Source organism: Peromyscus californicus, unplaced genomic scaffold (genome assembly GCF_007827085.1).
Source record: "Peromyscus californicus insignis strain IS unplaced genomic scaffold, ASM782708v3 Scaffold_9__1_contigs__length_137607984, whole genome shotgun sequence".
NCBI lineage: Eukaryota > Metazoa > Chordata > Mammalia > Rodentia > Cricetidae > Peromyscus > Peromyscus californicus.
The window spans coordinates 86,192,485-86,315,318 of NW_026294617.1; the positions used below are offsets into that span (position 1 = coordinate 86,192,485).

The window sequence follows — 122,834 nt, forward strand, 5'->3', positions numbered from 1 at the left end:
CAAATAACAAGGTCAGGTGATGCTCAAGTCGGTCTTTGGGGTACTGATGCGAGGGTTTGATCCCGCCCAGCACTCACGCAATTTCTTGGCTCTGATCTGTCTTGCCTGGAGGTCTGACAAGTGTCAGACTGTGTGAAATCTCTTCGTGGGAGGCAAGTTCCTTCTCTGGCTGGCACGAGAACTTCAGCCTTTCCCTTCCTTCAGTGTGGGGTTCCTGGGAAATCTTTTAATGTTTTGAAGCCTTTGTTTCAATAGTGTGGTAGTACACGCAAATGCCTCTCTTCTCAACAGCTTCTGCCAGGACCCTTACAACACCACCCAGGCTGCCCAGCTACAGAAAACAAACACAGAAAGCTAACTTGTCTCTGAGAGTTGAGACTAAGCTTCCTGCTGTGGCCTTGGACACCAGCACTACAGGCGCTCTGGCCTTTGGATTCTGTACCTGTGCCAGCAATTCCCAAATTCTCCGGCTTTTTTAGCGAGTGGCCCTTCGCCCTACCTGTCAGCACTAGTTTTTACCATTTGCCACATCGCTGCAAGTTTGCCTCATTCCAAGTCCAGGAAGTGTAGACTATGCAAAGACCTCCGTCATTCTAATTCCCTGCAGGCTTCTCCTCTTCTGCAAAGTTTATTCTTTGGAAGTTCGGTATCATCACCCTGACTCACTGGTTTTGTGTGTGAGCACTGCCCGTGCGTGTAAAAATGGTGAAACGTCCTTGGTAAGTGAAGACATGCTTTTTGCTCATCTGCGTTTGTGGAAGACAAAGTTTTTAAGGGTTCCACCTCTTTGACCGAGTGCGTATGCTGTGGTGACTTGCTGAGATTTCGTTTTGTTCTGGATTTGCAGTATTGGGGATGAACGCAGAGCCTCACACATGCAAAGAGTACCGCTCAGCTATACTCCCCGACCCCATGTTACGAACAAAAAGGATTGAGATTTTGGACCACAGACCCTCTAGCTGCCTCCTCTCTATCTCACAAATGAGGCCTTGCCTCCTCTGCCGCTCTGCTCTCTACCTCCTGTGGGTGTAAAGGGAACTCTGAGGCAAATACTCTGTATCTGATGTCCCAACCCCCAAAACTGGCTTTGACTTGTGGCCAGACTCCCCACCCCTGGGGAAAATTTCTAAAAGTAAGGCATTTCCCTCTTAGCTTTCTAGTCTCTTGCTTTCATGTCCGATCTCCCTCCGTCTCTCCTTCTTTCTCCTAAGTCTGTGTTGTACATGGCTCCTTGTTCTCCTACTCTTCTTTTTCTTAATGAAGCCCCTCTCCAGGTTTCAAGGGGACCCTTTTGTATTAGTTACTTTTTGTTGCTGTGGTAAAATACCATGACCAATAAGCATCTTGTGGGTGAGTTGATTTGGGTATTTGGTTCCAGAGGGAAAGTCTGGAATGGCCGAGGAGCCAAGCTGCAGGAAGCAGAGAGAGTACACCTTCAACAGCAGAGGAAAGCAAACGCAATGTGGAACGCAGCTTTAAACACAAACCCACCCCTAGTGACCACTGACTTCTTCCGAAGGGTTCCACCTCCTGCAGGAAGCATAACCTTCCCAAACAGTGCCACCAAGTGGAGGAAACCTAGTGTCCAAATACGTGAGTCTATGAGGAACATTTGCTCAACCACCACACCTCCTCATTTATGTGTATATATATGTGTATCTGTGTATGTATGTGCACATACATGCTGGTGCCTGCAGAGGTCAGAGGGATGTTGTTAGATCCCCTGAAGCTGGAGTTACAGTTATGAGCCATAATGTGGGTGTTGGGAACCGAACTCAGGTCATCTGGAAGAATAGCAAACACTCTTTAACTGCTGGACCATCTCTCCAACTCTCTCACTCTGGTTTTTCCACACCACCTAAGCCTGATGACCTGAATTTGAGCCCAGAACCCACATAAAAATAGAAAGGGAAAGCTGACTTCATAAAGTTGTCTTCTGGCTTCCACATATGTGCTGAGGCATGTGCGTGCACACATATACACAATATAATCGATGGATTAAAAAAAAAGACTTTATGGGCTGGAGAGATGGCTCAGCAGTTAAGACCACTGGCTGCTCTTCCAGAGGTCCCGGGTTCAATTCCCAGCACCAACATGGCAGCTCAAAACTGTCTATAACTCCAAGATCTGACACCCTCACACAGACATACATGCAGGGAAAACACCAATGCACATAAAATAAAAAAAATGTTTTAGAGATGTCATTAAAAATCATCAAAAATTTTAGATGATGACAGTTATAAAGCTGGATGCACTCAATTCCCAACCATAGTGATATATATTTATACATTTTTGCTTCTCAGTTTTATTTTGTGAAAATAGTTGATCTGCTCACAACAGTTACACCCACCAGATTGATGTTAGTAAATCTCAGTGTTTACAGTTATGAAGACATTTATGTTATTACTATTGACTTTGCTGTGATGTGACTTTTAAAGTGCTCTGTTTTGACTTTATTGTGTTCCTCAGTCAGTTTCTAAGGCAGAAGAACAGTGAGTTTGAGGCCAACCTACAATACACAGTGAGTTCCAGGTAGCTTGGGCTATATATGGAACCATTTTCTCAAGAAAGAAAGAAAAAAAAAAAAAAAAGAATGGGGCTGGAGAGATGGCTCAGAGGTCAAGAGGTACTGCTTGCTGCTTATGGAGAGCAAACGATGTCCTGAGTGCATGTCTGCTATTAACAAGGGCCCCAGTACCTCAGACCTATGGGAGTCAGCAAGCCTTCCTGTCCTTGTGTGAATGTTGATGCTTTGTACAGAGAGCAGGGTCTGCAACTTCCTCCTAAATGATTACAGCCTGAGACTCCCTACAGAGGCCTGCCACAGGGACTAGCTAACCCCAGACCTGCCGGGTCAACACGTTAAACAGGGAAACCCTGACATCCCAGGATTAACCTCCTGATTATCAGTAGACCCGGCTGCAAATTGAAGTACTAGTTTGCTGTAGAGACTTAGAGCCCCACAAGGTTTCTGGCATCAACAACTCCTACAGTGCCCCCTGGTGTTCAAATGTGCAACTACAAAGCCATGGCCCTAAGGTTCCTTTAGCCCATTCATTGTATGGAAGAAACTGCACAGCCACACAGCTACCTAAAGGGAAAGATATTTTCCTTTAACCAAAGATGCCATCAGTTCTGCAAGCTATCAGGCCTATATCCCACCTTTTCCTGATTCCCACAAAAATGGCACAGAATGAAGAACAGCCATAGGTTTGCACATAACACAAGGGCCCAGCAAGGTGCCTGGGGACAGACTGTGGCGAAGGAGAGAGAAACACCAGGGCTCCCTGCAGTGGGGTCCCTGGGGATCCTTGGTGTGAATATGCAAAGCATGGCAAAATCACTAACACCTCCAATTCCACAAATACTGAGCTTCTGTTTGGTGACAGGACTAGGTGGTGTGAGAGCAGGGATGGCTGGACCATCAGCTGATATAGAAGATTCTCTGCAGCTTCCATATCCAATCAGGTGGCATCCTCAGGCACAAGAGCCAGTAGTGGGGGTGGGGGTGGGGGGTTGATATGGTCAAGATATATTGCATTCATATATATATGAAACTGTCAAAGAATAAATTTTTAAAAAATTTTAAGAACCAGAGGTATCAATGATAACTCAGCTGCACCTGGCAGAGCCTCAGGGACCCCAGGTCCAGGCCACCACAAGAATAAAACAGGTTATCATCTCACAAAAATCCCTCAGCCATCAGCACGGAAAGGCTGTGTCAGCCCATGGAAGGAGGCCCTTCCGGATGCACAAAGGCACTGGACCACAGGGTAGCATGTCTCTGACCAGGGCCACATTGATACAGAAGTGATGCAGACAACTCGTGCTTTTCAAAACTGTGGCTTCAACTCCCTGCTCCCTAAACCAGTCCCGGTTGACATTTTCACAAATGCTATGCTTGGTATTCTGAGTCCTTATTGCAGGCGGCTCAGTGGTTGACTTAGCAACTCCAGGATTGGTCATCTCTGGACGCCCAGCTGAAGATCTGGTCTGTGAGGCCTCGTCCCCCAGGACCGCCTGAACACCTGAATTTGATCTCCTCACCCACTGTGGCCTCTGCTAATGTATCCATGCAACCTGGGCCCTCCACAAGGACTGCCAATGCCCTTCTCTACTATGCCCTCCTCCACACGTCCGTCCCCACCAGAGCTTCTGACTCCAAGATCTGAGAGGACGGCTATGGAGCAGTTAACTGCAGAAAAGCCATCTCCTGGACCTTCTCGGGCGACAGGATTGTCTGGTGACAAGATGGGCAGCATAAAGGCAAAGGGACCAGAAAGCAGCTCAAAGACCCACACCAAGAGGACGAAGACATCAGTGGTAAAACTTCAAAGAAGAGACCAGAGAAGCAGGCTGCGAGAAGGGACAGCTGAGGAGCGGAAGCTCAGCGGTCGGGGGACCAGGGAGACAGTTGGATGAAGCAGAGAAGTAAAGGAAGTAGGAAAGTGTGTGTGTGTGTGTGTGTGTGTGTGTGTGTGTGTGTGTGTGTGTGCTCGCTTGCGCGCGCGCGCGCGCGCACACACCACACAGAAGACCACTTCTGGTGTTGTTACTTGGCACCAACCCTCTGCTTTTACTTTAAAAGACAGATTCTCTCCCTGGACTGGAATTTACCAAGAAGCCTAGGCTGGCTGACCAGTAAGCCTCAGGGCTCTTTCTGTCTCCACCTCCCCAGTACTGGGATTAGAAGAGCATATCACCGGACAGGCAGTGGTGGCGCACGCCTTTAATGCCAGCACTCAGGAGGCAGAGGCAGCCAGATCTCTGGGAGTTCAAGAGTGAGTTCTACTGGTCTACAGAGTTCCAGGACAGCCAGGGCTGTTATACAGAGAAACCCTGCCTTGATGGAGGAGGGGAAAAGTGCATGTCACCATGTACAGTATATTTCCTTTTTTTAATGTGAATTCCAGGTACTGAACACTGGTCCTTGTCTTTAAAAGCAAGCACTTTAGCTCCTAAGCCATCCCCTCCGCCACTGGAGACCTACCTATTAAAATAATTATTCTAGTGGTATCAACGAAAGAAGGAAGTGTAAAATTGATGAATAAAAGAAAGAGAATGGAAAGTTAACCTGGGTGACCCCGGGCAGAGTGAATAATACAGAAGAAAATGCAGCCAGGCAGGACAGGCTAGTCAGAATCTGGTGACAGACCAGGGAATTGTGGGTTCTCCTGCTTTGTCACAACCTGTGAACATCTCCCCGAAAGCACCTGTGTGTCACTGTGTCTCAATGTGAAATTCAGATGCTCCAAGATAACTTCATCTGCGAGATTCTAGAGGTTCCTAGAACACCAGCGGTGGTACACCACAGGGGCTGCTCGCCTTGGAATCTGGAGTCAAACAGACGTGAGTTTGAAGCCTGGTTCTTCTATAGACATCACAATGCCGAACAACCAGGAAATCCCTTAATCGTAGATTAGAGTATCCCTCTGTGAGATGCAGATAATGAAGGAGATAAAGTCCAGTGGGCTGTGCGAATCTGAAAAGGAAAGTAATTCAGAGACAGGAAGATGATAAATAGAATGTTGGGTGGGGGCTGGGAGCTCAGGAGCCTGGGAGGAGGGCTGTGGGTCTGGGTCTCCACCGTCACCCCCAAAGCATTCTGAGATCCACGCTCACGGGGGCTCCCCCAAGGGGTGCTCAGGGACAAGGCCGGGGTGTGCAGTAGGAACAGAGGAGGAGGTCCTGGGAGTTAAAAGAGACACTGGCATTTTTGCCTTCAAAAGTGTGCTTAGACCCATCCTCACTCCTGTCCACCCTCACCCTGGATCCCAACTTCTCCGTTCCCCATCCAGGCCTGTTTACAGGGCCTGACCAAAATCTGCAGGATGTCCCAAAGGGAGCTCAAAGGGTAAACCCTGGGCCAGGAGTCTCAGGTTGCTCCTCACCCAGCTCACTTCCCAGCCTGAGACCAGCGACGTATGCGGCCCCTCAGCTGTCTATGCCCTTATCCCCTCTGAACAATTCTGACCCCACCTTGCTCCCAAAGATTCTGAGGCTGTTGGTAGGAATAATCACACTCCTGTTTAACCCACAACACAACAGACCCCCACAATAGAGCCTGTGCTGTGGCTTGGCTGTGGAATATCACTCAGGGACCCAAGTGTTGAAGGCATGCCTAGCCTGTGGCACCAGTGGAGAGGAAACAGTAAAAAGAAATTTTTTTTTTTTTTTTTTTTTTTTTTTTTTTTTTTTTGGTTTTTCGAGACAGGGTTTCTCTGTGTAGCTTTGGAGCCTGTCCTGGATCTCACTCTGTAGACCAGGCTGGCCTCGAATTCACAGAGATCCGCCTGCCTCTGCCTCCCAGTGCTGGGATTAAAGGCGTGTGCCAATGCCACCCAGCCTAAACTGAAATTTTGAAGAGGTAGGGCCCCCCTGGAAGAAGTTAGGTAATTGGTGGCATACTCTTGAGGATATTGGGACCCTCACCCCGTGTGATGCTTCCTGGCCTCCGTGAAGTAAAGGGATCCCCTCAGTGATGTGCTCCCTCTGAGGAGCAGGTGGCCAGGGCTGCAGGCTTCTGAATGGGAGCCAAAACACACTTCTGCTTTTATGTTACCCGGGTACTCTGCCCCTGTGACAGAGTTGACACACCCTGATAGGTCATTTCGTAGTCAGGAGGACAAAAGCTCAGAGTCCATATAATGTCCCCAAGAGCTCACGTTAATAAGTGTCAGTGTACCTTGAAACTGAGTTTTAATCCAAAACTCATACCTCCATGGGGCCCAGTGTATGGCAGCAGGAAAGAGTGGGGCTTGTCACCTTCTCTCAGGATGCAGAGTCTCAGTCTTTTGTCAGACTATGCCGGGCAGTCACGACACCGTGGGTAGATCTGCCACCCTGTCTTAATTAACGTTTGGTCTTTCTAAACACACACACCCACATGTGCATGTGTTAAAGGCCAGGAGACAACCTAGGATCCTCAGAAATATTGTCCACCTCATTTTTGACAATTAGGCTAGACTAGCTGGCCAGTGAGCCCCCCAAGGAGCCTCCTGCCTCCACCTCTCCAGCGCTGGGATTCCAAGCATTTGTCCCCAAGCCCAGCATTTTTTGTTGTTGGTTGGTTTTGGTTTTTCGAGACAGGGTTTCTCTGTGGAGCCCTGGCTGTCTTGGAGCTCACTCTGTAGACCAGGCCGGCCTCAGACTGGGAGATCTGCCTGCCTCTGTCTCCCGAGTGCTGGGGACTAAAGTGCTCCACCACTGGCCAGCAAGCCCAGCAATTTTTATGTGGATTCTGGGAACTGAACTCAGGTCCTTGTACTTGAAAGGCAAATGTTTTACCAACTAAGTTATCCCCCTAACCCCTTAACCACTGATCTTTTTTAAAAAATTGTACTTGTTATTTTTATTTTATGTGTACAGGTGTTCCACCTGCATGGTTATCTGTGTATCACATGCCCACAGAGGTCAGAAGTTGGATCTCCTAGCACTGGAGTTACAGGTGATTGTGAGCTGCCATGTTGGTGCTGGTCATTGTCTAGAAGAGCTGCCAGTGGTCTTAACCACTTAGCCATCTCTCCAGCCATTAACTACAGATCTTAAACTGCCTCTCCTCTGACGCTCTTCTCCACTCATCGACCAGCTGCATCCAGATCACTCATGCCAGGATGGGGCAGGACACTGTCCCTTCTCAGAGACGTCTGCCCCCAACCAGACACATACCTTAAGGGCCACCATAGAGTGGCTGAGAGTCCGCTCTGCACTAGCCAGTTGACTCATCCCAGACAGTTACTCAACCTCACTGAACCTCAGGTTTCTCTCTTTACGAGAGGAGAATGCCAGACCTGGTGGTGAACACCTGGAATCCCAGTACTTAGGAGGCCGCGTGAGGCAGGATGACCGCCGCTAAGTCAAAGCCAGCCAGGGCACCGGGGTGAACTCTGGCCTGGCATATAGAGCGAACCTCTGTCTCAAAAAGGGAAGAGTGGGAATATGATGCTGGTTGACATGCAAAGCAGCCCTTAGTACATTACACACACAGAAAGGGCGTACATAGACCTCTGTGTGCAGAGGTGTTCTGTCCTGCTAGAAACACACACTAGTCCCTTCGTGTCCTTTCTTAGGGCCCCAGGCTGGGGTAGGCTGGTCTTCACTCCTCCACCTACTCTACGTCTCGGGGCTCACTCTCCCAGCTACTAGGCTCACAACCCAACCCGTTCCTCACGAGCAAAGTGGAGATAGACACTCTAACCGTTCTTGTAGCAGTTTTGCAGACAGGAGCAGAGACTGCTGGTCTGTCCAGCCTCTTCAGCCAGCCAGAAGCACTGACCTGAAGACTGGACCTGAGGCTGAACCAATCTTCTCTGGAAGAGGGCTGGGGGCGGGGCTCTCCTGAGCCCTGTGCAGACCCCTGCATCTGAGTCTGAGGACCCTCCCCTCCAAGAGTAACAAACATTCAAATGCACCCATGTCCCTCATTCAATGTAACTCTTCTTTAGTTTAAACTAAAGGGGCCTCTGTTGACTTGCTTTTGAAGTTGCTCTTGAAGTTACCCGACTATGAGTAACTCATTTAGTTTAGAACTGTCTATGACTACAATCATGCTGTGGATTCTGGAGCGTTTGCCAAAAATCCAATTTACAAATTGTTTTCAAATATAATGACATTTGTATGGATATGAAAATTAATAAATATTGAAGTTGACATGCTATTTTCTTCAAACATTTGTTAGTTTCAATTTCTCTCTTTTTCTTATTTTACAGCCTCCAAAACTCTAGCTCCACAGCTTTCCTGAGCCTTTGAAAGTCCACTCCACAGGTTTGCATCCACAGTCAGGGCTCCTCCCTAGGCCACCCCAACTCCAGACACTGCAGGAGGCTCTGTGGCTTCTATCCGCAGAGACCACCTACCCCAGGTCATCAGCCAGGCAATGTCAAGTTGAGTGACTTTACTCCCATTTAGAAAACAAAGTGAATCATTGAACATTAGACTAAATGTGAGTTAATGTTTAAAGTTCGATCGGAGTTTCCTTGAATAAATTCACCCATGAGGCAATAGTGTGACAGCTTGGATGAGCACAAGAAATGTCGCCACCTGCTCCTCTTCAGTTCTCCAGGAGGGGGCGCCAGAGAGCAGCCCAGGTTGCTCTCCGCTTGACTGGATTTTATGATTGCAGTACCTAGGTGTAGACCTCACTCTGGGGCAGCCCTGGGGCTACAAGGAGGGAGATTCTTCTGCCATTTGCACGCGCTGTTTGGAGCATTTTAAAGCACTGATTTTAAAAATCAGCCACCAACCATTCCCCTACCCTGCAAACAAGAGGCAGTTCCTGCCCCAGCCAGGACTATGTAATGAGTTCAAGGACAGCCTTTGGAGAGTAGTAAGGCGTGACCTCTCTCAGGAGGGGTCCACAGTCATCTGCCAAGCAGATCAAAGGGAGGGGCTGCCACGGGGACTGTATGAGAGGTCTGGCAAAGCAGAGAGCAAGCAAGCAAGGGAAGGGCTTTGCTTCATTCTATCAAGTGAAACAGACATCTTTTTTTTTTTGGTTTTTCGAGACAGGGTTTCTCTGTGTAGCTTTGCGCCTTTCCTGGAACTCACTTGGTAGCCCAGGCTGGCCTCGAACTCACAGAGATCCGCCTGGCTCTGCCTCCCGAGTGCTGGGATTAAAGGCGTGCGCCACCACCGCCCGGCGAAACAGACATCTTAAACTCGGCAGGTCTCTCTTACGGGCATGTAGGTTAGGGTGAGCATCTCAGGTCTTGCACAAACAAAGCTAAAGCTTACCAAACTCTTACCTAAAGTTTTAAATCCAATGACGGGAAGAATCCAGCCTGAGGAAAGCGCTATGGATAAGAATCCGTAGGCACAGAGAAGGAAGTATCTTGCCCATGCTCACACAGACCAGGAGCACAGCCAAAGCCCAGGTGTTATGGCTCCACAGTGCATAGCCAGTCACGCACCCCAGGCCGACTTATTACTGTCTTTTTACACTTTGAGTACATGTGTGCACACGCACTTGCCACGGTGTGCACACATGCCATGGTGCAGGTTACTGGGGGACAATTTTCAAGAATCAGCTTTCCCTTTCCACGATGTAAGACCCAAGGATCCACCCAGGGTGCCAGGCTTGGCAGCAAGTGCCTTTACCCGTGGAGCCATCCTACAAGCCCAGGCCTAGTTATTCTTAGCAGAGAAGAGTTAAAATGGCAAATCACGGGGCAGGGCACAGCAACAAAATTTACATTGGTAGATTATCTTCACGAAATGTTAAAGACGAGTTCGTGATTTTAAAAGCAAGTTTATATACACTAGAACCTCAATTCAAAAAAAAAAATCACTTGAATTTAGCATGTGGTGGCACACACCTGTAACCTCAGCACTGGGCAGGCTGTGTAGAAAGATCATGAAGGCCAGCCTGAGCTGCCTAGGAGACTGTCTAAAAAACCAACAAAATGCTACTTTCAGAAAGGAATCGGGAATGGCAAGATAACTCAATGATTGCTGCCACACCTGGCCACCTCAGCTCCAATCTCCAGGACCCCAGTGGAGGAAGGGGAGAACCCAACTGACTGCTATATACACTCCACGACAAGAACACGTGCACATACACACACACACACACACACACACACACACACACACACACAAAATATATATGCAGTAAAAATTCTTTTTGAAAAAAAACTAGAAGGAAAACATAAATATGTAAAATATATATTCATACATACATATAGCTCAAATATGCATGTTATAAGCAAACATTTGGCAAAATGGCAAGAATAGGATTTTTACTTCCTATTTTCCTATATCTTCAAAGGTTTTGTTTTGTTTTTCTACTCAGGCATTTTATTTATACGTATGTTTTTGTTTTAGTCCCCCTAGAAGAAGAACCCCAGGATCTTCCTTCCTGTGTACTTCCATCTTAATTCTTCATGGTTCACACCGCCATCTGAGGCTGTCAGCACAATGAAACCAAGCTGATGGGTGGATTACTCTTGTTCATTTTTCCTAGATCTCCGAGCTACACATCAAATTCGGGGCTGACCATGCCACACTTGTTTAGCCTGGCATGAGGTTCATTTTCCCAGCTCTGTGGTCACCAGTGATCGCCAGCAGAGCCATGCTTCATCTCTTCTCTTCTCTCTCTTCTCTCCTCCCCTCTTTTCTTTTTTCTTCTCTTTTCCGAGACAGGGTTTCTCTGTGTAACAGCCCTGGCTGTCCTGGAACTTGCTTTGTAAATCAAGTTGGCCTCGAACTCACAGAGATCCGCCTGCCTCTGCCTCCCAAGTGCTGGGATTAAAGGCATAAGCCACCACGTCCGGCGAGTTTTCTTTTCTTTTCAGCTAGCAAAAGCTTCCTTACCTTTTAAAGATCAGCTGCTCCTGGGCTGAGTGTGCAGCCCACTAACCTAGTATAGGAAAGGTCCGGTGTTCAAACCCGAGCACCACAAAATCAAATTTGAAAAAGGGAAGATTAACTCACGATAAATATTTGAAAGAGAAATTTCTGCAAAACTGAAAACCAAAGTCCAATTGATGTGAAACTGGAGAGGTTGCTAAGGAACATTTTGTTGGTTAGTGATGTGCTGCGGGCTGGGCCTCAGCGCAGACTGAGAAAAGTCGGGCAGGAAAAGGAAAGGATTTGACCTAATGACAAATTCCGAAGATGAATATGGAGTCCTCAGTGCTGGTATGGGACAGGCAGTGCTGGCCTTCAAGGGACGCTGTCAATCTACTAATCCTGCTTACTTGGTTCCAAAAGTTAGCTCCCCATACCCTTGAAAAGTATTGTTTTTGGGGGAGTGCAGGCAAGGTCCAGTGAGGCATGGAGAACCTTAGACATGGCGCTTGTCTCCATTCTGTTGCTGGCCATTTCTATCTCCACAGGTCATTTCCCTAGGCAGAAATCAATTGTGTGTGTGTGTGTGTGTGTGTGTGTGTGTGTGTAGCCTTTTTGTACAGCCTTCTGCTCATGCCCTAACTCCAGCATTCAGTTCAGATACGTAAATGACTAAAATGAATTGGCTAGGAGCCAGTGGGAGTGGGGGGGGGGGGGGTTTAAGTAGAGCTGCTTTGGGTCTCTGGGGCACCTGCTACAGTCTGAAGCCAGATGCAGATGGGCCCTCCTACCTGCTCAGAGTAGGGGTTAGGGAGTGGGGGCTGCTGCCGGCCTCTGGCCTCCGTGGGCTCCCAGCCAGGCCTTCCATCACACAGGCTTGCAATTGTGAGGCAGGAAGCCCCTAGTCTCTCTATACCCAGCAGCAGCTGTGGCAAGCGTCTGTTGGCTATGCAGGAAGCACCCTGTGCTGTCCAGGGCCCGATCTACTTCCCTTCTTTACATGCACAGCAGACTGGAGCCACCTTAGTGGCAAAGAGATGCTCTGCAATTGCACCATCGACCTGGGGTGGAAACTGAATTGCTAGAGACGGAGGATTCAAATACAAGCAGCTCCAGCTCCTTGCAACACAATCTGACAGTTATGTCTGTCACCGCATCTGCCACCTTGGTGTCAGAATCCCCAAGGGAGAGATCTGGAGGGAGTACTTTAAACAGGCTACCTAGAAGGTCCCACAATTTTGGAACCAGAGGCCTCAGGCAGACATCCAGGGGCACATGTTCCCACCTACCATGCTGTCCTAAGAGGCTGCACTGGAGGCACGAGGTGGGAGGGTGCCATCCAAGCTGGTGTGACAAGAATACACCATGGACCTGGAGCCCCACGTCCCCTTCAGAAGGGGCAAACTGGCTGAGGGCTCAGTGGGCATCTCCTCTCTCCTACAGGTCCCCCAGTCAGTGTGCAAATGCACTAATCCACTTCATCCATGCCGTGTGCCTCAGCATGTGTCGCACGTCACAGCTGTGACAGTATACACCCGTGGTGCAAGCACTCAGCAGTGTTGGCAGGACTGCTGCCGCCGGCCTTTGTTATACAGCGGGCCCCTACTCCACCCACAGTGCCTTGCCATTTACCCCCTTCCTCTCCCAACAGAGACCTTCACATGCCTCATTACTTAAATAATCTTTATTTCTCATGCACTAGGAAAATGGGTCATATGAAACACTGTTCTTCATAGCAAAGGCCTTGGTCTAGAACATAACACAAGACGCCAACTGGGATTGGGATCTAGTCAAAGACCTGGAACCCCTCGAAGGTGGTACCAGCCCCAGGGCTAATGGCAGACCCAGCACCCTACAACTGTAGTAGCCTCCAACTGTAGACACAGGATCAGGGCAGCTGCCCCCTCCCACAGGGGTAACAAAGGAGCTGGTTACAAAGGAACATGTGGACCAGGGAGGAACAGAGGAGGTTGATGGGCAGTGACTTGGCAGGGGCAGTGGTCCAGCCCCTTAGGCCAGGCCTCCAGGGCCATGAGCAAGCCCAAGTCCTGCTCTGCCCAGCACAGATGGGCCACAACTTCACAGAGACTGAGCAGCCAGTACCACAACAGAGGGATACTGAGCCCCTCCTGACTGCCCCATGGCCACATAAAGGAGAGGGGAACTCAACTTTGAACTCTAGCCAAAGCCTGGATTTGCCGAGGTAGGGCTCCAGAGGCTAATGGGGCCAGCCCCACACAACTATCCCAAGCCCCTGTGGACACTGAAGACACCAGAGGACAGCCGGACTTCTGACAATCCTGGGACAGGTCACTAGCAGGGCCAGCCCTTAAATCTCAGCCATCAGGTCCCACCTGAGGCAAGACAACAGAGAAGCAGATTCCTGGACTTGCTCTCATTGAGGTGGCCCAGAGGCAAGACATGGTCAAAGACATGCAGGACAGAGACAAAGAACGGAGACATGCAGGACCACACCGGGTGGGAGGGGTCCAATCACAGACACATCAAGTTGCTGAGATGGGCAAGCACTGCGTGGACCAGGTTCACTGAGGCCCCGGGCTCATGATGAGGCCCACTTCCTCTGGGATGGTCTCCAGCATCTCACTCTGGACGGCCTGTGTGATAAGCGCCAGCTCCTGGCACAGGGTCTCATGGCGGTAGCCCACTCGGATGTCTGGCACATTGGTGCGGCGGATGTCGTTGCCCTCAGGGCCCTCCTTGGTATAGTTGGGTCCCAGCCAGTGGCTTTTTACCTGCAGAGGGTGTAGGTAACGGGCTGAGCTGCAAGAAGATCCAAACATCGCAGGGACAAGGCCTGGACCCCCAATGCAAAGGAAGGAAAAGAGGTGAGGCCCGGCCCCGGGCAGGTGGACAACTGTACCTTGTGGGAGAAGCCACTCATGAGCACACTGTTACGGGCCAGTTCACACATGTCACAGGAGCTGAGCTTCCACACCTGAGTGGCGATGCTGTACTCCTCCATCAGGGGTTCCTGCACAGGCAGGTTCCTTGAGAGAGGCATCAGGCCCCTGCAGCCCCTCCCTTCTTTAAGGACAGTCACTATGCTCCCCCAGCAAGGGGCAGCCCAGACCCAGAGACAGACACCCCAGGGTCCCCTAGACCCCCGCCCTTGGCTACCTGCTGGGCTGGGTCTGACCTTGGTAAAGTGGAACTGCAGGGGGTCATCTGTGGACAGCGAGACCATGAGGCCACGGGACAAGTACTCAGGTAGAGGGTTCCGGTGGTAGCTGAGGAAGAGGCTGTTGTTGCTGAGCGGGGACATGGCAATACCGATCTGAGCCAGGTAATACAGGTACTGCAGGACGGGGGCCTGGTCAGGGAGGAGGAACAGAGGACTTGTCAGGGGGCCTCAACGCTGGGAGGGCATACTGGTTCGGGGCCAGAGGGGAAGGGGGCTCCAGGCTAGGTCTCACGTCAGAACAGTGAACCCAAGCTGGGCTCCTCCACTAGAGGATGGGTGGGAAGAGCTAATTCTATCAGGAGGGAGGGATCTGATCTCATGGCTGGGTGAGGAGGAGGAGGATCAGGAAGGCAAACAGCTGCACGTGGAGGCTGGGGGTGTAGACCCTGACCTTGCGCAGAAGCAGACCGTGGGAGATGTTCTCGGCCAGCATGAAGGCTGACACCAGGTGATGGATGGGCCCAGCCTCCCCGCAGTGCGGCCTCAGCACAAACGTGTGGAAACCCCTCTGCCTGAGGGGCATGAAGACAGAGTCAGCTCCAGAGCCTGGGCACACCTAAGCTCACCTGACTCCAGATCCCACACCACCCGCACACATATGCCCTCCAGCTAGTGACTATGGGGGCCTAGGAAGGAGGGCTGGGGCAGATTCTTGACTGGAAAGGATGAGAAATGAAGCCTAATGGCAGAGGAAGGGCCTCGTCAGTCTGGACACCGGGGCAATGTGTGAGTCGGGGCACTAGTGGCCTCAGCTCAGGGCGCTCGAAGCAAGAGAAGCAGAGGTTTGGCCCGCTTGGGATCAGCACCTGCGCAGATGGTTCAACACGGCCATGTTAGCAAAGGTGTAATACAGGTAGTAGGCGTAGGGGGGGTTGTCCTCCTCCACCCAAGCTTCTGGGAGGGGACTCTCCAGGTTGAAGACGTGGTTCTCTGGCTTGGACTCATCATCCACACTGTCAAAACCATCCACCTGGCGAAGAGCTGCTGGTCAGTCCTGGAGCCGCAGCCGGGCCTGAGCCCAGCTATCCTGCCCTCGCCCAGCCCATGCCACTGCTCACGTGCTCCAGAAAGAGGTGCAGCTCTGGGTGGCTGGCAGGGTGCACAGTGGCCTCAAACAGCGGCAGAAAGATGTTCTCCAGCATCTCTTGGAAGTTGGCCAGCTGGCCCTTGGTGCGGTAGACGTCACTGCAGGGAAGACAGGACACACGCATACGCAGGTCAAGGCCAGCAGCAGGCCAGTAAAGAGTCAGGGCTGTCGTGGGAAGCACCAAAGCCTGTTTGAACCACAGTGGGAAAGTGGGACATTCAGAGGGACCAGGCTGCACAGACAACTGTGGGCTGGCCTGGGAGGCCCTTCCTGGCACTCAGAGTGCCTAGCTTGGCTACTGAAGGCTTGGCCATCCCAGTAGACCAGGAGGCAGGCCCTGGCCCCTTGTACACAGCCACGGAGCTTCCTCCCACTCTAAGGGACACTCACAAGAGGCGGGGCACCTGCACCAGCCAGCGCACGTTGGGAGAGTGCACTCTGTGCATCACCGCCCAGCGCGCCAGCTTGTCCCACTCGTCCCTCGAACGCCCGTAGATGGACAGCCGGAGCTCTGCGTTCTGGTATTTGCTCTCCTCCAGGTCTGACATCACCTCCTAGACACCAGAAGCAATCACATCTGTGTTCTCCCTGCCCCGCATACCCACATGTGCTCATCAGGCCTCTCACCTCCCTCCTCCTGTCTCTTGAGCCCTCCCACACACGCGCTCTGGCTTGGCTGGGGAGAGTTGCCTCCATACCTTGATGATGTGAGCAAAGTACTTCCCAGAGATCTTGTTGTCGGTTTTGATGAAGATCTCTCGGAGGACAGACTCCCCAATGGGGTTGTATTTGGCATTGAATTTGTCAAATCGATGAAAAGTATTCCTGTCCTGGAGGAGATGGGAAGGCCTAGGTCACCCCTGATCCCTGGCCCTAGTGCTGATCCAACACCCCAGCCCATCCCATCCCACGGGACGGACCGCGTGCACATCAAGTGTGTCCACACTCAAGTCATAGGCAGTGAGGTTCATGCTCTCGAAGACCTCTCGCAGGGTCTGCTCACGGCCCTGCTCCACATGCACAATCTCCTCCAGATGTCGCTTCATTGCCCGCTTGATGAAGCGCAGTAGATGCTTCTGGTTCATGCAGGACGAGGCGTGGATGTGAGTGTCCACCTGCAGTGGAGAAGGACTGCTGGGCCCACCAAAGCCTGGGGCCTTGGGATTTTAACCAGTGTTTGTATGTTGTACAAACAGGAGGACCACAGCTGGGATCCCTACAGCCACACAAATGCCAGGTATATGCAGCAGCCGACCCATAATCTTAACATGAGGAAGGCAGAGGCGAGGGATACACGAGATAAGCTGGCTAGCTAGACTAACTGAGGCCACAAATTCTGGGTTCGAGGGAAAAATTCTGTCAATATATAAGGCAGAAGATACCCAATGTCAACTCTGGCCTCCCCGCCACACACAGACACACAGACACACACACATACACACACACACACATACACACACACACACACACACACACACACGACTACATACTTGCAAACACGCATATACACATGCACACACACCACAGACACATACAAATGCAAAGTTGGGGAGAGAGGGCTCAGCAGATGAAGGCACCTGCCACCGAACCCGACAACATGAGTCAATCCCCAGGACCCACGCTGTGGAAGAGGAGAAATGATTCCTGGGAAGCTTCCCTCTGCCTCCCTTGCCCACACCGGTACACATCCACTAATTACATAATTAAAATGCAGTCTTTTTTTTTAAAGGAAAGGTCCATGGTCAAAACAGTGGGTCAAAGAGGGCCCTCCACACTGGGCGCTGGGAGGACCCCAGCCTTTGGAGGGGCAGCCACACACTGAGGGCCCACCTTACGGATATTGTAGAAGTCTCGGTGCGGCACTTTCTTCTGAGCGGCCAGCTCCTTCATCTCGTTGAGCAGAACGTGCATCTGGAATTTGGAGCTCAGGTACTGTAGCCGGCGGTAGCAGAAGGACTTTCTGGGCAAGAAGGGAGGACAGAGAGCGACTCAGATCCTGACCGAGGCTCCTGGGCAGGGTGAAGGCAGGGGGCAGGGACACACAGAATGAGGGCAGCAGACTACGAGTAGGTGACTCGGGAGTGGCAGGAGACAAAGTGACATTGTCTGGGGCAGGGCAGGGCAGGGCAGGGCAGGGCAGGGCTGGGGCTGTGAAGTGAGCTGAATGGGACAGGCAGAAACTTACATGGGGCCATTGATAATCAGGGCCATCAGCACATTGACGTCAGCGACAAATTCCTGCAGGTCAGGGTACGGAAGCTCCACCTCTGGACAGCTGGCATGCAGGAAGCTCAGGTGAGGAGAGCAAGTCAAGCCTGCTGGCCCCTCCCAAGCCAATGCATTATTCCACACAGTGTACCCCAACACACACCACACCCCTCTTACTGCTCATCAGGGTCCCTGCGGGTGTAGACATGCACCACACCACGCACCATGCGCAGACCCAAGCCCAGGTCCCCAGGCATGGTGCTTGGCTCACAGTGCTCATATGGGTGCTGCTCCAGCGCAGGGGGGTGCACTGGGGCATCTGCAAAAGACAGAGGGAAGCGTCAGGGCCGGGGAGCTTCAAGGCCTGCAGCTGCCCAGTCTACGGGCTCCACGGAGGATCAAAGGCTCCAAAAGAGCAGCTATGGTCCCCAACCTCCACCTTCCTGGACATCAAGAAGTTGGAAAGAGCCTGGGTGCGGGGAGATGCAGGCAGGGCAGAGGTGCCTAGGCTCCAAGCCTAGATACCCAGGGCAGTTGGGGTTTGGGGAGGGAGGGGAGCTCCCACCAGCAGACACAGGGGTATCAGGGCTCTGCTCGTAGGTTCGAGTCTCCAGGGGCTTCTCAGCCAGCTGCTGCAGGTAACGGCGGGTGGTGGAGCAGAAGCTCTGCAGGGCCAGGGCCATGTACTTCTCCCGGATGAAAAGGGCCCGCACCACACTTTTGGCTGCATCCAACAGGTCTGTGAACGGCACCTGAGGACAAGGACAAGCAGTCACTTCCTTTAATCTCTGTCTACACTCAGGCTCACACTCAGTTCTTCCCTGTGGCCATCCCCAGACCTCATACTGCCCAGCCCCAGCTCCAAAGGCCTCAAACCCAGGACTACCTAGACCTCTCTAGTCCCAGCCTATCAGGGAGCCTAGTCCCTCTGTCACTCCAGACACCAGAAAAGAAATATCCTCTCTAGCTCCCGCCAGTTGCCCAGGCCAGAACTCTCCAGAATCCAAGGCTTCACTCCACACTCACCCCACACTTCTCCTCCCCAGAGATGGTGACCCGCTGAAATTCCCGTTCCAGCACCGCATCACGCTCCCAGAGGCCCCTGTCACCCTGCCCTTCTCCTTGCTCCTTGTAGAGCCTATAGGACAGGGAGACAAAAAGGATTGGGGACGGCCGCAGCACAGACCCCAGCTCCGCATGCCCTCCGCAGCCCCCTTTCCTCACTGTAAGTCCGAGTCACTGTCCGTCTTCAGGAAATCTTGTTTGGCCCGAAGCAGAATATCCGGCTCCAGCCTAGAGGGGAGAGCAGTAAGGTCTGGTAGGGCAAGAAAGAGCAGTGGCCGCGGCAACCAGGTCCCAGCACTGTACCAGCCGCCGCACAGACTGTCACGTGGGGTCCTCACGGGTAGGGCTGAGGACCCTGGGCTGTTCTCACCCCTCTTCAGAGATAAGAAAGCAGTCCCCCAAGTTTATACAGCAGGCTCTAAGCCTCCCAGGAGACAGAAGCAGCAGTGGCCTGGCTCCAAAGAATGTGCTCTCTGCTGCCTCCCCGGTGGACTTCCAAGAGACAAAGGGACAGGGAAGGGGCAGCGGCCAGCTCACTTGACATCCTGGCTGATCTGCCGCTCCAGCCGCTGCCTCCGCTCCTCTAGCTGCTCGATGGGGCTTGCCTCTGGGAACTCGTAAGGTGCGCTGCGGAGCTCACTCTCGGCCAGCGAGCGGCTGAACAACTCCTGGTACCAAGGAGGGAAAGAGGAAAGGTCAGGTGGCCATGCTTTCAAGCCCTCTGCCCACCTCCCCTGCAGAGCCTGGGCGAGGGGTGTGCACGGGAGCCAGGGTTCCTGGGAAAGGCTTAGGATCAGGGACAGCCAAGCCTGAGATGAGGTGGCTGAGGTAGAGGGGTAATGACAACAGAAGTCGTTGGAGGTGAGGGGGTTTGGGGGTGCCCGGTGATACCTCGGCAATCTCCTTGCATTTGCCATCCATAGAGGTGCGAAGGTCGAGCGGGAAGTGCTTGAGGCAGGGGGCAGTGCCCGGCAGGGATCGGGCAGACTGCAGCGGAGAGGCCCCCAGACCACCTCGAGCCTCTGCGGAGACAGCGATGCCAGGGTCAAGGGGAAGAGGGGCAGGGCCTGGATGCCTCTGGAAGTCAAGAGGAGCCCCTTCCCACCCTGGGGCCAGAACCTATTAAAAGTCAGGGCCTCAACACTGGGCAATACTTCCACTGAGACAGAAGAGCCAGCCATGTGGGGCTCCCCAGGGAACTCATCCACATCTACACAGAGGCCCCTCACTACCCCAGGCTCAGGGATGAGGTCCTGTGCCTGCCTGTGGAGCAAGTGAATCAACTCTGCAATAAGAACTTGAGGTGGGGGTAGCCCACTCCCTTAGATCAGGAGACTATCTGCAAGTGACTATTTTCCAGAAAGGGGTGCACATGTATGTACGTACGTATACACACACACACACACACACACACACACACACACACACACACACACACACACACACACCAGGCACTCGTTTAGGACCAGTGTCCACACTAAGGATCGTCAGCTTCTAGGGCACTAACCCAGGGTCAGATCCACCCCTGGCCTAACAGATCTTCACTGAGAAGAAAAGAACAGCCGTCTACTCTCCTAGACCTGCAAGGCACAGGCAAAGTACAGCAGCACTCAGCTCTGACCTGAGAAGCGACTATCAAGGAAGAGGACCTGGTTGGCACGGAACCCTCTCTCCCCCTGGAGTACTGTTCTCTTCTCCAGGACCCCAGAGCTGCCAACATGAGGGCTGATCCTAGGCTACCCCTCCCATGGCTGGCTGCCCCTCCAAAGGGAGCTACCACAGTCCACGCCACTTGGAGGCCTTAGGATCTGGGCTGGAGGCCCCATGGAAGGCCCTGGGAAAGGCAGAATTGAAAGTCAGATGTCTTTCTACTCCAACAAGGGCAGAGTAACTCTTCCTGGGCCCCGCCACAAGGCTAGCACTGATGGTCTGAAGCTGCTAGTCTCCTGGACTGCCTAAGTCCCCAGCCCACCAGGATGGACCCTTCTAGGTGCTTCAACAGTCTCAGCCCTCCTCCTGCAGGAAGCTGTCCACAGACCACTTGGTTCTCCCAGCCAGCTGAGGAAGACGCATCCCTCCAGAACCCTCTCCCCCACCTCCACTCTGTCTTAGAAAAGGACTCAGAGGCTCTGTCTAGGCATAATACCTTAAGGTCTCCGTACCCACATCCTAGTATTCCAGGTACAGTCCCAAAGCTGGACAAAGAGAAAGCAGCTTAACCTAGATCAGGACCCAGCTACCGACTTGCCTTGGTCCCTACTGGAACCCTACCTGCAGAGTTCAAGAGTGCTCTGGTCAGCAGCCCTGTGCCCCTTGCCTGCCTGTTTGCCTTGTGAAGCTGCAGCCAGTCCCCCAGGACAGCTCAGGGGCTGGCATGGGCTGTACCAAGTGCAGCTATAAGCAGGGGAGACCCTGGGATGGCCCCAAGGAGGGGGCTGGGAGAGTTCAGGGGAGTTCAGAAATCCAGAGAAGGAGCAGGAGGAGTTGGGAGATGAGAAGAACTCTCATTCTAACAGGACCTTAACCTCTTCAGTGCCAGTGAGGCCCACCCACATCCAGGGATCTCAAGGGGAAGAAGAGAGACAGGTCAAGGCAGCCTGGAAGGGAGGGGCCAACTCTCCTTAAAACCACAGCCCTAGGGGACAGAAAGTACACAGCCTGGCTGGCCAAAGGGTAGGAGGAGAGACAAGGAGGGAGATCGCCGTCCTCCCCTGAGCCCTGTGCCTCTGGTCAGCTTCCTCTGCCTATCACTGTCTTTTGGGCTCTGACTACAGGCTCTTCAGGAGAGACAAGCTTTGCTACACGCAGAAGCTCACTGGTAGTTGGACCACTGGCCTAATCTGGATAGGAGCTAGTTACAGAGGCTTCTTAGCCTACACGCCAGTCCCAATCCCACTGTCAGGGTAGAGACATCCTATTCAGGAAGAGTACCTCGGAATATGGGAGCAGATTTGGAAGGCACAGAGGACCCTACTTTTGTTTATTTGCTTGTCTTAAGCTCTGGGCACAGGCTATAAATGGGTGAGAAGTGGCCTTGTCCTATCTGGCCACAGCTCCAGGACTCACAGGGGAATGTCCCACAAGCATTCTGTAAAGCTTAGGGCTCTGATCCCACGGGACTGCAATCAGAAATTCCTGGGACGCTGCAAACACTTCCCACATGGAGCCCCTTCAGTGGGGAGAGTGAGAGGTTCTCTGAGCCCAGGGCAGGGACAAGGCTGTAAGTAGGGAAAAAACAATGAAGAAAAACAAAGTTTGGATGGGTGATGAGGTGATTCCACTTCTCCCCTGCAAGAGCAGACTAGGAGGAAAAGGCAAAGATCAATACCTACCCACCCAACCCAGGGTTTTAAGTCTTTGATTATCAAGAACCCAGATCCTAGGCCAGGCAATGGTGGTGCAAGCCTTTAATCCCAGCACTCGGGAAGCAGAGCCAGGCAGATCTCTGCATTCGAGGACAGCCTGGTCTACACAGAGAGATCCAGGACAGCAAGGCTACACAGAGAAACCCTGTCTCAAAAAACAAACAAGCAAGCAAACAAAAAAACCCAAACGAACAAACAAACAAACAAAAATGAACCTAGGTCCTATCCATTCTCTCAAATACAGCTCCAGACCATTTGGGGGTTTTGTTTCCTGTCTTTTGCATTACTGGGACCACACTTGAGGCCTTGGGTGTGCTAAGGAAGTCCTCTACTACTGAGCTATATCCTCACACTTTTCTATTTTTACTTTTAGGTAGGGTCTTATAAGTTCCAAGCATACCTGGAAACTCATGATCCTCCTGCCTCAGCTTCCCAAGTAGCTAATTACAGGTATGCATCACTACACCCAGCCATTAACCACTTCTAAGTCCCTGAAGGCAGACCACGGAGCTGCAGAATAAAGTCAAAAGCCCTCCTTTTAAACCCTTTCCTGTCAGGTAACCCTGGGCCTACACAGCAGTGCTGGGAGAGCAGGAAGGCTTCCAGCAGCCAGAGTCATCTTCCCAGTCTGCCTCACAACTGCAAAAGACCACTAGATTCAGCAGAGGCAACACACTAGCAACCACCTCCACACCCCCTCGGGCCAGCTCCTGTCTCCCTGGCCCTGTGCCAGAAGTTGGCATCACAACATCACACATACAGCGCAAAGCCAAGGGAGGACCACTCCATCAGCTCCAGGATTCTGGTGCCTAGTCCCTCCTTTTGACTAGGAGCCCCCTCACTCATTATCAAGACTGCCTCACTAGGCCTTGACCCCAGGGACAAGACGCTCTCAGGGTCTAACCACCTAAGGGTCTCTGGTTCAGCAGCAGAGCACCCAGCACAGAGCTAGGCCCAGGGCAACACACCTGGAAGACACAGATCCACACACAGCCTGAAACAAAGACCGGAGCACACAGCTCAGCACACTACAAAGCCCTAGCCGGGCGTCTTGGACAGCATAAGAACAAGCCAGAGGAGGACAGTCAGGGTGTAAACACAGCCACAAAGGGTTAACAACTCCCAATCACCAAAAGGTCTTTCTTTAGCCAGAACACTTGAGAGCTGCAGACACCCACACCCCTGGTAACACCAACTCCAGTGGCTGAATCCTCACCAGGATGGACAGTCGCCACCACACAGCCAGGTGCAAATGGTGCAGAGATGCCCACAAAGTAGGGGCCAAACCCAAGGGCGCAACGTCCAACAGCCCACTGGCCATCCCAAGGACTCCCCACTCCCCTGAAGAGGTGCACAACACAGAGCAGGAACAAGCAAACAGCAAGGACAGTAGCAACTGGGCCCTAACTCTGGTGCGTGTGCCAGCAATGCATGACCCCAGATGGCAAACCCCGCCACTCGCACTCACAGAGTTCTAGATCCTCAGCCTGCCTGGTACAGGCACCAAACACGGTAGCCAGTCCACAAAGCAATCAGTCCCACACCACCCTCCCCACTCCATTCACATACACTTCACACGCAGCCTTAGCATCTGCACAGGCAGACACGTGTGCATATACGCCTCTTCTGCACCCACATGCACACCCACTCCTTGTTACGGAGGGCAGCATCCCTGACACGGAAACCTCAGGCATCCCCTCCTACCTCCCTCCCTGCGCCACCCAAACCAGCCAGTCAGCCCTGGAACAGAGGTAGAGAGGCATCGCTGCAGAGGGGGTGCTGCAGGAGGGGGCCCCTCTCTGAGGCACTAGGTGGCCTGGGCAGGCGGTGGAGGAACCCTTGCCTGAAACCAAGAACACTTACCTGGGGCAGCAGCGGAAGCTTGCAGGCTGGCTCGCTTCTTAAAGGGATATTTGGCCTTGGACTTGCCTGGGCCAGGATAGGATGCCATGGCTGGGGCCAAGGCGACAGCGGAGGAACCTCACCGGCTGGGGCCAAGCTCTCTTACATCCAACCCCTTCCTCCGCCCCGCCCCCGGCGGGAGTGACTGATGCAGGAAGCAGCGCCCCGCAGGCGGAAGAGGCCCTGGCCACGATTTCTGATGTTGTCTAGGCAACCTCGGGGAGTGGGGCCTCCATCCTGCCCCTTATCCCTCCCTTCCCACTCCAGTCCCTAGAGTGACGTGACTGATGGTGGCTGGGACTGGGGTGGGGGTGGGGGTGCAAAGAAAACAGATGGAGCACCGCCAGCTCTCAGCTCTGCAGCACCCTCACCCCACCTCGGGAACCCTCATCCGTTGCCAAAGCTTCAAGGCAAAGAAGCCAAAGTCCAGGCTAGGCTGGTCCAGCCGGCCAGAGAGAAACATAATAAGCAAGAATACAGCCTGAGCTTCTCCAACCTCAAAACCCATTTCCTCCAGGGACAGGGCAAGCGTACTCATGAAAACCCAGCGCCTCTGGGGCACAGCCCACTCTTTTCTTCCCCATCTGACCCCTGCTCTAGGGACAGTCCAGCTCTGGGAGAAGGAGGCAGTACTGAGAATTCGAGCCCAGGAGGGAGGGGCCTGTCTTGGGAAAATTCCATTGACCGGCAGAAGCTGCCTCCTAGGAAGACAGGAAGAGCAGGAGGCAGGGTCCTGTCTGAGGTCTGTGGGAAAAGACCCCAGCCTCCTCTGACTTGTCCATCTGCCTGCACACTCACGGTCTGCTTCCCGAGACCCTTCAAGGATCTGCTCACATCCCCTAGGTCTCGCAGGCTGTGCCAAGACCCCCCCCCCCACCCTCTTGTCACCGGACCAAGTCACCTCTGTCCCAGGATCCCTCTATAGCCAACACACGCTTACCTGAGGCCATACTGCCCGAGTCCCAAGTGGTACCAGGGAGGCTGCCTACGAAAGTCTGCACAGCGGGAAAGCACGGCCGAGGAGGGGAGAGGGCCCCCCACGGGGCGAAGTCGCGCCACTGGCCCCTGCTCCCGCACTGAGAAGCGGGAAGAAGGCAGTTTTTCAAAATGGCCAGCTGGCCCCAGGCGGACTCCCACCGACTTCAGCGGCCAGACTGACCTCCGGAGACCCTGGCGCCGCGACCCCCAGCCCGCACTCAAGAGGAAGCCGGCCACGTGCTCCACAGAAACCCGGACCCGGAATTCGCCTAGGGTTCTTTCACTACTTTCTGGGTATCAATTAGAGATCCGAACCTCGTGGCCGGGCTTGCGGGGGAGTCCCGCAACAGGTGCGACCCCGCCTAAACCTTCCCGGCTGCGCGCCAACCTCGCCGGCCCCAGGCCCCGCCAAGTCTGCGGTCACGCCCCGTTCGGCCACGCCTCCGATCGCCTGGCCACGCCCCCACCATTTTCCCTGTTTCCCTAACGCCACGTGGGCAGCCACGCGGCCCCGGTTGGCCTGGCGTGGCCCTTTGGTCTTGGGCGATTTCTGTGCGTCAGCTTCCTCATCAGTAAGATGAGATGAGGTAATGACAGCGTCTCATCCAAAGGAGTTACAGAGGAATGAATGTAAAGCCCCTTTGCCCAATGCTTGGCACCAAGTCAGGTTGCTATTATTAGGGTCCCAGAATCCATTTTCAGCAGAAGCCCTGCCCTTGCATTCTCCGCATTCCCACCTGAATCTGTTTCCTTCTATTGGGCATTGGTAAGCAGGGTGTGCCCTTCAAGGCTGGCTCCCCATCCCACATTAGTTTCTATGTTGAGGTCAGACTAGCCAGAATGTCTAGGTTCAAATTCAGGCATCGCCACCTACTTCCTGACTGACGCTGAACTTCTCTGTGCTATTTCTGTAAAATGAGTGTCTGCCCTAAAGGATGCTGGTGAAGATAAACGAGTTAATTATAAGTGCTGAGACCTGTGCCTGGCCTGTAAGTTACTACCTAATCGGTGTTCATGTAACATTGCTTTGGCCTGGAATCCTTATTGCCAACTCGTTGACTCCCCTTGTGGATTAAGTGAAATTGGGCTGTTTGAATAGGGCTGCAGACACCTCTCAAACCAGCATTCCCATCTCCAAGGGCCAGTCCTACCTAAAGGAAAACGGTAAAGTCCCCTCACTAAAAGCAATTACCCTACGAGCAGCAATTGGTCCCTTCCCTGTCTTTACCCTTGCGGGAGTCCTTTGCCCTCACACCCAGATGTTCTAAAGGTCTCACCACTCCCACCACATCCCTTCCCTCCTGACTCCACCCTGAACTCTGGGTCCTGAGCCCCATTCTCTATCCATCTACATCTGAGGCAGCCTCCAGGGTGTCTCCTGTCCACTCTTCTTAAACTTTAAAAACTATTGCCTTGGGCTGGGGGTGAGGGCTCAGTGGTAGTACCCCTCTGCCTTATATGTGAGAGGCAATGCCCAGCACTGCAAAAAGACAAAAACACAAACAAGAAACCCCCTAGGTGGCCTCCATCAACTTGGGAGAGCTGTGGGGGAAATCCAGCTCACCAAGAATCAAAGACTAAAACAGAACAAGAGATACATTGTTCTTCATTTGTTGTGTTGAAATATTTGAACAGGAGCCACTGAAAGTACAGGTGAGGATGCATTCAACTAAGGACACACATTATGTGGCCATAAACACTGATATAATCTAAGAACCGTCTAGCAAAATATAATCAAGGGTCTCAAGTTTCACTGTTTAACCCAGTAATCCTTTTCAACAAGTCTATTTTTTTTATTTAAGATCAAAAAAAAAATAATTTTATTAGTGTTTAAAAGAAAAGCCCCAGGTCATGCAACTTGTGACTCTCAGCAGCTGCCTGGAAGAGGAGAGGAGAAAGGAAGCCATGTTTAAAAGAAAGAGAAAGAAAAAAGAAAAGCTGCACCTTTCTCATTAGGACTCAGGAAGATGGGCAGACCCAGCAAATCTCATGGCGGCTTCCAGGGATTTCTTTAGGGGATGGGAATCACAAAACTGTTCTTTTTAAAAAAGGGTTATCTGGAGGGGATGGGAAGTGAGGGGTGAGGGGTGTGGGGGGGTGGGGTGGCTCACGCCTTTAATCCCAGCACTCTGGATGCAGAGGCAGGCAGATCTCTGTGAGTTTGAGGCCAGCCTGGTCTACAGATCGAGTTCCAGGACAGGCTCCAAAGCTACACAGAGAAACCAAAAAAAAAAAATTATCTGAGCCGGGGCAGTGCAAGCCTTTAATCCCAGCAATCAGGAGGCAGATGTTTGAGGACAGAGGCTAGCCTGGTCTACAGAGTGAGTTCTAGGACAGCCAGGACTACCCAGAGAAACCCTGTCTCAAAAATCCAAAACAAACATAATAATAATAATAATAATAATAATAATAATAATAATAATAATAATATAAAATAAAGGGTTGTCTGAAAAATATCCACAAAGTTGTTCAATATTGCAATGTTTACCGCAGAAAGTTTGGAAACATAAAGGCCCAACAACAAGGGAATGGTTTTTGTTTGGTTGGTTTTCAGTTTTTCAAGACAGGATTTCCCTGGGTAGCCCTGGCTGTTCTGGAACTCTGTACAAGCTGGCCTCAAACTCAGAGATCAGCCTGCCTCTGCCTCCCCATCACCTCCCGGCTAAAAGGGAATGTTTAAAATGAACGCAATGAAATACAACCATTAATACTGGTCTTGGAGGATTTTTTTTTAATCATGTGAAAATGCTTACAACATAAAGTTAGGTGAAAGAATGGATGCAAAGAACTACACAAATAGAATGGTCCTAACGGTGTGATATACATGACACACACAGAAAAGAAATCAAGAGGATAGAAATCAACAAAAACCCTGCAGCATGCTAATCACCAGTCTCCCCCAGGCTTGGAAAGTGGGCCGTTCTGAATATGGCCCTTAGACATTGTGAGCGTTGTGAGAATGATAGCTTCCGAGATTGAACAAAATAAACCCCCAGATTAACAAGCAAGGACCATGTGACCATACAGATGCTCATTTATATTCTGGTATGATGCAGATTTTGGCATAATTTTAAGGGTCACAGTCGTACACTGGGCCAGGCCTGTGTGGATCCCCTAATCCAGATCTACCTACCTACCCAGTCAATAGGTGGCAATCCTGTTCTCCACCCAACCCAGGCAAACCAGTTCACCAGCGCCTTCATCTTGAAGTCCTACCATCAACAGCACACCCTTGACTTCCCCCTACAACCCTCCCCACCCCCTCACTTCCAGGTCACGTGGTCTGTAGTGGCTGTTAGGGGAGTCTGCCCTGCTTCCAGCTCAGCATCAGCGTCCCACCTACTCAACACAGGCTGAATTTCAGTGGGGTTTTCTTGTCTGCAGAGCAGAGCTTAGAGAATGAAGGAGTGGGTCACCCTGTGGCCCGGGACTTTCTGGTATTGAAGTCTTAATGCTGCCTCAGTCTCTGGGACTTCCCTGCCTCCAAACACAGCTTCCTCCTCCTCACCGATTTCCACCATGGCTTCTCAGCTGGACCTTCCGGAACCCCTCCCAACGTCAGCACACTCCCACTTTTCTGAACAGCTTCCCTGCTTTTCTGACCTTCAGCTCCCTGGTAATGCCAGCCTGGCTAGGAACAGACCTCTACTAGCAGATGCTGGACTCGGGAGAAAATAGCTGAAGCTTCCAAGGATACTTGCCCAGGGCAATTTCCTATGCCCCATCCTATTCCCAGACCTTTCTAGAATCAGGCTTGACCCAGCATCATGCGGTTGTCTCTCTGCTTGTCCACAGGTCAGGTCCCCACCTGACTGACATTCAAGGCCCTGCACTAGCTGGTCTGTTTCCCTTTCCCGTCCTCACTCCCAGCTCTCCCATCCTTTCATGTCCTGTCACATCAAGCTTTCCAGTCTAAGCTCATATTTACCTCATACCTTTTCTCTTTCATCCTTTCCTCTCCCCGGACTCACATCCTCCCTTTCTGCTGACCGGCTCCCCGTGCAAAGTCTGTCCATTTCACAATCACCTCTTGCTTTCAATATTACTGTTATTTAAAATGTGGTCCTTCTGTAGCTCAGGCTAGTTGAGAACTGAGGATTCTTCTACCTCAACTTACTGCATGCTCTGTTAAGGGCATGAGCTGCTGGCTTAGGCACACACACACACACACACACACACACACACACACACACACACATTGTTTTTTAAATCACAATACATGTGTGTATAATTGCCTCTCCTACCAGGGGGTGGAAGCAAGGTTTTCAACAGCCCTGAATCCCCCAACATTAGCGTCAGCCCTTTAATTGTTACTCTGCTTTCTCCAGCCTCCTCACATAGACTGCAAGTTCCCAAAGGCAAATCTTCCTGTGTCAGTGTCCCACACTCCATCTGGGGCACAGCTTCTTACAAAATGTGAGGCAGATCCTGAGAGCTCCTTCACTTAGGAAACATGCCCAAATTCCTCGGGTGATCATGTAAGTGGTTGCTTTCACTCAAAATGAGATGGCCGTCTAGGGCTGTGACCCAAACACCTCAGTTCTGTCCACACACCCTCATGCAGAGGGGGATGACTCCTCTAAGCTTCACTCACCTCTGAGACAGGCACTGTACCCTCCTGTGCCCTGCCTTCTTCACCAGGACGTTGTCCCTCAATGTAATGATCAAATGGGACAACCATAGGGAAGGCAGGAGGGCTGAGAGTCTCTCAGCTCAAGCATGAGAATGGGGAGCTTCCTCCTCCTCCGGCTACAGCCCAAGCAGAAGCAACACTGGAGTCTGTCAGCGACAGCAGCTGGGACGAGAAAGGGTGCAGGTGTTCCCCATGTGTGAATCAAGCTGGGGGTTCTCTCCAGCACAGGCCCCCGTCCACGGTTTCCCCATTTGTCCAGCGGTTCTTTTTCTCACTCAGTGGGATGGCGGTTAGGGAAAAGAAAACCACTGACTCCTCTATTTACTAAACTATGTGACCTGAAATAAGCTGCAGAACCATCTGCAGCAAAGGCACAGAAACACGGTCCAGCACAGTCCTCTGCTGTCCCTTCTTTTGAACAGTTGGGCCTTCAGCACAGGGCTGGTCTCGGTGTGAGTTACCAATGCTGTGGGCAGGGCAGCACTGGTGGCATAATTACTGGAACCTCCTAGCCAGGATTCCAAAACAGCCACAATTTCTAAGGGACTCTTGTCTGCCCTTAAGTCACTAAGGCACTTGCCAATTTCTGATTGGGAAAGCAGGACTGCCACGCCAGGCAGGCACCTCCGCAGTTAGTTCTCTCTCCTCGGTCTCAAAAGTCGGACCTTTTTAATACTAACAGGGAGGAGGGCAAAGGAAGACATTAAGCCATGGTTCCCAGTATCCGGTTAGTGGGGAGCTAGGCCCCCCTCTTTCCTCACCCCACTGCCACACAATTTTGGCTCTAAAAGTGCAGATTCAGTCTGTTTATCTTTTTTTTTTTTTTTTTTTTTTTTTTTCCGAGACAGGGTTTCTCTGTGTAGCTTTGCGCCTTTCCTGGAACTCACTTGGTAGCCCAGGCTGGCCTTGAACTCACAGAGATCCGCCTGGCTCTGCCTCCTGAGTGCTGGGATTAAAGGCGTGCGCCACCACCGCCCGGCCAGTCTGTTTATCTTAAGGGTTCTTTTCCACCGTGGCTCTTCCTGGGAGTCACCTGGGGGAAAATGTAACTCTCATGCCTGGACTGTACTCCAAACCAGTTTAGTCAATCTTTAAAACCACTTGGGACTGGGGCTGGGGCTCAGTTGGTAGAGAACCTACCTGGTGTGCACATAGGCCTGGGTTTGATCTCCAGCACATCCAATGCCAATGAACACATCCCGAATTGTACTTTTGTAAGGCGGCATTTTCAGACTTATTAGCTTCATTTCAGGCTCCAAAATTAATAGTAACTGAAATTCACAGGTTCTAAAACACACCCTTTACAAATATTCTAAACTGTTTTTGAAAAGCCAGGTGACCTTATAACCATATTTCAGGAAACATAAGTAGACAAGGTTGGAGAGAACCAGTTCCTTAGGGCAGTTCTTCCCAACCTTTAATGCCCTGTGGGTCACTTAAGGTACTGTTAAAATGCAGATTATTTGTTGGACTTTCTGAGCTGAGGTCTGAGACTGCCTTTCTAACAAACTTCTAGGGCTTCTGATGTGCCTGCTCCTTGCACTACATATCTAAAGCAGCAGTTCTCAACCAGTGGGTTTCGACCCCTCCAAGGGGTTGAATGGCCTTTTCACAGGGGTTGCATATCAGATATCCTACATATCAGATACTTACATTACAATTCATAACAGTAGCAAAATTAGTTATGAAGTAGCACCAAAAATAATTTATGGTTGGGGTCACCACATGAGGGTCACAGCCTTAGGAAGGTTGAGAACCACTGTTCTAACTTTAGGTGAGGGGGTTGCACTGGGAAGACTCATTTAAATGAAACTCCTGGCCCTGAGAACTCTGGCTAATGAGGTGTGTTCAGTGTCTGTGTGGCAACTGCTAGGTTGCACCCTTACTCCCACAGAAAGACCGACAAGAGGAGAGCGAGGGGGCAGAGCTATCCCGGGTCTCCATAGGCAGCGTCCAACCGCCCTAGGAAGAAGTTTGCTGTGTAAGGTGACAGTGACATACCACCCACCCAGAATACCAGCAAAGTCCACTCAATAAGAGAAGCTGGTGTGGGGCTAGGGGAAGCAAACAAAATTTCTCTGCTACATACTCCCTTTCCTTCATGTCTTCGTTTACCAAACAGTTGATGAGGACCTACTGGTGAACCACAAATTCTAAGGTCAATCAGATTTAGTCTGCGAATGGAAGAAACGTGCAGTGGTAAATAAATTAGGAAAACAAAACAATATGAAATGTCAGTGTTGGAGTGATGGCGCACGCCTTTAGTATCAGCATTCACTCAGGAGGCAGAGGCAGGTGGATCTCTGAGTTCGAGGTTAGCCTGGTCTGAGCAAGCTAGGGATACACAGTAAGAGCCTGTCCCCACAAAAGAAGAAGAGTCAGGTGGTGGTGGCCCATGCCTTTAATCTCAGCACTCGGGAGGCAGAGGCAGGTGGATCTCTGCAAGTTCCAGATCAGCCTGGTCTACAGAGTGAGTTCCAGAACAGCCAGGGATACAGAAAGAAACCCTGTCTCAAAAAACACCACCACCACCCAGAACAAAAAGAAACACACACACACACACACACATACACACATACACACACACACACACACACACACACACACACACACACACACTCTCTCTCTCTCTCTCTCTCTCTCTCTCTCTCTCTCTCTCTCTCTCTCTCTCTCTCTTATTCACTCACAAGTGCTAGGAATCCTGAGAAATGAGCCAGCACAAAGGATCAATAACAGCCCCTAGAGCAGACAAGTCTTTGCCAGGACTATCCCCTTGATTCCCTAAAACCAAGACCTTGTAATCTGAAGACTCAATTTGGGGAATACCCTTAACCTTCAGCTCTTCAATGCAAGTGAATCCACAGGAACAGAGAGGCTCTTAGGTATGAGCTCTTCAGAAGGGAGGAGGTAGCCGAAATTTCCTCCCAGAGCTCCAGTACCTGCACTCTACCCTACTATGTCAGAACCCAGATCATCTCATTAAAGAACATTAGAGTCTGCCCTTTGACTGACTGGCAAAGCTTTTAATTGGCTTGCCCTGTCATACTGCTAGACATAAAGGGGACATCCCCAGCTTAAAGAAGTAGTTCTCCGGCTGGAGTACAGAGTCTCAAGAGGTAGGCAGGGTGCAAGAACCAGCAGTCCACACTCACCCAACTTTTATGGGAGCGAGAGAATGTGCCTCTATCCCAAGCTAGTTTTTCTTTTTCTCTATCTCACAGACAGGAACCTTACTGGAACCTTTTAAGAGCTGGAGAAAGCGGTTCTTCTCTGAGGAGACGGCAGAGATGGGGAGTGGAATCAGTGCTGAGGACAAAGAACTTGCCAAGAGGTCCAAGGAGCTGGAAAGGAAGCTGCAGGAGGATGCTGATAAGGAAGCCAAGACGGTCAAGCTGCTGTTGCTTGGTGAGTGGCCTGGGCACACAACTAGCGGAGGGGAAGACAGTCTGCCACTCTCTTTGCTTTTCGGCTGGGTTGATGGGGTCTGGCAACCCCAGGGAGAGGGGAAGGCCAGGCGTGTTCTTCTCATCCTGGTCCAGTCTCAAGCTAGGAAACCAAGCAGAGCTTGGAGCTAAGTTAATATGGAGCCTGCACAGTCACCCCAAGGGGACCCAGCATGTCAGGGTCACTGGCATTTTTATTTTTACTTTTCCTTGAACTATGAATAGTGCAAGGACAAAGCTGGGCAACCCAACTGCAACAACCCCTTTTGTTGCTGTTGTTGTTCAACAGCTACCCGGAACCCTGGCCATGCAGGCAGGCACACACCAAATCTCCAGGCAGAGAACTGTGGCATACAATAAGTAAACAGGACTCTCTCTCAGCAATGGATTCATAAAGCGCCACCACACAGGAGCAATACATAGTCTCAAGGACAAGCCTACTGGCTTCTGCTAAGTAGACTGGGTCCTTCTCCTTGCTCTCAAAATAAATGTTGGAGAACCTGGTAGGGAGGGGAGACCCACAGGGAAGATGGAGTCTTTAACAGAAGTGCCCTCCTGGCTTTCTACTAAGCAATTGCTCTAAAGCCCCTGGCATCTGGAAGGCTCATCAGCTTGATGCATTCTAAGCAGATCACTGGTTGGTGCCGGGATGAAAAAGCACCTCCGTGGGTCAGTCGTGGAAACCGATCACGGCTTCAACAGAAAACAAGAAACTGACACCTGGCCTGCTCACAAAATCACAAGAAACAAAAACACCTGTGGTACTACTGGAGTGGGATTGTTGGATCTATGGAGCAGAAAGCTGGCTACCTGGGACAGGTTTCCATAAAGAACCCGGAGACTGGGGCAGTAAAGACCAAAGACACACTAAAGGGGCCTATTTGTAAGCTGGACCCAGGCTCCGAGGAATTCAGGAGTTACACAGAACAGAGGCTCAAAGACCAAGGCTCCGAGGAATTCAGGAGTTACACCGGAACAGAGGCTGTAGGGGCAGATCTGTTAAGCCTAAACAGATTGTCTAGGTTCAGGGTAAGCAGCTTAGAGGAAACGGCACAGGCAAGGTGGGAGGAGATTTGGGGGTCAGGTCAGCAGAGGCCTGGAAGAACTGTGAGTTCTTGGTGGGCAAGAGGTCAGCCTAAATAAGGACATTAGAATGTTTTAGCTACAGCAGACACCATCATGGTAGGGGAAAACAGTGTCTCGATGAAGAGCCCCAGCTCTTTCTACTTGACTGTGAATATTTTAAAGGAATTTCTATGAGTCTATCAGTGGTTCCCAATGGGGAGACTTTAGAGAGTCCCAGGGGCACACGATATGTCTGGAGATATTTGGTTGTCACAACTAAGAGTGGGAAGCTAGTGGCCTCTAGTGGGTAGAGACCAGGAAAGGTTCTAAACAGCTTATAGTGCATAGGGCAGCCATAAACAAAAAAGAAAAGAAAAGACAATCCAGCCCTCAATGTAAATAGTGCTAATGGGGACAAACCGCTCTAAGTTCAGGTCAAATGGCCTGAGCTCAGGGTGTCTCTCAATAAGTCTCCCGGAAACACTGTTCACACACCATCTTCTGGACCACTGCGGGAAACTGGTAGAAACTGACGGCATGGCCATTTCCCTTCCAGGTGCTGGAGAGTCAGGAAAGAGCACTATCGTCAAGCAGATGAAGTGAGTGGCAACAGAAGCCCGGGAGGACTGGGGTGGGGGGGCAGGAGCCAGAGTCGATGTGTGCAGAAGGATCCTTAGCTCCGAGGAACCCTGGACTAAAGGACCCGATTTTCAATGTCCTTCTCCTCACCCTGCACTTAGAGACAGCAGTAGAAATACAGGTGGATTCCTGTGACCCTGATGTCCCCTAGAGTCCCAATCCCTTAGGTCTGGTTCCTCAGGTCCTGCTAAAAGTTTAGTGTCTGTTCCTTGAAGGATCATTCACCAGGATGGATACTCACCCGAAGAATGCCTAGAGTTCAAATCTGTCATCTATGGGAACGTGCTGCAGTCCATCCTGGCCATCATCAGAGCCATGTCCACACTAGGCATTGACTATGCTGAACCAAGTTGTGCGGTACGTGATTAATGTTATCTGGTTCAGGGTGGAAGCAGGAGAAGAAATAGACAAGAAACCAACAAACCACAAGGAAAGTCGGGTAAGAAAAAGTTCCGTGTAACTCAAATCGCATCTGCTAAGCTTCAAATCATCTTAGTCCTAGGAGAGTAAACAACCTCTACCTTTATAACAAATGCTTACAAAATTGACTCCTAGCATCTTTTTGCCTTCTAATCTTATCACTTATCACTTTGAGCTTCTTGCCCTAGCCGCGGGACTTTTATAAGCTAATCTACTAGCCTTTTATACACTGAAATACACTAGGTTGTGTATTTCAGGGCCAGTGTAGCCTTTATATTTCCAGTCCCTGCAGCAAAGGACCTGTATTTTCTAGCCGTCCACTTTCAGCCTAATCTGAAATCTAAAACCTGAAGGATCACCTGGGACTATCCTCTAGATATCCCAGAGCTGGCTACTTCTGGAGAGCATGCTCAATAAATTAGCATGTGTCCTTAAACTGCACCTTCCCCGAGACTGTCCTGCCTTAGGCTTTGGTAGCAACACAAAGTGTTTCCCATTCTGTAAATTCCCAGAAATCTCCTCCTGGCAAGTCACTAACTTCTTCTAGCTCATTCTCAGCCACCTTTCTGGATTACACAGGATGCCGGTCGACAGCTCAACAACCTGGCCGACTCCACTGAGGAGGGGACCATGCCTCCTGAGCTGGTGGAGGTCATCAGGAAGTTGTGGAAGGACAGTGGAGTTCAAGCCTGCTTTGACAGAGCTGCAGAGTTTCAGCTCAATGACTCGGCATCTTAGTAAGACTCTAGGGAGATGGGGCGGGGGGATGCCATTCAGGAGAAACCTCACCCAGCCTTAAATTCCAGGTAGTGGGAGCCGCAGACCCACACAAACTGAACTTAAGGCTGTGAGGACATCTGCCAGTTCCCACTGTTTTATAGTCCTCTCTACTGCCTCCCTGAAGCCTATGAAGTTGAAGACACAAAATTCAAAACAGAGGCCCCGCTTAGCAGCCCTTGGTCCTATCTCAGGAGGCAAACCAAAGGAAGATGGTCGGACACTGGGAAACCGTTCATCAACTTTGCAGAGCTGGCTCCAATAAGATAAGGGGCACAGTTATCAGCCCCCAACAGTACAGTATCAGAAGTGGGCATGAGCTGTAAGACTACACAGACCCGTGTTATGTTATCATTTAGTTTCTGGAATCCTCCCTTACTAAGGTTCTGTCCCTGCTAGGTGCACAACATACTCTATATAGCCCTTGTCTATACACTAGCCTGCAAGGTCCACGAGCCCCATTTTCTAGTAGAAAACCTGCAGTCCAGCGAAGTTAGTGAACTGGGCAAAGCTATGCATAAACAGCAGAGGCTGCACTTGGGTCCAGGTCTGCACGAGGACAAAGCTGAGTTTTATAGAAGCCACAGTGCTTTCTTGTTCGGGGTTGAGACAAGGTCTCACTCTGTAGCCAAAGCTGGCCTGAAACTCAGTCCTCCTGCCTCAGTCTCCCAAGTAATCCCTCTGAAGTTTTCCTTTATCTGTAAAGTGGGGGCATGAAATCTCAAAGTCTTCTAAGATTTAGTGAGAATCTGAATGTGAAAATACAAGGTGTACATTAGACATTCACATCAATTTTCCTTCCTTCTCCATATTAAGTCATTGTATTTCACATCTGCCCTCTCTCTACCCTTCATGAACTTCCTCATGTTCTTATGAAAACTTCTGCACACACGAAAGTGGAACACAGTGAACCATCTGGTTTACAGTTGACTCATGGCCACTCTTAGCTGACTTTACACCCCCCCTCACTGGATTAAAGTACCCTGCAGCTATCACTTCGTCCTAACAATTACATTATGTAATTAAAATGCAAAGAAGAAATCGTATCGTCATACCTAAATATTCAATAACTCCTTAATATCTCCAAATACCAGTGTTCATATTCCCCAGTTTGACTGAGGAGAGCAGGTCCACACATTGCCTTATCTTGTGTCTTCAAAGTCTCTTTCAATCTACTCCTGTCTCTTGATGGAACTTGGGACACATATTTAAACAGTCTTATTCAAAGGTCTTGAAAGGCTTAGGACAGAACACTTGCCTCACGGGTATGGCCCTCTGCCCTCCTGCTTCTCAAGCACTTGCACGATCCTGGATTCCGTGCCATGGACTCCAGTCCTGCTTCCATCACTGTATTAGCTGTGTGACTCAGGGGGAGACCCTTTGCCTCTTCTAGTCTTGACTTTGAAGACTGTAACATCATCAACACCACTCTTCTCGTTAGCTACCTGAACCAGCTAGACCGGATTACAGACCCTGACTACCTCCCTAATGAGCAAGACGTGCTTCGATCCAGAGTTAAAACCACAGGCATCATTGAAACCAAGTTTTCGGTTAAAGATTTGAATTTCAGGTCAGCATTCAATTCCCTGGGGCATCTCAGGTCTCATAGCATGTTTCTTGGCCTCTGCTGAAGCCCAATCTGATTACTGTCCTCCTCCTCCTGCCTCTCCTATTTCTGATTTTGCTACTAACTGGCCCCAAGCAGCCACCTCTCAGGATGAATATCAAAGGCAAATGAGTCACATGCTGGTCACACCCATGAGAACAGCTGTTTCTTCCCTTAGGATGTTTGACGTGGGAGGGCAGAGATCAGAGAGAAAGAAGTGGATCCACTGCTTTGAGGGAGTCACCTGTATCATTTTCTGTGCGGCTCTCAGTGCCTATGACATGGTGCTGGTGGAAGATGACGAAGTGGTGAGTGGCATTTACACCAGTTTCAGTGCGACTGGTTTTCATGACCCCTTCTCTAAACCTTGTCATTCCACTGCCCAACTGGACCGGCAGCCCAGACATCTCCTAGCAGAGCAATCTCTGTCTCATGTTTATTAATAACTCCACAAAACCCCTTTTCTGCTGCAGGTTCTAAGTTAGTACTTCAAAGCTCCAAATTTCCTGAGCACGAGTTTGGTCTGAGATTAGGAGTGCAAGCATTGCATGGTCATCACAAAGTTCAAGAGGAAGTGAGGCTAAGTGGAAGGAGATAGAGAAATAGGCATTGCAAGGACTTAAGATGAATATCTATATGCCAGTTCCCTTTTCTTGAGTCTGAGATAAAGACGTCAAAGATGTGAAAACACTAATTTTCTTGCTAGCCAGATGCCCAACAGAAAATACAGCTTTTATCCTAAGTCACTCAAGCTTTGGTCTATCCTACTTCACTTCAGATTTAGTAGCATTCACAATAGAACACTCTGTACCTTTTAGCCAAGATGTCTTGTAGCCAAGATGTCATTATTCACGTTCCAAGATCGATTCCATTTTACCCTCAGTTTACCAGGTATTCAAGTATCAACAGCAGGAGCATTAACAGTGAGGAAAGGCTACAAGTCAGTGCTCCCTGATTAGATGACAAAAACGAATTCAAATCAGCTGATGGCACACTTCAGGTCCCTAAAGGGCTTGTTCCCTAAACACTCACCTGACGTGGACACCAGCTAACTCGGGATTTTGCAGACACGTCTCTCCTTCTCTCTCAAAGTAGCTATGAGAAAAGAAGAGGTTCTGGTGGTATAGCACTGGGAAATCCTGCAGCCCGTAGCTGTGGATCCCCTGACAGAAGCCTAGCAAAATCATCTTGGAGACGCAAATAAAAAAGTGCTAACTGGGCCTGGTTTTGGCCTAACAGCAGCACTATGAATGTTACCTAGACTCTGGCAGCTAAAGATCTCCACACCTAGGTATTCCTATAGCCAGCTATGATGGATACCACTGATACATCCTCTTTAGCCTTCCTAACTCTATAAGGAAACTGAGACTCTGGGCTGCTAATACTCTCTCTCAGATCAGAGCTATTAAAATGACAGAAAGGAGATTTGAATGTTTGGTTGTACCTCACCACAGTAAAAACAGATGATCTGATCCCCTGCTTTCCTTTTATATTGGGAACACTGGGCTGTTCAGTTAGAACAGGAATAAACAGACATCTATCCCACAAGCTGATCTGCTATTTCCCACAATGTTGCCTCCCCAGAATCGCATGCATGAGTCTCTGCATCTGTTCAACAGCATCTGTAACCACAAGTTCTTTGCGGCCACTTCCATCGTTCTCTTCCTCAACAAGAAGGACCTCTTTGAGGAGAAAATTAAGAAAGTCCACCTCAGTATTTGTTTTCCGGAGTATGATGGTAGGTGCAGACAAGAGTGATGTAGTGATGGGACCACCTCATTCCACAGGCCAAAAGCATATAAAGGATCTTGCCTTAAAGGATACCTACCCAGAAGCAAAAGTGGAGACATGGGGACTTTTCCTCCATTCCCTTGTTTAACTCAAGTAAGAAGCACCTGCAAGCACCACAGAGCCCTCACTCCCCACAGTCAGCTGCATGCACAACAGAGCCCTCACTCCCCAGTCACCTGCATGCACCACAGAGCCCTCACTTCCTAGTCAGCTGCATGCACAACAGAGCCCTCACTCCCCAGTTACCTGCAAGCACCACAGAGCCCTCACTCCCCAGTCAGCTGCATGCACAACAGAGCCCTCACTCCCCACAGTCAGCTGCATGCACAACAGAGCCCTCACTCCCCACAGTCAGCTGCATGCACAACAGAACCCTCACTCCCCACAGTCAGCTGCATGCACAACAGAGCCCTCACTCCCCAGTTACCTGCATGCACCACAGAGCCCTCACTCCCCAGTCACCTGCATGCACCACAGAGCCCTCACTCCCCAGTCAGCTGCATGCACAACAGAGCCCTCACTCCCCACAGTCAGCTGCATGCACAACAGAGCCCTCACTCCCCAGTTACCTGCATGCACCACAGAGCCCTCACTCCCCACAGTCAGCTGCATGCACAACAGAGCCCTCACTCCCCACAGTCAGCTGCATGCACAACAGAGCCCTCACTCCCCACAGTCAGCTGCATGCACCACAGAGCCCTCACTCCCCACAGTCAGCTGCATGCACCACAGAGCCCTCACTTCCCAGTCAGCTGCATGCACCACAGAGCCCTCACTTCCCACAGACAGCTGCATGCACCACAGAACCCTCACTTCCCAGTCAGCTGCATGCACAACAGAGCCCTCACTTCCCACAGTCAGCTGCATGCACCACAGAGCCCTCACTTCCCAGTCAGCTGCATGCACCACAGAGCCCTCACTCCCCACAGTCAGCTGCATGCACAACAGAGCCCTCACTCCCCAGTCAGCTGCATGCACAACAGAGCCCTCACTCCCCACAGTCAGCTGCATGCACCACAGAGCCCTCACTCCCCACAGTCAGCTGCATGCACCACAGAGCCCTCACTTCCCACAGTCAGCTGCATGCACCAGAGCCCTCACTTCCCAGTCAGCTGCATGCACAACAGAGCCCTCACTCCCCAGTCAGCTGCATGCACAACAGAGCCCTCACTCCCCACAGTCACCTGCATGCACAACAGAGCCCTCACTCCTCATGACAGTCGCTGACCATATTTGTCTAACACAATACTCCAAGAAGCAAATCAGTCACCTAAAAATTGAGCACTTACAGGCTAATTTATTCCACCTCACTAATTTTTTTAAACCAGGGAACAACTCCTATGAGGACGCTGGGAATTATATCAAGAGCCAGTTCCTTGACCTCAACATGAGAAAAGATGTCAAAGAAATCTACAGTCACATGACTTGTGCTACAGACACACAGAATGTCAAATTTGTGTTCGATGCAGTCACAGACATTATCATCAAAGAAAACCTCAAGGACTGCGGGCTCTTCTAATGCTCAGTCAGTTCCTCAGGTATACATTCTACAAGCAGGCTTAGAAGCGGAGAGACCTCGTGCAGAAAACTAGTCAACAAGTACGGGGACATGGCAACTAAGCCCATTCTGTTGGAGATACAGAAGGCATGCTTGCAAGCGTTTTTCAACTAGTGCAGCTAGTCGGTTTAAAGAATGCATGGGCAAGGATCCTAAGACCCAGGTTCCAGTACTGGTTCTGCTCAGCACAACTGAAACACTTCATTTTCTGAAGCAAAATTCCCCCATCTGTATAATGAAGGTAACTTCCTTACCTACTTCACAGGGCTATTCTGAAAAGCACAACCCTAACTGAAGGAAAAACACATGGAAGGAAGCTGCTGTGGTTGGCCACAGAAAGCCCATAAAGGCTGCAACTGATGGATTTCCACACTTGCTCATTAGAATAAACTATCTCAAAGTGTAAGAGCAAACCTTCCTTACAATGAGCGATGAACTATTAAAAATTAAACCTGGCCCTGGGCTTTTATTAGCAGATCAATATGCCTCAGCTCAGGGACCTGGATCACCAGAGAGGAGATGTGAGCCTACTCATTTCGAAGGCACTCATTCAGAAATGATCATCTTTATTAAAAAACAAATGATCTCTCTCCCCTACCCTGGTTCCCAAACAGCTTCCTTTCTCTCTATAAAGAACTGCTTAGCTATAGAGGAGTGTCTGGCTGAATTTGAGGACATCAACATACTCCCACTTAGGACTCCAGCGCCGCCACTTCTGTATCACAGAATCTGAACAAGAGAGCAATCTGAATTCTCATGCCAACTGCTACATGCTTCACAAGAACAAAAGCGATTGCTGAGCTTGCTTTAGGCACTGGAAATTTTTGCAGCTGGGTCCACGTGAGGCTGGCTGCAAACATCTTCCCAAACAAACCAGGGATAAATTATTCCTTTGAACTCCTCTGAGGGGAAACGAAGCTTGCATTTATCTTGACAGGAGGTGGTGAAACCATGTATAGATTTAGCATTTACAACTACTAGTGAGGAAAGACACTTGGCATCCATGGTTTAGTATATAAAAGAAAGTGTCAATTAAAACGAAAATCTGCTCCTTGCCAGAAACACCCATTCACACTTAGCTGCTTCCAGCAATATTAATACTAGAGAGTCAGCCAGCCTCAGGAGCTTGAAATGCACCAAAGAACCAATCTGAGACCACTGAAATGAGGATTCACTTAATGGTCTGAATGAGCAAACGAACACACATACACACTCCAATCTGCCAGAATTACCATAGGAACTACTCTAGGTGTGGCTATTAGCAACAACAAAAAACCCTTAAAACAAAAATAAATAAAAAACAAACCCCATCTGGGCAAAGCACTTACAGAAAAGGTAATATAAGGACTACTTTGAATGGCACGTCCCAGCCATCACCCATCTGTCCATTCTAACTCAGTGTACAATGACTTTTGAGAGTGTTTTAGATCATGAATCCCTACAGCAGGATGAGGAAGGCTATGGATCTCTCTTCAGAGCAATATTTTGCTTTTCCCATTTTTATGAGATGGGGTCTCATTGTACTGCCAAAATCACTCTTGAGTTTGTGAGTTCAAGGGATGCATCTGCTTCAGTCTGGTGAAGAGCAGGACTACAGGCATGCACCAACACCCCCATCTCAGAATGCTTTTTTAAAAAAGATTCATTCTTATGTGTATGAGTGTTTTGCCTGCATGTATGTCTGTGAAGAACTTGTAAGCCAGGGTTCCACTGACGTCAGAAAAGGGTGTCAGACCCCTGGAACTAGTTCCAGATGGTTGTGAGCTACCATGCAGGCAGGTACTGGGAACAGAACCCAGGTCCCTGGAAGAGCAACCAGTGTTCTTAAACCACTGAGCCATCACTCTGTCCCTTAGAATGCTTTAAAATGCCTTAGATAAAATTCAGACTTACAAAGGAAACAAGCAAATTAAACAATTTGATCTGTAGACTCTGGAGTTTTTGTTTTGTTTTGTTTTTTGTTTTTTTTTTTAAACCAGAGCGAATCCAGGGCCTTGCACTTGCTAGGCAAGCGCTCTACCACTGAACTAAATCCCCAACCCCTTCTTTTTTTTGACTCTGGAGCTTTTGAACCCCCTAACTGAGTTAGGACCAGTAGTACTGTCACACAGCTTTAAGTCCAGCATGTACTCAGGAGGCAGAGGCAAGAGGGTCTGTGAGTTCCAGGCCAGCCAGGTATACAGAATGAGACCCTGCCTCAAACACCAGAACCCAGAGTATGGTCGTTCATTCAGGCCCCAAACAACTTTCCGCCATTTGCTCCTTGGAGAAGAGCCTCCCCTCCGGACTGTACTGACCCCTTCGCTTCTCTTTATCTCTGGCTACTAATATTCACACAAAACTTGCCCTCTAGTGTAAGAGCCAGTGGAATAGGACTTCTGGCAGAACAATAAAATTCTCAAGCCAAAAACAGAGTTGCATTTTAACCCTCTCCTGTTTTCTGACAGATATTTTAATGTTTAACTGGCTCACAAACTCACATCCTTGCATGCACATCTCACCAAATTGTTTTCTTGGCAGACGGAGGGGAAACAGTGACTCCCGAAAGGGCGGTATTCCAGTTTTTCAGTTGATGTTAGGACATGGTCACATACACCACCTAACACCGCGGGCCCCCGGCCACCCACTCATCTGTACCTTAGAACAAAGTCAAAGGGACTTTCAGAACTTGGCCAGGACTCCCCTCCGAGGAGGGGGAGGGACACAGCTGGTGTTGCCATGGATCCTTATCCAGCGTGGCAGGCTGACACTGCCCCTCCATTTCACTCTTCAGACTACAGAGAAAGGCAATCTTTACTTTTACGTAAGTGGCCTGTTTTGTTTGTTTGTTTTTGTTTTTAACAGTGTCTCGCTGTGCAGACCATGCTGGCCTCAAACTCAGACATCCACCCGTCTCTGTCTCCCAGTTGTTGGGATTAAAGGTGTGAACAACCATGCTAATGAGCCTATTTTGATTATGTACGTGAAAAGCCTTTTGTGTAAAAACACAAAAAGGGCCTAAAACCAAATCTACACCATGTAGTCTGCTGTTTTTTCTTTTGCCTCATTAAAAATTGACATTAGTCACCACTGTTAGATGTCATATCCCTTGTAAGCTAGCAGAGTCTTCTCACTAACCCAGCCCTATTGGCATCTACTGTGACCTTAGTTCTTAGAATGCTGTATTCAAAAGGAACTCTCTAAGATAAACAGGTTCCCAAACTGAACTTAGCAGCACAAAATATAAACAAATGTGTTTGCTTGATGGCCTGAGGTCCTGTTTACAGCCTTAGATAGCAGACTGTGAGGCACTTCCCTACCACAGCATGATTAAAGCGACAACCCGGACAGAGACTGCTAACATGTCACATCAACCTGATGAGCTGAGGTTAACACTATGATGACATGATAAGACAAATAGTGTATAAATCTACTTATCTGAAGTACTTAAAAGCATGAAAAACAGGAGAATGACGGTTACCAGGGCCTGGAGGGAAGAAGGAACTGGGAATTACTATTTAGTATGCAGCACTTACAACTAGGAGAAGAAATAAATTTCACGACAGTGGGAATATATTAATGTTACCCAACGGTATACTTGATTATAAAACTTGGAGTTCTTGTTATGTATTCTTTCCTGCAGTAAAAATAATGGGAAAATAATCAGCAATGTGCTAGTAGACTTTCTGTGGGAAAATGAACGATACACAGAAGCAGCACCAGTCATTCAGAGAAAGACACACATCCCTGAAGAGGTCTTCCTCTGACCGCAACACTTACACTGTCCGAATCACTGCTCCCTGCTGTCCTCAAGGTGCCACAACAGCATTTCAACCCCACTCTCTACTTGGAGATATGCCGGAGACCAATCTGTGCTGGTAATGCTGGGGGGAGGGGAAGGGTGAAGAGCGCTTACTTCCCACTGCCCTCTCTACCCAGCACAGCCCCCGGAGGGAGGACTTCACTGCTGGCCAGGGCCTGCCAGTGCTAAAGCCTCTGGGGTGCTGCCTGTTAACAACGTGAAGTCTCTGGGAGGGCAGACAGGCATGCTGAGATAGCGGAAGGGAACACACCAGTGTGAATAGAAAATAAAGATGGCTGAAATATAAAGCAAAGACCTTTACCCTGTTTCATAAAAAAAAAAAAAAAAAAAAGAAATTCAGGATCAACAAACATTCATGTCCTCAAAATGGAAGCAATGCTGTGCACCAGCTACTGTAAACACGTGTTATAGGACATTACTTTTTTTGCAGTGTAGTATAATCCTGATTATCAGAAAGAACATTACATCTTCAAATGTTATTTCTATCTGGTCAAATGATAGATTATCACACCTGGAGAGAGTAATTTAGTGCAGCCCATATTTGGACAACATAAGAGGAATGTAAGACTGAAAATGACCTGTTCAGAACAGAACCCAGTACTCAAGTTACTCCCAGTCTCCTAAGATTTCTCAGAGGTCTCAGGACTTTTGTTCCACATGAGCAAAGATAAAAAGTAATTTCTTGTATTCTATCTTTGGGAAATCTCAAAGATAAACAAACTTTTCAGTCAAAATGTCTGAGTAGCCCAACGAATATTAAGGTGGGCCTGGAGATAAGTAGATGATATGATAGGCCAGATCACACAAAATCAATTTGGCCAATGTTAATACACTGCAATAATGTGTCACTAATTATTGATTACTTCTGCCACCTTGTGATCCCTGTAAGTGCTGCATATTCATCTGTTACTACATAGTCACTTGTCATGGGATTTTTAAACCTTTCACTGCGTAAATAAATACTATACACAAATGAAGTAGAAATAAATGTTTGGATGTCCCAACTCCTTCGAAAATTTGTATAAAAATTAAATAATCTGCACCTAAGATGTAGGAATGTTTTTTGAACCAACATTCCTCACACCAATTGTCTGTATGAAAGGTACTTTAAAGGCATGTTTGAAAATAAGTTTACAAAAAAATTTTAAGACATTTTTGTTTCCCGTGTATGAGTGTTTTGCCTGTGTGTGTGTGTGTGTGTGTGTGTGTGTGTGTGTGTGTGTGTGTGCCTGGTGCCTACAAAAGAGGGTGTGACAAGCCCAGGAACTGGGTTACAGACAGCTGTGAGCTGCCTGTGGGTGCTGGGACCTGGAAGAGCGGCCAGTGCTCTGAACTCCTGAGTCACTCCCTAACACCCAGGAGTAGCTCTAAGTTACTGACAAAATAAAGACCTGTCATTCACTAGTGACTGTCAGATTATGCATGGTCTGTAATGAACACACGTGTTCTTGCTACTAGTAGTCTGGCCTGTTCTTTTGGCACAAGTTGCTCAAGGAATTTAGTATTTAAAAACAAAAACAAAAACCCCCGAGCCGGGCGGTGGTGGCGCACGCCTTTAATCCCAGCACTCGGGAGGCAGAGCCAGGCGGATCTCTGTGAGTTCGAGGCCAGCCTGGGCTACCAAGTGAGTTCCAGGAAAGGCACAAAGCTACACAGAGAAACCCTGTCTCGAAAAACCAAAAAAAAAAAAAAATAAAAAAAAAACAAAAACCCCCACATTTTCCCAGGATGTCTTTGTGAGTTTTAATTTAGTTCAGTTTAGTCAGGGAATCTGCAAAAATTAATCATGTACCCCAGGTGTACCTCTTATTTCTGAGAAGATCTGAGCTATGTCAGGCATGGTATTAGGTGGGGGAAAAAAACAACCACAACCCTATAACTGTACTACCCTGACTCATTCTTTTTTTGTTTGTTTGTTTTTTCGAGACAGGGTTTCTCTGCATAGCTTTGGAGCCTGTCCTGGAACTCAAAGACCAGGCTGGCCTCAAACTCAGAGATCTACCTGCCTCTGTCTCCTGAGTGCCGGGATTAAAGGCGTGCACCACCACACCCAGCCCCTGACTCATTCTAAAGTATGTTGTCCTCCACAAAAGTAGGTCAAAAACAGTAACCGTGCATGCGTTCATGTGTGTGTGTTGTGTGTTGTGTGTGTTGTGTGTTGTGTGTGTGTGTGTGTGTGTGTGTGTGTGTGTGTGTGTGTGTGTATAAAATATAATGAAGGAACACAGAGCTTGACCATTCTGGAAATCAGTTTCCTAGCTTCTAATAATTCATATCGAAACCAAGTTTCCATGGCAAGCCTCTAGGTGTCCTGTATTTTCTCTAGTGCTTATTAGAAACAATATAATAATGTACAGTGGTCACAGAGTGACATGGAGAGCTGTGTCTGATCCAGGTCAGGTCTCTGGTTTGTACTGTGGAGCCTGAGGAAGAACACAATAATTACCTGGCAGTAGAGGCAAAGAAATTAAGATAACATTTTCCTTACAGTTTAGTAGCAACCATACAAGAAACACACGATACCCAAACACTAACATCCACTAACCTGAGTGCTATTTAGCTTCAACCAGAGGACTGTGATCAACATCCTCAACACCTGGAAGAGGGAAAAGTCCAAGGAAGGTCTTTCACCAGAATGAGACTGACTTTACTTTCTATGTGACTTCAATCCACCAAGGAGTTGGCAGCAGTGCTAACCGGAGGGACAGGGACGTGACTGGGACCAGTCAGGGCAAAGCGGCACCGTCTAAAGCCACGACGACAGCCAGCAACAGCAGCCAGGAAAGGGCACGTGATGAATGAGAAAGGCCAGCAGTGCCAGGCGGTGGGGACATGTGTCTATCCCAGCCCTCGGGAGGCAGAGGCTGGTGGAGATCTGTGAGTTTAAGGCCAGCCTGGGCTACAGACAGCCAGGACTGCTACAAAGAGAAACCCTATCTTGAAAAACCAAAGAGAAGCCAGCAGTTATTTCTGGCTAAAAGGTCTCTGTGTATGTATAATAATATATTTGAGAATTTTAAAAAGAAACTTTTTTTAACTGGTCCTCTTATTCTATGATTTCAGCACCGTGTAAACAGTAACAACCCATCAGTTAAATGATACTGTGAGTCACAGCTGTACAATTTAGAATTCAAACTATCCAAGATGAAAATATTATGTCAAGATCCACTGATAAACATCTGTAATAGTGAAATAGGGAATTTCACGGCAGAAGGTGTAGTATTACAAGCCAGAATTGATTAGGTAAGGAAAGACAGTCCATCAGGGGAATGCCTCCTATCTGCCCAAGCTTCCACTCCGGAGAAAATACGGCTGTCAACAACAAAGGCTATGGTTGCCATCCTCCCAACTAAGGTTCACTTCCTGCTTTTTATTAATTAGACATTAATCTTCTAGATGACTTCTTAGACAGTCCAAAGGTCTGGCCACCTCAAAACGAACATTATCCATCACAAAACTCCAGCATTTTCCAGATGAAACCTTTGGCTTCTTTCATTTTAAGTATCAATCTTTTTCCTCCAGGCTCAAAGGATATTTAACTTCTACATTCTGACTCTGCCTAAGAAATGTTCTTCAAAATACAAATTAGTGATTTGGAAGTGTGGCTGAACAGCAACACTTTAGAATTTATAGATTAACAGCCCACCGCCAAGAAGTCAGTCTCTTCAGATGGTTTTAGGTGATTTCCGCATCCCTCCCTCCCCTGACCAGGTCATCTCTAAAAACTCAAACTGCCTCCCTTCTGTTCTAAAGGAAGGTACCCGGATAATAAGAATGATTTCATGTAAACAGAAAGCAAATAAAAGTGGTATATAGAGGCAAAGAAGTAGAGAATTTCTATTTTTAATTAACAGAAAGGTTTAAAAAATAGACAGATTCAAATGAAAATACAAAATGCATTCTACAGTAAAATTAAATTTGGATTATCTATTATTTTAATTATCAAGACCATTTCATTAAACCCAAAGTATAGAAAAGTTATGAAAACATCATTTCACTAGTTCTCATTCCTGGATATTTTTATATTACAGAATACAATAAAGGAAAGACAAGTTCAGAGTAAGACTTATGAACCCCTTACACTGTGGAATTAAGTCAATTGCTGATTGAAATCAAGACTTTTCTTTCTTACAGATGATATTTTCCTAGCCCTAAAGAAATGCTTGTCAGATAATAGTTATACTGTCTGCATAATAATGATTTCCCACGATAATTAAAACTTTTTAAAGCTGCCAGCAAGGGCACTGGTCATTGTGGCTTGCTTTCTGAAGCAGTTCTGACCACTAACCTTTTAAATGAGTAGGAGGTAACATCAAAAGATGAAATGGATCCAACCTAAAAAGACTGGACCTCAAAAGGCACTGCTCAAACTACTGATCTGAAATGCTCAAACGCATTTTCTGTTTGTCATCCCTCAGTGGTCCGCTCAGTGTTTCATGACATTTGCTATAGACTGTACAGAAGGACTGTAGCTCTCACACAAGCACAATGTAAATCGGGAAGCTGGGTTATGACTCATATCCCTTGTACACAGACTGGACATAAAGCCCTCAGTCCTAGATTTGATAATACTATTACATCGAGGAACTAGACTTTCAGAGACCTCTTTCTATTTAAACCACTCTCAGACAAAGGCCAAAGCACACTCAGCAGAGGAAAAGGAAACAGAAGACAGGATTTCCGGAAAGGACTAGTTACAAGCAGGAGCAATCCTGGACTCTTTACTCACCATTTTAATACTGCTGCCAACTGTAACAGATTAAAATCTGTACACATGACAAAGTGGAAAAAGTCCCAAAATGCAAGTTTTAGAAAAAGAACATACTGACTGAGGATTACTACTACAACATGGCTACAGTAGAAACGATGGCGAACAGGGATTTGGCACCACGTTTACAAAGGAAAAGCATGCGCTGTTAATACATTTTAGATGTCTCCCAACAAAAAAGGCCACAAAGATGGAAAACAAGGGGCACCTTATACAAAATTCCCCAAAACTGAGACAAACAGGCAAGAATCAAAGTGGTCAGTTTAGTAGATCTGTAGCAGCAAGTCATTGGTTCTCAATTTAGCAGTTTGCATCTCTAATTGACAGTCATCCTGGGTGTGTCTGTCAAGAAGTGGAGTTTGCCTTATTACGTCAGTACTCATCTAGTAATTTGGTAATCAGCATAACAAGATTAACCTTCCACCATAAGCTTAAAGAAATAAGAGCTAGAAGCAGACTGTCGAGCTCTCCAAAGTAACTGCTGTTTAGAAGCCACCATGGCACTGTAAACATGACAGGAACATAGATTTCATTCAGAAAAGCTGTATTAATGTAGTCCCAATAACCAGGAAGAATTTTAATTATGGAAATATTACACCTGACTGTACCAAGAGTTAAAAACAAACAGTTCCTACTAAGAGGAATATTTTCAAGATGTCTGGTCACATCATGTGCATAGTTAAGACTGAGTTCTCAGAAGATTCTTTTGCAAACAAGTAAGGTTTTTTTTAGTTTTTCTTCTCTTAATGAGAAAAACCTTAGAAATTAACTACTCGTGATTTGTTAAAAAGAAGAAAAAAGTAAGCTACATATTTAAGTTCTGGAATGCAGCACCTCAACTTCAATATGCCCTAAACATTTGAGATTATAAAATCCAAGTGATGCCTTGATGAGTCACGCACACTTTACAGTTGTTCCAATTCCAATGTCTGACTTGAACATCTCATGCCAACTAAACATTCCCTAATACAGAAGATTGTGTTAAAGAGTGCTAAGAGTCTGCATGCTGCTGCCATTCCCTGGTCCCGTCATGCTTGTAGCTGACTCAAGACACAGCAGATGATGATGTCTGGTCTCAACACTCCTCACTGTAGTAGCTAAAAAAGAAGAACATTGTTAATTAGAAAAACATTTACAAAGGCAAAACACACCACTACACCACTGTAACTAGACTGTCTAACATTTTACCTTTTACTAACGCCATCTTCTCAATAAAGTCCACATTCCTTTAAGTTGTTTTTAATGATGACATCTGTAACAGCATCAAAAACAAACTGCACATTTTTGGTGTCTGTGGCACAGGTGAAGTGAGTGTAGATCTCCTTGGTATCTTTTCTTCGGTTCAGATCTTCAAACTGGCACTGAATGTAAGCTGCTGCCTCTTCGTATGTATTGGAACCTGACACAGACAACCAACATTGTCAGCTCAAGTTCTAAAGCTGCCTGCACCCAGCTGAGTGAGGCCATCGGTGTCTACTTAAGAAAGGCAGCACAACACAATCGGGTACCAACAGAATTCTTCCTCTGTCTACTGTCATTAGGATTTTCTAATGGATGAGGAAATTTTCAAGGGATGAGGAAAATAACAAGTTTCACTTCCTCTTCATTTACATTTCAGCTGAAAAAGAAATATAGACAGTATACAAAGGAAGTAGAAGAGTAAGTGGGTCCATTTCTAGAAAGCAACTGTTGAAAACAGCACATTTTGCCCCTTGGAGTGATCCTGAAATAAGGACTCCAAAAAAGTAAAGCATTCACTTCAAAATCATTTCCAAGAGGCAAATGCACAGACTAACTAGCAGATGGGAAAGAAGTGGGACCCTAGTTACACACTTTGACACAGGGTCTCTCTTACCCCTGACTGGCTTCAAACTCCTGACTTTCCTACCTCCTGCATCCTCTCCTGTGCTAAGACTCAGGCATGACCATCACGCACAGCCAGCAGCACCTTTTAAAGGGTGAGTTCTATCTCAATGGAGCGGCAGCTGTTTAAGGAGGAGGGCAAGAGAAGATCAACAGTAAGCCTTATTTTCGGTATGTATAACTAGCACTAGTCATGTACCTTCTATACCATCTCTTGGCCTTGGGGAGCCTTTAGTAGACAGAAACTGCCTGTTACTGCCAGGTAAACTATAAAGACGACGTGCAGCTGCTTCCATAGAGCAGAGGCTATTTTCAGTGAGCTCCAGCATGACAAGAAGTACAACTGAGGACTGGGAAAGACAGAGGAGCTCATCAAAGAATACCACATACAATAAAGAACTAAAGGAAGAATCCTTTGTAGGTGCCTAAAGCATGCTTCTTGAAATCAGAAAGAAAGCCTCTAAATTAGAAAGGACAGGTAAGAGAAAAGGGAATTTTATCCAGTAAGAACATAGACTGATGCCTGGTAAACCAGAACTATAGGAATCCTCAAGTCTCAGAACAACGTCAGTGGGAAACAGTCTTGAAGTTCACAAGAAAATGGTGTGATATCGAAGGATCTTCCCTGTGTGCAGTGAGCCATTCAACATCAATGTCAACCTTTCTAATCCATCCTCAACTTGTTTGCTTTCTATAAACACATCTAATTCTCACCTCTCGTTCCTTACTCTGAAGAGATGACATTCTTAACATTCCTAAAGCCAAAGGGTTTAAACTACCCTCAACAGTTCAGAACTCGAGCACCTCTCCTCTGGTCTAAGAGGGATCTTCTATGCGGTTAAGGAAACCAAAGGCTCTGTGGTGAGGCCAGTGCTGCACCCTCAGAAATGGGGTTGGGGTGGGGGAAATCAAAGCCCTATATAATAAAGTTTTTTAGAATGCTAAAGTTTTGTTTGTTTGTAATTTTATGTGTAGGTATATGCACGTGTATAGGCGCCTATGGAATCCAGAAGAGGGCACTGGATCCCCTGGAACTGGAGTTACAGGTGGTTATAACCCACCATATGGGTTCCGGGAACCAAATCTGAATCCTCTGTAAAAGCTGCACGTAATCTTTACCATTGAGCAACCCTTCTATGTCCCCCATAATTATAAAGAAATTTCACCAAATAGATATTTAACCATTTTTAAGTATGTTACTCTAGAAACACTTAGTATATTCATGACACTGCACAACCACTACCACCCTAGTTCCAGTTATCATTCGAGCAAAGTACTCTTATTATCATTAAGTAACATGCCCACACCCCAAAAACATGCTTCCTTTTTCTAGGGATTTGCCTATTTTAGATACATTATATAAAAGGAGCCACACACTATGTGACTTTTGTGTTTGGATTCTTTTACTTAGCATAGTGTTTTTGAGGTTTATCCAAGATATAGCATCTACTAGTATTTAGTTCTCTTTATGACTAAGTTAATACTCTACACATATGCCACAATTTGCTTATTCCTTTATGCTAACTTGAATCTTAATTCTTTCTTTCCCCACCTACTTGTAAACACTGTTTCAATGACCTCTGCTTCTTCTCTTTTGTTATCGGATTACCATTTAGCCTATGAACATTTTCTCTCTTTCCCCTTTAGCTCCCTCTGGTCACAGGCAGCCGAGGCTTGTCTTTAGTTCTTAGTTACCTGCGTACCTAGTACTTCTCTCTCCATTCTACTTGTATACTCTTTAAGAACAGCCACCTCACCGGGCAGTGGTGGCACACACCTTTAATCCCAGCACTCGGGAGGCAGAGGCAGGCGATCTCTGTGAGTTCAAGGCCAGCCTGGTCTACAAAGCAAGTTCCAGGACAGTTATCTGCACATGATACTGCTGACTACTCACTACTCTTCACTTTGAAAACATGTCCCTTGCTTTCTTTAAAAAAAAAAAAAAAATATTATACTAATTTATTTATGAGCAGTTATGGGTGTATGTATACGGGCTCATGCATGCCACAGAGTGCATGTGGTGGTCAGAGGGCATCTTTCAGGAGTGAGTTCTTTTCTTCTGTAATATAAGTCCCAGGGACTGAACTCAGGTCGTCAAGCTTTGCAGCAAGCACCTTTACCTGCTGAGCCGTCTCACTGGCCCACTGCCCTTACTTTTTAAGATACTCTGATTCTTCTCTTTAATATCCTTTACAAACCTTTATTTCTCTCCTGTTGATAGCTAGCATTTTTCTCACTTATCTTTTTCTCTCTCCTCATTTTATATTCCTCTCTCCAGTCACTTCCTCCATTCTCCACTATGTTAATTACTGATGTTCTCAAGTGTGTGTGTGTGTGTGTGTGTGTGTAAAAAAATCTAACCTCTCCCTATGTTCCTAACATATCACACTACCTAAAAGCCATCTCCATGTGGTTACTCCACAGATCCTGCTAAACCAACACTCCTAAGTATGAATTCGGACCACAGCAAAAGCATTCAACGGAGACAGAAGTGCAGACACATTTGACTTCCTCACGTGTCTCAGATAATGAGAGCCTTCCATGGAAATAGCTAACTCGGCCCTTTCATAGCTTTCATAGTGGTAGAGTCCTGCATCCTTGTTTGTGATCCCTAATCTCAAATAACTGACAGGCCTACAGCTTTTTCCCTTCTTTATCCATAACCAGAGTCCTTTCCTAGGACCTTGAATTGAGGTTATGCAACCCAGTGCAGCCTCACTGTTTGAACGGAGGAGACACAGAAATGGTGGCAACGCCATCTTTCATCTTAGAACTGAACAGCCAAGGTTGGTGAGTGGACAGGAAAGAGAGAATACACGTGGAGTTGAGGACAGAGGTGAAGACGAAGGTCACTCCACGAGAGGTGCCCAGCAATGACTTCAGTCTGAATTTCGTTCTTAGACCCACCTGTATCCTGCCCTTGGCTTCTAGGATGCACCTCCTGGTTCCTGCCAACAGGTTTTATTGTATCCTGAGACGGCCCTTACTAAGCACCTTCCTGCCCTCACCACACTGCTGCTAGAGCACTGTCCTACAGTGTGTACCCACTGAAACTCCTCACGGGTTCTTCACGGGTTCCTCCCGGCCACAGTCGGAGGGAGACAGAAGGCGGGCCTCATCCCTCTACCACTTAAATTCCACTACTGCCATATTCCATTTGTTAGCCTCCACACTGCCCTACATGCAATTCCCCTCCTCGGAATGCTTTATTCTACCTAATGACTTCCTATAATAACTCACATAACTGTTATTGCCCCTAGAGAAAGAATACACTGGCTCCATCTACTACCTCTACTTCTGATAATATATATTTTACATTATAAAGCTATTTGTGAATTTCTTTCTGGAACTAATGTTAGTTTCTTAAGAGATTTTGTTTTTATATCTCTTTGAACATATGCTAAAATTTAATCTTTATACTTTACTTTCCTCAAAAAAATCGGGATACTGGCCTTTGAAGTACTGCTCTGAAGTGAAGGGATCTTACTCAGACGCTTACCACGGCGCCCACTGTCAGTGAATGTGTGAGTCATCAGTGCTGACCTAAAACACAGCGCCAAGACCTCTAGACCTTTACCTGTGTATTCCGGATAACAGATCGTTAATGGGCTCCTCTTTATTTTTTCCTCAAAAAGGTCTTTCTTATTAAGAAAGAGGATGATTGACGTGTCTGTAAACCATTTGTTGTTACAAATGCTGTCAAACAATTTCATGCTTTCATGCATCCGGTTCTGAAAAACAAACAGGGTTATGACGACAGGTTAGCAGCAAAATGAAAAGCAGATTCATTTACATGCCAAGAGGTTTAAGACAGCAAAATGAATTCATGGAGTAAGTTAGGCATTAACATAACTTGAAGCTGAGGCAATCCTGATTTATGTAATTCTTGGGGTTAGGGGATGAAAAGGGGTGGCTGACAAGATGCACTCTGTCCACATAATGTGGTTACCAAGAGCAAACAGGGAATGGTTTTGGAAATCTAACCTCACTGACAAGGAAATAAAAGGCATTAAGTTTTGATTTCAGTGAGTAAATAGTGGCAACCTATCTTCCTAGGAGTTATGTTCATTTCCTAGATGTATCAGATGGATTTTTATCCAAAGCTTCAACATACCATTTCTTCATCCTCAGCCAGAACAAGATCATAGTCACTGAGGGCCACACAAAAGATAATTGCTGTCACTCCCTCAAAACAGTGAATCCATTTTTTCCGTTCTGATCTTTGGCCACCTACATCAAACATTCTGAGTAAAGAAAGAAAGCACAGATTCAGCAAAGTCACACTTATATTTCTCTCTATCCTGTCACGGCTAAGAACTTCCCCATTACCACACATTCAAACCCCATTTATAACAGAAAAGACAAGGGTCAAATCAACTGTGTCTAAATAATTGTCAGTGGCTAAAAGTAGAGCCCACAGCTGAGCCTCCTCCCTTTCAAAACATGCACTGGATGTGCCAAATGTCAGCAGAGTTAAGAACTAAAAATGGACTAAAGGAAGGAAGGAAAGGAAAGGATAAAGAAGAGCTGACCAGTACAGCTTAAGACAACTGCAGCCATAACAACCAGTATTTGTTGGGTGTGTGCCATGGTGCCAGGCACTACCCTAGACCACCTGGCACACCAACTCCAGTTTCTATAGCCTCGCCTCAGCCCGAGATGCTGCCTCTCAAACTGGCTTGTCTGTGCACACCCAACTTGCATTCTGAGTCCCAAGTTTATTTGCCTTGTGTTAATAAAAAGCATATAAGGAAAATTATGGAAAAAAATAAATTTTATATTAGGATTCTAAGAATTTGATCAATAATTTTCTTAAAATCCTTGTGCCAATTTTGGGGGCAATGACTATAGTCTCAGCATTTTGGAGACTGAGGAAGAATGGCAAGTTCAAGGCCAGCCTGTGGTACACAGCAAGACTGTCTCAAAAATAAATACACTTAACCAGTATTTCTCAACACCATATCTTGTTTGAACCTAATGAGCAGCAGTAAAGCCTCAACTGCTCACACACTATGTTCTAGTCCAGATTTGTTTTAGACTTCCAAGAGCTAAGTCTGTCAACAGTGTCCGTTTTTACTTCCTACAATGGTGGGAACAGCTGCCCTACTTGTCTTCAGTCAACACCTGAGTCTGAATGGGTCAGCATCCAAATGCTCACACACTCTCAAGATCTGTATCTGAAAGCACTGCAAGTTTTTAAAGGCTAGTGTCTGCTACACTGGTATAGTGAGTGAAAAGTTCAGTAACTCAGAGCCTAAATTTCCAGGGGTTTTTCACCCCTACGGATTAAGAGAAATAAGATACATGTCATTTCTCTAATTATGATTGATGTGAATGTTCATCCTATCACTTCCTGACCCAACTCTTCCTTTTGGAGGACCTTGCAGTTCTTTGCAACCTTTGGTCTTGCATGACAGCTAAATGATTAATCACAAATTGGCCTTAATCCAGAGTCTTTTTGAAGGTTTTAGAAAGGCTAACATTTCACCATACAAATCTTTCTAAGAGAGGCATATTAGTACACCAATAATTCCAGTTTACATTTCATTTTCTATAAACTCCATAAAACTAGCAGAATGCTATAAATTCCCAAGTCTGCCTTTTAGTACACAGTAACACAGTATTATTCACTAACAGATCAACATTTTATAAACATTACCTCATAACTGAGAGGCAAGTAAGCAATTACACAATGCCTTGCATATGGTAGATGCTCAATAAATGTTTGAATAAATGGATAGTGGTTTTGCCTAGAGAGAAGAGGAAAAGGAAGAGGTGATAGTACTTCATAATCAGAGATCTGCATGCCAATAATAAAGTGGATGTGGCACTTTAATCTGATTTGGCTACTGATCCCAAATAGAAAGAGAGTAATTTGACTTGGTACTGGTCCTTGCATAAGAAAGACAAGGTTACCTAGCTAAAGATCAATCTATGACATCAACCAAAAATGTTTCCCACACTAAATATTGGTCTTGGTATTTAATTAGAACTGAATTACTCATTTTATAGTACACAAACATCTCATTCCTATGACTTCACAGGGCCATTCACATAGTTTCTTCTGATTTGTTAATTAAGTTCATCAGTCCTTAAGTAGCCAGTTTACCCTAAAACCATTCACCAGGTTTCAAATCCAGTTTAGTGTGTTAAGATTCCAATACCTTACCAGGAGCTGGTGACGCACGCCTTTAATGCCAGCACTCAGGAGGCAGAGGCAGGCGGATCTCTGAGTTTGAGGCCAGCCTGGTCTACAGAGTGAGTGAGTTACAGGACAGCCTGGGCTACACAGAGAAACCCTGTCTCAAAAAAGCAACCAAACAAAAAGATTCCAATACCTTGCTGGACGGTAGTGGTGCACACCTTTAATCTTTAATCCCAGCACTTAGGAGGCAAAGGCCATTGAGTCTCTGAGTTCCAGGCCAGCCTGGACTACAAAGTGAGTTACAGGACAGCTAAGGATACGCAGAGAAACCCTGTCTTAACACCGCCCCGCAAAAAAAAAAAAAAAAAAAAAAAAAAAAAAAGATTCCAATACCTCCATTGGTCCTAGTGTTAAAGTCCTGTGTGGACTTCATAAATCCTGACTCTTCGTTTAAGGATCTGAGGTAGTGGTTCCCTATGTATGTAATAATGCTGACTTTCACATATCACACATAATCATAACCAAGTAGCTTCTTAAAAACTTATCATGCATTGAAGGAAAAAAGGTTACTTACAACTTCAAAGGTCACAAACACAGAAAAAAAGGAACCAAAAACAGTTTTAGTATATTTAAAAGGCCATTAACAAAAAGAGAAGTGGAGGCTTTTTCTTAGAATGATTGGTGCTATGAGAAAATTCTTTTTTTTTTTTTTTTTTTTTTGGTTTTTTTCGAGACAGGGTTTCTCTGTGTAGCTTTGCGCCTGTCCTGGAACTCGCTTTGGAGACCAGGCTGGCCTCGAACTCACAGAGATCCGCCTGGCTCTGCCTCCCGAGTGCTGGGATTAAAGGCGTGCGCCACCACCGCCCGGCGAGAAAATTCTTTTAACACACTAGAACGTCCTCTAAACAATGACTGCTTACGTCATCACACCACTGTAAAACACCTATTCCCAGGCCTATTTCTGCATCGCGCTACAACTGAATTGAGCACAGTGCTATGCGTATATCAATACAAAAGCCAAGCCAGGTTTAGCTCCACCCCACTAAACTTCACAGGAAGGGACCAGTGAGAGGAGTGATGCTGCTAAGAAAGTATTTCTGTTCTAATATCGCAGTGTCAGGACAAAGCCATTTGTGAAAGGTAGTTGCTACCCATTTAGTACTTCTGACAACAGCCAATACCTATTTGGCAACTAAGAAAAACGTCTTGAAAATAAATGTGAACCAACACAAATTGGCAATTACATGAATGACTCTAACGGTAGGTAAATTGTTAATTTTACATTCAATTTCCTCCAAATGGATATAAATACTGATGCTACCTGGAGGGAAAAAAAAAATGTGTGGGCTTCAATCGGATGCAACATGAAGCTAATGGTCGATAAATATATTAAGTTTCTAAATCAAGGAACACTGCTTACAAAAACCTTACACCCCTATAGAGAAGCTAACTAAGGGAGATTAATAAGCCAGGTGTGGTGATGTATGCCTGTAATCCCAGCACTCAGCAGGCAGAAGCAGAGGATGCAAGTTTGAGGCCAACCTGGTCTACACAGCAAGTACCAGGTCATCCAGGTCTCTATCATGAGACCTTGTCTCAAAAACAAAAACACGGGAGGCAGAGGCAGGCGGATCTTTGTGCGTTCGAGGACAGCCTGGTCTACAGAGCAAAATCCAGGAAAGGTGCAAAGCTACACAGAGAAACCCTGTCTCGAAAAACCAAAAACCAAAAACAAAACCAAAAACAAATAAATGTTGGCTCTTTGTGCCAGGTACAGGCAGGAAAAGGCTTGTTACTTACTTGAAGTATAGCTCCTTGAAGGTGAAGTGTGTCTCCACAATGCCTGTAGTCTTCACTCTCGTCCGAAGAACGTCTTGTTGAGTTGGAATGTAGTTGGTCTGGGATATTCTATCCAAATCATTTAGGTAACTAGATAAAATATACATTGGTTTTTATTTGGTAAAGCCAACCATGGACACAACAGGTCAACAGATCTGCTGGGCAAAAAGCAGACTCTGGGACTAGCTAGGTACTAGTATATGTAAGGCCCAAGGTTCAATCCCAAGCACCAACAAACTACAAAAAAAGTAGAACCTGAAACCCACTGAAGGGGCAGAGTAACATCAGTATCATAGAATGAGGGGGGAAAAGTAAATCTAGCATAGGGAAATGAATAGGTTCTACACAGAGTAACAAAAATGGCTTTAAATATACTGTGAAGGCAAATTTAAAAACATGACAATTTTATTCCTGCTAAAGAAAAATTCCTGATATCTAATATGAAATGAGTTATGTACTTATACAGAAAAAACCAAACCTACAGGTGTCACAGACCTGTAACCCTGGACTCTAGAGTTCCAGGAAAGCCTGCACTACATAGTAAGACCCTATGAAAATAAAAAGACAAAAGTCCTCAGCTACTTAAACTTATGTCGGCTGCATACATAACTATTTGACAGCTCACTAGAGAATGGCATTGGAGTTATGAAAATCAGAAGAACTCAACTCAGTGAGGCTACAGGTGGACCTGCTAGTGTATGCCTGTAAACCCAGCACTTGACAGAGGCAGGAAGGAGGCCACAAGTCTGAGATCGATCGGGAAGATAAACACAGAGGAGTGTCAGGCCAGCCTGGGCTATATAACAAGATTCTGTTTCAAAAGGGGGGAACAGAATAGCGAAAGAGACAAAAAGCTAAATCTTCACTGATTCTAGACAAAACCCCTGACGAGCAGGTGGTACTACTTCAGGTACAAACCAAATACGAGAGCTCAGAGGAACACTTAGGGAGGGTTACCACTCCATAAACAACACATAATTGGGAGGCAGAGCTTCCCCAACACACGACAGAAGAAGAATAAAAATCTACCTTTGATGACCACTGGATTACCTAAACTATCAGTGTGCACATAAAACAATCTTATTTTTAAAAAGTGGACAAGAATCCTTTTACTGTTTGCCAAATCATTTCCACCAAAAGAGTAAGTAAGCGTTATAAATACCATTTAATTTCTTATAACAATCTGTGACAGAATGAGGATGGGAGAATAGAATACTAGAGAAAATACCTTAACACTCAAAAGTGCTTTACCTAGTTCGGAGAGGGTACAGATGACAAATACTCATGCACTCAGGTACAGATGACAAGGTCCCCCCAAAAGTACATTTTTAAAACACACCGTGAATACAGGCCTTAAAAATAAAGGTATAGGGGCCCAAACAGGTTCACATGTAATAATAAAAGTACTAGTTACCGGCCGGGTGGTGGTGGCGCACGCCTTTAATCCCAGCACTCGGGAGGCAGAGCCAGGCGGATCTCTGTGAGTTCGAGGCCAGCCTGGGCTACCAAGTGAGTTCCAGGACAGGCGCAAAGCTACACAGAGAAACCCTGTCTCGAAAAACCAAAAAAAAAAAAAAAAAAAAAAAAAAAAAAAAAGTACTAGTTACCAATTCTCTAAAACTAATACTCAAGAGACCTTCCTTGACAAGGAACTGATTCAACCCCATTCTATGGCACACGTTCTTGTTCCATAGAAGTCTACTACCATAGTCTGGCACAAGATGTAAATGGTGCCGGGTTTGTGGTGCAGGCTTGTAATCTCAGCTAGTTAGAAGGCTGAAGCACAGTGATTACAAGTTCAGGCCTGCCTGGGCTATAGAATGAGTTCAATGCCAACAAGAGTGAGATTGTGTCTCAAAATAAAACTAAAAGGAGGGCTGAGGATGTGTAGCTCAGTGGTAGAGCATGTGCTTAACATGCACAAGACTTTGGTTCAATCCTTAGTACCTCCCCCCCCCCGACACACACACAAAATTAAGTGGTAATGACTACTACCAGAAAAACTCATAGTACAGTCAATGGACAGAGTATAAAATGGGCTGTCACGCCAGATGTGGTGCTGCACACCTTTAATCCTAGCATGGTAGGCAGAGGCAGGTGGATCTCTGGGTGTTCAAAGTCAGCCAGGACTACACAGTGAGATCCTGTCTCAAATACAACAGTAACAAACAGGGGGGTGGGATGTGTGTGCTATCGTGAGAGGAGAGATGTCCAATTTTAACGTTCCCCTCCAGCTGGCTATCAGTGCCTTGTCCTATACAGGGACCTACCTCTACTAGATGTCTCACCTCATCTGCTTACTATAAATGTTCCACAGAGACTGCCTTAAAGTGGGACAGATGTAATAGAGGATCCTATAGACTCCTGGACATTTCTAATACTTAAACATTTCCTTAAGGATTGGCACTGAACATCTCTAGAGTCACCAAATCATTTTCTATTACAGTTTCAAGGAAGAAAAATGACTTACTATGAAGCAGAATCGTTGAGCTGATACTCCCTGGACCTGCTGAAGCATGCCTGCACCCCACCATCTCGCCACAGCCGTCTAATCACGCCTGCAAGTTCTGGAGTCATGACTCCTTCTTCAGCACTGCCAGCTAGGACAAATAACTGTCGGGCGTCATCCTGAGGAAGACAGTTGAGAGAGGGACAGATGAGTTCCCACTTCTTTAAGACTACATGAGTCTCATTTTACACACACTCATGCACTCAGGCACATATACACATACTTCAGATATCATACCACCATCCTTCTGATGGACTCACAATCCTCTATCCTGATGACTTATGATTAATGACGGGATGGAGGTGGGGGATACTGGTCTCTGAGACAAGTATATGTAACAGATTTCCATTCTGTTACAGTAAGCCCTGACTGAGGACTGGGAGTATGGCTCAGTGATAAAGTACATGCTGTGCAAGCAGAAGGACCTGAGTTCAGATCCATGTAAAAGCTGGATACAACAGCAAGAGCCTGTAAACTCACTGCTGGGGGAGCAGAGAAAGAAAGATCCCTGGAGGTCACTGACCCAAATGGCATGCACCACATTTGGAGAGACACTGTCTCTCCAAACCTAAGGTGGAAAATGGTAGAGAAAAACAACTGCAGTCAACCTCTAGCCTCCACACACTCTATGCCCACACACATACATGCATGTGTGTATGTTCCCTGGACCTGCTGGGGGTGTAGTTCATTCAGTGGTAGAGCACTTGTCTACTACTACATAGGAATGAAAAGATTTGCACATAAGAAGTAAAGTCTAAGCATGCACAGGGACTAAGACATTAGTCAAGTTTAAGGCAAAGGTTGCTTGCGCCTTCCCTTTCACTGCAGACAGCAGACAGGAAGGATACGAAGCATGTAAGATGCTTAAAGCCCAGTAATGGGAATCAAGTTCTCAGGGAAAATGTTTAGTCTCTATATTTCCCTAAGGAACACCATCAATTTTGATGGTTTTAATTTATCTTATCCATTCCTATTCGAAAACATAAAACTGAACACAGCAGGGCAGTGGTGGTGTATGCCTTTAATCCCAGCACTCAAGGAGGCAGAGGTAGACAGATCTCTAAATTTATTGTCTATAGGTTAAGATAGGACAGCCAGGGATACACAGAGAATCCCTGTCTCAAAACAACAAAACTGAACCCAGATCTCAAAAGATTTCTCTATATAAATCTAATATTTAACAACCTTAAAAATTCCAAGTAACTATAAAAATAAGGTTTTTTCCTAAATCACATAATACATAAATAAAAAGGGAGAAGAGAAGCAATCATTTGTGTCTTTTGTTTGTTTTGCTTTGTTTTTTGAGACAGTTTCTCTGTGTAACAGCTCTGTCTGTTATGGAACTCACTTTATAGACTCGGCTGGCCTAGAACTCAGAGATCTGCCTGCCTCCTGAGTGTTGGGATTAAAGGTGTGCGCCAACACTGTCCAGCCATTTATATTGTAAGTAGTCATTAAGACAACAAAAACTAGCAAGCAAAAAGCCCCATGGAACACAGATGTTCAATTTGTACAACTACCTAATCATCCACAAAATCACCACATTGCACTTAAAATAACCTTGCCAAACTATGCCATCAAGATCCATCAAGATCCTGTCCGATATTCATTCTGGTAATACTGTGTGTACATCCTCTCTGTAACAATTTCATGCACAATCTGCATTTCCTCTCTCTCTCTCTCTCTCTCTCTCTCTCTCTCTCTCTCATTTCTTTTTTCTTTTTTTAAAAATATATTTCACAGAAATTATCTTGAATTTTATTTTTATTTATCTTTTTTTTTCCAGTGCTGGAATTGAAACAGGGCCTTGTGGATGCCAGGCAAGCATCGTACCTCTGAGCTCCAGCCCTTCATTTCTTTTTTCATGTGGTGTGGGAGTTGTATATATGTGTACGCATGTCCATGTATGTACATGCAGGAGAGCCAGAGAAAGATGTCAGATGTCTCTATCACTCTTGGTCTTTCCCTTGAGACTCGGTCTCTCACCAAACCTCAAGCTTGCCATTTAGTTAGACTGGCTAGCCAACAAGCTTCCAGGATCTGTCTGTCTCTGCCCCCTAGTACAAGGGCTACAGATACGTAGGACCATGCACGATTCCCTTTCAGTGATGGTACTTAGGACTTGATTTCAGGTCCTCATTCTTACACAACAAGCACTCTTAGCCACTGAATTGAATCATCTCCCAAGCCCTCTTCTCTCTTTTAAAATAATAATAATAACAACAACAACAATAAATAAAAGAGCAAATGAGCCGGGTGGTGGCACACACCTTTAATCCCAGCACTCGGGAGGCAGAGGCAGGCAGATCTCTGTGAGTTGAGGCCAGCCTGGGCTACAGAGTGACTTCCAGGAAAGGTGCAAAGCTACACAGAGAAACCCTGTCTCAAAAAACAAAAAACAACAACAAAAAAAGAGCAAATGATTAATGTTTAAGCATTATACAAATTGTCAAACACACTAAATAATAAGTCAGACTTTTTCCATATACGGTTCACTGCTTTATATAACATTTGAAAACTAGACAAGTCCTGAAAATTGACCTATACTCAAGCAGGTATACAAATAATTAAGTCCCTGTATTTTTTTTTTAATACCATGTTGTTCAAATTTTAGAAACTTAAAAATACTATATACTGGTGCTGTTCTGATTCTGAGCATGTTCTTAAGGAAACATTTTCCTCTTTCCACTTGATTGCTCACCAGTCTGCTCTAGCTTCCTCTATAAATAAGCCTCTCGGTCGGCTTACCGAGTCCCCCTCTTTATAACAAACTTAAACAGAGAGGAGAGAAAACCATCCCATACTTGGCTCTAGTCTTCTCTCTTCACTCTCTTAGCAACCATTAAAAACTAGAGGAGTAAAAGGGACGAATACAAATCTAAACCCTTAGCTCTGAGAAAAGGAGGAACTGTAAAAGTTTATTTGAAAAGGACTTTCAATCAGGCTAAGCGGACGCTGTAAACAGAGATGGCTCGTGAGTCCTGAGAGGAGTAAGAACGTCAGGTCTATCTAGTACACACGAGTATTACTGACCCCAGCTGCGTCTGCGTGAGCACGAGCATGTGTGTGGAGCAAAGGACAATCTCAGGTTCTGCTGCTAAGGAGCATCTGCCTTGTGTGTGTTTGTTTGAGGCAGGGTCTCTTTTGGCCTGAGGCTCACTGATTCAGTAGGCTGGCTGGCCAGAGTCCCCAGGGTCCTCCTATCTGTACCCCCAGCATAGGGTTATAAGTGCATACTATTAACACCTGGCTTTTTGTGAGTTCTGGGGATCAAACCCAGGTTGTCACAGAGAGCAAGGACTTTACTGACTGAGCTCTCTCCCCAGGCCCTGATGACATCTGATGAAGGAAGTAAACGCAAGAGAGAGAGATAGAGGTGGACAGATGATGGGACAGAAGGAAGGAGAGCAAAAGGAAGACATCTGAGAAATAAACTAAGAGGAATACAGAAGAGGAGAACAGGTCAACACAGAGAAGAAACGTCAAGAAACACAGTGTTACTGACCAACTATCAACGACAACAAATATTAGAGAGAAGTCATTAGATAACATGAAGGAGAGAGAAGACCAACACAGGAGAATTCTAGTTCAGAGGAAAAGTCAATGAGAGACAAAGAATAGAAAGGGGCTGAGATAGAGGAAAAACCTGACTGTACTGAACTCTCAAGTTTCCCTGAGGAGAAGAGAAAACTAGCCTGTGCAGGAAAACTACTGTGAGTTCAAATCCAGCCCAGACTATAGTATAAGACACTGTCTCTAAAACCAAACATGGGGGTCTGAAGAAAAGGCTTAGTAGTCAAGAGCATGTACTGCTCTTGCAGAGAACCAGCACCCACATAAAGTAGCTTCCAAGTGCCTATAATTCCAGCTCCAGAAAATCAAACCCCTCTGGCTTCCAAGGGGATCCACACAGACATGTGCATATCCACATCCAGACATACATACACATAATTTAAATAAAACTCAAAGAGAAAAAGAAGAAAAGGCCAGAAAACAGCCTCTGGGTTAAATGTTGTTCACTTACTCATTCACTTAGCGTTGCTGAGCCCTTAGTACAATGCCCGGGGAAAGAAGAGGCCTGAACTATATGTCATATGACAATGAAAGTCACTCACATTTTCCTCCCCCATCCCTCCCCTTTTTTTGCCATTCTTTTCTTCCATATCCCTTAATCTACATCCTGTTCCCTTATTTCACCTCAAAGATATATCTACTCAAGAACAAATCGAAGTCACAATGGCCCTTTTAATATTTTCCCTTCAACTTCCCACTTATCAAATATTAACTTGCACTTGATAAACTGAGTAGCTGATAAGAGTCCCTAAGCTACTCACAAGCATACAGTTTTGTCTTTCCAGGCAAAGCCCCCAAGTCCCTTTCACTTCTTTTCCCATGGCACTTAAGTATTGTGTCACTGACCACAGCTGGCATCCTTTGCTGGGCTCTGTACTTCTCTAGCACTTTCCTGAAATTGAGTTGGTGATAATATAAAGGTCTCCTGTCTTCATTCTGGTCCTTTCTCCATTGGCATCAAATATTCTACTTCAAAGTACCCTCAAAGTCTACTAAATATTATTATTAACTGACTTTTAAATCCTGATGTGTGTAAAGCATTAAAGAGTTATATTTAAGTAAGTAATAACCCAATTCTGTAACCCAGAGTTCAATGTAAGATAGTGATAAGATATTTTTGAATACTTAAAATCATTTCTAAATTGGGGAGTTTGTGTTATGTCCTTACAGAATTTATTTTGGGAAACTTTTTTCCCTTGACCCCTAGAGCTCTGAAAGCAGGGCTAAATGTGCAATGTGTCTTTTAGAGTATATATTTACTCTCATCAACTATTATAAAATAGAAGTCAATGGTACTGTGAAGGAAGCCCCTGAATAGAGCCATCACCAAAACCTACAGTCTATCTACAGAACCCCATTTCCAGGGCTCTGCTTGCAGCGGTAACTCGCTATCTAGTGAGTCAGATAGCCAGCCCTTCAAAAATAAGCACACAGTATTTTGCAGCATCTTATCCATCTTATCTTCTTGTTCCCTAAAACATGACACAAATTTGGCTTAACTGAATCTACAGAGGAGCAGCAAGGGAAGAGGAAATGAGAAATACTTACTGCTCTGGCAGCTTCCCCAAAATCAATCTTTAACCGTCCCATGGCTCTTATGATTGCAATGATGGACTGAATAGTATTGCTGTAGACAACTACTTTATACTGTTTACATTCGTCCTCTGAATAGCCATCCTCATGAATGATTCTTCAAAAGGAAAAAAGCCACAAGTCAATACCATAAACGGAAAATAAAAACATTATGAACTTTTTATGAAGAGGGGGAAATTCAGCCTTGTAGGCCTTGTGTGAACTTACTTCATCTGTTTCACAATGGTACTTTTACCAGATTCTCCAGCACCTGAAAAAAAAACAGATTTTGAATTTCTTTGTAGTCAAACAAAAGTATGGAGTAATGTGACTGGTAAGTCTAGGTTAATGGAAAACAAGGTCCTATGAAATTTTGGTGAGTTTTCATGTTTATCAGGACAACTGTGAGTTTCTCAATTAGAGCATTATGCTTTCTTTATATTAGTATTATTTGTGCAAAATAGACATTACTCAAAGATAGCAACACAAATATTTTTAGTAACAACATAAAACATGATATATATACTCAATGAACACAGGCAAAAGAACAATTGTGAATTTGTGGCCTATGGCCTATTCATAGTTATTAATTCTGTGACCTGAAAATGGAACTGAGGAATGTTCCAGAAGCAATACCTCCAGTCACAGGGCTAGAAAGGTTCCAAACAGCAGAACCCACATTACCTCTACCTTTCATGATACAGTTCTTCTTCTGGGAGGATTGTACAGATTGCACAGCCCTACTTGGCCAACTGGAATCACTTAGTCTAAAGATCAAGGTCAAGTAAACTGAGTCGGCCTGCTAGATCTTCCCTAGTCAATAATTCTCCCATCTTCCAAAATGCCTCTTAAAACACTACCACCTCTCTCCAACATCAAATGCTACATCTGACCCATAGATGACAACCCTGCCCCCTCCTTTTTAGAAAAAGGCAATCAGAGAACATTACCTGATTTTCCCATAACCAACTCTACTAATCTACCTGTTTCTCCACTAATATTCTCTAGCTTCATCAACGGATGAGCTGTCTCTCCAATGTCCTTACTGCTCTGCTTATATACTTATCTCCTTCATTTCACCTCAACTTGTGGCTTCTGAAATGTCCACTATCACTGAATATCATCGTTTTTCACTTCTCACTACATTAGACCATTGTACTGCCAGCTTCGATACACACCCCACCCCCACTTTTCTTTGACACGCCCCACACACACTCATTTTCCTTAGCTACTACTCCATTTTCCCTGTGCCTCTTTTTAAAAGATCTATTACATTTACTCATTTGTGGGGGTGGGGGAGGGAGCGACAGCCACACGACAGAATGTATGTGGAGGTCAGAGGGCAACCTACAGGAGTTAATTCTCTCCTTCCACATGGGGTCCCAGGGATCAGTTCAGGTTTTCAGACTTAAAGGAAAGCAAGCAACTCTACCTACTGAGCGGCTATCGTGGCTGCCCCTCTTTGTGTCTCTTTAGAGCAAGTTTCCCTACTGTGGCATCTACACAAAATCTCCAATTAAGTTCCTCCCATTCATCCCACCCCTCCACTGAAACCATTTCTCAAGGAAAGTCTCCAAGCCACCTGCACCTTTGACAAGCTGAGTGGTCATGTCTAGGCCTTCCTCTGCCTTTCAAATCTGCTTTTTCCAAGTTGACCCTTGTCTTTTTCTCTATTTATATTAATTTTCTAATGCACCTAATTTGATTGTTTAAAGCACTATTCATGAATAAAAGTTAACTCCAAAGAGTAACCTGTATCAGGATGTTCTATGCACTTTGCTAATATTAACGCATCCAACCTTCACGTCTCTGTAAGGCAGATACTATTACCCTCATTTTATAATGAGATAAATGAAGGAGAAAGGTCAGGGAAATTGTCCACAGTTATATAGCAGGTGGCAAAACAGACATTTCCCCTCAGTTTCGCTGCAAAGCTGGAATGTGCTAGATTCCCAAAGACCTCCAGTCTTCCTCTCCAAACCTGGCTTTAAATCCATCTCCTACCTTACAGATCGCAGCAGATGCCCTGTCTCAAACTTAATGCCCAATACTGACCGAGTTACTCATCTCCGACACCCATCTCAAACAAAGCTGCTCTTCCTTTAGCCTTTTCACCCAGTAAATGGTGCTGACATTTAACTGACCTGCTCAAAACTGGCAGGTGGCAAAGAGGGAACACAGAGATGGAGGGGGGTTCCAGTGTTAATACATTAGTAAATGTTAAATTCCAGTGTTAAATATTAGTAAAATTTGCTGTGTTGTTTTTGGTTTTGGTTTTTGTGTGTGTGTGGTTTTTCAAGATAGGGATTCTCTGTGTAACAGTCCTGTCTGGAACTCTCTCTGTAGACCAGGCTGGCCTTAAACTCACAGAGATCCACCTGCCTCTGCCTCCTGAGTACTGTGATTAAAGGTGTGTGCCACCAACAATGTAAAAAAATAGTTTTAAAAGTGTGATGGTGTATGTCTTTAATCCCAGCACTCAGGAGGCAGAGGCAAGTGGATCTCTGTGAGTTTGAGGTCAGCCTGGTCTACACAGTGAGTTCCACAACAGCCAGGGCTGTTCCATGTCTCGAAAAACAAAACAACAATTAAAAAAAAAACCCAAAACCAGATATAATTTTAAAAGTTTGGTCCTTGTACACTCGAAACCACAGCCTACCTAATTCATAGCAAAGCTTCCATAATTCTTTTTTTTTTTTTTTTTTGGTTTTTCAAGACAGGGTTTCTCTGTGTAGCTTTGCGCCTTTCCTGGAACTCACTTGGTAGCCCAGGCTGGCCTCGAACTTACAGAGATCCGCCTGGCTCTGCCTCCCGAGTGCTGGGATTAAAGGCGTGCACTACCACCGCCCGGCTTTTTTTTTCAATTTTTAAGCTAGGGTCTAGTATCTGGGCGGTGGTGGTGCATGCCTTTAATCTCAGCATTTGGGAGACAGAGGTAGGTCGATCTGTGAGGCCAGCCTGGTCTCCAGAGTGAGTTCCAGGACAGCCAGGACTGCTACACAGAGAAACCCTGTCTCAAAAAAAATGAAAACAAACAAATAACAACAAAAAAAGATAGGGTCTAGCTATGTAGCCCTGGAGTCTGAGAATTCTATGTATACCAGCCTGGCCTGGTACTTCTAAGGATCCTCTTTCTGCTACCCAGCAGCCCAGTGGCTGGGATCCCAAGTGCATGGCACACCTGTCTGGATCATGTCACAACACTGGCTAGAGTTGCCTCATGGCCTCTATTTACACCCAAATTATAGTGTGTAGGCAATAAGGTCCAATAGACTCTGACCGCTGCCTACCTCCTCACCCTCATTTCTTGTCCATGCCCACTCTATCCTCATTGCTCTTGTCAGGCCAGCTTCTGTGTGTTGCCTCTAACACGCAAAACTGGTTCTTACCAGGCTAGATTCTGACTCACGGTTTTCACATTTGCTCTTCCATCTGACTGAAATCATTTTTGCAAGATTTTCTTCTTCACTCACATTTCTGCTCCCCTCAGAACATTTCCTGATGAAATTACCTTTGGCCCCTACAATGTGTCATTTCTTCACAGCATGTATCTTCACAACAGACTTATTTTTCTTATCTCTCCACTAAAACAAAAGCTCTGTATTCCCAGAGGCCTCAACTGAGCCTGATAGCAATTAATCAAATAAATATTGAACAAATGTGCTTTTGTTGTTGTTTTTCGAGACAGGGTTTCTCTCTGTAACAACTCTGGATGTCCAGGAACTCACTTTGTAGACTAGGCTGGACTTGAACTCACAGAGATCCACCTGGCTCTGCCTCCCGAGTGCTGGGATTAAAGGCGTGCGCCACCATGCCCAGCACAAATGTGCACTTAATATGCATGATAATGCACTAAGTATTTCTTCACTTTACCAACAAAAAATTTAAGTTAAAATAGCATCTGAATACAGAAACCCAAAATAACTACAGTCTTGAAGAATCAAGAAATTTTTGTACGGGGCGGAGAGATGGTTCAGAGCACTGGCCCCTCTCCCAAATGACACAGGTTCAATCCCCAGCACCCACATGGCAGCTCACAACTATCTGTAACTATAGTTCCAAGGGATCTGGCATCCCCATACAGACATGCAGGCAAAACCCCAATGTACATAAAAATATGAATAAATCTTCAAAAAAAAAAGGGGGGGTTGTTTTTGCTTTTTGGGTTTTTTTTTGTTGGTCGAGACAGGGTTTCTGTGTGTAGTTTTGATGCCTGTCCTGGAACTCACTCTGTAGACCAGGCTGGCCTCGAACTCACAGAGATTCGTCTAGCTCTGCCTCCTGAGTGTTGGGATTGAATGTGTGCGTGCGCTACCACTGCCTGGCCAGGGGAAGTGTTTGTATATATGACTTTATCTGCTCTTACTACAATATTCAAGTAGCACAGTGTCTTTCTTATGATAATGTCAAAAATATGAATTTCACTATTCATACATAGAAGAACTTTTCAGTTCTGGGGAAAAAAACAGAAATGCATGCTAAATGTTTTTTAAATGGTTGTATTCAGCATTCCAGACCATCCCATTACAGAGCATTAGTATAATGAGACACTGAATGCTCTCCTTTCAACACTGAAAATGGTATTCCTATTGCTCATGTCAGATTATTTTGAGAGGCATTATAAATAAATCTTAATATTACCACTAATTTCTACCCACCTCACTAAATTCTGCTCTATTAAAGTGTTATATTACACACACACACACACACACACACACACACACACACACACACACGTCATTTTGGGAGCTGGAAACACAACTCAGTGTCAGAACACTTGCCTGACATGTACAAAGCTCTGGGCTCCCACCCCTGGATTGCAAAAAGAAAAAAAAGAAAATGTCTGCTTGCCCTTCTTTTTATTATTACTCTGTGTATTTCTCCCTCAGCTTTTATTAGGCATTCAGTCCATCTCATAAATGAAGACAACTCTTATGCCTACAAGGTTTGTTTTCAGTGTGTGTTACTAGGCATTTGCTATACACAAAGAGTGAATCACATTCTAAATCAAAAGGTCCTAGCCCATTCAACTTGTAGACTCTCATGAAAAGTGCTGTCATTCTGTCCATCTTCCAAGTACATTCTGAAATCTGAGTCATTTGGAATCCACTCATTATTCTATATGTCTTAGTTAGGAGTTTCTATGCTGTGATAAAACATCAAGACCCAAAGCAAATTGGGAAGGAAAGGGTCTATTTCATCTTACAAATCTCAGGTCACACTCCATCACTGAGCAAATTCAGAGCAGGAACTCAAACAGGGCAGGAACCTGGAGGCAGGAGCTGAAGCAGACAGAGATATGGAGGGGTACTACTTACTGGCCTGCTCCTCATGGCTTGCTCAGTCTGCTTTTTTATAGAACCCAGGACCACCAGCCCAGGGGTGGTACCATCCACAATGGACTGGGCCCTTCCCCATGATCGTTAATTAAGAAAATGTCCTGCTGGGCAATGGTGGCGCATGCCTTTAATCCCAGCACTCAGGTGGCAGAGGCAGGTGGATCTCTAAGTTGGAGGTCAGCTTGGTCTACAGATCGATTTCCAAGACAGCCAAGGCTACACAGAGAAACCTTGTCTTGAAACCCTCACTTACCCCCCCCCACCCCAAAAATGGCCTACAGGCATACCTACAGCAGGATCTTATAGAGGCATATTCTTTTCTTTTCTTCCTTTCTTCCTTCCTTCCTTTCTTTCTTTCTTTCTTCCTTCCTTTCTTTCTTTTTTTGTTTTTGTTTTTGTTTTTATTTTTAGAGAGGGTTTCTCTGTATAATAGCCCTGGCTGTCCTGGAACTAGCTCTGTAGACCAAGCTGGTCTTGAATTCACAGAGATCCACCTGCCTCTGCCTCCTGAGTGCTGAGAATAAAAGCGTGCGCCAGCACTGCCCCGCTGGAGGCATTTTCTTCATTGAGACTCCTCTTCCCAATGATTCCAGCTTGTGTCAAGCAAGCATAAAACCAGCCGGCACAGTAGCTTACCAAGGTGTAACATAATTTTCTCTCTCCTTAAGTAACTCTCAAATTACTTATCTCTTTGACTCTTCACATCTGCGCCTAACACTGTGCTAATTATATTACTGCTATAATTTTCTGAAACTTCCAGTTCAAAGCTCCTGCTTCTTTACCATTCCAACCAGTGCAACTATACAAATAATCAGCCTCATGACTCTGCAGATTCTTCAAACACCTCCTGTGACTCTCTCCTCTGAGGTCCGGCCTCCAGTTTCACCTCTGAGATACATTACTCGAGCAGCAAGCTCTCTTCCATAGCTTTCTCTCTTCGGTCTTGCCCACCACGTTCACACACTGCACTTCCCTCGCCAACTACAAATGTAGATTTTTCCTACGTTACTTCAAAGAGTAGTTCGATTAAAGGAACACTTACTTGCCTATCTTCAATCCAGAAGGGAAATAATAGGATACAAACACTGGAATAGCCATAGACTACCGCAGGAGTAGGAGGAACCTATACACAGGAAGAACGGGAGCCAGAGGGGAGCCTAGAAGAGAGAAAGTTGGGAAGGTCGCCCCATGCATTCTCTCTTTCCTCTAACTAAAGTCCAAAGAAGGTCCTAAGTGTGTTATGCTCTGCTCTACTCATCTGCCATGAAGCAGGATGGATTTCTTTCCACAGGTGTAAAACACGGTCAACAGAAAATGCTGTGGACAGTGCCTGGTCCACGGTAATGCTCAGTGACTGTTAGCCAGCTCCTGTTTGTAACATTACCAAGTGATGGTAGGGCCTGAGGATTTTACTTTCTAAAAACTACTTTGATACTGATGTTGGTACAAATTCCTAACAAAAATGGCAGTTGTATTCAGCAATTATTTCAAAGTAATAAAACTGTAAATGGATCTGGATTCACACATATTTAAAAAAAAAAAACTTGTAAGTTAAAAACTCCAGTAACTACGTCAATGTATTAGTCACTCTCTCCACCCCACCCTAAGGAACAAAAACGCTCTTCTCTTCCTTGGGTATATATATCTGTGGCCCTGTCTGCTACCTCCTCTATCACACTTCACCCACTTTGGCCTCAGAACTTTTCCTCCAAGCACCCCCACAGGTCTACGCCATGTCAGAAGCATTCCAGTGGTACCAGAGACACCTCTTTCTTTTAAATACTTGTTTCTATCCTGAGACTTCTATTGACAATATGTGAGCAACAAATACATCTTACTTTTTTCTATCTTAAAATTCTAGCTGGTGATACCATATAGTAATAAACTCAATGGGACTGTAAATTTTAGTGCTATGTGACTTTGGATAAGTTACCTGACTGCAATGTCTGCCTCCTTATCTATAAAGAATGAAGAACTTTGCCTAGATGTGCAGTTACACTCAAAGCTAACTGAAAGCTAGATCAGTTGTGATCTCTTATTCTAATACAGGACTCAAATCAAAACCACAGATCCACACCATTGTAACAACAATTCAAAACAACTATCGCAATAAAGGTATCAGTCTACTGTCAGGACAGTGGGAAGCATCGATGTAAGGATGTAAGAGTTATCTGACAACAGGCAATGGTGGTGTACACCTTTAATCCCAGCACTTGGGAGGCAGAGGCAGGCGGATCTCTGTGAGTTCGAGGTCAGCCTGGGCTACAGAGTGAGTTCCAGGACAGCCAGAACTGTTATAGAGAAAAACCCTGTCTTGGGGAAAAAAAAAAAAGAGTTGTCTGACATGCCAATTCCTATAGCCATGCTTGAAGGTGCCCCATCTAGCAGAACATTCAAGTATACACTACTGTTAGGACAGAATGGGCGGGGGCGGGGGGTAGGGGCAGCACAGAGAAGGGAGGGAAGGAGGGGGGTGAATTAGGAATCCCCACTACTGCAGATCAAAAGAGCACAAACCATGTCCCAACAAGGACAGCTAACTATTGCTTCCACTGATTCTCTCCTTCTACCATGTGGGTCCTGGGAATCAAACTCAAGTGTCATCAGGCTGGCAACAAGCACCATCTTGCTGGCTCCATGACTCATTTGTTTAAGATGTATGCGTGTGAGTCTCTGTCTGTGTGGGGGATGTTCTATGTACATGCACGCAGGTGCCTGAGAACAGAATAGGACTCGAGGCCCCTTAGAGCTATGGTTCCAGGTGGATGAACCCCCGACATGGGCGCTAAGAACCAAACTGTGGTCCTCTATAAGAAGCAGTAAATGCTCTGACAGGCTGAGTAATCTCTCAGGCCACCTTCCATTTCCCCGCCCCCACCTCATGATTTCTTTGTTAATAACATAGTACAAATTGAGATCAATGTTAAGAATATTTCAAATAAAATGCTTTTCAATACATTATACTTATTACAAAATCCAGTTGCTTTTTTTGGTTTTGTTTTGTTTTTTGTTTTTTTGTTTTTGAGAAAGGATCTTACCATGTAGCTCAGTCTTCAATTCATGATCCTCCTACCTCAGGGGCTCAAGTACTGGAACTGTTTAACTCATCTAAAGGTTAGAAGACAGAGCTGGAGAGACTGCTCAGTTGTTATGAGTGAGCACTAGGTGCCCTTGTAAAGGTTTGGTTCCTAACACCTATATTGGGTGGATCATAATCATCTGTAACTCCAGCGCCAAGGGATCCAATGTTCTCTTCTGATATCCACAGGTACCTACATACATGTGGTACACAAACATATACCCAAAGACATACAGATACACAAAAATTAAAATAATCTTTTTCAGTAGAGGGTCAGAAAGGTGGATCAGTGAGCAGAGGCACTGACCTCCAAGCTGAACACAGTTCAATCTCCAGGACCTATCCTATATGATGGAAAGAGAGGACCTCAGCTTGTCCTCTAACTTCCACATGAACACTGTCACACACACACACACACACACGCACGCACGCACGCACACACACACACACACACACACACACACGCTCGCACACGAAGACACACTTAAACAAAGAAGCAAACAAATAAATTAAGGACACAAGTGAATGAATGAATGAATGAATAGGGTACAATAAAAACTGGCTGGACAAATGACTCAATGGTTAAGAGCACAGGCTGTTCTTCCAGAGAACCCCGGTTCAATTAGCAGCACTCACATGATGGCTCACAATTGTCCATATCTCCAGTCCCAAAGGACCTGACACCCTCTTTTGGCCTTCAGGCACTGTGTGAATATGGTACACCTATATACATCCAGGCAAAACATCCATACATATAAAATAAAGATAAAACTTTTTTTAATGTCACAAAAGTGAAAAATAAACAAAAGGTCAGAAGAATTACAAAGGAAAAATGTCTCTGCACACACAAAAAAAATTGTTCTTCCTTTCAATTTAACAAATGCCTCCTGCATGCCTGGAACTGCTGGACACTGAAGTTTCTCATGCAATTCAGTTCAGGAATCTGGTCTGGTGGGAGACATTAGAGGTACGAGTTTCCTTGTGGAACTAGAAAGCTTCCTGGTCTAAAGTACGAACATAATTTTTCACCCAGTCTACTAGCCCTCTAAGCATGCCAAGCCTCTGCATCACCTATCGAAGGCAATCTTCAGTCCTCACTGAGGCCTTCCTTGACTTCTGCCAGGCACAGCAATGACTTCCGTGGTGGCTGGCAAAGGTTCCTCCCTGCCAGCATCAATCCAGGGGCTAATGTCTGAAATTAACTCGGGCCTGTTCCTCTCACCGCTCACATCGTTTACTGGCCTGCTGCGATGCTCTGAAGTACATATATGACATCTTCCTTGCTCCTAATCTGGCTCATCATAATCTGTTCATTGGTTTTCTTGGTTTTGATTAATATAGTTATGAAACCCTTTTCAGCATAACCTGAAAACTCTTCCACGCTTGTGTACCTAACCAGGCTTAACCTGGCCCTACAGGACACTGTAACACAAGTACTTGGTCAAATTTTTTTAAGTATTTGAGTCTGTACCTGTTTAGAACTCTACCAGCCCTAAACTCAAAAGTAAAATCCTTGAAAGTACAAGCAGTGCCTTCTTTCTGTGGCCCACTCCTCCAAACCCAAAGCACAATCTAGGACAGAGGAAGCACTAAGCAATTAGCTGTGGGGTCAATGACTTAAGCTTCTATGATATCCAGTGGTTGCCCAATCACATTTTGTAAATGCTACTTGCAATGGCCGGAATTTTCAATGTGGGCAGTTAACAGAGAGATTTCCACTCCCCTGCTCTCTTTACTTGGCCCCACACCCACTCCTGACTATGCTTTCAACTCTCATCCTATGACCAAAATGACAATAAATTTGGGCTCAGTCCTTGCCTCATGTCCCTCTAACCTTCTCTCCTGGTTCCTTTTGCACCCACTGTTGTGTTCCAATGGAATAAATTGCTGTGAATCTGTCCATCTACTGCAATCCTAACACTTGAGGATGTGAAACAGTCAACACTCACAAGTACCTGTCCAGTGGATGAATGAGTGAGTGTGCTAAGGATAAAATAGGGCAGCAAACTGCAATTAAGGCAGAGATCATGGGTCTCTTTTTTGAAAAAGTTACCCATCACACAAAGACTTACAGGGCATTACGAGAAAAAATTTTATAAAACATTAATGGGCCTCTAATTTTTGACGAGTTTCAAAACACACATTGGAAAAAAAAGCCTTTCCAACATATGGTGCTTAGAAAACTGGATATGCACATGTAAAACTGCAACTTTTTTTCCCACCCTGAATAAAAACCAGTCAGAAATAGATCAAAGCTTTAACGTAAGATCCGAAACTCCAAAACTGCTATATGAAAGTGTAAGGATGACACTTCAACACCCAGGCATAAAGAACTTGGAAGGAAACCAATCACTCAGGACTGTAAAAATGAAAAATGGGAAGATGTCTGCCACCTGTATACCTAACAGGATATTAATATGTACAGTCTATAAAGAACTCATAAAATTAGATGTCCTAAAACAGATCTATGAATATGCAAATGAATTGAACAAACAGTTCTCAAAAGAAGAAATACAAATCGCCAGTAAGTATATGAAAAATGTCTCCTTAGCCATTAGGAACATGCAAATTGATACTACATTGAGATTCACATCTCACTCCAGTCAGAATGGCTATCATGAAGAAAACAAACAACAAAAAAATACTGGGAAGAATGTGGGGAAGAGGAACCCTTCTATAATGCTGGTGAGAATATAAAGTAGTGTAACTACTATGGAAATCAGTGGAGCAGTTTCTCAAACAACTAAAAATAGAACTATCATGATCCAGCTTTACCACTCCTGTGTATACAAGCAAGGAATGTAAATCAGCATACCACAGAGATACTTGCACATCAGTGTTTACTGCTGTACTATCCACAAGAACCAAGGTATGGAAGTACCCTAAATGCCCATCAAAAGATAAATGGATGAAGAAAATTGTATAAATTGTGTATAAACACACAATGATGGTTTATTCTCAGCCATAAGGAATATGAAATTACATCATCAGCTAGAAAATAAATGGAACTAGAGATCAACATGTTAAATGTAATAAGCCAGACTTGGAAGGACAAATATGTGTGTATACATATATATATAGAGAGAGATGTAGGCCACTGCCAATTTTGGGGTAGGTATTTCTCTCTCTCTCTCTCTCTCTCTCTCTCTCTCTCTCTCTCTCTCTCTCTCTCTCTCTCTCACACACACACACACACACACACACACACACACTCTCTCTCTCTCTCTCTCTCTCTCTCTCTCTCTCACACACACACACACACACACACACACACACACACACACACACTCTCTCTCTCTCTCTCTCTCTCTAGCCAATATATTCCCTACCTTATAAGACAGTATGTGGTTTATTGAATTTCATATCTTTTACCAAGTACATGGATATGATCCCACAAAAACCATAAAACAGAATACTACTCAAAGCCTAGCTGGTAAAGCACTTGCCTAGCACATGCAAAGTCTTAGGTTTGATCACCAGCACTGTAAATAAAATAAAACAAATAAATAAATAAAAATAAAGGGGACTGGAGATGCAGCTCAGTTGGTATCGTACTTGCCTAGCAGGCCAAGCCCTGAGTTTGATCCCTGGTTTTGTATAAACTGGGTATGGCAGCACACATTTATAATCCCAGTGCTTGGGAGGTCAAGGATCAGAAGTTCAAGGTCATCTTTAGCTACACAGAAAAGTCAAGGCCAGTCTAGGAGATATATATATATAGATATAGATACACACACACACACACACACACACACACACACACACACACACACACACACACATACACAGACAAGGAATAAAGTAGATTTTTAAAATTTAGGAAGATCAATTAACTTACACTCATAAATCACACTGGTGATTTGGTTTTGTTTTTGTTTTTGTTTTTGTTTTTTAAAGGAAGCTCACTCAGCTCCCCAAATATTACCAAAATGTTATCACTCAAGACCATGTGCAACATAGCCAGAGTGCTGGCGACTGGCTGGTTAAGTGCAGACTGGCTTTGTTCCTCCCCTCTGCAGAACATACGAGTGTTTGGGAAGCAGTCACTGTGAGCAAGGAGTCAAGTTATGCTGACTGCCTCAGAGTTCTAATTTTGGCCTATGGTGAGTAAGTTTCCTTTATCTTCTTTGAAACAAGGCAACAAAAAGCCATTTTGGTGCTAAATTATATGGCATTTATGTATGCCATGACTTAAAACTATTTATTTGGATTAAAGGAAATAGAAATGCCACAAACAACTGTAATGTATCAGTAGTCCAAGTATCTCATTTTAATTCATATAAAATAATTCATTATAGTGGAAAATGTTCTCTGAAGCTAGGAGCAATGCTAAATTTATTCATTAAACCCATATATTTTAAAATGTTAGAATCATATCCTAACTCAGACCCTCAAATAATGATGGCAACATAAAGTACTTCTACATTCTTATTTAATCAAATGTAAATAGCATATTTTAAAGAGTCATTAACATTAAAACATTACAAAAGAGTCTTCAATTTCAATTTCCTTTACCATATAAACACTTGGCAAAGCTCAATGAAGTCTGGGTTTCATATATGCACTTACTACCTCTATTTTATCTTTGGGACAGTATTAATTGTGGTGGCACCTCAAGAAAAAAGTTGGTAATAAGAACAATGCAAAGTCTTTAGACTCTGAGAAACATGCACTTGTATGTGTAATAAAATAGAGCTTAAAATAGCTACTAAAAATTTCAATGAAAGACCAGGAAGATGGCTCAGCAGGTCAAAGCACTTCCTGTGCTGGGGAACTGAGCTGGACCCCTGGAACCCAGGGGGGAGGAGAACCAATCCTGTAAGCTGCCTTCCGACTTCCACAAGTGCACTGGAACACCTGCACCCAAATTCTCCCTGTCACTCACCGCACACAATTACAAATTTTAAATGTTTTCAATGTTTCAAATATGGGCTGGAGAGATGGTCCAGAGTTAAAGAGCACTTGCTGCTCTTGCAGTTAGAGTTTGGTTCTCATTACCCATGTTGGGCAGCTCACAACTGCCTTTAACAACTGCAATACACACACACACACACACACACACACACACACACACACACACTCGTAATTTAAAAATAATCTTAAAATGTTTCACATAAAGTGAGATGTGGTGGTCCATAGCTAGGATCCCACCACCCGGATGGCATCATCTCCTGCATTCTACACCAATCACTGAGTCACTCATGTTAGGCTCGCTCATGTTAGGAGCCTTTGTGCACACTTCCTAGAGCTGGCAGGCAGTTCTGTGGTAGAATATTCCCTAGTATGGTTCCATCTCCACCACCACAAACCACGTCAAAAGGAGTTCCTTGATCTCTGTCAAGGACCATCTCAAATGTCATGTCTTCTAGGACTTCCTTTCAAAACCAACTCCGGTAATCAAATGGATTCCACACATATCACCACTGAGAAGCTGAGACAGGAGGATTACAAGTTCATAGTCACCCTGGCTACATAAACTGTCCCAAAAATTTTTTTAAGGAGAACGACAGAAGGAAGGAGAGAATCTTCGTCTATGAAAGACAATCAGAAATGCATAATCATAAATAATACATGAGTTTTCTGCTAGGTGGTACAGTATTGGAAACCACAAAGCTCAATAAAACCTTAATTAAATACAAGGTAGCAGACTAGACTGACCGTAGGCCAGAAAAAGCACATTAGTGGGAAAGCTGTTAACATTTAAATACTGTACTACAGTTAACGTTTACATAACAGCATTAACTTCTTGGTGATAATAGCTGTACCATGGTTACTATTTAGGAAGTCAGCACTAAGGAAAACCAGTAGAAGAGTACACAGGAACACTATCCTTGCAATTTTTCTGTAAAATCTATTTTTATTCCAAAATAAAATGCTTATTAAAATGTTTTATTCTAAAAATTTTCTTCATTTACTTATTTTATGTGTGTGACTGTTTTGTCCAAATGTATGTCTTTGTACCACGTGTTTGTCTAGTACCCAGAGAGATCAGAAGAGGGTATCAGATCCCCTGAAACTGGAGTTACAGACAGTTATTAGCTGCCATGTGGGTGCTGGGACTCAAACCTGGATCCTCAGGAAGAACAGTCAGTGTTCTTAACCAGTGAGCCATCTCTCCAGCCCCACATTATAAACACTTTAAACAGAAGCCTTTTGCTGTTTTTGTTTTGTTTTGTTTTGTTTTAAGATTTATTTATTATGTATCTGCTCTGCCTTCAAGTATGCCTGCGGGCCAGAAGAGGGCACCAGATCTCATTACAGATGGTTGTGAGCCACCATGTGGTTGCTGGGAACTGAATTTAGCAGCCAGTGCTCTTAACCACTGAGCTACCTCTCAACCCCATCATTTTGCTGTTTCTTAATGATTTTTGGGGGGTGGGGGTGGGGGAAGACAGGGTTTTTATTATGTAGCTCTGGCTGTCCTGGAACTTATTATGCATAGACCAGGCTGGCCTGGAACTTCCTGAGATCTGCCTGCCTCTGTCTCCAGAGTGCTGGGATTAAAGGCACGTGTGACCACTGCACCTGCTTTTTCTTAGTGATTTTAAAATACTTTTAATCTAATAATTCTAAAGCCATATTGGTAAACCAAGGTCATATCATAATATACTTAGTTTCTTTTTTAAAATAAATATACTAGGGAAGCTGAGGCTTAGTGGGTAAACACCTCTGCCATACAATTCTGATGACCTTAGTTCAGATCCCAGAATCCATATAGAAGCTGGATATAGAAATACACACACACAACTTACTCCCGGCACTCTGATGGGGAAATGGAAGGTAGAGACAGGAGAATCATGGAAGCCTGCAGGCAAACTAGCCTGGACTATGTAGCACAATGGCAGAAACAAAAGAGCTTGTTTCAAGCATGATAGAAAGCAAAGATTGGCTCCTGAAGCGTCCTCCACATGTGTGTCTTAGCACATGTAACAGATCACATCAATAGATCACAGAAACAAATCAAAATACAGTACGGTAGCACCATCACCGCTCTTGGGATTTAGTGAGACACTAGTGAAGTTTTAAAATCAAATTTGAAAAGGGAAGTTTTTGTTATCTGACCCACTATAAACAGGCTACACAATCACTAGAGGATAACTAGTTACAAGATGACAGGAATCAAGCAACCTTGCTAAGTTTAAATAGTCCTGATTTAAATGGTCTCTCTATATGACCAGTGTTGTGTTAACAACAAACTAGAAGAACAAAAAATGTGAGCACAGCTTAAACATGCAAACAGACTCACGACGAGACATTCTTCAACAGCAAGAAATTTACATGAGCAAACAGGAAAAAATCTCAAGGGCCAGAGAGATGGCTCAGTGGGTACAGGCACTTGCTGCCAAGCCTGATGACCCAAGTTTCATCTCTGGCCCCCACAGGGTAGAAGGAGAAAACCAACTCCCACAAGTTATCTTCAGATTTCCACACGTGTACTGTGGTGTATACACCCATCCACATCCACACTCATATCCCTCCAAAAAAAAAACAATAAACAAATAAATAAATGAAAAGGGGGTGGGTGTCAGGAAACTACTTTTCTTTTTCTTTTTGAGACAGGGCTTCTCTATGCAATCTTGGCTGGTCAGGAATTCACTATGAAGTACCAAGCTGGCCTTGAACCAGAGCTCTGCCTGCCTTTGCCTCCCAAGTGGTAGGATGGAACTAAAGCATGCACCACCACTTCTAGCAGAAAATTACTTTTAAGTTAACAAGAATTGCTGCGGGATGGTCTGTATGTCAAATTGCTCTGATTGGCCAATAAATAAAACACTGATTGGCCAGTGGCCAGGTAGGAAGTATAGGCGGGACTAACAGAGAAGAAAATTCTGGGAAGTGGAAGGCAGAAGGAGACACTGCCAGCCACCGCCATGACAAGCAGCATGTGAAGATGCTGGTAAGCCATGAACCACGTGGCAAGGTATAGATTTATAGAAATGGATTAATTTAAGCTATAAGAACAGTTAGCAAGAAGCCTGCCAAGGCCATACATTGTGTAAGCAATATAAGTCTCTGTGTTTACTTGGTTGGGTCTGAGTGGCTGTGGGACTGGCAGGTGACAGAGATTTGTCCTGACTGTGGGCCAGGCAGGAAAACTCTAGCTACAAAGAATTTTCTGAGATGTAAAATACTAGCATCATTCAAAAAACTTATATATGAATATTAAAACTGTCCATTTGAAAATAAGACTTAGTAATAAAAAGAAAATGCCCATACTGTACAATAGTGATGTATCAATAGCACAAGCATAATACTATCTCAGCTAATTCTTAATAATCTTTCTTAAGATTTTTATTTTATGCTCCTCCTAAAATTTATTCCTAAGCTCTGAACAATTATTCAGGTACAGTCAAATGTAGATTTTCAAGCATTCTCCTCCTTTACTTCGTTCACATCAAATATATTAATTTCTATTACAGCCAAAGAACAGAAGAAAATTCACTTACACAGAGTAATATATCCAACTAGAACAATTGAACCGTGTCCCTAACAGTGTTATTCAGTTCAAACAGTTTGAATTACAGCAACGATACAGCTGATCACTAATCAGGTAACAGGATAACCTGGACAGATAAAATGAGAAAAAAAAAAAAAAGCTTAAAGATAACGCCAACTTGCTAGAGCCTACACAAGAGCTATATTAAAATAAAGACAACACAGAGAAAATCAAATACTGAAATAACTTATTTTCTCTGTGCTCTGCTGAATATTTGCACCATGGGAAGTTTATGATGCATGTCTTTAGTTTTTAACTGTCTTCCTAAGCAGGTCTGGGATGTTAAACTAATTTCAACCATTGAATAAGAAAAATAACACAAAAATAGTCCTCTTTGTAACTTGTTAAATTATATGATTTTCACAATCAAGGGACTCCCTAAGACCCAATTCAATTATTTGCCTCACTGGTTCAGAGAAGGGAAAAATGAAGCCTAGAGATTAGACTCAACCTCGCAATGTTTAGGCTCTATGCCCTATATTATATGGTGTCTCCATTTCTGAATTGAGTTACCAGTTCTAATAGGTTTACAAACACTGGTGTATTAAATTCTGCTGGCTAGAAAACACATTTTAAAACTAAAAATCGGGACAAATTTAGTGTCCATGGCTCTCCATTCTTCACAGTACGAGACCCCAAGTTAAATTGGTCTTTACGATTACTGTGCTAACTCCTGAGTATTTAAAGCATCTCTCTCCTCATTTCCCTTGAAGCTTCACCTGAGGAAAAAACTAAGCCCAACCCAACGCCTTAAGAAAACAACAGCCCAGGGCACTAACTTATCTACCAAATGTTTTACCTACCCCTTAACATAACCGAAAGGAAAGTTCTTACTAACAACCTAGTCTGTCCTAACTCTTTCCTTAGTTTGGACCCCCCCCCCCCCCCCCCCCCCCCCCCGCCCCAGTACTCTTTCTTAAAAGCAGTAGACAGAAACATTAGCTAGAGAGAAACCAGAAGTAATGAAGCACAGTCCCTGAAAACAAACAAACAAACAAACAAACAAAAAAACACACTGCTTGTCTGTATTTTTTAACTGTTTAATTTAAATTAAAGATAATTAAATCCAGGTGACATTATTCTGAGTTAGATGTGTTAATAACAGGACATCCTACCTCCAGGTGAGTTTAAACCCATCTGCCAACTACACAAAATGACAACTTAACACTGAGAATAATCAAGAAGTGAATGAGAGAGGAACTGAAGCAGTGATGTGCTCAGTTCTGCAATATTTCCACCTCATTCTACTCTGTCCAAATTAGATTTAATGAATGTCTACTAGATACAGGCACTGTCACTCATTAATTACTATTTCTCTAGCCATACCTTTTTACTAGAGAACTTGACCTACTTTGACACTTGAAAAGATCAGCCTTGTAAACTCGTAATACTCCATCAACTCTATCACACACCCACCACCAACTCTGGTGGGTACCTACAAGGTTAGACCAATCTGATCCTTTCCCAGGAATCTGGATTAGGGATCCTGGAAGCCTGTGCTAGACACCAAGACTTAACCAGAAAAAGTGCAGAGAAAGTCAAAGTTGTAGGCTGGTGTGTGATGGAGGACGAGGAGTATGAGAAGAAGCAGAGAAAGATGACACGAAGAAGTGACTTCGCTAGCAAAGCAGTGTGAGCGGGCGGGCATTCTGCTCTAGCAGTGAGGAGGGTGCTGCAATTCATGAGCATGCAACCTGCTTGTATTTCACCTCCCACCTATCCTTGAATGCTGTCTATGAAGCTGCCTAGTTACTTAAGTCTTTTCTATAAACCCCTCCTCTACTTGTACTAGGGTGACTGTTTCCTGTTCCTCACAGACCTTTAGATTGTATTAGGTCCTGCCACAAAAGATATAGAGAAATCCCTAGTCCTTCTGCCTCAAGGACCAATAGAAGCAAGCTGTGTGTGTTTATGTGTGTATACGTGTGTGTGTGTGTGTGTGTGTGTGTGTGTGTGTGTGTGTGTGTGTGTGTGTTCATTAAGGATGACATCAAAACAGCACAAGGTTTCAAAAAGACAGGGACAGAGCAAATCCACTTCATAACGTCAGTGAGAGCAGAGCTTCCTTCACTAACCTCTGAATCAGATCTCTCTATCAAGAACCATTCTCAACAGAAACAACAGCCCCCAAACTAAAGACTGTTTTAAGTGTAATCGGCTGAAACTGTTTTGAAAAGCATAGTCACAGCCTCAATTCAGAAGTCACATGCCCTGCAAATCTTCTAAGTACTGAACACCTACTCCATATTTATCACTGTCTGCAACAGTGCAGCCAGAGAAAATCACGACAGGATACAGAAAGGTGCTACATGTTCACGCTGCAGAAGTGGCGAGTACACGCATATAAAAGACACAGAGAGGAGGGAGGCTACACAATGGCTCAGCAGTTAAGAGCACCTGTCGCTCTTGCAGAGGCCTCGGCACCCACACAGTGGTTCACAGCCATCCTTAACTCCAATTCCATGGAATCTGAAACCCTCTTCTGACCTCTGTGGGCATGAGGCCCACATGCGGAGCACCTACCTACATGCAGGCAAAACACTCAGACACAGAAAAAATTAATCTAAACATTTTTGTTGTTTTGTGTTTTCCAGACAGGGTTTCTCTCTGTAGCCCTGGCTATCCTGGAACTAGCTCTGTAGGTCAGGCTGACCTCGAACTCACAGAGGTCCACCAGCCTCTGCTTCCTTAGTGCTGAAATTAAAGGTATGTGCCACCACCACCCGGCTTCTAAAAAATTTTTTCAAAAGACACAAAGATAAGATTATTAAAAAGAATCTTTTTTTTCAATGCTTATCTCTACTTTTTATTCATTTCCTTTTTTTTTTCCTCCAGGTGTGATAAATCCTCACTAGAAATTTAGCTTCTACAAACCTTATCCTAAATGGGTTGTAAAAATTATAATGACTACCATCCCACAGAGGAATCAAAGGAGAATCTTATTTTCAATAACCACATTCCATCAGTAATTTACAAACTAAATATGAATAACCAATTGTGTAATATAAAATTTAAATACAATATTCCAATTCTCTGCATGCAACTTAGGTTTGCCATAAATTATTATCAACACAAGATTAGGAATTGAAGGTCTTTGCATATTAACATGAAGAATGTCAGTGTCTGTCTGAAACATCCCTCAAAAATAGAAACTAAAATGATAGCTCTCACAAGCACTATTTACAGAGGTTGCTATTTACTGATTCTTATCTTCTGACACAAAGTATTCTACGTACATTATGTCATTTCATATTATGAAACAGGAAGAATCAGCCCTACTTACATATGGGAATATAATTCACATGGCTAAGTGATTTGTTCTGAGTTTCAAAATCAGTAGATGGAGGTGAGAACTTAATCTGGTTTTGTTGGAATCCAAAGGCAGTGTCTTCACTCATTATACTTGCACCTCCCAACTTTTGAGACATCATGACGTACTGGAAGGCTTTGGTAGAAGATATCTTTCTTTACATTACAAGATTATGCCATGAAAATGAAATGTAAAGCATTACAGGTTATTAAATAATGAACTAGTATAAACCTTGCAAATAATTTTTCTCTTCAAATGATCCAATTGAAGAAGTTTACAGAGAGTCACACGAAAAGCAGTCTAAACACTATTTCAACTGCTGTCAATGTAGAAGTTGTAAAATGCTTTCAGAGCTGGGTGTGGAGCCACATACAATCCTGTGTGCTGGAAGGCTGACACAGGACAGTTACAGGCTAATCTGAGCTACACACACAATAAGCCCCTGTCTCCAAACAAGACTTAAATCTGAATATACAATTCCAAGTAGCACACCTACACACCACCCTATACACACTGGTTGGGGATATTTATACAATTCAGTAGCAAACTCTGGTTAAACATCAATTTGGCACAAGATCTTCCCAATAGTATCTAAAGGAAATTCAAGCCAAAGGAGGAATTATAATACTGAAGTCTTCCTTAGTTAGTAATGAAGCCTATACTAACTTACTAATTCAAACTTCTACAGTATTTTTAATCTGTAACACTGACTTTTAACAATAATGGACAGTTAATATTCACTGGACATGTTTGGATTTATATTATTATCATATTTAATCCTCCCAGCAATTCCCTCCAGTAGGATCTCTACTTTCCATACCTTAAAAATAAAGAGACTGAGGCAAATGGAAATTACTTTCCTAAGGTTACAGCTAGTAAACATAAATTAGAATTTGAAGCATTCTGACTTCAAATTCCATGCTGCAATCACTACACATAATCATAGCCACATAAGAAAGAAAATATTCGAATCAGGAGAGACAAGAGAAGTAGATTTCAATTTAAACTAAATTGAATAGTCTCACACTGTTGAAGTAAAAATGGCTTACATGTACCAAAGGAAACTTTCTGAAGCCCAAAAAATGGGGGGTGGGGAATAACTGGAATACCATATAGGGTGATTTTTATACACAATATAGGCAAATTTTACTTAGAGAAATATCATGAAAGATCTTTTTTTAAGTTTTTAGATTTGTTAATTTTATGTCTAAGTGTTTAATCTGCATGTATGTATTTGTACCAGGTACATGCCTACAGATAGTTGTGAGCTGCCACAGGGGTACTGAGACCTAATCCGGGTCCTCTGTAAGAACAGCAAGTGTTCTTAACTGTTGAGCCATCTCTCCAGCCCCATGAAAGATCATTTTAACCTCACAAGGTATTATGACACAAGTCAGGTTAAGACCAGATGCTTCTCAACCTACTTCAACTTACTGGTTTAATTTGCTCAAGATACTGCTGTAAAAAGATCCTGAGAGAAAAATAAATTTCATGATGTGGTACACATCTCAGCTACAGGATCTCATGAATGTCAAGACCAAGATACTGTCTCAAAATAAAACAACATGCTAAATAAATAAATAAAGCTGGTAAAAATGAAAAACAAATGTTTCAGTACTTTGACTGTTACTTAAACTTTTCAAATTCTCTAAGCTATGGTGTATTTAATAGTTTTTTTTTTTTAATTTTTTTTTTTAATTTTTTTTTTAATAGTTTTAATTAAAGGCCCTGAATAAAGATTTTTACAGATGCTTGGATAGTTCTGCTTGCCCAAGTTTTTCAATGGTCAATAGAAACCAAATCACAGAAGATCTTTAAGATCAATACAGAAAATGCTAACAACGGGGGCTGGAGAGATGGTTCATTGGTTAAGAGCATTGACTGTTCTTCCAAAGGATCTGGGTTCAATTCCCAGCACCCACATGACAGCTGACAACTGTCTGTAATTCCATTTCCAGGGGATGACACTCTCATACAGACATACATGCAGGCAAAACACCAATGCACATGAAATAAAAATAAATAAATCATTTTTTAAAAAGAGAAAAATGCTAATGTCACTGGTACAGTGATACAAGCTGTAACCCCAGCACTGGGGAAGTTGATGCAGGGGGATGGAGAACGGGAGGCCCACCAAGGCTACGTAGTAATATTGTCTCAAAACAAAAAAATTAAGGCAAGGGAGAAAACTAGCAAGGGTGGTGTTTTATATCAAACTTCTGAAAGGTCCCCATGAACCCATGTTCACCATGAGCTTGAGGGAGCTGGTTGGTTAATTAAATACTTAGGTACCTGTTACATAGACACTGGCCGTCTAGAGCTATGATTTGACTTCCTATCTTCTGGAAGCTCAAATTCCATTGCGTACCTTTTTCTTTATAGTCAAGCTGTCACCTAGAGCTTCCACAACATATAAACAAGCACCCAGCACATCTTAAAGCACCAAGTAAGTCTGAGATTATGGTGGTTGTGTCTGTCCTCTGGAGCTTCACAAAGTGAAATTGGTACTCTACTGTGACTCCTCAGAACTCAATTTATCTAAAAGTTCTGCTGCTGACAGAACCTGTGACTCGTACATAGTCTCATCTAACTGATTCCTCAAAAATATGAATAATGAATGTGGCTGGATTTATTGGTAAGCTAATACCAGAGAATTTTATGTGATTTACTGGGCCTATCAAAGTTTAAAACTAAATTATCCTAACTAAAACACGTCTGACTATATATAAAAGCCACTTGAGTATAAAGCAGCATGCTGTAGTCTGGAAGCTAATATTTTTATTTTAAAAACCCAATAAAAAACAACTCCCCCCAAATTTACCACAATCTTTATAGTAAATATGCCCCATTCCATACATTATCCTATTCTACTTCCCAGCGCACATCATTCCTAGAACGTCCCCACTGTAATCTACTGCCCATTAGTCCTCTATCACAAACCTCAAAGATTGCATTCTTTCAATTTTCTCAGCTTACACCATTCCTATCCCTTTAATAAAAACAAAACCTCAAGAGGAAAAAAAAAAAAAAGATAGGAAAAGTTGAAAAAGTATAGCCGGCCTTTGCACCCAAGTTCTTTTCTTTTATACCTAAGAACTTCCCACTTACTTCACCCGCCTCCCCCTTTACGTGCCTGGACAATCCACCTAACAGGACAAAAAAATACGTGCGCTCTTTTACAAACAGCAGGTTCTTTATGTGACCCCTCTGTCCTAGCTTCTCCAATCACTCAATCCTTCCAGCTTTTTATCCTGCCATCAAGTATCAAACTCACACAAACCCCGGACAGGCCCACCTGACACCATACACTAACCTCCTCAACACGTTCCAACCCAATGGGAAATCTTCCCTAATATCGGTCCCTCCCTTTATGGGCCTTTCCCGGATTCTCAACACAGCCTCAAAGCTCCAAACTCCCAAACTCTGTGCTAAGCGCCATCCCAGGCCGGTTACACCCTCTCCAACCTGAAATCCCCACGCCTTCCGGGGCCTCAATCACCAAGCCCAGAACCCGCCCCATGCCGGGCATCCCCCTTCCCGGTCCCTTTGGGGTCCTTCCCGCCGGCCTAGCCAGACCCCCATCAGCTCAGCCCGCTCCGGGGGCCCGGCTCTCGGGAACCTAGCACTCCAGCTCCGCCCCCAGCCCCTCACCGAGGAGCAGCAGCTTCACTTCTTTGGCCGCTTTCTCCCCGTCCTCCCGCAAGTTGCGGTCAATCATCTTGCTCCGTTCCACCGCCGCCTTGTCCTCGGCGCTCAACGTGCAGCCCATGGCGGCGGCGGGAGAGGGGACCGGGCCCGGGCTCACTCACACACCGCGGGAACCACGACTACACCGGCTGAGACGCGTCTTCGGCTGGGCGGTGGCCTTCTCCGTCAGCTCCCCCAGCGCCCGGAAGAACCGGATATCTGCTGTTTACGACACTTCCGGCGACGCCCAGCGGCCGTTCCCACTCAGAGCACTGCGGCGGTGGGAAGCGAAAGGGGTACGGAAAGCGGAAGTCTCCGAGAGACTGGCTGTTCCCGTGGAGTGCTGGAGATCCGTCGCTCCGCACCTCCCAGCCTTAATACTCGTTTACTTCTTGGGCTCTTGGGCTTAGATAAGTGTAGGAAAAGAGGGACTTCCAGCTCGCGGTGTCCTCTTGAGGTCGCCCAGAAGGTTTGGTGGTGAGAACCGGATTCCTAAATAAGAGCTTACAGCCCTCTGGAAATTTAACTTGGGAAAAGTCTCCCTGGCCAGAAAAACCCTTTTGATCTGTGGTTGTAGAGCCCGAATTTCTGCCCAAAGCCGAGTGTTGGACACTTTAGCCAAAGTTGTCCCAGTCTGATCTTTGAAATGGGACACACTGCCCAGCCTGGGTTCCGTCTATGCCTGATGCTACAACCCATGATGATGCCTAGGAGTAGGCTTCCTCCTGCTCTTAAGTATATCTTAGTCCTTCTGCTACAACGTATGAATTTCTGTGAGCTGTACATTTGCCTGGCACTCCTATGGTAACAAAGGATCACTCGACTTCTAGCAAATAATAGAACATGGAAAACAGGTTTAGTTCACACAACATTTCCACGCTTCTCTTTCTCCAATATAAACCAAGGGCTCTACTTAGTCCCATGCCCAGAAGCAAACCAGTGCATCCTTCTTTAACGAGAGTTCCTATATGATAACCACAGAAAAGGGGAGTTTAGTAAAAGTCGTCTCTCTAGTATAGCCTGAAGATTTGTAAATAAATCATAACATTACTAAAGGTAATCCTAAAATACCTTTACTGCCAAATAGTCCCACAGTGACTCACCACTTTTAGGAAAGGGCACATTTTTTGCAGCCATTGAAATCTTTCCCTGGAATTTAAAATGTATTTCTCTAGTAGAAGCTAAACTTTAAGTACAAATCCCCAACAGAAAGGTCTGTACAGTGAAAATTAATTAATTAGAACCATTTAATTAGGAGATTAACCTCATCCACTTTACCATAATGCTTATCAGTCCAAGTCTGAAAAGTACCCCAATCATTTCCAAATGACCATTAAAAAGAAAGAGGCTGCTTTTCCTCTATGACCACTTCTGGGGGGGAAAAGGGCAAAAGGAGAAGGGAAACAACACAACATTTATTGAATACCTATTTGCCAGGTATGACTAGGTGCTGCCATGTCTCATCTCTTAATCCTCACAACAACCCTGTGAGGTAGGTAATATTGATCCCCATTGTCACAGATGAGGAAATAGGCTCAGAAAAATTAAGCAGCTTTCCCACATCCACACGGTAAGTACATTTACCTGATTTGAACTTTTTCTACCAGGCCTCTAGAAGGTATTGCTTGGGGGACACCTGACAACAGAAAGTCTAAGGTTTTTGGTTTTGGTTTTGTTTTAATCTAGGATGGCAGTCACCTCAATACCAAGATGTAGGCAACAGTAACGGACAGGATGATGGTCTCATCCTGTTGCTCCAGGAACACCTTTCAAGAGCTAAGGACTGTATATTGGACTTTACCAATACATCTTGGTGACTAGAAAATTCCTGTAAAGTAGTTATAGCAAAAGTTGTAGAGAAAGTTCTCTGCATAATAAAAAGGAAAGTTTTATTTCCTTTATTATCTGTTCCATACAGCCAGAAAAAAAAAAAAAAGCAAGCGAATGATTATATGCCAAACTTACTAGTTAATGGCAGCAAGATCTCAGTGTCAGGTTATTTCAGTATGAATTAGAACTATCATTGCACCTAAAACTTCCTTTTATGTGAAGGACTGGAGGGCAAAGTAAAAAAAAAAAAAAAAAAATTAACAAAATGGCTGCCAAGCAATGTTTAACACACACACACACACACACACACACACACACACACACACACACACACACGCCCATTCAGGCCTTTCCTGTTGCTACTGGGCTCACACTGCCATCTTCTGGCAGTTTCTGGGTCTACTAGCTGATTGGTAGATTAATAGTGTATGAAAATTTTCCCTTATGATACAGTAGGAAGGAGATTTCTCAGCATGAGTTTATTTCAGGAGAGAGGGGGAGATGGTTTTGAGGACGAAAGGACTCTCCTTGCTGTGTATACCTTCTATGGGATTTCCTCAGTATAATAGGCACTAGACTAGAAGAATACACAAAAGATAGGAAGACAGAAACCTGGAAATTTACCTAATCCAAAAGGGGAAAAAGCTGTGTGCCAAGTTTTATTTAGCAGGTTGTTTTCTTCACTAGAGAGTTTTGTTTACACTCCCACACTTGTCACAGTCTGCAGGGAGGCTCTGCATCACTTCAGTGAATTCTCAGAAGATAGAACCATGGATAATCAGACCTATATGCTCTACAAAAATACAAATATCTGATCAAGTTAGACTATGAGCTCCTTGAAGGCAGAGACCACACATCATCTGTGTGTGTCCCAGAAAGTGTTGGCGTTCAACTATTTATGCATTGAATAGAACTGAAGGAATCAGTGTTAATATCAATATAACTTTTATCATAAAATTTATTAGTTGTCCAAAGGGGAAACTACTCCACCCCAACACACTTTCCCCCTTTGTTGTTCAATGAACCAGAAATTTGTTCAGGTATAGACCACATCACCCTCTGATTCTGCCTTGACCCTTTGGTAGTCAACTCAAGGAAGTGGAATGGACAGGAGGTCCCAGATAGGCAGCCTGTCCAGCTTGCAATGAATCCCTCTGCATTGAAAATATCATTGCTGACACTAACCAATATGGTTCCTATAGTCATAATAAACACCAAAGCCCAAAAATCTGCCTTCTCTCCAACCTAGGGCTGCAGGTATTAAGTCTTTATCACAGAAGCTGATTTTGAGAGCAGTGAACGAGAACAGGGAGGCATTTCACGGACTATGGAAGCCCCACCCTTCCCCTTGCCCGACCTTAGTCTCCTTCCTGTGCCCGATTGTCCAGGGGGCTGGAAGTGGGTCACTGCCATGAGGAGAGAGATCGGGGAGGCCAGTCCTGGAAAGAAAAGATTGGCAGTATTATTGATCAGAGTAACTTACCTGGCCTTCCTGTATCCGGCCATGTTACCGATTCAAAGGCTAACCCCCACCCTCAGCTCTCTGACCCCAATCATTCTATTAGTTCCTCGAGAGACAGGGAGGAAAGGGGCGGCCTGTCTCCTGTTTGTCTCTGCTGAGATCTCCGTACTTGATCTCCTACATGCAGGGAAGAGCAGAATGGGAGAGAGAGCTGCAGAGAGTGTTCCTGTCTTCTCCTCCACTACCCTTCCTGCAGTTTCTCCTTGCTGCTGGCCAAGTCCCAGAGAGACTTCACCCTACTGGTCTACTCACTTTAAGAGAAATCGTCGACATTAACTTTTAAAAAAGGAATCTACGAACTCAGGTAACACTTGGCTACAGTTTTGTTCTTTTTTAACCTAGTAAGCAAATGAGAAGATGTGGGCTATTTCCTTACCTTGTTTCAATGTAAATGTTACCCTGGACTATTACACCAGAAAGAAGTAAACCTCAACGGTCCCCAGAATAACCCTGCTGCTAGCCTGCTGCTCCAATGCCTACCCTTAGGAAGTTTCCCTGTTTCCTGAGGCATGAAAAGTTCACTGGTAGAAAGGTTTCGCCTCACCTTTGTGACCCTTTTCTCTCATCATCGGTCTCACCATACCCAGGTTCCCCTCCCCCAATAGTCAAAGATCATAGCCAAGTCCAAGGCTTTTGCCACATGTCCATCCTGTTGACTCTGGTCCTGACCCAGGAAACACCAAGCAAAAGCCAAGTCCAGAGACCCCAGCCCACACCCCAGCAGCTGGAAAAGACAGTCTTTAAGATCATAAACCAGCCCCAAGCCTTATTTCCCTCCAAGTGTCCATCATGACTCCCCCTTCTTTGAGGCGGCAGGACGGAGGTAGCTGTCGGACATGATGATGTCGCTGGTGAGTTGCTGCTCCAGGAACTCCGAGGTCTCCTCAGCAATCTGGCCTGGGATTCGAAAGTCAACAGCAGGTGGTGGCTCCTGCTTGGGGCTGGGTAGGGGCCTGGACACCCAGTTCTCAGAAGTCCCCTGGAGGAACTGCAGGAAATTCTCCTCAATAGAGCCCTCCCGGCTAGGCAGCCTCAGCTCCTCCTCTGGAGCCGCCTTGAAGAAGCAGACGAACTGTTTGCTAAGCTCGCCCCGGATCTGACGGTTGAGACATCCATAGAAAAAAGGATTGGAAGTGAAGCAGAAGTAGCCAATCCAGGTCACCACATTCTCCACCTGTCCCGTTGAAATGGGCTGAGCGCTCAGGGCCACGTAGAGATGGAAAGAGAAGTAGGGTAACCAACAGAGCAGGAACTGTCCCCCTACGGCCAGGAGGACCACTGCTGCCTTCCCACCCCCAAACGTCCGATGTGGAGTAGTCTGGTGAGCCCCGGAGCTGGTGACCATAGTGGACCGGCTACTGAGAGACTCAGAGCGTTGCCGGGGGGTCTCCATCCACGTGGGCAGCGGCCCGTGTTGCATGGCGGCCACACGAGCCACTCGGAACATGCTGCAGTAGACCACGAAGATCAGGATCAAGGGCAGCAAGAAGTAAAGGACAGCAAAGACCACCACAAAAAGCTGGCAGTAGGCACTATGGCTCCATTGGAGAGAACAGCCTGGGTTAACAGTGGGGGCTCCTTCCTCCCAGGAGACCCTTCCCAACACTGGCACAGAAGCCATGGCCAGGGCCTTTATCCACACGCCCACCAGCACGGAGGCCACCAAGCCCAGCGTCATGCGTACCTCGTAGCGCATGGGGTGAACCACATAATAGTAGCGTTCCACGTTAATGGCAGACACCGAAAGGATGGCCAGGCTAACGAAGCAAACACTCAGGAACAAGTAGAGGCGGCAGGCCACCTCCCCGAAGAGCGCGTGGTCAAAGAGGGCGGAGCTGGACAGCATGGCCAAGGGCATGAGGGTCAGGGCAGCCAGCAGGTCCACCAGACAGAGATGGAAGACAAAAACAAATTTTCGGAGGGCAGGTGTTTTGGCGATAACAGCCATCACAGCAGCGTTGCCAGCCACAGCAGTAAGGTCCAACAGGAGCATGAAGAAGAGGGCCACAGATTCTGAAGCCACGTCCTGAAGTCCCAATTCTGGGACCCCGCTGGCAGTAGAGGGACCTGGGGTTTGAAGGACTCTTCCCAAAGTAGACAAGTTTCCTGATGACTGAGGGATGGGTGAGGACTCCATGGGGCCGAAAGAGGACACCCAGGGCACTTCCCGTTACAGGCCCATCCCCCATCCTACTCCACAGCCCTGGGATGTAAAGCCCAGGCCTAGGCTTCCCGATTTCGTTGGGGGCCTTCCACAGGAGCCTGTAGGCAGGCCCTTATCACTAGCCTTCCAAGCTGGGCTCCTCTGTGGTAGTGCCAGGCCAGGCAGCTCTGAACTCAGGAGCTCATGTCCAGTTTCTGTCGCAAGGTAGCCCCAGGGTCAGCCCCGGTGATGGTAGCAGCCGACAGGCAAGGGACTGATCCTCACATACTTGCTGCATGCCACCTTCCAAGTGGTCTCTGGCACCTCTGTTCCCACTTCCTTTTCTAGTTCTCCATGCTTTTCTTCCCTTTTGAGGGCAATTCTAAATCCTTTGTCTCCCTTCTCCAGGGTCCTGCTGAGCTCTAGGACAGTGCCCTGGCTTTAGGGTAGCTTGTGTGAATTTTCTGATTTTTCATCAGAATGGGGAGTAGGAGAATAAGATTCAGCTTCTAGTTCCAGGTCTGGGCATTACTCACTCTGCAACTCTTCTGGACTCCAGTTTCCTCATGAAGGCATCTGTTAAAGGAAGGAATAACACCTATTTCGTAACTGTTCACTGGGTCTGGTTTGGTTGCTTAATAGCAACACCAGTCACATGGAATAATGTTTACATGGTGCTCTGCCCAGGCCAGGCCCCATCCTATGCACTCGATGCTCATCAACTCATTTTCAGCCTCACACGATCCTCTGAGACAGCCTGATCTCCACAGATAGACCCGCAGCCTAGAGAACCCAAAGCCACACAACACAGGCGAGACAAGTTAAGGCAGTCTGGCTCCAGGGACAGTTCTTTTGCCTACTCTGCTGTTCTATGCAGGAAGGTAGCCTCCACATGGACTAGAATCTAGGTGTTCGGTAAGTCATTGTTGAAGGTGAACAGACCCTCACGTCTCTCACCACTCTAAGGACAACGGTGCTGTAGTCAAAGAGCTGCCAGTCTGGGAATAATGAGGAAGCTGCAGTGAAGGCAGAATGCCCAGGTGCAAGGAACGCCAGCTCATCTGCTCCTCAGCGCCCAAGGCCAGCGGGCACATGCCATTTGAAAGCTGTCCTTCCCCACCTACTCTTTTGTTTGCCTGTTTGTTCTGTTTTTGAGACAAGGTTTCTCTGTGTAGCCCTGGCTGTCCTAGAACTCACTCTGTAGACCAGGCTGGCCTCAAACTCAGAGATTTGCCTTCTTCTGCCTCTTGAGTGCTGGGATTAAAGGAGTGCGCCACCGCCCGCCCGGCTCAGCTACCTGCTCTTTAGCTTCTTGGGATGGCTGCTTCTGTGTCCTGGCTGGTGGAAGAAGAGCAGCTCACCCTGAAGCCCTTTTGGTTCTGGCCTCCTCCCATGGTCACAGAACAAAGGGTGAGAGAGTGAATGCCCACGTGAAAAGGGTGAAGGTGTTGGGGGCAGGGTAGAGGACTTTGATTATAGAATTAGGTACCCATAGAAGAGAGAAGATCAGACTAAATCAGCACCTCCCATATCTCCTGAGCAAATGACAGGTTGTATCTGTTTTATGTGTCATTCACATTAAGCTGGTACGTAATTGAAACAGGTTGTCCACAGGGTATATGTGTATATATTGTGTATATATATGTGTATATATAAAAATATTATATATATATATGTGTATGTATGTGTCAATACAGTACGCTGAGTTACACAGCTTTAAGACAAGCCACAGACATGGGAAGTCTGATGCCCATTCTGTAAACAAGTTAAAAGTTTTCTGGGCCACACTTTCTACAACTGTAAAATGGGAGGAGTGGACTAGAAACCCATCCAGCTTCCTACACAGAGCATTTTACTACTCCGTGAGTTCCTGGGATGGGGAGCACCTGGCGGTTGCTCCACATAAAAACAAGCCAGTCAGTTCTATAACTGCAGTGAGGAGAACCACACAGCCCGCCAGAGCCTCACGTCTCCCCGAGTTGCTTTACAATCACCATAGGTCTGGGGTGGCTCCATAAACCTCACGCTAATCCAACTTCTCAGGTGCCATCCATGCATTAGGTGTTCAGTGCGATCCTTGTGCGTTGAATCAGACTCACATTGGTTAACTGGATCCTGGCCCCAGAGTACAAACTCCCGAAATATTCAGTCAGTCATCTGTGTGCCAGCCAGGGGATTCTCTTCTGAAGAGGATAGCCCAGGCTCCTGGATTTTCGGCTTCCCTAACTTTGGACAACTGCCTAGAGACTTGCCTCTCTCCAGGGAGATGTCAAATTCTCATAAGGCAGTCTACCAGGAAAAAAAAAAAAAAAACCGCCTGAAAGAAACCTAGAGGATGCGTCTTTACCCTTTACTCTCCATATCCATTCTGCCTGGGAGTGAGGCCTAAAAGACGTGGTACCTACAGGAGCAAGAATCCACTATTTGTAAGTGGATAGCAGGATATACCAATCCAGCAAGACCAAGCTACAGTCCCTGACCGATAAGAGCGGACATGGTTTTCCTGTGGACACATGGACACGTAGGGATGCTCTGCAGCCATGATGGAGCCTTGGGCAAGAAAGCACTAGGCATTTTTCTTTCTTAAGCCCCCTCCCCTCCAGTCTTATCAAATTTCTACAGTGACTTCAAATGCCAGGATTCCAATTTACCTCATAACAGACAGACCAATATACTTGGCTACTTGGTACTCTTTCATTGATAGGAGGTTATGGAGGGTAGGGCAGTGGTGTAATGGCTTCATAGGGGGAATCCAAGGAGTCTGACTCCACTCCTAACTCATGTCATCACGCTTTCTACCTCAACAGATGCTCGCATCCTCCCACTTCTTCCTTCAGCATCACCTCCAAGACCTTTCAGGACCTGGAAGGCTCTGCCACTCTAGGGTCTGAGGTCTGGTCTCTGGCAGGGCCAGGATCACAATGACAGATCTCCTCATTTCAGGATGTAGGATATGCACACGTGCCTAGCCCAAGGCCACAGAGGTGTTGTTGGGATTCACATGTACCTGTTTCTCACATCCAGAGCTTCTGTGCCAAGGATCAGCACTGGGCCTGCCTTCAGGCAAGAATATGGCCCTCTTAGGCCAGGGGAGATTTCCAGGGACCTTCAACACCTCTGCCTAGCCGAGCTGCCCACGCCCAGGACTTGGATGCCCATCATCCTGGAATGCTGAAGGGCCTATTCCTAGGATGTGGGGACCTAGCTCTATGACACAGAGCAAGGCAGACAGACTGCTGTCTGTTGCAGGGTGTAGTTACTCTTGCCAGTAGGAGATGATCAATCTCCCATTTCTAGGCTTTAAAGATGCCCACATCCCAATACTACCTTTGGGACACCTGGGAGCCCATCCTCTGACAGAACTGCCCACCACACAGCAGGGTGGGCTGCCCCTTGGAATGCCACCCTTCAGTAAGGTGAGGCAGCGCTCCTCACCAGGCCCTGGGTCTGGCCCCCATTCCTGGCCTAGTCGGCAGCTCCTACCTTTGCTGAGCATCTCCCAGCTCCTATGTGATAGCTCCTCTCAGCTGATGCTTTTCCAAGGCTGCTGAAGCCTGAACCACTGCAGTGAGCGGAGAGAGGCAGCCAGCAGAGCAGGATGCTCAGAGAGCTTCTGGGTCCTAGTGACCTCCTGCTTTCCACCAGCCCCTTAGAGCCACTTCTGGAGCAAACAGCTGGGCCTCAGGGCTCCCCGGCAGAGTGCTCAGGAAGCTCCATCCCTCATATTTCTCTGGGGATTCTGTATTGCATCTCAAAAGCTTCCAGGAGCCAGCTCATGGCAAACAGGAAGGGGAAACCCTCCCAAACGTCCTGAAAAAGAAAAAGTCCTGGGCACTTAATAGCTGAGTTACCTTGGGCCAGTCATTTCCATTTGGCCTTTGTTTCTTATCTGTTCAATAGGATTATAGGGTAGATGATCCCTGAGGTTTCTGACAGCCTTATTATTTATTGCACGGTTCTGTATGATACCAGAACCAAGGTGCTTCTGTAGTGGGCAGGTCCACGCACAGCCGGAACTCCAAGGCTAGGCCTTTGAAGAGCTGAGATTCCTGAGGCAGATTCATGGTTTGACTCCTTCAGAAAGTGACAAATTTGTATAGCCGCAGATAGATTAAGGGGTAGCAGTGGGATTTGAGGAGGCGTCAAAGACTCTCTCGTGACCTTGTACCTATCCCCATCCAAAGCACTCACTATTATTTTCTTATACTGTATGTTTATTTGGGATGACGCTGTGAGGGTTAATGGAGATGGGAATCTAGTATCTCCTGAAACTACCTTCCACACCTCCACACCTCCCTCTGCTCTGTGAAGGCAGACTCTCAGGAAGGCTCTGGTTGGTCTGTGTTTGTCAGGCTGGACAGAGCTGAGAGCATCACTCACAGAGTGCCACCTTGCCTGACAAACCCTTAGAAAGGAGACACAGGGTCTGGCCTCCTGCTAGCTCTGAAGAATGTTGTCGGTGGCTGACAACAAGGACAGGTGCTTAATGGCTGGCAGCTTATGATTTCCACAGAATATGACCTCAGTATTTTCTCTCTTTTAGCTTTGTTTTGGGTGTATGGGTGTTTTGCCTGCCTCTATGTATGTGTACCACCTGTGTGCTGCCCGTGGTGGTCAGAAGAAGATGTTGGATCCTCTGAAACTGGAATTATGGATGGTTGTGAGCCACCATATGGGTGCTGGGAACCCAACCTGGGTCCTCCGTAAGAGCAACAAGCGCTCTTAACTGCTGTGCCAACCCTTGGGCCCCAAGGCATCCATACTCTGGAGGTGAGGACATTGCTCCAAGTCTACACCCCACATAGCAAGCCTTGAGAGGAAATTCAGATCAGATCTGGAGCTGCCCCCAGAGCCTCGTGGGGAGTCACCTGCATATTCAACACCTCCTTCTGGCTCCAAGGGAATTCTAGAGTTGTTTATTAGATCTAGACAACACATAAAACCAGTGACTTACCCACCCAAGAGACTCGGAAGGACAGGCTGACTTTTTCTTTTTTCTTTTTTAAATGGTTTTTTTCAATGCAGGGTTTCTCTGTGTAACATCCTGGAACTTGCTCTGTAGACCAAGCTGGCCTCGAACTCGGAGATCCTCCTGCCTCTGCCTCTCAAGTGCTGGGATTAAAGGCGTGCACCCCCCACCCAGCCAGGCTGGCCCAGAGAACTGACTCCCTAAAGCTGGTAAATGATCTCAGCTACCACCATTCTCTATCTCTGAATTCTTAATGAGTGGTAGATTCATGACCTGTAACATCTTCAGTCCTCATGCCACCGTTTAAGGCACAAATTACCTCTGAGAAGAAGAGGAAAAGGACCGGTGGGCAGGGGAAGAAGCTGCCTAAGGCTGGGTCAACGGAGAGCAGCAATGCCAGTAACAGTAAAGGGGCTGCTGTGACCTCCTGAGGTCTATTCAGTGAGGGTCACAGTAGCTGTTGGCCTGACACCCTTCCTCTAGTCCGTTTACTTAAGGTTGTTTGTTTGTTTGTTTTTGAGAAAATGCCTGGCACTGTAACTTAGGCTAACCTTATATGTGTGATCTTCCTGCCTCAGCCTTCTGGATGCTGAGATGACAGGTCTAAGCCACTACACCCAGCTCGGTCTCTCCAGCACAGTGGAGGAGGAGAGAAGACCAAGGGAGAGAAACTGGACATGGTCTTCTTCTAAACCCCACCAGCAGCCCTTGGTCCAGTGGGCACACCTGGGACCCCTGTCACAGGATGGAAAAGACCCCCTCCCCACAGTGCCATGTCTCTTTTGAGGGTCAGGTGGAACCTTGGGAACTCAACAGAGCCCTACCCCATCTTTGCCCACCCTCATCTCTTGAGAGACTTTGTCCATCCCATCCACCCTTTTCTGCCCGGGATGAAACCTTGAAGCTGAGCAGATTTATCTTTCAGCTGTGCATCCTTTCTCAGTAAACGTTAAGTGGCTTTCTGGACCTCCTTGAAGTGCCTTTCCTGCTTAGCGGTATCCTCTCATCCTTCCCTGCCCCTCTGCCTTCTGCCAAAATCTGCTCAAGAAAGAGCTTGATCAATCCATTCACACAGAGAGCAGCTTCATGTGTTCTCTCTCCGAGGAATATTAACAATTTAACAGGAAACAAAGGGAGGGGGCAAAACGCTGGGGGGCCACAGCAAGGACCAGGAGTGTCCCTGAGATCCCATTACTAAATACAGAGTGCCTCTTAAGCCACCTGTGCTCCTGTCTGGCCTCACCCCAGCATGCCAGCACTTTGTCCTCTCTGAATCCATCTCCATCCACTGGACACCCAATCATTCCATCCCAACACAGACACTCCAAGAGCAGGCTTTCAGCTGGGGCCTCTCCACTGTGGCTCAGGCCTTAGCTGTCCAGAGACCCAGCAGCATCAGCACCAAGGTGCTTGCTCCCTGGGCATCCACCTCCCCCTGCCCGCATTTGAGAGGGCTGGGCAGAGGTGAGAGCCTTTCCATTCCTTTTGTTCCCCCACAGTCTGGCCCACACCCCCTGCCAGGAGCCGAGATCCAACAGTATATTCAGCCTGCAGCTGCCACTGGTCATGTGAGCCCATTGCTAGGTTACAAGGACCCAAAAATAAATCCTTCCCAACCAGATTAGAAACTGAGGGCCTCGGATGAACCGGGCTCAAAAGAGTGGCAGGAACATCCACTGTGAATGAACAGGCCTGACCATGCTGTCTGCTTCCTAACCAGCAGCCAGTCTCAATCCTGGACCCCCCAAAGAAAAACTGCAGACACCTCTGGTTCCATAACAACACAATAAACAGGTTTATGGGCCGAGCGGCCATCTCAGTGGCAATCAAGAACAGCTTGAGCCTTGCTTCTCTGTCAGGAGCTCCCATCCAACACCTGCATCAGCCTGTCCCTCCATAGGCCTCACCCCACACTAGAGCCCCGGGCAAAGCACCACTGACCATTGGCTTGGGACCTGGGGGACAATGAGTACCAGCTGTTCTTTTCCAGCCTGAAAGCGGGCACGATGCTAGTGGACCTTTCATACAAGCAGTTTCCTCACCCAGTCTTCTGGTCAGTTTTAATATCTCCAAATGCAGAAACGGAGGCTCAGAGAGGTTCCATGACATCCTCCAAGGAGCAGAGCTGAGTTACTAGGATTCAGCATCACTCGATGGGAACAGGTATGGGAGAGGACAGGGAGCACAAAAGAGGCAAGGGAAAGATATGGTCACTCAAAACCCTTCCCGGGGCCTGGCTAATTGCCCCTATTTGCTCTGAATCAGGCTGTTGTCTCTACCTGCTCTACTTCAGCCTCCTCCAAGTGAGATCACAGCTTATGGAGAACACACAACACACACAGAGCCCCACCCCGGCCCCCGCCCTGGCCCCCCGCCCCTGTGGCCACAAGCTCTGGTCCTTCTGGGGAGACCAGCTCGGCTGTTGAGACCTGGGGAGCAAGCTGACAGAGCGAGAATACCAGAGCTGAAAGAGTCTTCAGAATTTAGGAGTCTAGCGCCGATCTTACCGATGAATAGACCCAGAGGGGGACATATTTGCCCCAGGCTGCACAGTTAGAGAGTGAAGGAGGGGTCAACCAGACCCGGAGCTTCTAGGTTCTATCCCCTCCCCCCAGTTTTGGTCTATCACTAAGAATGTGTAGACCTGGCTCAGGGCAACCTGGAGTCCTTCCCAAGACCCTGGCACCCTCCATCAACCCACCTCATTTCCAAGACTCTCCAGATTGCTGTACTCTTCAACAAAGGGCTTCTTTTTCCTGATCAGGATCTAGAAGGCCAAGACTGCTCCTCATCCTCACTGTACAGACCCTGGCTCCCCATTCTGCATACTCCTACCATCACCTGAAGTACCATAGCACCCCTTCCTCACCCCTTTTCTGCTCCCAACAGCCCAAACTGCAGGCTCCAATTGACCCAACGTATGTGTATTGTGCCCCTGCCCTATGGGGAATGGGATCCAAGACAGAGCAAACCTGGCCTCTTGCTGCAAAAAGGGCAGGTTATAAGCTGTAAGGGAGAGGCAAAGTGCTGTGCAGGGCCTAAGAAGGAGGAGGGGAGAAGGAGGAGGAAGAAGAGGAAGAGGAAGAGGAAGGAGGAGGAGGAGGAGGAGGAGGAAGAGGAGGAGGAGGAGGAGAAGAACTCCACAAGGAAACAAAGATTTTCATGAAGTGGCATGAGCTCTAAAGGGGGATAGGATTTGATTTGATTTTTTTTCTAAACGTTGTGATACTATCATTATTGGACCAGAAAGGTGTTCAATTGGAAGAATGCTTGCCTAGCATGCACAAAGGCCTGGGTTCAATCTCTACTACGGAGACGGCATAAACTGAGCACACCTGGAATCCCAGTGCTGGGGAGATAGAGGCAGGAGAATCAGAAGTTCAAGGTCATCCTTGACTATATAACAAGTTCTAGGCCAGTCTGTACTACATGAGCCCATGTGTCCCAAATTTTAAATTATTATTAATTTATATTTCGTGTGTGTGTGTGTGTGTGTGTGTGTGTGTGTGTGTGTGTGTGTGTGTGTGAGAGAGAGAGAGAGAGAGAGCGGGGGGAGGGAGAGGGAGGGAGAGGGAGAGGTATGTGTGGGCACTTGTAGGCCACGCTGCACATGTGGAGATTAGAAGACTATTTGTGGAGTTGGCTCCCCGTCTCCCTTTCCATGGGTTCCAGGACCAAAGCAAAGTTGTCAGGTTTGGGTGGCAGGTGCTTTCTTTACCCACTGAGCCGTCTGACTGGCACGACTTGGTTTGATTTTTTTTTCAACACTTATTTATTTTCTTTGTGTTTGTGTATTGAGAAAGGGAGGGAGAGAGAGAGATCAGAGGACCCGTTTTGAGTGGTTCTCTCTTCCCACTATGTGGGTCCCGGGGACTGGCCTGAGTTCAATCCCACTTGGTTGGTTTGTTTGTTTTGTTGTTATTTGTTTGGAGACCTATCTTTCTTTCACTGGGAACTGGAGCTTGCTGCTGGCTGGGCTGGATGATAAGCCACCAGGGATCTATCTACCTGTCTCTACCTCCCACGTGCTGAGATTCCAAGCGCACAGGACAAGCCTGGATGTTTGGTGTTTTGAGACAATAGTGTCTCACTATTTAGCCCTGGCTGTCCTGTAACTCACTATACAGACCAGACTGGCCTTGGACTCACAGAGAGAGCCACCTACCTCTGCCTACCCAGTGTTGTGATTAAAGGTGTACTCTCACATACCCAGCTTAGCCTGTTTTTTTTTTTTAAACAAACGAACAAACAAGCCAAGGATTCTAGGAGTCAAACTTAGCCCTTATACACAGCAGGCTTTTTACCACCTGAGCTATCTCCCCAGCCTCAATTCACACAGCAGTACATAGAAATTGTATGTTTTTACAGGGCACAAGCCTGACATTTTGACAATTGTATACAATGTGTTAATGGTCAGGTCAGAGTAATTAACATCACTTCAGACATTTGTCATTTCATTCTTTTAAAGATCTACTTATTTTTGTTTTGTGTACATGAGTGTTCTTTTTGTTTTGTTTGTTTATTTGTTGTTGTTATTGTTGTTTTCCCGAGACAGGGTTTCTCTGTGTAGCCCTGGCTGTCCTGCCCTTGAACTCAGAGATCTGCCTGCCTCTGCCTCGGGAGTGTTGGGACTAAAGGTTATGTATGAGTGTTTTGCTGTGTTTATGTATGTGTACTACATGTATTCTTGGTGCCTATGGAGGCCAGAAGAGAGCATCTGATCACCTGGAACTGGAGTTTAGGACAACTGTGAGTCACCATGTGGGCGCTGGGAGCTGAACCCAGGTCCTCTGCAATAACAATACAGGTCTTCCGTAAGAACAGTAAGTGCTCTTAACCACTGAGCCTTTGCTCCAGGCCCCTTTTAAAATTATATGTGTATGGATGTTTGCCTGAATGTGCATGCAGTGCCTCCAGAGGGCAGAAGAAGGCGTCGGATCCACGGGAACTGGAGTTACAGACAGCTGTTAGCTGCCCAGGGGGTGAACTCAGGTCCTCTGAAAGAGCACCCCTTTGCTCTTACACTCTGGGCCGTCTCTCCGGCCCCTGTCCCATTTATCACTTATTTATGCTCAAACATTCAACCCACTTTCTGGGAGCTACTTTGTGCATGTTTTGTTTTATATTTGAGGCAGGTTCTTACACAGCTCAGGCTGACTTTAACTGCCAATCCTCATACCTCAGCTTTCCCAGTGCTGGGATTACAGACATGTGCCTCCAGGCCCAATTCTAGGAGCTATTTCGAAAGAGTCTATTACTCGATGACCACAGTTAGCCTGCTGAGCTATAGGCTATTAGGAGCTGCTTCTGGGTGGGGTGTTAACTGTGAATGATGGAAGGAAGCTGAGAAGGAGTGGTTTAGGAGGAAGGCACAGGCTTAGCAAGTCATGGAGAGAGGAGAGTTTTTTATATTATTATAATATATAGTATATTATTATATTTTAAAAAATATATCAGGACCTGTGCATGCTGCCTCATTTTCTGTGAGTTCATATGTGCTTAGATCCTGTTGTGTCTAGAAGATCTTGATTCCTTGGTGTCCTCCATCCCCTCTGGCCCATACATCCCAGAGCCCTGAGAGGAGGGATTTGATGGAGACACCCTGTTTAGGCTGAGTATTTTGAGGTCCCTCACTCTCTGCCTGTTGTCTGGCCGTGATGGGCCTCTGCATTTGTCCCCATCAGCTTCTCTGCTGACCGCTGAGCAAGGCACTGATCTGTGTGTACAGAAGAATGTCATCAGGAGTCATTTGTTGCTACATCCCTTTAACAGAACAGTGGTATTTGGCTTTACCCTAGGGCCCTGGGCTATCTAGTCTCAGGTTCAAGCAGTGTCAGGTAGGGGTTAGCTCTCTCCAATTGATAATCAATTGCAAATGAAAATTTAGTTTTCTCCAAGGGAGTCTCACTGGGGAAAGAGGGCGCTGTGAAGGGTAGGCTGCACGTCCAGCAGTAGATGGCCAGCAGAAAACAGACTCAGCAGCGTCTTTGGAGGCTGCTTGTCTCATAACGTTGCGTCAGAGCCAAGTCCTTTGTGTATATATCATGGCTCTCAGTTTTGTGGGTTTTTTTGTTTTGTTTTGTTTTGTTTTGTTTGTTTGTTTTTCGAGACAGGGTTTCTCTGTGTAGTTTTTGATGCCTGTCCTGGATCTCGCTCTGTAGACCAGGCTGGCCTCGAACTCACAGAGATCTGCCTGGCTCTGCCTCCCGAGTGCTGGGATTAAAGGCGTGCGCCACCACCGCCCGGCTTCAGCTTTGCGTTTTTATGAGATTCCTGAGAGTGTGAACAAGTGGGTTCTGCATCGATATCATCTGTTTATGTGTCTGTATCTGCCTCGTATGGGTTCTCTTGGGCTCTTTTCCTTTTGTTTGATTGTTTTGTCCTATTCTGCTGTGTTTGTTTTATCTTATCATATTATCATTTTTGTTTGTTTCCTAATGACAGACAGAAGGGGGGTTGGATCCAGACAAGGGGAGGCTGGGATGAACTGGGAGGAACTGAAGAAGGGGCTGCTGTAATCAGGAAGTATTACATGAAAAAAAAATCTATTTTTAATAAAAGGAAAAAAAAACTATCAGGAGCCCTGAATGGAGGTACACCCTTGTAAATCTAGCACTCGGGAGGCTGAGGCAGGAGGACCATGAATTCAAAGTGAGCTTAAGCTACACAGTGAGACTGTCTCGAAAGAAAGAAAACATCAGAGAGGATGGCTCGGGCGTTAAAGTGCCAGCTGTGCAAGCATGAGGATCTGAGCTTGGTCCCCAGAATTCACGGGAAAATAGCAGGAGTGGTAGCAGGTGCATGTAACCCCAGTATTGGGGAGGCAGGAGCAGGAGGATACCTGAGGCCTTTGGAACCGCCGGTCTGACCTAAAGGGCGAGCTCCTAGCCAATGAGAGACCCTGTCTCAAAAGAGATGTAAGGCATTTCTGAGACTGACACCCCAGGTTGTTCTTGGCCCCCATATGCATGCACGTGCATGTGCACATGTACTCATCACACATGGCCACTCATACATACAGGGATGTGTACACACTTATGCATACACACATACACAAAGAAAGAGAGAGAGAGAGCAGGGAAGGAAGAAGGAAGGCAGATGAAAAAGAGAAAAGGAACTGTCAGGACGTCTTCAGTTGTTCACTTGATGGGAAATACTTCACACATAGGAAAGAAGAGAGAACAGAGGGGCAGCTCTACACGGTTGCAGGGGGGCTTGTGAGCCAGCCTGGGAGGCCAGACTTGGAAACCAACACATCACAGTGTTGTGAGCAGGGAAATGTGAGGTTATCACCACTGATTTTTGTGAGTCAGTGGTTAAGTATTGCTGAACCTACAAGTTCCAGAGAAAAGGGGGCTAAACTAGACACTTGGAATTTTCCTTGTGTTTTGGGACCGGAGAGGGGAGCATAAAGTGTCTATGTCACGAAGGGGCTAGGGCCTGGGAACTGCAGGCAAAGAAAAGTCAGAGGGGAGGAGACATGGAGATCAGTGATCCTTGGGTTTCCAACGAAGCTTTTAGAGCTTTGGCCGAGGTAACTGTGTGCAAGCTGCAGGTCCGTTCTTTGCGGAGGAGGTAAAGAGGAGAAGAGCAGCAATTTGAGTACCTGGAAACCACCCCTCTAGATTGCCGATGCCTTAAGAAGCTGTGCATCCTGATCTGCAGACCTGTGGTACCCTAGGCCACTCAGATGGGCATCTCAGCTTGGGATGCCCAACTCAAGACTTAACTTCTTTAGCTTTGGCCTGAGAAGGAGGAACTGGGCTGGGTTTCCCACTGGAGGGAACCAGAACGTTCCCAGGTGTCTGGTCTCTTGCTCTCAGGGTCACCTCTGCTCTATGCCTCTGGGGCAACTGCCCCAGGTGTCCCATGGTTAGCCAAACCCAACCAGGCCCTACTGGGCCCTAGGGAAACCTAACTCTTCCTCTCCAGGCTGGCCAACCACCTTATGCTCTTTCCCCCAGCAACTCTCCTTCACTTGTCATTCTCTCCCTGTTCTTCTGGACTACCTAAAAACAGAACCACACCTTACTGGGTTCTCATTCCCATCTGACCACATTCCAAGTGCTAGAATCTCAAAAGCTCTTTAATTATAGAGAGCTTGTGAATACCCCCTCAGACATGACAAGGGGAAGGTGGCATGTGCAATCTGTCCCTTTTACAGTCTAACCCACAAGGATAATCTTAAGAGAGTCTAAATCCACCTCACACTGAGGTAGGGGTCCCTGGATGAGAAGGATCTAGATGAGAAAAAGAGAACCCAGCAGCGAGATTTCAGGGCCCTCAGCCTGCACTGGTAGATTTTAGGCACAAGAGGGCAGTGTTGGCCACAGAGCTCTGAAGAGTGACTGCAGTGTCTCCGTACCCAGCTCCCCTTGGCCAAATCCACGCCGGCTTTCTTTATCCTGGGGCCGTGTGTTCCTGCGTGCACCTTTTCACACTTCTGCAGTCTCAGCTGTGAAGGCTGGACAGGAGGGACAGAGGTCCCAAGAGAAAAGGCTGTTAGGTGGATTTGATGAACTGAGGTCCCCGTAGCCGCCCTCCCTGTGCAACGGTGCAGAGGACCCACTACCCTTGGTGACCGTCTCCTAGCTTCTCGAAGCCTCAGCTTCTAATGACTATTTGAACGGGGAGTGCTAACGGCGAAGGTCATTGGTTGTGTGTATTTTGAGTCTGAGTCAGCAGCTATGGTTCTTGGGTGGCTCCCTCATGGTTGACAGCTTCAGAGGCTCACTGCTTAGGCAGGTGGGATGGAAAATGAAAGACAGGAGTCACTTTTGATCTCTCCAAATGGGTCATTCTTCTCGGAATCACAGCTAGGCAGAAATCATGCCCAAGAACTGCGGATGGGCCAAGAAAGGGATAGCCATATTCAACTGGGTCTGACTGGTTTATATTTGAAAGTGCAAATGATACCAGAGCTGGGGCCTGGCTGAAGAATGTGCCCCTTTCCAACCCAGGCTACCCCTAAACACCATAGGGGCCATATTGAGCTGCTCAGAATTAGAGGCTATAAAAAGCCTAGAGCCCCGCCCCCAGCCTCCTCCCAGATCCCTACACTAACTCCTTCTCCAGTCTTGTGACTTTCGCCCCCAGCTCCCCTCTGAACCCTCAGCCTACAGGGCACAGCTCGCTGGCTTGCTCATCCCTCAAGCCAGCCCCTCCCACACACCCACGGTTCTTGCCTTGTGCCCTCCTGACCCCAACCATTCTCTCCCTGGTCCTGAAATTACACACCAGGCCCCTGGATAGTCTCTGCCGCACCTCAGCTTCCCTGGCGGGGCATCTGATCCGGCACTTGGGGCTTGACCCTCCAAGCACAAGGTGTGGACTGTTTCTCTTCCCTGAGCTCCTATGTCTTCCTCGGCGCCCCATTTTCTCACTTTTTCTGCCTCTCTTGTTTGGTTTTTTGGTTTCTCCCCTTTGACATTCTCTCTCTCTCTCTCTCTCTCTCTCTCTCTCTCTCTCTCTCTCTCTCTCTCTCTCTCTCTCTCTCTCTCTCTCTCTCTCCTTTGCTCTCTGTGTTCTATTTGCAGTCTACCAAGCTCTGGGCCATGAGCCTCAGCTCCCCACTCGACTTGAATCTTTGCCTGAGTGTACACCTTTCACTTGTCTCCCCCCGCCCCCCAACTTCCTCCTCTGCAGTGAGTACACTGAGAAGCTGATCCATGCCTCCCTGGATGAGGGTATAAATAGCAGAGGGAGGCTGGGCCAGCAGCCAGACTTGCCTTTAGCCCCTGGCTTGGACATCTGGGACCTGTGTAAGGGAGAGTCCTGGACAGGGCCTCAGGCCTACGGAGCTGGAGGGGGTCAGGGTTGAAGACCCACTGCACAGAGTGATTGAAAGTAAAGGATGCGACAGCAAGCAGGGTGAGGAGTGTCACACACACACTCACTCACACACACACACACACACAGAGAGAGAGAGAGAGAGAGAGAGAGAGAGAGAGAGAGAGAGAGAGAGAGAGAGAGAGAATGATTCTATAGCCCCAACTTCTGCCTCTGGAGAAGGAACTCAGCCAGAAACCCTCCCGTCGGCCACTGGAGGGCTCTGCCTATTCCTCCCGGGCACAGATGCAGGGGCCCAGGTGGCTGCCAGCAGACTGCAGCTGGGGACTGGAGTGGAAGCTGCGCCCTCAGGAAACAGGCCACACTTTCACCCCAGCCAGTTCCCGGCCTAATTAGAGACCGGAACGGCATTGATCGTCCCTGAGCTCATTATGTCACAGCTGGGGAACAGCTGGCCAGTCTTTTCCAGGCCATTAGCTGCGCCATGAAGTGGAGAAGAGGTGGGGGCCAGCAAGCAGGATCAATACCCTGTCTGTGTGTGGGGGAAGCAGCTTGGTGGCCGCCTCCCCTGGCACTCTGGGCTGTGTTTCTCTCAGAGGCTGCCTCCTGCTCACAGGCTTTCAGTCCACACGTGGGAACTCATCTCCGACCATCCATCCGAGAGCCTGGAGAAGTAGACTCACTTTGGGGCCAGAGCTGGCCTGGTTCTGGGGACCTTTCCAACCTTCTCCCAGGGCATTGGGAGGGGAAAGGCTCACATTACCTACCCAGTCTCAAAGGGGACCTTAAAAGTCCAGGTCCTCTCCACTCTGCAGGAAGATGACACCCAAGGCAGCTGTTTCTCTTGGCCCCCGGCCACTTCAGTGTGCCTCTGGGCTCAGTTGGGTTTGGTTTCCTGTGGGATGAGGAAATGGTAGGAGGTCTTCTGATCCTTAGGGAGTAGGGTGCTGGAAGAAGGGAGGGAAGAGGTGATGGCCTTCTATAGGTCCCCATCCCTGCCCTGAGGCTCAGCTGGGTAGCACTTGAGGCAGGTGTTTATGCTGCCTGACGGAGCCCAGCATTACTTAGTAAACTGGATTTTTACTTTCAGAGTTTTAAAATGTCAAACCCGGAAGGACACTCCAAAATCTCGTGGGCTCCTCTCTCATTTGAGTGGGTGAGAGAGATGGCCAGCCTGAGCTTTGAGTTCTGCTGTGCCTCACTGGTTCTGCTCCTAGGTGCTCCTACCTCTTCCACTTCTTGCAAGCATCCCATATTGGATTTTCTGTAGCCCGGAGGTCTCCAGGGCACACGTGTTTGAGCTTCTGGCACAGGGCAGGAGAGGAGTGGATCTGTCAGCCCTTGTCCATCCTGCTCAGCACCACCATGAGAAATTGCACCAGTTCCTGGACCTCTCTCACAGCCCCAGCATTGCCAGACTGTGATCCTACCCCACTGGACAGAGGCCAGGCTGCACATAACACCCTCCCCTCTCTAGACACCTGGGATGGTCCCTTCAGACTCATCAGTGAATGAAGCGCAGATAGTGGTCTGAATTCTAGACTTGAGCTCCATCCGGGCCCAGCTCCAGACCTTAGAAATCAGCACTTGGCTCTAAGTAGAAGCACATGAAAGGGAAAGGGCATTTGGAATTGGTGTTACAGATGAGGAGGCTGTGTCCCAGCGAAGAGGCTTTGCTCAAGGACATCCACAGGCTGACTGGAGATCAGATTTCCCGATTCCAACTGGGTCAGTGTTGGTAGGTTTCACCACATGGCCTAGCTCTGAGATCATCTCCAACAAACCAGCAAACCAACCCCCAACCCCAACCCATCCCCACTCCCCACCCCACGCACCCACCCTCACCACTCACCCCCATCCTTGCTCTGGGCTCTAGAAACAGTGAGGAGACTATTCCCACCACTGCCAGAGTCGTCTCTCAGATGAGCATCGGTAAAAGTCGGAAGCTACTACTCAAGAGGCGTAGCAGAGACCACTGGGCTCCGCTCTGTCTGGTGTGGAGCCATCTGTCTATCTGCAGCCAGGCAGTGCTCGGGACAGACAGAGCCTGGTGATAAGTTGGCCTCAGCTGAACTCCCTCCAGCCAGGGACACGGAAATGGAGGTTGAGGGACTAGAAACCAGGGTTGCTCTTCCTTCTGACACTGGAAGGGAAGGGGACATCTACAGGAGCTAGAAGATGACATAGCAACAGGATGAGGAAGCGGGGGGGGGGGGGGGGGGGGGGGGGGGGGGGGGGGGGGGGGGGGCATGTGAGTTCTGGGCCAGCTTCCTGGAGCCACTGGCAGGCACCCTCCACTTCATTTTCTTCTCTGGGCTCCAGAACAGGGATGAGTGACAGCCCCGGCAGGCAGCAGGGACTAAGATGCTAACTCCTGCTTCTAGCTGGAATGTGGGAGCTGGGGGAAGGGTTGGCTGGACCAGCTGGAGCAGGAGCAGGGTATTTCAGAGTTGGAGAGCTAGCCGTGGATGTCTTGTGATTGGAAAGGAGAGCTCCGAGAAGCCAAGGGCACCAAAAAGAGAACCCCCTCTCCAGGTGGGGGAAAGGGGCCTGGGAAAGGGAACAGAGGGAGATGAAAATGTCTGCGGTGAGGAGCATTGCTGAGGTCCCAACTTTGTTCCCCTGGGTGCCATTTATTAGCACTGTGGCCTATGGCAAATCCCAGACCTGATCAGGGCAAGTTCTGATCTGTAAGAAATACACCCAGCAGTTCTTGCCACCCAGGTTGCTGTGGCTTTGAGGTTTCCATGAAGGAATGTGGGCGAAAGGCTTTGGGAAGTGTTCAGACCTCAGCAATGATTTTCATCAGCCCATGCTGCTCTCCACCAGTGGGCAGGTGGGCAGCGTTAGGACCCTGCTTCCTAAGCTGTCAGAGTAGCTTGCCATTGTAACACTGTGTGCCCAAGTATCTCCGTCACTCGTGACAAAAGCAGAGGGCTTTCCTTCTAGAAGGGACTGCCCAGGCCACCAGAGCAGATGTTTATGAATTTGTAACAACATGTATCATTCCCCAGAGCATCTCAGCGTACACGGAGAGTTCTGGAAACCAAGACTTCCAAGACACGTGCACTCACACACCTGCACACATGAACACAAACACACACACCGTTGCCAAGCCCTGGTGTCTGTGCCAACAGCGCCTCTTTCTGGGAGTCGGGTGGCCTTAGTTCTCAGTCCATAAGAGAGTCATCTCTTTGAAGATGACCGCACTGAGATGGTACCTACATGAAAAGCTGAGAGACATGGGGGCTCAGGAGGCAGCTCAGCAGCATTCATTGGCTGTAGTTTCCTGAGAGAAAGAGGATGGATGCTACCGTGACACACCTGTGGCCACATTTTATGACTTACAAAGTTCTGCCATGCCGGGCAGTGGTGTCGCACGCCTTTAATCCCAGCACTCAGGAGGCAGAGGCAGGCGGATCTTTGTGAGTTTGAGGCCAGCCTGGTCTAGAGAGCGAGATCCAGGAAAGGCGCAAAGCTACTCAGAGAAACCCTGTCTCGAAAAACCAAAACAAAACAAAACAAAACAAAACAAAAAAAACAAAGTTCTGCCACATACATTATTGTTTTATTAATATTTAAAGTCACTTGATACTCTTGCGGGGCTTGGTCCTATCAACTGAGGCTCAATGAGGTGAAATGGCTTCTTCCAGATCCTCTCTAACTGACAGGAGACAAGATCAGAACCTAATCTAGATCATTGATACCAAATCCACTCAGTCTCTCTGACACTACCGCCTCTTTCTCACGGCTGTTAACTCTACCTCTCATGCGTCTCTTCTCCCAGACTCCAAAAGCACTCTGTTCACTGTGTGCGCTTTTTACTATTTATTTTACAATTTTATTTGTTTCTATTTTATGTGTATGAGTGTTTTGCCTGCGTGTATGTCTGTGCACCGTGTGCATGCTATGCTCAGGTGGCCAGAAGATGGCGTCGAAGTCTCTGGAACTGGAGTTGCAGAAGGTCCTTAGCCACCATGTGGGCACTAGAAACAGAACCTGGGTCGTCTGGAAGAGCAGCAACACTCTTAACCACTGAGCCGCCTCTCCAGCGCCAACTTTTGATTTTGAAATAGTTTTGAATTTATAGAAAAGTTTCAAAGAACTCTTACATACCTTTCATTCAGTTTGTTTTACATTTCAATTTTTCCATTCTCCTGTGCTTCTGCCTCTCCTCTCATGTGTGTGTGTGTGTGTGTGTGTGTGTGTGTGTGTGTGTGTGTGTGTGTGTGTTTGGTGCATGCACATTATGTATATATATATATATAAAATTTCTGATACATTGGACAGTAAATTGCAGACATAATATCATTTTATCACTTAATATTTCAGTATATACTTGATTAAAAAAAAAGAAGACATTCTCCTACATAGTCACAGCACAACATTGCAGCTGAGAAACTAACCTTGATACAGAACAATGTTCAGCTCAAATTTCACTGACTGTCCTAATGACATTGATTCAGATCTAGGTTTCAGTTCAGATCCCGAATCATATGTGTCGCATTTAGAATTGTCTTTTAGTCTCTTTCAATCTGGAACAATATAAATCTGTGTTCTCTCTCTCTCTCTCTCTCTCTCTCTCTCTCTCTCTCTCTCTCTCTGCTTTTTTTTTTTCTTTTGAGACAGGGTTTCTCTGTGTAGCTTTGGAGCCTGTTCTGGAACTCACTCTGTAGATCAGGCTGCCCTCAAACTCACAGAGATCCGCCTGCCTCTGCCTCCCGAGTGCTGGGATTAAAGGCGTGTGCACCACTGCCACCCGGCTTCTCTCTCTCCTGGTTGTCTTATAGAACGTCTCTCAGTTTGGGCTTGGCTGACACTGCCTTAGTGAGTGGATTCAGGTTCTGACGGGAGTATACCAGAAGCGATGGTGTTCGCTATTGTTTTCATTTCGTTTCACCCAGAGGTGCACCATGTTGATTTGCCTCATTCCCCGGGATATTAGCTTTTGTCACTTGGTTAGGTTGAGGTCAGCCAAGTTGTTCAACAATAAGCCAGCAAGTATTATGAACTTATCAATTAGTAACTATTTGTGGGGAGACATTTTGAGGTTGTGTAAACATCTTATTTCTCATTAAAACTTCACCCAGTGGTTTTAACATCCACAAATAAATCTTGCCTAAATTATTTATTACTGTGATGATTGTTGCCAAGTGGTGATTTTTCGAACTTTATCCTTTTTTATATTTATCAATTGGCATTCTATTGTAAGATAAACACTTCCCTTTCTCCTTTATTTATTAATGTATGTACCAATCCATTCATATTTTACTCAATGGGTTATAACTTAATATCAAAATGGTTTGTCTTGCTGTGTAACTGGTCTCAGATTTGACCTGTGAGCAACCCTTTAAGCTGAATTTTTTATCCTTTTGACAAGTTCACACCATTCCTTCCTGATATTCCTTCCTCTCCAGAGTAAGATATTCCAGGTTTACCAGTAATTTCCAGGCTGATTAGCTGTGGTGTGTGTGTGTGTGTGTGTGTGTGTGTGTGTGTGTGTGTGTGTGTGTGTGTGTTTTCAAAAAAGATAGTTAGAAACCAAGATCTGGGTGGCTGGGGGCTTGCTCCTACCACTTTTTGTATCTTTCAGGACACACAATGAGTTCTTAGATTACAATAGAAAAATAACTGTACAAGTGCCGGGGGAGTGGCCTTAGCCAGGAAAGCTTGCCACGCAAGTGTGAGGACCTCGGTTTGGATCCCAGCATCCATGTCAAAGCCAGGCTTGGTAGTGCGTACCTGTGATCCCTAAACTGGGGAGTCAGAAACTGGACTTGACCACATAGGCTACCATCTTAGCCATGGGCTCATCCAGTACGCAGGTTGGGGCAGCCACATCATGATTCCAGCCACACCGGCCACATCAGCTATGCTGGCTGAGTCCTCCCCTGGCTGAGGGGCGGAGAAGGACAAGTTCTACAATTTTGTGGGTTGAACGCATTGAAGAGTTCGTCTTTTATCACACCGTGAAATCAGTTCCCCCACCATTCCAACACTTGTCATATTGTTCAAATAAATTATTCCAACGACAGAGAGCTTTAATGGTTCTAATAGAGCCAGCAATTTTAAAGTTAATGCTAGATTAATTTAAAGAAAAAAAATGTTGAGATAGGGTCTCACTATGCAGCTCTGGCTAGCCTGGCATGTGTTATGTAGACCAGGGTCTAGACTAGTTAATTAGATGTGAATCTGAGAAGTACACGCTTGTTGGTGCACTCTGCATTTGTGAAGCTTGTGCACTTTGTCCTACTTTATATCTTGCTCACTTAGATGACAAAATACAAGCTCTTTGCCACGAGAAATAGAATTCCAAGCAATGTATATCGGAGACTGACTAGTTGCTGACCAGATGTTTCCTTTTGCCACCTGTGTATATAGCTTGACTACATTTCCCAAGGTCCCCTGTGGTCAGATGTGCTCATATGAGCAAATCTTGGTCAGGGGAATGTGGCAGAAATGATGAACGCCAGTTGTAGACTTAACCTGTAAAACCTTCCACATAATTGGGCATGCTTCCCATTTCTTCCTGCAGCTGCCAACTAAATGCAGGGTGTCCAGAAGAGAATTCTAAAGCCTGTGCAGTAAGCAGAAGCTTTAATGGTTAGTGTTGCTTCCCAGTATCACCAGGTAGGCCATTCACTGCATACCTACATGAAACTACGCTGCGCCTTTGACTGAGATAAGCCAGTGATGTTGGGGGTTATGATTAGCTTGCTCTACCCAATACAGAAAGCAAAATTATCCAGATACAACATTAAGAGTGCTGAAGTCGCCGGGCAGTGGTGGCGCACGCCTGTAATCGCAGCTCTCGGGAGGCAGAGGCAGGCGGATCTCTGTGAGTTTGAGGCCAGCCTGGTCTACAGAGCTAGTCCAGGACAGTCTCCAAAGCTACACGCCTGTAATCGCAGCTCTCGGGAGGCAGAGGCAGGCGGATCTCTGTGAGTTTGAGGCCAGCCTGGTCTACAGAGCTAGTCCAGGACAGTCTCCAAAGCTACAGAGAAACCCTGTCTCGAAAAACAAAACAAAACAAAACAAAAAAAAAAAAAAAAAAAAAAAAAAAAAAAAAGAGTGCTGAAGTCTAATATTCCCATCAGAACAGGCCAGGTAATACAGACTTGGTACCTGGGGAGGCTCCAAGCCTATCATTGACTATCCCCAAACAATATTTTCCTTTTTGATCTAAGGATAATATTAGTCCTCCCCTTTCTCTTCCCCCCTTTGAAAGGGGTTTGTGAACCAGATGTTCTTCACCCTTTTCCCAGGTTTGCTTTTTCTAGATTTGTCTTCAGCAGATGAAAACATCTGGTTTGTCTAGGATCTGCCCTCCAGTAGAGGTAGGCTTAATTAACCCCTGCTATAGGGAGTCTCTTTGTTGAGGGGAAGGGGATGGTCCTTCAATTTTCTACAAGTGGGTCTTGCAATTGGTATAAAGGTACTAATAGGCCCCATAGCCGAGGATGGTCCCAAATGCCTGTCAGGCAAACTGATTTCTTCCTCTGTCACAGTAAACCAGGAGCAATTCTGCTCAGGTGGAAAGCACGTCCACATCCTGTCTTTTTGCAAGCTGCTAACTACTCACTCTGCAGTTAGCACAGTCTAGGCTGCTAGAACTCTTCTGGGGCTGGAGAGATGGTTTAGCAGTTAAGAGCATGTACTGCTTTTGTGGAAGAGCCGAGCTCCATTCTCAGCGTCCACATCTGGAGGTTCACAACTACCTGTAAATCCAGCTGCAGAATATCCAACACTTTCTTCTAGACTCATCAGGTATCTGCACTCATGGGCACATATCCCTGACACACGCATATACACGTATAATTACAAAATAATAAAAACAAACCTTCAAAAAAAAGAAACTTCCTAAGGCAAGTGTTGCTCACCCTTGGTTTTCAAGACCCAATGAGAGGAGGAGCAGCATGGTAGTGCAGAAGGGGAAATGCATTCTGGAGATGTGGCCGTAAGAGGCGCAAACAGCCTTTTCAGCATGGAATTCCAAGACAACACTGCAATCAGATTTCAGACTTATAGTCACAAAATTGTGTTTCCAGATCGAAACAAAGTTCCAAAGTCGTTGTACTTCGTTTCATAGAAAGAGGGACCAGAGTGATTAAGGAGCACGCCTGAGGTCACAGAGGTAGTCACGGTCTGACCAGAGTCCAGAATATTCTTCTTTGCACTTTTCTTCTTTTATCTGCTAGCCCAATGGAAACCACTCAGTTTTAGGAGTCAGAGTAGCAGATGTAATTAGGATACTAAGTACTAGAGTATGTGGTCCCTAAGGACCCATTCTTCAATGCCCTTGGCCAACCTCTAGCCTCCCTCTGAAAGCCTCTGCCTGCTTCTTTGAGAAGCCGGCTCCAGCACCCACTAGGGAATGTCATAAACAGTCTGTCTGGGGTGAGTCTCTCAATTCCAAGGTGAAGCAGAAGAGTGAACATTTCCACTTAGAGCTCCAGGGCATCTGGGAAGGGAGAGCACCAACAGACTGGAAAGGCATGGAAATTTCCCTGAGCCCAGAAGCATGCTTGGAATAGTATCAACTGCCGCATCACCACTCCAGCCCAGCCTTGTTAGTGAGGCAAGCCGCAATCAGGGAGATAATTAGCTTGCTGTTATTTATTCCCTGCGCTAATCAGCAGCCCACTGCTTGCACAGTGGAGAGGGCTCCCGCCCCCAGAGCAATGGGGGTTCTCGGGGACCTCTAGTTACCAGTCAGAAAACAAGCAGCAGAAGACAAAGGGCTGAGGAGAGGGACAGAAGGAGGAGGAGACCTGGACCCCAGGCCCAGGCTCCTCTGCAAGGCTTTCCGCTCAGTACACAGGTCCCTGGGGAGAGCGAGTCTAAGCATCACCAGGAGCTCAGGGCCACGCCACACTCTTCTTCATTTTGTTCTTGGGCTGGGCTCTGGTCGATAAAGGGCGGCTGGTGTTCAGCTCCCTGTTCTGCCTCACTGCAGTCAAATTGCCTTTTTCCAAGGCGACTTTCAAAAAAAAGATGACATTTATCAAAGCCTGCTGAGTGGTTGACCTTGGTGGGAGGGAGAAAGGGCGGGTGTACTGTCTGTGGAAGCAGGCACAGAAAATGAAGAAAACCTGCAGGGAAGGAAATGCTTTCAAACCTCAGAGTTGTTGGAACAATTATAGGGAGACGGCCCTGGGTGTGGGTGGGCATAGCCAATCTGTGCTCAGTACATTCCCCTCTGTCCACTTCAGCATCCTCACCAGCCCATCCTCGAAGGCAGTCCCTGCCTTTCACCTCAGCAGCAAATTGAAGATGCTCCATCCCAATGCCACGATGGGGTCAGGGCATGGGGTCAGTGGCAGTTACAGGACCTGCACACAGGACAGGCTAAGAGGTTACCAATTGGTTGAAAGCAGGAGGTGGGGGTGGAGGGTTAGATGGTTTGTCCTGAAGTTTATTTGTGCAGAAAGGGCATTGCTGTTGTTTTACTTTAACAATACATCTGTCTGGAAGGACGCAGTGGGAGCCCTTTCTTCCTACCCCGGTTAACCTTTGGCCCTACTGTTGCACTGGACCTCAGAGTCGGAAGAAGACTAGAGGTCACCAGTCACTCTCTGGTGCTACGCAGGACCCATCTGTAGATTCATTTCTTTCTCTTCTCTGGCTTTCTGAGCCTTTTAGACATGAGCTCATGCTGTCACCATGTCCCATGACCACCTGTGTCTTGGTTTCCTTTATTTAATTGTAACGTTGAGAACAGAGACAGTTTCTCTTGTGTCTATCTTTATATTCCACTCTTGTACTCCTAAACACTCACAAGAGTTCTTGCCATGTGTGAATGGGGGTGTTTATGAAAGAATGAATGAAAAAAATAATGAATGGACATCTGTGCAAACTGGTCATGCACATGATCACTTCCTGCGATGATGGAAAGCTCACTACCTCAAGATGGAGACTATTCATCACTGAAATGTCAGAAGATATTTCTGAACTTGGAGTAGAAATCTGTTTGTCTGACTCTTTTACTACCCAGTTGTACAGTTATGTCATTTAAAGGCCAAGAAGAATAGATGTTCTCAATCTAGCAATGCATGAAGTCTATGCTTCTAAAAAAACCAATGTGAAGTTGCATGTATGTCTGCCCATGTGCTTAGTGGGAGGGAACCTGCTAGTTTTACAAAGGGAGCTCTATTACCAAATTTTTGAAACACACTTCATTTCTTTTCTCCTTTTCCTCATAAACATCTATACTAGATGAACAAAGGGCTTCTTTTATTTATTTGTTTTTCAGATTTTATTGTTTATTTTTAGTTACGTGTATGGGGTGGGAAGGAGCTGTGCACATGAGTGCAGTGTCCATAGAGGCCAGAAGAGGGCACCAGATCCCCCTGGAGCTGGAGTTACAGGTGGTTGTGAGCCACCTGGTGTGGGTGCTGGGAACTGAAGGAGCAGAATTTGCTCTTAACTGCTGAGCCAGTTTGTCAGCTCTATGCTTACTTTTAAAGATTTTCCCTGCTAACTTTCCTGAAAAGAAAGCACACCCAAGGCATTATGCACCTGAACAAAACTAACTCTGCTCCACTAATCTCAGTAATTAGATGGAGATTGGTCAACATACTAAAATTAAAAATGAGTGGTTGGGGCACACGGAAGCCAAAGGAAAGTACTTGATAAAAATTCTACCCAATGAGTTCTCCACACTGGATGGTAGCAATTTGATTCATTCAAGACCTTTTTTTGGTGGTGAAGTATGTCCTTGTGGAAACAAAAAAGTAAGTGACTTTTGGATCACCAAATCTCTCTCTCTCTCTCTCTCTCTCTCTCTCTCTCTCTCTCTCTCTCTCTCTCTCTTTCAATTTTTTTTAGAATTTTTATTTATTCATATGAGTGCTTTGCCTGCATGTGTGTGCACCACAGGCATGCCCGGTGCCTGAGGAAGTGGTGAGTCTCCATGTGGGTGCTGGGAACCGAACTCAGGTCCTTTACAAGAACAAGTGCTCTTAACCACCAAGCCAAGTCTCCAGCCCCTGCAAGCCTCTTTCTACCATTTCAGAACACTATTTCAGTTCTCTAACTTGTGGAAGCTCTGGGCCCATGATTTCTGCAGCTCGTACCCTGGCTACTCTTTGGGATCTTGCAGCAAATCCCTCTTCCCAAAGTCTACTATGTAAGATATTTGTTGTTGTTGTTGTGATGAAGGTGATGATGATGATGATGATGATGATGAGGAGGAGGAGGAGGAGGAGGAGGAGGAGGAGACAGGGTCTCTCTCTGTATCACTGGTTGGCCTGGAGCTCACTATGTAGACCAGACTGTCCAGAATCACACAGATCAGCCTGCCCCTGCATCCCAAGTGCTGGGATTAAAGGCATGCACTGCCACACCCAGGCTGTGTAAGACTCTTTTCAGCTCTGAAGATCCCAAAAGATGCCCCATTCTACCTCGTTCAGAAGTGCTTATGATGACTTCTTCCCATGCCCCATCATCCTCCGTGCGTGAGCTATCCAAGTTTCCCCAAATGTCTTCATTTAATCCTGCCCAAATTCTAAAATAATGGCTCTTAAATCTAAGGGTGCAAATAACCACTTAGAATCACGTTAAAGAAAGATTTA

General features: G+C 46.4%; 4 protein-coding genes, 1 long non-coding RNA gene and 1 pseudogene across 8 annotated transcripts; 3 read left to right on the forward strand and 3 right to left on the reverse strand.

The window, feature by feature from the left end:
• The first annotated feature begins 408 nt into the window (after positions 1 to 408).
• Positions 409 to 8,649, forward strand: LOC128105772 (uncharacterized). Its single transcript, XR_008216489.1, has 2 exons — positions 409 to 719; positions 7,369 to 8,649. It is a non-coding gene; the product is annotated as an uncharacterized LOC128105772 (long non-coding RNA).
• A 4,306-nt stretch (positions 8,650 to 12,955) lies between these two features.
• Ampd2 (adenosine monophosphate deaminase 2) lies at positions 12,956 to 24,724 on the reverse strand. Its single transcript, XM_052729876.1, has 18 exons — positions 24,077 to 24,724; positions 19,740 to 19,870; positions 19,386 to 19,516; positions 19,008 to 19,076; positions 18,810 to 18,921; positions 18,349 to 18,535; positions 17,961 to 18,102; positions 17,761 to 17,850; positions 17,406 to 17,535; positions 16,496 to 16,690; positions 16,274 to 16,405; positions 15,966 to 16,129; positions 15,547 to 15,673; positions 15,295 to 15,458; positions 14,880 to 15,000; positions 14,444 to 14,617; positions 14,168 to 14,278; positions 12,956 to 14,039 (listed from the first exon to the last, which is right to left on the reverse strand). Exons 1-18 carry the CDS (start codon positions 24,162 to 24,164, stop codon positions 13,830 to 13,832), a joined length of 2,478 nt encoding a protein of 825 aa, XP_052585836.1. The 5' UTR covers positions 24,165 to 24,724; the 3' UTR covers positions 12,956 to 13,829.
• Positions 24,448 to 27,156, forward strand: LOC128106673 (uncharacterized; annotated as a pseudogene).
• A 5,186-nt stretch (positions 27,157 to 32,342) lies between these two features.
• Positions 32,343 to 42,956, forward strand: Gnat2 (G protein subunit alpha transducin 2). Its single transcript, XM_052729880.1, has 8 exons — positions 32,343 to 33,131; positions 34,791 to 34,833; positions 35,089 to 35,230; positions 35,873 to 36,030; positions 37,512 to 37,640; positions 37,855 to 37,984; positions 39,261 to 39,414; positions 40,796 to 42,956. Exons 1-8 carry the CDS (start codon positions 33,014 to 33,016, stop codon positions 40,984 to 40,986), a joined length of 1,065 nt encoding a protein of 354 aa, XP_052585840.1. The 5' UTR covers positions 32,343 to 33,013; the 3' UTR covers positions 40,987 to 42,956.
• A 5,698-nt stretch (positions 42,957 to 48,654) lies between these two features.
• Gnai3 (G protein subunit alpha i3) lies at positions 48,655 to 91,214 on the reverse strand. Its single transcript, XM_052729879.1, has 9 exons — positions 90,973 to 91,214; positions 67,325 to 67,367; positions 67,073 to 67,214; positions 61,913 to 62,070; positions 59,404 to 59,532; positions 55,573 to 55,702; positions 55,036 to 55,189; positions 50,784 to 50,994; positions 48,655 to 50,692 (listed from the first exon to the last, which is right to left on the reverse strand). Exons 1-8 carry the CDS (start codon positions 91,088 to 91,090, stop codon positions 50,804 to 50,806), a joined length of 1,065 nt encoding a protein of 354 aa, XP_052585839.1. The 5' UTR covers positions 91,091 to 91,214; the 3' UTR covers positions 48,655 to 50,692; positions 50,784 to 50,803.
• On the reverse strand, positions 67,333 to 100,088 carry Gpr61 (G protein-coupled receptor 61). 4 transcript variants are annotated; one of them, XR_008216183.1, is made up of 4 exons: positions 99,987 to 100,088; positions 94,905 to 97,079; positions 94,196 to 94,277; positions 67,337 to 67,367 (listed from the first exon to the last, which is right to left on the reverse strand). XR_008216183.1 is itself a non-coding variant. In XM_052729877.1 (2 exons), the coding sequence occupies exon 2, from the start codon at positions 96,495 to 96,497 to the stop codon at positions 95,148 to 95,150; it is 1,350 nt and encodes a 449-aa protein (XP_052585837.1). In that variant the 5' UTR covers positions 96,498 to 97,079; positions 99,987 to 100,088; the 3' UTR covers positions 92,404 to 95,147. The 4 variants fall into 4 exon arrangements, 1 of the variants encoding a protein (XP_052585837.1); XR_008216182.1 differs by having other exon boundaries at positions 67,333 to 67,367; positions 94,196 to 97,079; XR_008216181.1 differs by lacking the exon at positions 67,337 to 67,367 and having other exon boundaries at positions 92,404 to 94,277.
• Between the last annotated feature and the right edge of the window lie 22,746 nt (positions 100,089 to 122,834).

What these genes read in the sequence shown, in the direction of transcription:
- Gnat2 (XM_052729880.1), top strand. Translation starts at nt 33,014, where the DNA reads ATGGGGAGTGGAATCAGTGCTGAGGACAAAGAACTTGCCAAGAGGTCC. An exon ending in TGGTGGAAGATGACGAAGTG is followed by an intron (nt 37,985 to 39,260) that starts GTGAGTGGCATT and finishes TTGCCTCCCCAG; the next exon opens with AATCGCATGCATGAGTCTCT. An exon ending in TTGTTTTCCGGAGTATGATG is followed by an intron (nt 39,415 to 40,795) that starts GTAGGTGCAGAC and finishes TTTTTAAACCAG; the next exon opens with GGAACAACTCCTATGAGGAC.
- Ampd2 (XM_052729876.1), bottom strand. Translation starts at nt 24,164, where the DNA reads ATGGCATCCTATCCTGGCCCAGGCAAGTCCAAGGCCAAATATCCCTTT. An exon ending in TGCAGTTCCACTTTACCAAG is followed by an intron (nt 14,279 to 14,443) that starts GTCAGACCCAGC and finishes CTGCCTGTGCAG; the next exon opens with GAACCCCTGATGGAGGAGTA. An exon ending in TGAGTGGCTTCTCCCACAAG is followed by an intron (nt 14,040 to 14,167) that starts GTACAGTTGTCC and finishes CACCCTCTGCAG; the next exon opens with GTAAAAAGCCACTGGCTGGG.
- Gnai3 (XM_052729879.1), bottom strand. Translation starts at nt 91,090, where the DNA reads ATGGGCTGCACGTTGAGCGCCGAGGACAAGGCGGCGGTGGAACGGAGC. An exon ending in AGTGAAGCTGCTGCTCCTCG is followed by an intron (nt 67,368 to 90,972) that starts GTGAGGGGCTGG and finishes TTTTTTTTTCAG; the next exon opens with GTGCTGGAGAATCTGGTAAA. An exon ending in TTCAAGGAGCTATACTTCAA is followed by an intron (nt 55,703 to 59,403) that starts GTAAGTAACAAG and finishes TTCTTTACTCAG; the next exon opens with AATGTTTGATGTAGGTGGCC.
- Gpr61 (XM_052729877.1), bottom strand. Translation starts at nt 96,497, where the DNA reads ATGGAGTCCTCACCCATCCCTCAGTCATCAGGAAACTTGTCTACTTTG.